The following is a 120,047-nucleotide window of genomic DNA, read 5'->3' on the forward strand; positions in this document are numbered from 1 at the left end:
TACTTCTGATTGAAAATCAGAATTAGCATACCTGACTAGGACCATATCATCACATCCAGAATTAGATTGATATATTTTAACTATCCCTACTATGTAGCGGATGTCCTATTTGGTATAGACCATGGCATATATGAGACTTCCATATGCCAAAACATATAGTTCCAGTCTCATTTGCTCAATCTCCCCTGCTAGTCTTGGAAAACTACTTACTAGAGAGAGCAATCCATATCAATAAAGTAAGAACTCATTCTTTGAGTTATGCATACCAAACCTGGTCAAAACTTTATCAATGTAGGATTATTAAGATAAGCCTATTTTCCTTTTAACCTGATCTTGCAAAAGCTTGATTCTCGGAATATAGCTTACATCTTGAAAATCCTTCATTTAAAAGTAATTAAATAATTACCTCTTTATTGATGACAAAACTTCCACATCATTCTAAATGAGTAGGATGTCATCAATATATATAGAATCAGAAAAATAATGACATTCCCTTGTACACTCATAATTTATTCACTAAGAAATCTTCTGGTATCTTTTTGTAGATTAACTTGCCTTCCACAGGTATCACCCTACTAGAAAGTTCTACAAGATCACAGAATTTATTAGAATACATAGATTCCAACTTTGATTTCATAGTAACTCGCCAAAACGATCTGTATCCATATCGGTTCACGCTTCCGTGTAACTTACTGGGTCCAACTTATGTTTAACAGGGATGTCCATAACAGTCTCACCTAAAAACATGATTCTGTTGGATTGGATAATTATCCTCCCACTACATCAATGTACCGATGAAGGAATCTGTGTACTAGATGATGCTGACGCATCAATAGGGAATTCATCTATAATTCTAAATCTCTATACTAAGTGTGTTCATATGTGGTACATCTGGTACTCATACCATATTCTCTAACACTATGCTACTAGGTATGTGATTCATAATATGATTCTCCTATAGATAAACAGTGAGTGTAAACAATCAACTTTTATCATTGAGATCATAAAATAATTCGTCATAGTGACTTTTAGAGTAGCTATCAAATCTATCATACGTATGATCTGTTTCCAACTTACTTGTCCATATCAAACGCACATGTGCAAGACTACCCCATATGTGCATGCGATTCAAACTAAGATTTAGTCAAAAACACAGCTCAACGGTATCCTTGAGACATACTAAGATGGAATGCAGTTCATAATGCGCATCGATGTCATTAACGCTAAACTCTTAAATGAAAGAGATAATGTGGCATAACTGATCATAGATCTAACCATGTTAAGTGGAATTTTGTTATTCCTATTTGACACCTAAATGCATTTAGCGTCAATTGCGGAAAACTGGTACACAACACCCTCATTGACCATATAGTCTTAGCACTATCCCAAGAAATACTCATATCCTCGATCAGATCGAAGTGTCTTGATAAGTTTACCTAATATGTGCTCCATATCAGTCTTAACCTTCTCAGAATATACCAAGAGTTTAAGACTTGTGTTGCATCAGATAACCTTATCCAAAATGTGAGTAATCTTGCTTGGATGTTCATAAGTCCACACGTGTTAGTGTGTACCAACTGCAATTGTCTTTTATGTCTATTTCATCTGGCTGATTAAGCTCTTAGAGTTATCTATCCTTCAAAACAGGGTTCACAAGTTTGGTTTAGGCTCTTTTGCCTCACTAGGTAATTAACCTTCTTTGACCAATCTTTGAATCTCATTTTGACTGATTACAACCCAAAAATAGACACTAAAAATACAATGAGTCAGGAATAACAATTTTTCTTTTAACATTCAATCTAGAAGATGCAACATTAGTTTTTACATCTTGCAAATCTTAAGAGTTTGTGATAATAGTATATTAACCATTTTGCAATGCACCAGAAGCAATCGCATATCTATTCAATTTTATAAAACCAGTTTTACAAAATAACAACACAGTTTTTATAAACCACAAGTGAAACAAGAATAAGATAGCGTCTAACTTCTGTGCATAAAAATAGTTCTCTAATACTAATATCCTCATACTCTCTAATTTCAGATGTAATACTCCCACTGACTTAGCTGCAACCTTGACATCAGGTCAAGTACAAAATATATTCCATATCATCGAGGCTTCTGGATTCCTGAAATCCTTGCAACGAATTGCAAAAATGTTTAGTGGCTCCAGAATCTATCCATCAGGAATTAATAGATACAACCACATAACATGGCTCAATGATTAAATATATATTTTCCTATGCCACGTCATTGCTTAGACAGTTCGTCCTTTAGTGTCTTTGTTAGCAGCAAAAGAAACAATTTAATTTGCCCTCAACATACACTGCCTTATTCCCTTTAACCTTTTGGATACCCATGTTTTGTGCTAGCCTAATCCTATTATCATCCTTCTTCTTAGCTTTGCCCGTCCACTTGGGCCTAGAAGAAGATGGTATAGATTAGGTTAGATTGATAGGAACGCCCATACTCTTGATTATCCCTTCATCTGTTACCAATTCTATAAGAATATCAGCGAGCGTGAACTCAAACTGATTCCTTATTTAGTTCACTCTAACAGAGTCGAACGAGTTTGGTAACAAGGCAATAATCATGTCAACTTGAAACTTACCACCCAAGTCAGCCCTATTGATCTTCAGCTAATTTTTAAATAATAAACAATCATTTTCCAAAATTCGATTTCATACTGGAGTTCCTTAGGCTATCTTAATGGTATGTAAATTTGACACAGTACTCAGGCATATCCTCTATCTAATCTCACCAAAACATCTCTTTAAGTATCCTAAAGTAAAGGAATTATGTATAGGAGTATTAAATACATTTCGTACCCTTACGTTGTGAATAAAATATCTAAGTTCCTTTTCCAGTCATTATAAATGAGGTCCAAATACATTGAATATGTAAGCAAGCAGATAAACTGGATTAGACATAATTAATCTGAATATAAATGCATTCATACAATATGCAAGGTGAATTATTAATACTGTCATGCATATTTAAAATCAAAATGAGTTTGTTAACCACATAATATAATAAATCTCAATCGAACAAGAGATCATTATCATTATTGGTAAACAATCCCTTTTAATTAATGCGGGTCCCTCAACTCTGTAGCATAATAAATAAACCAATCAATATGTCAATAACTTATCATGTTGGAGGAGTTCATTATTATTATTGTTGAGATTCATTTACTATTAGGCGAGCACTTCTATTAAAATAGTATGTGGATCCCTTAACCACTGCATGAAAAATCGGATAACCAATACGCCAATAACTTACTCGGTTGGCGAAGTTCATTATTGCTATTGGCGGACAAATCCCATCATTTCCATATCTATTAAGACAATGCCTTGTCTATCTATATGAAATGATTTCCGATTATGTTTAACCTTTCTAAAATCACCTAGTGTAGACCACTCCGTTGGGGAGCTAACACTGTTGATTTTAGATTGAGTGTATAACGTTATTAAAGCTCTAATGAAAAATAAAATATTAAATATCTTGTCATTATAATCTAGACTCTTTAAATCATGCATAGGGCCTTATTTTTAAAGATCTAATTACAATGAACATTTAATATTATTATTTTCATGAGATAACCATTCTTGTAATATTAAGACTCTTCAAATCATGCGTGTGGCCTAATTTTTGAAGATCTAATAACAATGGTGTTAATAACGAAGGCCATGGGGCAATGTTTAAAAATCCCCGCTCCCACTCAATTTTTAATCATTCATAATTAGGGTTTTAAATTTATTCATTTACATGATATAATGCATGCAAAACGTCTTGGTTTTAATCCAATTAAATTTAGAAAATATTTGGACTATAAATGATTCACTAATATTTAATTTGAGGCACACTTTAAAAATAATTTACAAAAATAATTTTTTCATTTCCCAATAAGTGCCCTCTAATTAATTAGTAATCAAATCCAATTAATTTTCATAACTTAATTAATATAAATCAAGTCATTTAAATAAATATCATGGATCCAATGTATGAATAATAATTAATCAACAATTATCTATCCCATGCATCACATACATCAATAAACAACAGACAAAACCAAATTAAATGGCCAATGGATTCAGCTTTTAACATTTAAATACTATTCTTGCTGTACGGGCGTCCTTTAACAATCTGTAAACACCCATAGGAAGCTTGTATGCGTTACGAGAAACAAAACGCTGCTTGGAACAAGCCCGAAGGACCCTACACGCGTTCCCACGTGCCTAGGGAAGCTTGCAGGTCAAAGCACGCGCTCCCACGCGCCACCATGCCCTGGCACGCGCCTGGGGCGCGTTGTGGCGCGTGGCACACCAATGGAAGTACCTCAATGCGCGTGGAGAACATATGTTAGTGCTGGCGCGTGCATCTCACGCGCCAGCATCTCCTCAAGGTCTCCATTTCCTAGCGCGTGCTCCTCACGCGCCAGGCTCACCTTTAGTGAGATACACTTGATCCCAGCCTCTTCTGATGCCTCTTTTCGCTGCAGGCGAGACTCCGGTCGCCGGAAAATCGCCGATTTTTCCATAAAATCATTTAAAAATTCCAGAAACTATAAATTAAGCCAAAAAAATTCCAGAAAAATTCTGAAAAAATTCTAGAAAATTCCTGAAGCCTAATTTAACCCTTTTGGACCTTCTTGAAGCTTTATAGCACCCTTTGATGAATATTACATGGCTTGAAATAAATTTGCAATTTAAAATACAATGAAAAAAATTAAATTACATCATTGAACTTTCAAACGGCTAAATCAAAGCCTTAATTACATTCATCCAAAGATAAAATTACATTAATTTAACCTATAAGCTTCATCCATGGCCCAACCATACATTATCATTCATTCACAATTATTCATACATTATCATGTATCAATATATATCAACATATTAAATCATACATCAACATACATCAATAAAAATATATATGAATATAATTTTGGATCCATAAATGATGATTTTCATAAAATCATGATCTCTAGTAATGAATCAAACCATGCTCTGATACCACTGTTGGGAAACGTGCAAGTTTTAAAAACTTTTCGAGGGATTTTGATTCATAAATCTTGATTCATCACATAGAGACAAGTTTTATGCAAAAATAAAAATATGATGTATCATTCAATTAATGGATTGAATACTTACATCAAAAGGTCTGAGTAAATCTTTAAATCTTTCCTCTAAAGTGAATGTTCTCACTTATTGTAGATCTTTTAACAAGATGCATTCTCCTTGGATCTCCATCTTCTTAGTAATTATTTTGCCTTTAGGAATCACTCATAAGCCTCCATGAATGACCTTGGAAAATTAGGCTTGTGGGAGCCTCTATTAAATGAGAACACTAACCCTAATTTTCTAGAGAGAGAAAATTTATTCCTTTTTCCTTCTCATAAAAATCACCCCCAAAATATACATAGACCATGTATATATATAGGCAACATAAAGATAAGGAAAAGGAAACTATAAATCCTTCTCAATATCTAATTCACATATCTCAAATCTAATATGATTCCAATATCAAGTTGGGCTATGAGTGAGAATCCTTTCGGCTTATTATTTTTATTGGCTATAATGAATTAATAATTGGCCCGATCCATGGATCCAATTAAATTAATTCATAAATTAATTTCTACTCCACTAAAATAAATTAATTGAACTCCAATTAAATAATAAATAACCTCTAAGTCAATGTTGCACTTTGACCCCTCTATGCACAATTAGTTATCGGATAAATAATGCCATCAATCCGACTACTTAATTAATATATTTATTTTGGTACCTTTGATTATTTCTGGCTTGATCACAATAAAACATTTGTTTGACAAAAAATAATAATTTAAATAAATATATATATATAATAAATCATTTTGTCTAAAAACAGACGAAGGCATTCAAATTTACTTTGTGATCAACCATAATCAATACAAAATAAATACAAGTAGCAATGATACAAATATTGAAAATATAACTCTCTAACTATTAATTACATAATTACCCAAAGTGTCGGTCTAAGGATCCCGAAGAATCTGCCGAACAAATCAAAGTAATTATTAATTAATAAAAGAGTCTATAATTTTCTCATACTTAAGAGTCAAATGCCATGACGGTGATAGGGAGTAATTGCATACGACAGCTCTCGCAATATATCTCAACCTAACGCGGATCTAGTTTAAATCTTAATTAATTATGAGTCCATCCATAATTACCGACTATGAACCATTTATGATTACTGTTTATATATCATGCATTGATTGCCATCACATACATATATATAAATATCTCTTGTAATCAAATGGACACTATCAATTCTATAATGAATCGAAAAATAATAAATTGAATTCACCAATTGTATAAAACATAAATATTTCAGAAACGTCAGGAACATATATCACTTTAATCCAAACAGGAATTTGCTACGCTAGGGCATATAAATCCCAACAGCTCCCACTTGCCCTCATAGCCAATTCAAATTGCACCTAACTCCAATGTTATCCAGATGATGATCAAAATTATTGATCAATGACACCTTTGATAATAGATCAACAAAGTTGTGTTCCAATGCAATGTTCTAGCTACAAGTATATTTTCTTGCCAGACAATATCATGTAGAACATGATACTTCCTCTCAGTGTATCTTGTTCCTCTATAGAACCTTGGGTCATTGGTTTGGACTACTTTTGCACTATTGTCACAACTAGCTCAATAGGCAGGCTAGTATACTCCACAACCTCCAATTTGAGCTCTTCAAACAGGTATGTGTGTGTGTATATATATATATATATCGCTCTCTCTCAATCTTGTCTCTGTAAGATTTGTATATTTGCAAGCAATGTTGTTGATTTTTAATGTTGCAAAACGGAGCTTTTTTGTTTGAATTTGATTAGTCTTTTGGAACTGATTGATATTTTTATCTTTGCTTTTTGTATGCATTATAATCTGGAATTGATTTAGGGTTCAATAATATTTTTATTAATAAAAATTGAATCTTAAAGTTGATTATAGTCCATATTCAAATATAGTTGACTTTGATTCTGTGATTTGTCTGCCGTATGTGTTAGAATAAGCTAATATGATAAAATGTCATTGTTTTCATCTTCACATTATTGTAATCTCTGTTTAGTGTTTCGGATTTGTCGGCTGCTGTATTCCATATAATATTACAATCCCAACATTAGTGGTCTGTCTTAAGTCCTAATCAATTTCACTGTTATTAAAATGTCATTTTTGTTTTTGTCAATTGTGTTCAATCATTTTCTACCGCTTATATAGATATATATTTGTTTTACAGAGATTCTATCATATATTTTTTTGATACTTATTCTGTATGCTTTTCTAGATAGAGATTTGTGCTTTATGCTTTTTAACCGACTTCTTCAATTAATCCTAGTGCCCACATAATAGTTCTTTTTATAGCAGTGTTCTATACTAATTCCTTTTTCATTTGTATTGTTTATTTATTTATGTGTATGTCTGTTGGATTTTTATATCTTTCTACTACTTTTATATTTTGATTTGCATTTTTTTATATCTAAAAACAGTAAATTGAAATATGTTGGAGCCGGAGTTGGAAGGAGAATCTGTAAGTTCTCATTCTCAACTGCCTTCAGCAAATGCTAATGTAACTCCAGTTGTTTCCTCATCTGTTAATGTCCCTGATGAAGATGTAGCAGATGATATAAATAGGAAGAGAAAATTGACGTCACTTGTTTGGAATGACTTTACTAAGCAAACAGTTGATGGTGTACAATGTGGTGTTTGCAACCATTGTAAAAAAAAGTTGAAAGCACCAGCTAGTTATGGAACAAGTAGCCTGCGTGATCATTTAACAAGGTGTAAGAAACATAAAAAAGATGGTGACTTAAGACAATATGTTTTGCAAGGCAATGTCAAAAAGATTGAAGGTCAAATGAATCAAGTGGAATATCGTAATTTTGTGTTTGATCAAAATATCTCCTGACATGAGTTTGCTTGCATGATCATAGTGCATGAGTATCCCCTTGCCATGGTTAACCATTGTCGCTTTCGAAGTTTTGTTAATAGCCTTCAACCAATGTTTAACATGGTTTCTCGAAACACAATCAAGAGTGATATCTTAAAGATCTACAATTCTGAGAAGGCAAAAACATTGACATTTATGGAGAGTCTTAATTGTAGGGTTGCCATCACTTTTGATATGTGGACTTGTAACCACTCAAAGAAAGGTTTCATGGTAGAAACAGCTCACTTTATCAATGACTCATGGAGATTGCAACGAAGAATTTTGAGGTAATTTTATTTTTATTTTTAATATATTTATTATTTATTTCATATAATGCAATTTTTTGTTTCACTTCATATATGTTTATTAATTATGCATATTTTCATTTTAATATATTTTAGATTTACCTATGTACCTGCTCCACACAATAAGGAAGTTCTTTCTCAGTTGCTTATTGATACCATGTTAGATTGGAATTTTGATAGAAATTTGTCCACCATTACCTTAGATAATTGCACCACATGCGATGCCATCATTGGTACAATCTTAGATAAGGTTGATTCAAGTACATTTTTACTTAATGGGAAGATTCTTCACATGAGATGTTGTGCACACATCTTGAACTTGATTGTGAAAGATGGGTTAGAAGTAATGGGGGATGGAATTGAAAGGATACGTGATAGTGTGTATTTTTGGACTACAACACCAAGTAGACTTGAAAATTTTGAAGAGGCAGCTCGCCAATTGAAGATTCCATATAAGAAAAGTTAGTTATGGATAGTAAAACCCGTTGGAACTCTACATATCTTATGCTTCAAGTCGCTTTAATGTATAAAGATGTGTTTCCACGGGCAAAACAACGCAATAGGCTTTTCACTAAAGTTCCAACTAATGAAGATTGGGAAAGGGGGAAAGAAATTTATGCGAAGTTGAAATTATTCCAATCTGCTACAGAGTTGTTTTCAGGGTCTTCTTATCCTACTTTAAATTGTTATTTCCAAAAAGTTTGTGAAATCAGAGTTACATTGTCTACTTGGCTTGAAAGTCCACTTGAGATCATTAGAGTGATGACATCAAAAATGTTGGTTAAATATGAGAAATATTGGAATGTTTGTCATGAGGTGATGGCGGTGGCGGTGGTTTTAGATCCATGATACAAGATGAAGCTAGTTGAATATTATTTTAATAAAATTTATGGACAAGAAGCATTGGTTGAAGTTCAAAGAGTTCGACAAATTTGTGTTGATTTACTTTTCGAGTACCAAAACAAGTCAAGCTCAAATAAAAGTATGGTAGGTGGTTAATCTTCCAATGTTACTTTTCTTGATGAACAAATGGAAGTTGCGGAGGATGATGATTTGTTAAAGTATGACCGATTTGTAGGCTCGAGTTCAAATGAAGTGCACACAATGACTGAGTTGGACTTTTACTTGAAAGAAAAAATGTTGTCTATAGAACCTGATTTTGATGTCTTGGGTTGGTGAAAAACACATGGAATTAAGTATCCTCTTTTGAAAAGGATTGCTCGGGATATTTTAGCTATCCCGGTGTCTACAGTTGCATCAGAGTTTGCCTTCAGCACCGGTGGCAGAATGGTCAGTCCTCATCACAGTAGACTTCATCCAACTACTTTGGAGGCTTTGATGTGTGCTCAAAGATGGTTGTTGAGTGAAGAGAATGGTAATTAAATCTGATTTTTTTTGTTAAATAAATTCTCTTTAATGTAATAGCTATCTAAAATGTTTTGTTTTGTTTTTAGGAGCTCATTCGAACATAGACCCATCCAATGTCAATATATTTTGTGATTGTGATGATGATGATTCTCTAAATTATGAAGCTTTGGACTAAGGTATTACATTATTTTTTTTATTATTATACATTATTGTTTTTTCTTGACTTAACATTGTTTTAAAAAAATTCATTGTTTTTATTCTGTTTCAGATTAGGTTGGTGACAATTGGTGGTTTTGAAGAGATGACAAAGAATGGTTTCAGATTCTGGCTAGTGTTTTGAGTAGTTTTATTCCTCTTAATTAAGGCTGCTGTTGGAAAACTTATGTTTGTTTGTTGGAAATTTGGATTTTTTTTTTCTTTGTTTGGTGGAAGGTTGTTGCTTTAATTTGATTACTTTATGTTGGAACTTGTAAGAATGTTATTTAAATAATGATGTTGGATGATGTTGCATGAATGTTCAGATTTATAAGGTTCTGTTACAGAAGTTCAGATTTTAGATTTATGTGGTTATGCTAAAAATGTTATTTTTGGTTAATGAATGATGATGTTGGATGATGTTGAGGTTCTGTTATAGAACTTGTGTAGAATTATGTGTAGTTCAGATTTCAGATTTATGTGGTTCTGCTGCAGAACTTGTGTAGAATAAAAAAATCAAAATTTTCAAATTTAACCGGTTATAGGGCGGGGGCGGGGAAGACGGGGCCGGGTGGGGGCGGTTGTGGGGATTAGAAGCAAAAATGTAAACGGTTTTGGGGCGGTTTTGGGGGTACCAAAATTAAACGGGGGCGGGGATGGGGAATGGAAAACCAGCCCCAAACCGCCCCATTGCCATCCCTATTCGTGCCCATTTAAAAAAGCTCTTGCAAAATTGTTTGTGCTGGACTTATTTTGTGGAGTGTGATGTTATCAAGTAATGTTATGAAGATCCTTGGTATTGATTTTAACTCCTTTTTTTTAACTAAACTTGATTTAATTATATTTTTTTTAGAAGTAATGTATTGCACCAATGTTCTTACCTTAGTGATATATATGTTGATGTATGGAAAACAAAGTGGCAATGTAATTAAAAAATAAAGTTTAGAAAAATTTAAATGTATTAAATTTTGTAATTATTCATTGTGTTTATAATCTCAGGAAATATTATCAAGATAAGTGCAAAGCAGAAAACCCTTTCAAGAATTGGAGAAGACTTGATTATGCACAAATCAATAAAAATGCCGGAAAAGTTTGGAATAAAATTAGTGAAAGTGAAAAGCAACCTTTCAAGGATAAGTGGGAAAAGGAAGAAGCGGAAAGGAAAAAAAATGCACCAAAACAAGCCCTCAAACAAAAGGTATTATGTCATTTTGCCTTCCCTTCCCTCCTATTATTGTTTAATTATTTGAGGCACACTCTCTTGTTTATATTATTTTTGTTTTGTAATTTATTATTTAATTGAACTTTTATCCGTAGAAAAATTAGAATCATTGGTACAGATGCTCGATTGATTAATTTGTCAAATGTGTATCCCAACTTGGGTGGTCAAATGGGTTATTTCTTAACATCCCCGCTTGTTGTGAGGAAGATTATGGACCACCGAACTGTGAAGGTAACATGGTTCACATCAAATGATGGATGGTCCAGCGAATAAATGAGGAGAAAATAAAATGTAATCTTTGCCACTGTGATCTCCACATACTGATGGTGTCTGGCATCATTGGAGAAAAAGTCATAGTCAACTAATGGTAACCGTTGACGTCGTTTTGTGTATGTAATGTGATATACGTAATACAATGTATGTATTGTAATGTATGTAGTGTGATGTTGTATTTAGCTTTTGAAGTAACATAATGGAACTTTTGGGATGGACAGTTTAATTAGCATTGTCTAACATAAAATCGCCATATGCAAGAGGCAACTAAGTATCACCATCATTGGAGAAAATAAACATTGTCTAACATAAAATCGCCATATGCAAGAGGCAACTAAGTATCGCCATCATTGGAGAAAATAAACAGATGCCATTCACAGAACCATGTCACCTTGAAATTGATTCTCATAAGATTGAATTTTGAAATAATTCATTTGTCACGTCTTCTCTCCGTATTCTAACTCATTCTGTCTTCTGGTCCTTAGAAAATTTTGTTGATTAACTTTGGTGTAGCCAATTGATTGTCTCCCACAAGCCTGCCTGCTTATTAACTCAAACGCATTATCGAGTGGAACTCTAGATTGGCAGGCCAATTCCACATCAATTGCTTGGGCAACACTTATTCTTTGTTGTGATGGCATCATATGTGTGCATTCTTCAATTATCATAGGATGATTGTGAGATTCGACAAAATTATATACAACATACTTTCCCTTCTTGCGGTCATATTTAATTTGCATCAGTACACCACAACTGGTTCGAGTTTCAGCCCTTGGCTTTCTTGTTTGCATATCCCTCTTGCCTTTCACCCTAAAACCTTGTTTGGAACACACAAACTTGCTTGTTGTAATATTTCCTGTTTTACGACTTTTATTTGCATAATTCTTACGAATACTGAATCCAACTTTACCCCCATAAGCATTGTAAAAGTTATATGCTTCATCCTCAGTGTCAAACTGCATGTTCAATTTTGGTGTGAATTCTATCTCAATGGGATTGACAACTTTTGCTGCTAAGCTTTCGGAAATATTGATTTCGGTAACAATTTGAATGTTTGTTCTCACATCATTAGTACTTAAGTCGTAGTCCATTGGGATAACTTCAGTATGAATGCTACAAGAAGCAAAAGGTCCATCAGAAGGTTAAAGTCAGATTCTATAACTTGCGACGATAAAAAAAAAATACTAAATATTTACCGAACTAATAAAAAGGGCCAAAAAAACCCTATAATTATCCAAGATTTCAGATACACTAGAATGCTTAACCAATGTCAATTTCAACTAAAAAATATCATAATTTATACTAACAGATGACAAATGAAAGAATTAAAATTTCTTAAATTTATGTGTGATATTAGTTTTTCAGCACTGTGTTAATACCTTATTTTGATGGTAAAGGTGATCAGTGTGCCTATTTATTTAACTTCACAATGTTTTTTTCCTCATAAATATCAAATAATAATCTGTGAAATGTGTAATTGGCATATACATTTAAAGCCTAAAATTTTGGATAACACATTGGTACCTAATGAAGCCAACTCAGTTCAAAAAATCAATTATGGAAGATTTTACATTCACTAGAATACTTATTGAAGATTATAGAAGAAAACCTTACAATTATTCAAGATTTCAGATACACTAGAATACTTAACCAATGTCAATTTTAACTAAAAAATATCATAATTTACACTAACAGATGACAAATGAAAGAATAAAAAAATCTTAAATTTATGTGTGACATTAGTTATTCAGCGTTGTGTTAATACCTTATTTTGATGGTGAAGGTGATCAGTGTACCTATTTATTAAACTTCGCAATGTTTATTTTCTTATAAATATCAAATAATAATTTGTGAAATGTGTTATTGCCACATACATTTAATACCAAAATTTTTGGATAACACATTGGTACATAATGAAACCAACTCAGTTCAAAAAATCAATTATGGAAGATTTTAGATTCACTGCAATGCTTATTCAAGATTATAGAAGAAAATACTACAATTATCCAAGATTTCAGATACATTAGAATGCTTAACCAATGTCAATTTTAACTAAAAAATATCATAATTTACACTGACATATGACAAATGAAAGAATTATAAATTCTTACATTTATGTGTGACATAAGTTAGTCAGTACTGTGTGAATACCTTATTTTAATGGTGAAGGTGATCAGTGTGCCAATTTATCTAACTTCGTAATGTTTATTTTCTCATAAATATCAAATAATAACCTATGAAATGTGTAATTGCCGCATACATTTAATACCAAAAATTTTGGATACCACATTGGTACCTAATGAAGCCAACTCAGTTCAAAAAATCAATTATGGAAGATTTTAAATTCACTACAATGCTTATTGAAGATTATAGAAGAAAATTCTATAATTATCCAAGATTTAAGATTCACTAGAATGCTTAACCAATGTCAATTTCAACTAAAAAAATATCATAATTTATACTAACAGATGACAAATGAAAGAATCATAAATTCTTACATTTATGTGTGACATAAGTTAGTTAGCACTATGTCAATATCTTGTTTTAATGGTGAAAGTCATCAATGTTCTAATTTAAGAAACTTCGCAATGTTTATTTTCTTATAAATATCAAATAATAACCTGTGAAATGTGTAATTGCCGCATACATTTAATACCAAAATTTTTGGATAATACATTGGTACCTAATGAAGCCAAGTCAGTTCAAAAAATCAATTATGAAAGATTTTAGATTCACTACAATGACAGATGACAAATGAAAGAATTATAAATTAAGTTCTAAATCTACCATGTTCAGTTCAAAACAAAAATACTATTAAATGCACAATATTAATAACATGTATTAAGACTTACCAACCATCAAGCGTTAATTAGGTCAATTGTAGATACCAGCTCAGATCCATTGTAGATTTATTTCCTGTAGATGAAGAGGAGAATCTTATTGAAGAAATCATCAATTTTTGGAAGGAAATCACTGCAATCTGGGTTTTGATTCAAAAAAGGAAATAAAAAAGTAAAAATAGAGGAGGGAGGAATTAGGGTTTTAAATAAAAAAGGAATTCAAAAGCAATATGTTTTTTATGGAACAAGGAGAGACAAATTAGGGTTTGGATTAAAGAAATTAAAAAGAAATAATGAACAAAACAAAAAGGGAAGGAGGGAAATAACAAAACCAAAAGGGAAGAAAGGGAAAGTGAAAGTGCAAAAGCGGGGGTGGGTGCGCCAAAATTTTCAACTTATTTCAACTTTCCTTTTTTGCATTTTCTTTTTTTTTTTTTGGTTTACAGTTGGCACGTTAAGTTTACTGTGCTATTTGTTGACTTTTTTTTTTTTTTTTTTTTCTTCTACCAAGCCAAACACGGCATTTGGCACTGAAGTACTGGGGACTGCAGGGTTATGAACAACAGGGGATTCACGCCCCACGGAGGAGGAGGACATACTGCATACAACAATGCTACTCTGGACGAATTATTCAACTGAATACTTACACCGAACCACATGCACAAATATGGTGGGACCAAGAACCACATCCATCCAATGTTCCCAGAAGCCTTCGTATAATATAATACTATATAATATACATTTTGGGTCAATATATATTCATATTTTTATATTTCCAAGAGAAAAAAAGGTGTAAACTACTCTTACCAATTCTCCTTTCCAGGTGACTTTTTACCTTGTCTATGGAAGAAATATTGCATGCATGTTTTGTCTAAAAATATAATTTTATGAACATTATTCAGTTTTCAGGGCTGCCATCATGTTTTATGGTAAATTGGTAATTAATAATGACTTGACCCTTGATGGTGGTCCAGTGCTCAAGGATTCTGGTTCTTGATAAAGAAAACTAGTTAATGGGAGGAATAGCAGGGGTTGGCGCGATTTAGGCATTAATTCTAATCTGATTCGTTCTTAATAAATTAGACAATTTTAACAGATCGGATCCGTGTAATAACGGATTCGGTCGAATTGGGTTTTATCAAAATTATTTATTATTATTTTTATAATAAATATTATTTATTTATCTTTTAACCATAACCTAATAGATAAAATTTTAATTTATTAATATTAATTCATATATTTAAATAATTATTAACTAATACATTCTTAGAGTCCATTAAATTATCATTAATTAATTAAATTAACTAATATATTCACAAATGAGATCGGATCGGATTTTTAACAGCCTAATTCGTGGTTCGATCCATGAATTATGGATTTGATTTTTTTGAATCTGCCACCGATCCGTGGGTGTAGCAATCCGTTCCGATTCGCACAGATCAGATCGAATTTTCGGATTCACGAATTATTTGCCCACTCCTAGAATAGCCAATTGTGCGTCCTTTTTACCATTTTATAAGCATTAAAAGTAATAATAAAAATAAAATACAATAATAAAAAAGTACATAGGACTTAACATTGTGGGTAAGGACATACACGGAATAATATCATCAAAGATGCCAGTAGTGTGTTAAAAGACCTTTTTGCGTAAAGTATACATAAGAGCAACTCCAATGGTGTGCCAAATGGGCTGCCAATTTCAAAATATAACAGGTGGGTTTAAAATGGGCTCTCCAATGAGCTGTCAAATGGGCTGCCAAAATATAACTTTGCCAAATCTTATGCCAAATGTAGCACAACATATAACAACTGCTATTGCTCTCTAGGGCGACAGAAAGAGAACGGCGTTTCCTGTATTTTATCTTCTCATATCTATACTTTCTCTTCTCCTCTCATCCTCATATAAGTGTGTGTGTGTGTGTGTATATATATATATATATATATATATATATATGCTATTTTCCCTCGCTGTTCAATTTCATCTCTCTCAAAATCTATTGCTTGCAGTTTCACTTCATCTCGTTATTCAATTTTCGAAGATATATATATCTTTGATTTTTTGTTCTCTTTTTATTTGTTAATCTCTCTTATAATTTTCATTTAATTACGTTGTTTAGTGCGTTAATTGTTTCTCATTTTGGGTTTTCAGGCAAACAGGTAGGCCAAATTGAAACAATGCAAGCTTGATGCTCGCTGTCAACAGTGGCTTTCGCAAGGTATGTGAAACATCCCTCCGCTCTGTTGCTTTGATTTTTCATTTTGATAGTGTTGGTTTATGTACAAGTAAGGTTGAACTCTTTGCAATTTTGATGGAAAAAACCATTTTCTGTGGAGAAGAGATTGAGGCGGTGATGGTGGGGTTGTGTCATTCTTGTGATTAAAGAATATTTAGGACATTAAACTTAAAATGGCCACTAATTGGAAATAATTTTTTAAGATGGGATATTGTTTATCTTTTTATATGTGTGTATATATATGTCTGTTAATCCAAAAGTTGCTTTAATTTCAAAACTCAGTTGGATTTGATTATTATTATTATTATTAATAAGGCAAATAAGCTAAATAAATAGCATTTTGGATGAAATGCACCATTGGAGCAGAATTGCTAAAATATAGCATTTTGATACTATAGCTCATCTCAAAACATAGATTTGGCATCCAAAATTGGCATTTTGCATTGGAGATGGTCTAATGTGTAGAACTTGTTTATTTATTTAGTAGTATGTTAAGATGCATTGTCACCTCACCAATATGTAAAATTATTGTGTATTTTGGATAACCTTTTTACACGGCCACACCAACATATTTTCTTTCTCCCCCTATGTTAAGTAGTTTTGTAAAAGTTATATGGGTATTGGGTATGACATGTGGTTGGTTGTTATTAGCAAATATATTTTTATACAAAATGTATAAAATAATGACTGAAGCTAAAAATAATTAGTCCAAAATTTTTGTGTTAATCTATTATGACACATCAGATTTACACAAAAAGACATAGACAACTATTGGAGATGCTTTTAGCATATGTTTAGCATAGTTAAATTCTCTAATATTCTTTTTTACCATTTTTTTCAATTAAAAAAAAATTGAAAAAATGCTACTATTTTATACCGTTCAATTACTTTTTGTAATTAAAATTCATTTTTGTAGATCTAATTTTTTGATCAAATATCCATCTCATATACTTATATATATGTACACATTATATAAAATAAAAAATATAATATAGATAATATAATATGAGTATAATATGAGTAAACATATAAGATTTAAACTTGTATGTAGTTTCACTTATAACTATAAATTTTACTCTTTTTTATATTTTTCTTTAATTAAGTTGAAATATTATCATTTGAGAAAGAAATTTTTTTTTTACCGAAATTCACTCAATTGGGCAACTTGCATACCCCCTTGAATTGGTTAGTGGGGATAGTTTGGAAAAAAATTAAAAAAACAACCCCCTTGGTTATAAGTTGAGTGGATTTTTTTGAAAAAAAAAAAATGCAAAAAAAGGTATCGTAAAACAGTGAAAGTTAAAGGAATTAAATGCACTTTACCCTTATATATATATATATATATATATATATATATATATATATATATATATATATTATTTTCTTATTCTTATTATGTATCATTCCTATAAAAAATTTTAAAAAATAATTAATAGCACACATTAATATCACAATGGACTGCCTAGGGAAAATTTATTGGAAGGTGTTTATTCATTTGACACTTCTGGATTAATTCATTGAAAGCTAATTGTTAAGATTTCTTTATAATAATTATGTCGGAATTTGTAAATAACTATCTTAAAGTATATTTTGTGCATAAAACAATATGAACTATCACATTTAGTTGTGAAATGCCACAATGCCTTGACTATATTTGTTAAATGACCATAATGCCATTTTTTATTGAATTACATTTAATCTATTTTTCTTATTGAAATAAATTATGCCTTGGCTATATTTCTTAAATGACCATAATGTCATTTTTTATTGAATTATACTTAATCTATTTTTCTTATTGAAATAAATTATGAAAAAAAAAATTTATACTAATTTGGTGACATATTCTTCATTAAATTTACATAAATTTACCCTTAATTTTTTAAATAAAAATCTTAAGTAGAAAATTTTAAAACAATTTAAGTAATTTCTTATGAATATATGGCATAAAAAGAAGATATTTTCTATTTAATTATTTATTAATTTTTCATGAATATATTGCATGAAAAAGAAGGTATTTTTATGGTAAAAATGTTTAAAGTGAATTTGAAAAGTTTTATTATAAATAATAAAATTTTAATAATAAGTTAATCAATCTAAAAGATGGTAGTTACAAATTTATTTATTAATTTTTTATGATAAATTGACACTAATAATAATATTATGATAAATGATATAATTAAGTATTGAGATAAGAGAAAATATAATAAAAATATTTTAATAAGAAATGACAAATATAATGAGAATGGGTAAAATAGTATTTTGTGATGGATTTATCCTTAATTGCAACAAATCAATAGTTCAGGAGGACAATTTGTAGTTCAGGGAGTTATTTGCAAAAGGGCAATAGTTCAAGGTTTTTTTTTTTTTTTTTTTACCCTATTTGTTATAATATTTCCAAACCATCCATTTAACATCGACTTGATTAAACAATTACTCTGATTATGGAACAATCACACCCCAACACCTCTTAAAGTATCTTATTACCCTTTGACTATTTGAATTGACCAATTGCACCATTGACTAGATTAAACAATTGCACCAATTTGAATCCTATTTTTTATAACATTTCCAAACTATCCATTTGATGATCGGTGGTCTTGAGATTTTTTTTTTTTTTTTTTTAATTTTCTTAAAATTATTTATAAAAGATTAAAATGATTATGTTATGATTCAAATTGGTCAATTCAAAAGTCACAGGGTAATAAGATACTTTTAAAAAAGTGTTAAGGTGTGATTGTTCAACTTTGCAAATTTGGGGACAATTGGATCCCACTTGCCCCAAATTATAAATGGATGTCTTTTAAATTTTCCCACTGCAGCTTACCCATCTTTTAATAAACATAAATTTAAAAATTCATTCGTACCAATACAATAAAAAATGTATTAAAAACCTATTATCATAAAAAGTTGGATTTTGAAACATCCCAAAATTTTGTTGGCTCATTTTCTCGACTGAAGAGTTTGGATGTTTGGATTTAAGTGGTTCATTAAATGTTAATTGTCCGCAAATATGCTAATAAAAAAAACGAAAGAAAATAAAAAAAGAGGACTGTTCAGAAAAAAATAGAAAAGAAAAAAAAAAAAAATCAGAATGGACTCTCGTACAAGGAAAGAAACAGATACACGAGGGCTAACAAATTCGCTCTTATCAATATAATAATATATATATATATATATATATTATTATATATATATAACTGATTTAACTGGAATTAATAGTCTACAATCATCTAAAAAAAAAAAGAAAAATCACATGGACTCTCGTAAAGGAAAGAAACATAGACATGAAGGATAACAAATTCACATACCGAAAGTACCCACCGCCAATGACGCGAATCCTATGACTACTATACTATTGTTATTTGAGTTCCGTTTTTCTAAGAGGGGTACTTTTGTCAGCGTGGACTGCCTGGAGATCGGTTGGTGATTTCCGCATCCGCGTCCAAGTTGGACGCGGCGGAATCCAATCATAAATTGGCCAACAACTCCTCTTTGCAACACAAAATATTTGAAGAAATTTGAGAGAGAGAGAGAGAGAAAGATATATATATTATATATAGAGAGAGAAAGAGCAGGCAATTGAGTTTCTTTGTGGAGTTCTTGAAGGATGGAAGATTGCAGGCCATTGGGTTTCTTGTTGGGATTGCCGTTTGCTCTGCTTGCTTTGGTTCTGTCTCTAGTGGGTGCTGTTATCTGGGTTATTGGGTAACTATCACAAATCTCCCATTTTTGTAGTTTTATTTGCTTTCTCACTCTCTGATTCTCAACTAGTCAAAACCCTAAAAACATGATTCTTTTATACCCGAAAGGCCTAAACAAATACTATTAAATGCGTTTAAGTTGAATACATTTTTATGGGCTTACGAGAAAAATCCACATGTCTGTAGGTTTAATTCTTTGAATTTCTTTTCTCACTATTACCCAATCTGTTATTCTCATGTTCTTCATTCTTTACATAAAACCCTAAATTTACGTGACAATAGTTTTCCATTTAATTTACCTTGTATTTTACAGTTCTACTTATTCAATGCGAAATTGATATAACTTCATGAAAGTTGTATTATATGCTTCCCTTTACAAGTATTTGGTGTGCGGTTTTGTTTTTACAAAAAGACTCTTCTTGTTTTTTTCCCCCAAACCTAGAAAAAATATTTTATTTTTTATTTAGCGAATTGTTATCATAGACCAAACAAATTATCACACTGCTTTCCATTTATTTTTATTTTATTTTTATATTTGATAAACTGGGTTATTATTAAAAAAAAAAAGAAGAAGCAACTTTTCCAATATGATCAGCCATGTAGGCTCAAAATTATCTCAGTACACCTCCTCCACAGGTATTCTGTGGTGTAAAACTTTTATGTTATGTTTGGGAGTACAGTATTCAAAAAATTTCTTTCAATCTCAAATTCAAATCACCCATTAGGGGCTTTCAACTTTCAAGCACAACATCATTGTATTTACTTTAAAATTTCACCACTGTAATGGTAAAATATAAAAATTACAAAGAAAGCAGGATTTTATATGTTTTATCTGTTGTCTTATTTTTATGTTTCTGTTTTGCTAATATTTTCCTCTGTTTTCTTGTTAATCTTTTTGAATGGCAGGACTGTGCTGAGTTGTCTGTGCCCATGTTGCTGCTGTTGTGCAGGACTGGTGAATATGGCAGTGGGTCTTGTGAAGCTTCCTGTTAAAATACTTAGATGGTTCATTGATCAGATCCCTTGTTAAGCCTCTTTCTTTTTTAAAACTGTTTTTTACAATTCATTTATTCATCCATCTGTTTGACTAGTTCTTTGTAGTCACACTCATTTGACACTTTGATTTAGCGAATAAAAGACTACTCCCATTTTATTGCACCTTATACCATGTGCCCACATTTGTGAGCTAGTTAATTTTTGGTATGTAGAATGCTTTTTAGCCTTAATTTTATTTTAGTTTTTATTGGGGGAAGTTATACAATATCTGGGGTATGTTGCCAACCCCTCCAAATGAATGTTGTCTATTTATTTTGAAAATTTCTCTCTCTTATCAATGAAAATAAAAAATATTTATTTAGAAGGCTACCGCATGACAACATACTAGTGAAAATATCTTCCTCCTGGTTTCTCTCTCCCCTCTTCAGTTACTGCCGCCACCCCACTGCCGCCTAACCAAAACCACCTCTCTTTTCTGCTCTCCACCCACCATCATAACCCTCTCCCACCACTGCCACCTCTTCATATACACTAGTGCAAAAATACTCCAATGGGAAAGGAGTTGGAGACACACACGCGCGCACGCACGCACGTAGATCAAAAGGTTTTATACGACTAGTAGTTATGATTTGTTTTGAAATTAGGTGTTAGGATAATATTAAATCTGATTGAAAAGAGATACATCCTCCAAATTTGATGAGAAAGGTGAATCAGTCTTATATGAGTGGAGGCGTTGTGCCATGACAGTACCCTATAATTGAAATCGAAATTGAAATGGATCAAAAGAGTGTTGAAAATTCTAATGTGAAAATTGTTGTATGGTGTTGTATTTGGGTATTTGTTGGGATTACAAGTATAATTACACGCAAGAGTGGGGTTGTATTTGAGTCTTCTCATTAACTCCATTCAGAGACTTTGGGGGTTCACGTAACTCCAGATGGGAGATAGATAGATACTTCAATGGTATAACCAATCTACCACTCCACGATGAGAAAGAGTCAACTATTTGGACACCCAAAGGGTTTTTTTTGGCAATAAAAATCAACTACTAATAATAGCAAATGCAAACTGAACTTCTAACAAAATTTTCTCTCCAACAGTTACTAAAATACTGGGACCACATGCAAAGAGTCCTCTTCAGTCGTGTCGGAGTAATTTCTCAATGTTACGACCATGAACATAATTCGAGCTTTATTTAATTTGTGTGGAGGAATTACTTTACTCTTATTCCGTTGAAACATTATTAAAATGATTGTGCGTAAAATAATCGTAAATAAACTATGCTATTTTAATCTAGACAAACATAATAGATAAAATTATTATTTTTACTTGTTTAATGGGTTGTTCATTCTCCATCTAATAAATATAATTAAATAAAATATATTTTAATAGATTCACACCCTTACTCGCGTACTCTTCCAATTATTATTTTTAATATATAAATGGAGCAATGATGCATTCTCTTACTTATAGGGTAGCTAGGGATTTTGGGTAGGGGGGACCAAATTAAAGTTGTGTAACTAAAATTTGAAAACAGTATAAATCAATTGTATTATAATTTGTCCTCTGATATTAGTCTTGTTATATGCACCGAGGGAAATATAATTAAAAAAATAGAAAATTGCAATTGAAATAAAAAGAGATGAAAAAGTGATATGGAAAAAGAAAACACATAGAGAAGAAAAAATGATAAGTTATATGTAATAATTATTAACTTGATGAGAGACCAATGATAAAAAGTATCATTTTAAACAAAACTCGCACATTTTTATAAAACAGTATTACTAGGAACAAAATATAAAACACTTTAATAACTTATACAAGGAGTAATTATAGAATTTTTTATCTAACAAGTAACACCAAAACATATCAGCTTATATAATATTATTGTTGTTATTGACATTTTTGTCATTTTTGTATCATAGCACTTCAAATTTCCCATATGAATATTATTAAAGGAAAAAACAATTCAAGTTAAAATTTAACTTTGAAAAATATAAGTTATATTTGTTTCCAAGCTAACTATTTTTATTTATTTATTTTTTGCCAATAAAAATGTTTTGAAAAAATTTGGAGGGGCCCAATTGAATTTTTTTTTTGCCAACAAATTACACAATGTAATAACGTGGATATAGTGTGTGAAATTGTTAATATAAAGGGCATCAGATAGACGTGGGTCACAGCATGTACGTGGCCATGATCATGATCCTGTTGTGGGCCTCGTTTGGGTTTTATGGATCAAAAGCCATAAGTAGATCTATTCTTTCACTGTTTGTTTCATGGTAAAAATAGTAATTTTCCTAAAAGTACAGAGGTGAGCTATAATTAATGTTGCCACCTGTCAGAATGAAGATTCTTACAGAGGTCAGTTTAAAAGCTAGTTCTGGAGTCTTCTACGCACATCTCGTCTTAATTTCCAGACAACTCTCCTCTGTTCTCCATTCTTCTCTCCTCCATCTCTCTCTCTCTCTAAAAGTCCTACCACAACTCCCAGGCAAGACTAAGCCAAAACCTCGTCCACACACCCAATCTGATAAGCAACGTTAGAAAAACAATTCATAAGTTGGAATAAGTAGAAGTATTGTAAAATATATACCAAAGCGAAGAAGAGGAAGAGGCTATGGGGGTGGATTATTACAAGATATTGGGGGTGGATAGGAAGGCCAAAGATGATGACTTGAAGAAAGCTTACAGAAAGCTTGCCATGAAGTGGCACCCTGATAAGAACCCCAATAACAAGAAAGAAGCAGAAGCCAAGTTTAAGCAGATCTCTGAAGCCTATGAGGTATGTATGTTCACCAATGCATCATCAATTGCAAGATTACTCATTTTTAAAATCTAAATTGTATATATATACGAATTCCATCTCAAAATCTGATCTTGCTATATGGGTTTCTCTGATTTCCTCTTAATTTAGGTTTCTAAGATTGCCACCGAAATGATTTTATTTTAAAATTAATGGGTTTTTCTGTTTGAGATGTGAACTTTTTCAGGTTCTAAGTGATCCGCAGAAAAAAGCAATATATGACCAATATGGTGAAGACGGGCTAAAGGGTCAGGTGCCACCTCCACCAGATGGCGGCGTACCAGGCGGAGCTACCTATTTCTCAACCGGAGACGGGCCGACTACATTTAGATTCAATCCTAGGAACCCAGATGACATATTTACTGAGTTTTTCGGTTTTTCAAGCCCGTTTGGAGGAATGGGTGGTGGGGGTGGTGGAGGAGGAATGAGAGGGGAGTCCAGATTCTCAAGTGGGTTATTTGGTGATGATATTTTTGGGTCTTTTGGAGAAAGAGGTGGAGGATCAATGCACATGCACCCACCTGCTCCTCGCAAAGCCCCTCCAATTGAGCAAACTGTGCCTTGTACCCTTGAAGAGCTTTATAAGGGTACAACAAAGAAGATGAAGATCTCCAGAGAAATTGCCGACGCAAGTGGGTAAGTACTAAGCTATCCTTTTGCTCTTTAACATTGTTTTGTTCTGAATTTTGATTCTTTTACTTTAATTTGAAATTTTGATCTTTGTTGTTTGATCAAATTATGGTTTGATTTTTTCTTCCTTTTTTCTTTTCGGCTATTTTAATGAAGGGTGGTGTTTGTTTAAGTAATGAGGAATAAGAATATGTTCTTTATTAACTTTATTGTATATGTTTCAAAAATTATTCCTAGTAGTATAAAATTTAGGATGGGATGGGATGTGACGGATGTCGGTGCCCAATAATACCTTAGCTGGTAAAGTCTCCAGGTGTTCATACAATCAAAACAAAGACAACATATTGTTTTATGAAATGAGATGTTCCAATTTAGTAGTTCTTTTTTCTTTGTTGACACTCTAAAATGAAATATTTGTGTATATGTCGATATTAACTTCTTATTACGGAGCTGTATCCTTTTCAAGTATGAATGCATATTGCATCAATGACCTTGTATTTACTGTGTCTATGTCAGATTTCTACACACTTGTTCAGGGCATTCCATGGTTGATAATGTATACTTTTTTTTTTTTTTTGGAAATCTACTTCATTATTATTTTACCTCATGTTGACCCCGATTTTCAATAAACATGATTTTTGAATCTGATATTGATAGCCTACTATGGTTTGGTTGTCTCAACAGCAGTGGAAGGACTTGTAGATTTGAGGAGAAGTGTCATTTTTCCCCTGGTGCTTTTCAACTTCCTGCACAATTTTTCATATTGTTGTTTGTTGCTGCTTGATTAAATTGTGCAAAACAAATACACCACTTCGTTGTGGGATTGGGATAGAGTAACCACATAAGCAAACATTGTGTAGAAATGTAGCATCGAAGGAAAAAAAAAAAAAAAAAAACTAAACTTTAGGCACTGAACTCTGAGCTTCAATTTATACCAAATTTTGTGCTTTTTATCAAATTTTTTGAGCATCTCTCTTTCAGAAACAGCAGCTTCTGTATTTTGTTCCACCTACAGACTAAAATACATTAAAAGATCTTATACATCACAATAAGGATGTCTCAAGTTAGGACCTCAGAGCAATGTTTCTTTGCGTTGCGTGTGAACTATTAGCTTTCCATAGTGATAAAAAATTTCCCTTAAAATGTATCAGGTGGTGATGCTTTCCTGTCACTAATTTATTTATTACACTCAAGAGACATTCAGCTATATATGCATAAGGTTACTAATAGAAGATATCTAGAGTTCATACTTCATAGAGATACACAAAAAAGCCTGTGTTTGTAGCATTTTGCTGGTATACCTTGTTTGGTTGCTATGATGCCCAACCATTTTTCTAACTTGTGTGTTCTTTTGTTGGTGCAGCAAGTCCATGCCAGTGGAGGAGATTCTAACTATTAACATCAAGCCTGGCTGGAAGAAAGGCACAAAGATCACCTTCCCGGAGAAAGGGAATGAGCAGCCAAATGTAGTACCTGCAGATCTCGTCTTCGTCATTGATGAGAAACCTCACAGTGTGTTCACTCGTGACGGGAATGACTTGGTTGTCACACTGAAGATACCTCTGGCTGAAGCTTTGACAGGCTACACTGTCCATCTCACTACCCTTGATGGCAGGAGTTTAACGATTCCAATCAATAATGTGATTCATCCTAGTTACGAAGAGGTGGTTCCAAAAGAAGGGATGCCGGTCCCAAAAGATCCTTCAAATAAAGGAAATCTGAGAATCAAATTCAACATCAAGTTCCCGACAAGGCTGACTACGGAGCAGAAGACCGGGATCAAGAAATTATTGGCTCCCTGAGATGAAATTCCTGTGGTATTTGCTCTAAATGAAGGAAACAGTTTTGTGAACTTAAATACTTCTTTATGAATGTCATCTTCATGCATTATAGAATTTGTAACATTTTGATAATTGAAGTTTGGGTATTCAACAAATAACTTTTGTGTCTAATTTTGGAAGGTAGTGATAGATGATGTCTTCCAACTTATTTGTTCCAACATGCATGCGATGATGTGTGAACCGTCCGTTATTAATGTTTAGTCTCTCAAATGCATGATTTTTATGGTGGTTCGTCTACCAGGAACTTCCAATTTGAACCCAGTTTGAAGGGTTATAATGCGTTGATAATTGATTTTTTCAATGATTGAACAGAGCAAATCAGAGGGTTTTTTTTTTTTTTTTTTTTCCAGTAATTTAATAGGGCAAGACAGCAAAAATATGATGCTGTGAATAACATTGCGTGATTTCATTAATTCAAAGTGGAGAGGTATCATTTTACTGGCACCATCACAGTCAGGTGCGAAACAATTTCCCCTATAAAACCATGTTGAGGTGTTTGGGATTTAAAATTTGAAAAAATTTAGTTTAAAGTTTTAATTAAATTTCTTTCAATTCTAAAAATTAATAGCTGTCTTTGAAATGCGTTTTACGGACGAAGCATGACCATGAAAGAGTCCTTGAACAAACCAAACCTCATGGAATGAACCCAACAAGTGTGATTTATGAAAATAACATTTTTTTTACCGAATCCACTTTTAGAGCACATTTTTGTTTCTCAACCCTAGCCCAGGATAGACTGCTTTTGATTTTGAATTCAAGTTTCAAGCTGCAACTTGGGCGGACTAACCCAGCCCAACTCAAGCCCAATCCAAAAATTTTAAAATTGGGACTTATATTCACAAATCGAATTCATATTCAGATTGAGTTTTGTCAAAACCCAGACATATACGGGTTGGGCTCGGGTTCAATCCGAACCCAACCCAAAATCCAAAATAAATATATATATATATATATATATATATATATATATATTTTCCTCCTTTCTCTCTCCTATCTCTTCTCTCTCTTTCTCCCTCTGCCACCATCCATGCACTTCTCTGCAATCCTAAAATGAACGGCAAAGCTTGAGAGTTGAGAGACAGCGGCTAAAGCTTGCAAACGGCGAACCTGAACTGGAACAGCGGGTGATGGAAACTGAAATAAATGGGTTTTGATTTTTTGAACAATTTGAAATGATATGCCGATATGGGTTTTGATATAGGTAATTGGTTTTGAAGTTTTGATCCTTGCAGACAGATTGATAAACTGAAATATATGGGTTTTTTTTGTTGATTTTGTAGTTTGCAGTTGCAGAGAGAGAGAGAGAGAGAGAGAGGTGGCAATTTCAGAGTTGAGAATGAGAATAGAGATGCAAGCAATTGGGGAGGCTGAAATGATTTGCCCTAAAAATATATATATTTTTAATAATAATATAATCAAATATATATAATATAATATACGTATAATATATAATATATATAAATTTTCGAAAAAAAAAAATTATATTAGAAAAAAAACTTTAACCCGTCAACCCGACTCAACTCATCCGAAAATATTCGGTCTGAGTTATGATTATAACCTATGTTATGTATAATTCGGATTGGCCCAACCCAATCTAATTGCGAGTTGAAGTTGGGTTTGAATTGGGCCAGCCCATCTTGCAGCCCTATTTCAAGTCACAATTAGAATATTGGAAGAAAATTAGAATTCTTAAACTGCATTGCAACTACCAAATTATAATCACAAAATTACTTTTCTTTAGGTAGAGTTTTCTTAACCACCAAATGAGTAGTAATAGAAAGGCAGGCAATTGATATGGGGAATTATCTGCTGAAAAGTATCTGAACATAACATTGTGACAATACTAACCACAATCAACTTCATACATAGATATACAGGATATAATGTAGAGGAGCAACTAACAAGCTTGTTTGAACGGCTGTTGTCGATGCCAGATTTGGCTTCCTGTCTGAAGAGGATATCATTCACATTCCCTTTTATCAAAAGAGCAAATGAAATCCAACCATGGCCATTGTCCGTCCAGTTTGCAGCTTTCTTGATTGCGTGGAGACCCTAGTTGTTTTTTTGGGGCACTAGTCCAAAGGAGAACGAATGTCAGTACACTTGATGACGGCCATTTCCTTTTCTCTTTATTGCTTGTCACCTTATCTTTTATATACCACAAGCTCTGATTTTGGACCTTAATTGGAAGATTTGACGATTTGGTATACTCAACTAACTTATAGTATGTATCACATATATATCTACTAGTTCTAATCATGCAAGAAAAAGCATACAAATGAGGAGGCAGATGCAAGAATATGGCCTCTTTTTCTCTTTCTTCTTTATTTTCTTTTCCTTTTCATCTGTTTTCTCCTTTATAATGTCGGTAGTATCTCCCCACAATAGAGACACATAAACACGCTACAAAAACATTACTCCTGAAAAGTGCAAAATAAAACTAAAAAACAAAGTAGAAGAAAAAATAAATGTTGTATTGAGTCTCAAGTTCGAAAACTGGTTTAAGCAATATTTGTAATTTGTATGTGCTGTGAATCCGAAGTTTATGGTGGGGAAAAAATAATAAAAAAGAAAACTTAAAAGTTTTCAATCTCAGTTTGATAAGAGTTAATGCATGGGGGAAAAAGTTCCTCATTTGAGTCTAAGCAGAGTTGAAAAACAAAATGACAAGCAAGATGCATAAGAGGTGATTTAATGGAATTCCTTTGGAAGCAATAATCATAGAGGTCACCTTTCAAAAAAAAAAAAAAAAAAACAATAATCATAGAGGTGGCTTGATCTAATGGAATTGACTCAGAAACAAATAATTATAGAGGTCCCTCGTAGATACTATATACGTGTAGCTTAAATTGGATTCAAGACTAGAAGCCTTTGCAGTCTGAAATAAAGGCCATGGCAGTAGTTGATAACATTATAAGACCTATAATGCTGAAAGATTAAAAGGACATTAAAGATGATCAAGGAGAAAATCCTTTCATTTATGGGTGGGGGTAATATGAAGCCTTATATTGACTTCCCTCACTTTCTTGCATTTGTTATAGGCTTATAGCTAATACAATGATTCTTGCTATCTACAAGTTTGCATGGTTGAACAAAAAAGAGCTACATATATATATATATATATATAATTCATTAGGCTAAGCCTACTGAAACTAGAATGAAGCCTTTTTTTGCCACTAGATTACACTTTCAACACCATTTTGATAGGATTAAAACCACCACAAAAGATGAAACATTGCAATAATGGAGTTGAAAAGAACTTCTTCCTTTGCCCCCACTACTTGGGATCACAGCTTTCAGTTTTCAGGAGGGAATATGCAGAGATCTCCTCTCCTTCTTCAGCTTTTGGATAGTTTTACTAAACACATTTTTAGCTCCCATCAAGCACTGCTACCTTTTCCCTCTCTGCAAAGCTCACACACTACTCTCTCTCTCTTCCCAACTTTAATTTCTAATTTGCTTTCCAAGTTCCAACACAGAAGCAATTCATGAAATTCCCATATGATCAAATCCATCCATTAATTGATGGTGGGTGGCAGATGGATTGTATACCAACACCCAAAAAGTCCCTAGTTTTCCCTCCTGTACCATCTTCATTCTGCACATTTCGACGCTTTGAGGGGTACATCTGCAATTGATTCAAAGTGAAGATATCATTTACTGAGCTCTCCAAAGTAGCTCCAAGATTAGTGGATATAGGGTTTGTACTACAATACAATCCACAATACTTGTTCCCATCTTGAACTTGAATATTGTTATTGCACTTCAATCCAAAGCTTCCTAGGAATGATGTGTCAGTACTTGAAGTTGCTCCAATTTGGGCAGCTTTTTGCAGTAGAGCTGTTGCTGACATGTTCGTGGTAGGTGTTTGATGAGAGCAATGTTGGGTGCTGTACAATGAAGGAACACTTACAGGATGACTTTCACCATTCTTAACATTGCTCAAGTGAAGTAAAGGGCTTGTTATTGCTTCAGCATTCTTCGAATGTTTGCTTCCCATTACCCAATTCAGTTGACATTCAGGTGGCGAAAGGTTTGAACAAGATACAACTGGATCACCATATACTGCTCCTGAACTCAAAGTCCCAATTTGATGTCTCTCTTGGAGATTAATTTTGTCCATTGCTTCATGACCTTGGGGTCCTTGGCCCATCCATAATGAGAGTCCCCCCGTGGTTGGAACATCGATTGTTCCGTCACTGCCTGGCATTGGCTTGAAAATGGAAGAAAGATGTTGTGCAATTCTAGGTCCCATAATATGATAATTGATCATATTGCTGGCTGTCGTGGTTTTGATGTCTGATGTCGCGTTAACTCTAGCCGTTTCTTCTGCTAAAGCATCACAAAAAGCTCTATGCGCGATCAACCTATCTCGCCTGCTCATATATAATCCGTAAACAATTAATCAATCTTAAAGAATCAAAACTAAAGATCCAAGCATGCATACAATAATAACCCAAAAATAATAGCTCTATATAAGATGAAAAAGATTGTAGTATATAATTTTGGACATTTCGTACTCAAATTTATGTAATTGAAATAGGTATTGCAAGCAGGCCAGAGAACATGCAATCAGTGGTCGCGATTCAATTAAGAAAAGCAACAAAAAGAGTATCATTATTATTGTGAAAATAAACAGTACCCATAGGTATCCTAGTTAACTTAAAAGAAGACATTTCAGGGTATGTAAATCAAGAATATCATGTATAGTTTTAAACAATATATTTGTCGTCACTCTGGCCACCTATATATATATATCCTTTCTCTAGCTCTTAAGAGACAGAGAGAGGGGTCATCCTACTTCCTGTAAAAATGAAGATATCAGTCAAAAGAAATAAAATAAAATAAAAATAAAAAATACTCTCAAGCTTCATTAGTCTCCTTAATTTTTGTTCTTTGCAGGTGATTGAATGATACCTCTATTTCATTGAACTGTTATTCTGAAAACTATATAAAAAAGTAGCTAGTACAGATTTAGGGAAAAAAAAAAAAAGAAGAAAAAGAAGTAGCTAGTACAGCACTTACCTTGAAAATATATTCCCACAGTCACATTTGTATTCTCTAGTCCCACAAGTTTTTGTGTGCGCTTTCCAGTCTGACTGCACTGCATATCGCTTTGAGCACTTCTCACACTTCCACTTCTTCTCCCCGTGCTTTCGACAGAAGTGCTTCTTTATACCAGTAAGGTCTCCAAGAGCCCTGGAGGGGTGGTGATGGACACAGCTCTTTTCAGGGCACACATAAACGCGCTTCCTCACTTCTGTGCTGGTTCTTTGCTTGAGCTTCCATGGAAGGTTATGTCCACGGCGATGTAATTGCAAGTTTTGATCCCTTTGGAACCCTTTTCCACATATCTCACACAAGAACCTGTTGGTGGCCATTAGAGTTTTTGGTGACAAGGCAATGACTTCGGCTTCAGGATCTGTATGTAAAGAATTAAAGTATATCCATTAATATATATAATCTTGAATATTCATATATGGATATACTCATGATGGTGATAAAGCTAGACAGAAAGAAAGAAAGTTACAAGAAAAGCTATATTTGATTAAAAATTAAGACAGAGACTTTCCTGGAGTTCCTGGGAGGTTCCTCTTCTTCTTTATGGTGGGAGGATTCGATCCACCATTTTGGTTTTGAATAAAACCATTTGGAATTGCTTCTTCTGCCATTTTCTCTAACATATTCACTGTCTGGTTCAATCTACAGAGAAAAATCCCATTAAAGCAGAAGTCTATATACAAGTTTTAGAGATGAAAATATGTGAAAAACAGAAAGATACCTTTTGTTATGGTGACCACAGAACCTGATATATGGAAACTTAGCTCTCTCTCTCTCTCTCTCTCAGACACATATAAAGGGAAGTATCAGAAGTGAACCTTCATGTTAAGATCTGAATCAGTAGCTGAAAAATTAGTAGAAGTCTCTCATTTGTTGTGGTCTTTTAACTGCTTTTGGTTAGAATATATATATATAGTAGTAGTATACTGTAATATATTGATTGATAAGAGGCGGTGAAAAGTTAAAGTTGGAAGGGAGAGGAAGGGTTGAAGGGGAGGTGGCCAAAGAAACCCTCAAAGGTGCATGATGACACATATGATGAGGTCGATCTGGGAAAAGTGAAGCTTCATGCCTTTCCCTTTGGAATGATTATCCCATACTTTTTGTTTTTATATATATATATATATTACCCTATGCTCTCTTCCAATTACCACATTTAGACATCCTATTTGTTTTAATTGAAAATTCAGTTTCATTTTATGCAACAACCCCACACAATGTGAACGTAGTTCTGTTTATCCTTGACTATATAGTCTATACACACAATTGTATATATTATATATACATGCTTGCTTGTTTACTTTTTAGCCCTACTTTTAGATGTAGGTTGTATCTCTTTCACATTATAATCTGTGTTCTATTGAATTTCCAAAAAAAAAAAGTTCTATTGAATTAGAAATTCTTTGGCTTGAACAAAATTAATATATATATACTAGTTACTTTTGTATCCGCATTTATACTTTTTTTTTTTTTTTTTTTTTTTAATTTTAAAATAACATATGATTGTGCACATATTGTGTCATATCTATATTCCATGTATTTTCGATTTTTTTTTTTTTTTCCCAAGGAAGATAAGCAATTCCATATCAATGGTTTATATAAACCATTATTTAATGAAAAAAAAAAAATGGTAATCTATGGGCTGACAGGCCTAACCTGTTCAGACCAACCCTTGGGTGAAAATAGCAGTGTTAATAAGCAAAAAACCTAGTAGTATGCATGTTTTATGGACTAATATAAAAGGCTAACACCCAACATTGTGCAGCTCATTTTGGTTTTTCTAATTCAATGGATTTCAAAATCTCCTGAAATAAGCCACCAGTAGTCATGGTAAAGCTATTCAATGGAAATGAAAATCCCCAGAATTAAAGGTTTTTTTTGGTAAAAGAACAATATTACTCTGGCCGAAATACAAGCATCCGTAGAATACATGTTGAGAACCACTCTCTGGCTCCCATCATGTGCTTTGAATGGACGTTAAAATTATTCTTTATTGAAAGAAAAAAATAAAAGCAAAACAGAGTGTCATTGATTTTCCCATTGAATCACAGATTTTTTATTTTATTTTTTCATTTTCCACAAAAGTGAATTTTTTTCATTATGCTGCTTTTGACTAAAGGAAAAATGGGAAGCATCCTTAAACAGATTATGTTACCAAATTCATTGCAACCGTCCTTTAATCCTTAAAAGTGATTGATTAAGAAAGCATTTAGACTACTGATTGATGGCCTACATCTATTCATGCTTTTGTGTAGGTTCAAATCAGACGGCTGCTATATGGCACTCTCCTAAGCAATTGAAGATTAAAGTCGCTAGTAGGAGAACACATAAACATGAGTTCGCCTAATTTCTTTATTTTAATTATCCTTATGACAGTATAACCAAGGTAGTCCCACCCCATATTTGAAAGTACTTTAATAGATGAATCACCAAGTTGCCCATCATATCACACCAACATTTATTTATTTATGAATTTATTGTTATTATTATTATTTTTTCCTCTATAAAAGTTGATTATATAGGCACATATGATATGAAGGAACTTCCATATGAAAAAAACTGTAGATAGTTTGATTGTTGGATTCGATTCCTTGAATGGTAGATATAGCCACTTTATGTCATCTTCTCTTTTTTTCTTCTTCTTTTTTTCCACATCATTCAAGTGTACTTAATTTTCGTTGAGGGGTTTGAGTCACACGTTAATCTAGGGCTTGGATTGAAACATAAGCTGCATGAATGTGTTGATTGGAGTTAAACATTCTATATGGATTTTACTTTCTATCTAACATATATATATATATATTCTCAATACATTGAAACAATGTCATGTCATGTGTGGAATCAAAAAATTACTAAAACTAGTTCAACATAATTGGGCTGGTCCATGACAATGACTGCTTCTTGGCTGATATTGGGGATTAAAGTGCCCTTAATTAAAGCAGGATGCCCTATTTGCTACTACAAGGTTAGGGTGGGGTGACCATAGTATACCAGTACTAAGAATTGAAAGAGAGAGGTGACAAAGGCAGTGAATTTTTGGAAGTTTGGAGCAGTCGTCTCCTTGTGGGCTGACTTTTCCTGCCTACCCCTTAATCATAGTCTAATTATGTTTTTGCTTTCTAACTTTGTTTTGTTTAGTATATAATCTTTGGAGTTTAGCTGTTGAACTTTGGTGTCCCCAGAATATTCTCTCCTTCCCCAACACTAGTCCCAACCCAAAGGCTTCTGCTTTTAAGGCCCTCCTCACTCTTTACTGAATAAATTATTGTCAGATTCCTATTCAAAACCTCCCACCCAAGTTTCACTCATGTCTCTCTCTCTCTCTGGAGTACAAAACACAGATTACACACACACACACACATATATATAAACATGTTGTTTGACTGGCCTAATTAAGTAACATTAATGTGTATGGACATTTGAAATAGAAGGGTTTGGGAAAAGCAAAGATTGTCACCAGGGTATGTTTGTTTCTTTGGTTGTATTTTACTACTTTGAAAATGAGGGGAAAGCTAATTGTTTAATTGTTTGTGGTGATTTTAATTAAAGCTAATTGTTTACTAATTGTTTGTGGTGGTTTTAATTACATTGTCCCAAAAATATTTGCTAATTCGAAAGCATGACATATATGTTCCCAAATTCAAAATCAATTCAGAGTTCATGTGAAATATAGCTGTCCCGTTCCTTTGTTAATTCCCATATATATTAACCAGATGGGATTTATGCTAAAGAATTAGGAATAGAATATCTGTCTTATATCATGATATTAAATTCCCAAAGGGCTATGAATAATATTTCAATATAAGTGGTGGATCATGAAATGTGGGTTAAACATATTAATGCTGTGAAAACATTGATTTTAGGGTTTAAAAGTTGATTAATTGTGAAGGTTTTGTCATATTGAAAGTTGAAGATTTCCTGGAGGTACATTTGTTTTATCTTTATATTCAAAGGAGGATATAATTGGATCTAGGAATCCTTTACAGAAACCCACATGCTTTTGCTTATCAAAAGTGTAAAGAGAATATTTGCTTTTTAAGACACTCTATTTTTATTCTTTCTTTCTTCCCGTTTTCTTTGTTTTGTTTTTCATTTTTACCCTATTTTTTTTTTTTAAACACATGGCTAACCTTAACTTAAGAGGTCTTAATGCATTTAATCAAGCCTTGGGTATGGGCAAACAGAGTATTTTTATGAATATTCTCTTTGTTAATTTCATTTTTCACAGTATTTTATAATAATACTGTCAATACCTGTAGCCTTGTGATAACTCTTTTCACTTTTCAGTGTTTTTTTCTTTTTTATTTTTTTTATTTTTTTGGTGATTTTTAAATAATGTAAAATTGAACTGCTTTGAAGGTCTATATGAGTAGACCTTCTATTATTGCAATTATTATTACTATTATTGTTCATCAAAAACATAGTAGTATCAATTTTTTCTTACAAAACTATGATGATTCAAAATTTTTCCTTCCTTAACATTCATAATTTACGCTGATCATTAATTAGCATGGTGTTTTATGATATTGTGGTTAGGTTGTGACTTGTGTCTTTGACTGATATAGTCAGTTATATATAGTGGGGGAAGTATTGGTATCATAAAGCAGACAAACACTATATGCGCTCATTCAAACAAATGATAATGTATTCATGCAATGCCATATGAGAAGATTAAAGGTTCTCTTTTTGGATTGGAAAGAAAAGTTAAAGCATGGAGCCACTCGCTCTCTCTGTGTGGATTAAGTGGATAGTCGATGTCCTTTAAGGACATCAAATGTCCTCTGATTAACCTTCAGTATATGCATGAGAACGGATGTTTAATCATAGAGTGTTGAAATTCAAATTTTAGCTTTTAAAAGGAAAACAATGTTGTCAAGTTATAAGCAGTGAAATTCCACTTATAATGCATAAGATTTCAAAGCTATACATGGATGAAAGAATTTGGTCGGTCGAAGTTCATTATTAATCGATTGATTGACAGTGAGAGGGAGGGAAAAACTGTTAAAGATGAGAAAAAGACCCTTTCAAAACTTGTAAAGGGGTCCACTTTCCACTTGGTCCATCACTAGATGAACTTTTTTTTAAAAAAAAAAAAAAAATAAGGGCTTTTTGGTTTTCATTTTTATCATTAGGGCCCATGTTGATGGTGACCTCTTTGATAAATATCATACAGAGATGCAAACTATTATACATTTAACTCGGGATTTCTCAAACTTGTATTGGCTGTACTCTCTTTAAAATTATCATCAAGTGAAATTTTTTGTAACGATCCCAAAACTAATGCCAAGAATTTTTCTAAAAAAAAATTCGGCATAATCTCCCTTAAAAATGGACCTACCGCAACCTGTTTAAATGCATATTTAACCTGTCATGCAACTAATTTCCAAATTCACGGCAATAAAAGATAATGATACAACCTACTAATCTAGACAATGCTTCAAGCTAGGATTATCCTTCCATTCATCAACAAGTTACATATCATCAAGTTCGCATCCCATATGTCATCAAGTATCATAAGTGTATTACATGATCATGGTTCTTCAAAAGAAATTTACATCATTACACCTTTGGAATTTTACAAAAAATGAGGGATGAACAAAGGAGTAGTCTATTACAAAATAATAAGGAAAATGCTCCTCTAGCAACTTTCAAAGTTGGGGTGGATTGTCGTCCACCGGTTCTTTTCCAAGACCTGAAAAAAAATATATAGATATAGGGGTGAGCATATAGCTCAGCAGAGACACTTAAGACACAAATCTTGTGTCCTTGTGAATTCAAGTAAAGCATAGGCCAATGGGAGATAGGGATCATACAGCGTAGGGGATCAAATACAACATACAATTCAATTCCAATTATAAACAATGCAATGCATGTCAATGACACTCCCCATTTTCATTCTCAAAACCATCACTTTCAAACGTTAATACAGCCCGCCCTTTGGTAACCCCGCCGCGACACGAGAGGAGGATTGGCTAGTGTCCCTGACCCTTGGTAACCCCGCGGCGTCATTATGGGGCCCAGCTAGCTCAACCACACTAGGGCGACTCCCTAGTCCCCTCTAGGCTATATTAACCTCCGGCCCGTTGGTAACCCCGCAGCGACCGGGTTTCGCATAAAATCATTTCATCAAAAATACTTTCCCGAAATTTCCCCTTTTTGAAGTAAATCAATTCTTTCCCTTTTCCTGCCTAATGTTAATGCATGAATACCTTAATGACATACACAAGTTCATCATTCCATACTTTATCCAATTTAAGCAACATGGCATAATTCGCAAGAATAATCAAGAAAGTCATAACATGCTTATATATAACAAGTTCTAGCACAATGAACATATATAATTAAGTCCTAAACATGCTTCACATAGAACCATCAACAAATATAGTCACACAACTAACATATATGCATACATATCAACAATTCTCTAGATTTTAAACAACTAATCAAATTAAACAACAATTAGAGGCAATTAACTCACTAAGGTACAAGATTTCATGAATTAAGGGCCCCTACCTCAAGATTGCACCAAAACCCTAGAAAATGGGTCCTCAAAATCGAGCTCCAAGGAAGACTCAAAACTGGAAATTGATGGTATGGATGTATAGAGCTTGACACGAGCTTCGTTTTGCCTCAAACGGAACCTAATTCCAACAAGAAATGAGTGAGAAATCTAACCTCAAAGTTGAAACCAAAAAATAAGAGAAAAATGAGCTTACGGGTTGAGAGAGAGATGCACGAAGAGAGAGAAAGGGATTCAGGAAAATGAGACCAACTTTATGGTTTTGACCCTTTTCTAAAGTGCCTTGTGGGCCCCACCATTAAATTATTTTTCTTTTACTTTTATATTACACTACACACACACAATAAATACACAGACATCACATTCTCTCCAACTTATAAGGATTTCGTCCCCGAAATCAAGACATACCTGAGGAAGAAAACAACCTGGGTACTTGGACAGAACCTCCTGTTCGAGCTCCCAAGTAGCTTCCTCAACTCTGTGGTGTCTCTAAAGGACTTTCACCATTGGTATCGTCTTGTTCCTCAACACCTTCTGTTGTGTGTCAAGAATCTGAACTGGTCCTTCCTCGTAGGAAACATCCTCATCAATGTCCACATCTACCCAACTCAAAATGTGAGATGGATCCGGTTTGTACTTCCGTAACATCGATACATGGAAAACATTGTGGACCCTATCCAACTGTGGTGGCAAAGCAAGCCTGTAGGCAACATCTCCTACTCGGTCCAAAATCTCAAACGGTCCAATAAATCGTGGCGACAACTTGCCACTTTTTCCGAATCTCATCAATCCCTTCCGTGGAGAAACCCGTAGAAAAAACGTGGTCTCCCACCTCAAAGGATAACGGTCGTCTCCGCTTATCCGCATAGCTCTTTTGTCGGCTCTGAGCTGTAAGTAACCTCTGTCTTATCAACTTAATCTTCTCAGTAGTCTCGAGTACAATGTCGGGTCCTAAGGCGGCTGTCTCACCTACCTCAGTCCAACAAACAGGAGACCTACAAGGTCTACCATACAACGCCTCAAATGGAGCCATCTGGATACTCGTTTAATAACTGTTGTTGTAGGCAAACTCAATAAGTGGAAGGTGATCCTCCCAACTACCACCCAAGTCAAGCACACATGCCCGAAGCATATCTTCCAAAATCTGGATAGTACGCTCCGACTGACCGTCTGTCTGTGGATGGAATGCCGTACTAAGATGCAATGCTGAACCAAACGCTACTTGAAGTCCTTCCCAAAATTTCGAAGTGAACTTAGCATCCCTATTTGACACAATGGCTCCATGCAACCTTATAATCTCCTTCACATAAAGAATACCAAGCTTCTCTGCATCATCTGTTGCCTTAATAGGCAAAAAGTGAGCCGTCTTGGTCAATCTGTCAATGATGACCCATACCGCCTATTGCCCCTTCTTGACCTTGGAAAACCTGTCACAAAATCCATAGCAATATGCTCCCATTTCCATTGCGCTACAGGTAATGGTTGCAACAAACCTGCTGGCCTCTGATGCTCGGCCTTCACCTGCTGACAGGTAAAGCATCTAGCCACAAACTGTGCAACATCATCCTTCATCCCGCTCCACCAATACTGACGTCTCAAATTGTGATACATTTTAGTACCACCTGAATGAACTACAAAGCGGGAAGTGTGAAACTCCCGTAGGACGTCTTCACGACAACATGTGGGAACCACCAACAAACCCCTGAACCGTAGACCCCCATCTGCATGCAAGGCCCAATCTTTCACTGTCTCACCACTAGAGATCAAAGCGTGGATGGCATCTAAGTCCGGGTCCTGTCTCTGTGACTCAATCACTCGTACAATAAAAGTAGGCTGAGCCACAAGACTAAATAAGAATGCCGACTCACTGCAAGCATCATCATCACAACACTGTAATCCCATCTCTGCCAGATCTTCAAGCATCTTCCACTTCCGAATAGCTAAACTGGCCAAAGTTCCACGAGATTTCCGGCTTAAGGCATCCGCTACTGAAGATACAAGAAATTCCTTTTCCCTTTCTCTCTCTAGAATTCCTGTATTTCAACCAAAAAATATCTCCTCCTTCTTTCCATTACTTCTCCTATTTATAGATATTTACAAATGTTGATGGACTGCTGGATCTAGGCCCGTTCCTCCATGAGTCCTGGTCATCTTTGGTGGGCTTATGCGCGTTCGGCCCATATGGCAGTGTCTTTCTATGGGCCTGACCCATCTGTACGGACTGAATGTCGCGTTTGCAAGTCATATCCGGCCCATGTCATCTCGGGCCTCCTTAACTGCCCCCATAATTACCCCTTGTTTAATAAGGGGGTAATTATTGAAGGCGTCTCATCATGATGTTGACGGCTCGAGAAACCCACATGGGGGAACGGACGGTCAGATCCAGAATCAATGCTCCGGGGCTCGATGAATTTCTCGCCTTCCTGACGCTTCGGCCCTCGGGTCCCCCTCGCCTTTATAAGGCTCTAGAATACCACTTCATGCCTTTTTACCGTCTCCATCATCAGTCAAATCTCTCTCTTTTTAGAACAGTGCTAAGCTTTTTCCGGTGAAATCCTTCAAGAGTCATTCTTCCAGCGGTCTTGCAGTGCTCTTTGTTGCTTTCTACCTCAGAGGTTAGTTTTGTTCCTTTTTACTTTCGGCAGGCTTCTTTTTACCCTTTTAGATCCTTCAAACACTTCCACCATGGTTGTAGATCTAGATGTTCTTCGTATGAGACTTAGACTTCCTAACAACATCCAAGTTAGGGTTTGCCCTAAGGATGTTAATATTATGACCGGCGCCGGCCTCCTTCCCGGCGAAGTTTTATTTTCAAACCTTCAACTGAATGTCGTTAGGTTCCCTCTGCACCCCTTCTTTAATTATGTCTTCAATAGACTAGGGATATCCCCCCTGCAGGTAAACCCTAATTTCTTTAGAATCATATCCGTTATGCTTTAGTTGATTCGTGACAGAAGTCTGGACCTTGACCTCATAGATCTTCTTCTGTGTTATAAGGTCAGTAAGATCCGAACTAACGAGCCCTTCTACCATCTCTACCCGATCGAGAAGATGTCCATATGTACGGACACAATCAAATCTGAAAAGGGTTGGAGGGATAACATCGTGGGCATTAGTGGGGCTTGGTCTTCGCCGGCTGCAGAGGATTACCCAATCCCGAGCGCCTTTGGTGTCTGTCCTGTTTCCTCATATAAGAAATTCAAATCTCACAAAAACGATTGCCCCTGCGAAACATGTGTTCCTCGCTTTTGTACTTTCTTATGCCGCTCCTTAGGAATACCTTGTGATGACTTGAGCTACAGTGTTTGCAGGGATAGGAGTAATTACTTGAAGAAATACGTTCTGAACGATATTCCTTCCTGCTCAGACCTCCTCACTTCAGACAACCTCCTAGCGCTCTCATCTCTCGGCTATACCATGAGCAGGCTTCAGATTCCCTCCTTCGGCAAGAAGAAAAATACTCCCCCAGCCACTTCTGCTGCTGGGGCAACCTCCTCTCCTGCATTAGCCTCTTCCTCGGCCACCATCTCTGACACCATCCCGAGCACGGTGGCTATTGACTCTGTTGTCAGCACCCCTGCTACCAACCCGAGCACATCTCCACAAATCACTACAGCCCCTACTGCCGCTGGGGGCGCTCGGGACAAAGAACGAGGCAAAAGGCCTCATCCTGACAGTGGAGTCGACCCTGAGGAGGAACCTCTCATAAGAAGGACTCGGGTCTCTGGGCCGGGTGCTCTCTTGCATCGCCAGGTCAGAGATCCTGCCCCCTCTGGGCCTATTGTAGCTGGTGCCTCTGCTTCTGCTTCAGCCTCCCCTTCTCTTCCCACTTTACCACCTTGGGCTCCTCGGTACACCTAAACGGATGGGACGTTCGTGAAGCCGAACGAGACCATACTAAAGGATGGCCAAACCGCCATGGCGTATTATAGGAGCATGTGGACACCGAAATACCTTGAGGCGGCAAAAGGTCTATCCCAGAAGGATGTGTTCACCCGCTTTCCCCAATCTGCCATGGAGGTGACTTTTATTTTCCAACTCATGAATCCTCTCATATTATTTGGTCTTGCCTTCGTCCGACCAGACTATCGGTTTGACCATTATTAATGTATATCTATGCAGACTTTGTTCGGAATGATGGCTATGCAGAAGCAGGTTGAAATGGGGAACGCCAGGGCTCGTAAGTTTTCTGACAGCTTGGAGGTGGCCAATAAGGAAAACGACCTTTTCGCCAGCAAGAATACCGAGGTATTGGCTCGGCTTGAAAAAACCGAAAAAGAAAGAGATGTCTTGAAGAAGGAGAACGACTCTCTTCAGGATGAGAAGGATGCCCTCCAGCTTGAAAAGAGCGTCTGGCAGACTGAGCGTGATTCAATCAGAGACGAAAAGGCAGAGCTCCAGCGCCTTCTGGGTGATGAACAGTCTGCTCGGATGGCTTTTGAGAAGAGAGCTCTGGACGAGCGTACTGCTCTGATTAATACCATCAGCAGAGTGAACGGTGGGATGCTGGCTCTTCATGCTCGGTTCTCAAGGGTCGGCGCTCTTAGATATGCTTAAGGATTCCGAGAAGGTTTCTCCGACCGAGTTCCGGATGAGGGACAGACCAGCTCAACTCCAGATGAGGTCGATAAGGATTTAGGAATTGACCCTCTGGGGGTCTATGTTGACCCAGAACCCACCGAAGTGGAGCATATATTTGATGAGTGCCAGGACATTGCTTCCTCTAGGATAACTACAGCTCCTCCTACCGCTCTGCCACTAACCGCTCCTCAATCGTCAACTGTGGTACCTCCCATAGCCACTGCTGACGGTAGCCCCTAGCAGAATGACTCTGTTATTCATCTTGATTCCCCACCTCGTGAGGGTGAGATGGCTGATGGGACCGAGGAGGCGGGTCGGCACAACCAGGAGGCTGTCGGTACTGAAGCAGCTAACTAGGGCTCCTCCGGACTCTTCGATTCCATACTTTTTTGTAACAATGTGACTTGAATATTTCATTTTTTGTAAATCCAATGCTTGTTATGAATGAGATGACAGAACTCTTTTTCTCTTTTTCCTTTGTGTTGCGCTCTGTTCAAACCCATTTTCAATATATATATACCTTTTCTCTCTTTTCTTTTATATTAACTTTGTCGTGTGCTTGTTTATGGCAAGTGATTGGCGTTCGGCTTGCGGTGCCAGCTGCCACTTATCTTGCTCAAGTGCCTGGCGCTCGGCTAGAATGCCACTTGCCACTTGGCTTTTTTCATTTTTTTTAGCAAGTGTCTGGCGTTCGGCTTATGGTGCCAGCTGCCACTTATCTTGCTTAAGTGCCTGGAGCTCGGCTAGAATGCCACTTGCCACTTGGTTTTTTTCATTTTTTAGCAAGTGTTTGGCGTTCGGCTTATGGTGCCAGATGCCACTTATCTTGCTTAAGTGCCTGGCGCTCGGCTAGAATGCCACTTGCCACTTGGCTTTTCATTTTTTAGCAAGTGTCTGGCGTTCGGCTTATGGTGCCAGCTGTCACTTATCTTGCTTAAGTGCCTGGCGCTCGGCTAGAATGCCACTTGCCACTTGGCTTTTCATTTTTTAGCAAGTGTCTAGCGTTCGGCTTATGGTGCCAGCTGCCACTTATCTTGCTTAAGTGCCTGGCGCTCGGCTAGAATGCCACTTGCCACTTGGCTTTTCATTTTTTAGCAAGTGTTTGGCGTTCGGCTTATGGTGCCAGCTGCCACTTATCTTGCTTAAGTGCCTGGCGCTCGGCTAGAATGCCACTTGCCACTTGACTTTTCATTTTTTTTTTTTTAGCAACCCATTGAAGAGGAAAGTTATTTTTATAAATTTTGGGAATTTGCACATTCATACGTACTTGATTGACAACAAACACCACCCAATAAAGCCGAAACTTAGCTTTTATTGGTAGTACCTCTTCAGAGACGTGGCATTCCAGGGCTTGCTGACCAACCTTCCCGCCATGGTTTCTAACGTATATGCCCCCTTGCCTATGACTTCTGCAATTCTGTATGGCCCTTCCCAGGGTGGCATCATTTTTTTGACTATCCCCACCTTTCTTTTCAGAACCAGATCGCCAGGGGCAAAATCTCTGTGTTTCACTCTTTTGTTGTGACTATTCGCCAATACTTGCTGGTATGATGCTAACCTTATTGCTGCAGCGTCCCTCCTTTCGTCTATCATATCGAGGTTCAATCTTAACATCTTGTCGTTCTGATCTCAACTCCATGCTAAGCTTCTGATAGTTGGGACCAAGTGCTCAACCGGTATAACCGCCTCGGTACCATATGCCATTGCAAATGGGCTCTCCCCAGTCGGCCGCCTTGGAGTGGTTCTGTAAGCCCATAGGACGTTCGGGAGCTCATCCAACCACTTCCCTTTATAGTCCTCCAGCTTCTTCTTAATGCAGGCGAAAATGGTTCTGTTTGTAATTTCTGCTTGCCCATTGGCCTGAGGATGACTTACTGCAGCCAACTTCTGGTTAATTTCATACTCCTCCAGCAACTCTCTTATTGCTTGCTGTTGAGGTTCGTGCCATTATCCATGACTATTGATCTTGGAACGCCGAAACGCAGATAATATTGTTCCAAATAAATCGTTTCACATGAGTCTGAGTCACGCTAGGATATGGTTCTGCTTCCACCCACTTAGTGAAGTAATCCGTGGCCAGTAACACATACTTGTTCTGAGCTCTTGCCGTTGGCAGAGGACCGACCACATCCATCCCCCATTGCGCGAAAGGCCATGGCGAGGCCATTACGTGCAATTCCTCAGGTGGTTGGTGGATCAATGGTCCATATCGTTGGCATTTATCGCACCTTCGAGAGAACTCCTCCGCATCTTTTGACATGTTCGGCCAGAAATACCCTTGTGTCATTGCTTTATGCGCTAACGATCTTCCCCCAGAATGATTGCCACACACACCTTCATGAATAGCTCGTAATACCTGCTGCGACTCTGCAGGGGTGACACACTTCAAATATGGGCCAGAGTAGGATCTTCTGTACAGCTGGTTATGCACGATGGCGTATTTTGCAGCATTCTTTTTGAGTATCCTAGCTTCATCCTTTTGCATAGGCAAAACGCCATCTCGAATATAAGTAATGATGGGGTCAATCCAACTTGGTTCATACGGTATGACGTTGACTTGCCAAGGGTCAGAGTCCAAAGGTTCTTCGAAAATAGATGGCTGGGTCAATATTCCTACTGGGATCACCCTCGCCAATGTTTCACCGGAACTCGAAGCACTACATGCTAACCTGTCCGCATCTGCGTTCTGTTCCCTCGGTAACTGTATGAATTCAATCTTTGCAAAGTCCTTGGCTTTATGCAGAACGGCAGAACGATATGCCTCCTTCATGTCATCCTTGGTCGCGTACTCACCATTTACCTGCCGAACAATCAACTGTGAGTCACTATAAACAGTCAAACTTCTGACCTGCAGCTCTCTGGCCAACTTTAACCCATTCAGCAACGCCTCGTATTCTGCTTCATTATTGGTGGCTCGGAACTCAAGTCTGAGTGCTTGACTCAAAGAAGTACCCTCTGGGGTTTGCAGTTTAACCCCAATTCCAGCCCCCATCTGGTTAGAGGAGCCATCCACATAAAGTTTCCAAGAGCCGCACCTGAGGTCTTCTTCCGTATCTTCAGAGTCACATTCTAGCAGGAAATCGGCTACCGCTTGTCCTTTGACAGCTATTCTCGGCTCATATGTTATGTCAAATGAACTTAACTCTATGGCCCACTTTGTCATTCTGCCCGAGAGTTCTGGCTTGTGCATAAGCACTCTGATTGGAAAAGTTGTTAGAACAGCTATAGGGTGGGATTCGAAATAATGCCTCAACTTTCTTTTTGCGTTTACCATTGCAAGTATCACCCGTTCGGCCTTCAAGTATTTTCGTTCTGCCTCGGTCATTGTTTTACTAACATAAAATACCGGGTGTTGCATGCCTTCCTTGCAACGAATCAAAACGGCACTTGTCGCAACACTAGATACTCCAAGATACAAAAATAACTTTTCTTCTGGATCCGGGGCTGACAGGACTGCTGGGTTCTACATATATTCCTTCAGATGGGTCAATGCTTGTCGTTGCTCATCTCCCCAGACCTGTCTTCCATGACTCCGAATCGTGTCAAAGAACGGCTTGCAGCGGTCTGACAATTTTGAAATGAATCGACTTAATGCAGCTATTCGTCCTGTGAGGGCTTGCACCTCTCTGATCGTCTTTGGTTTGGCATTCTTAATCAAAGCCTCTGCTTGAGCGGGGTTAACTTCGATGCCTCTGCGGTTGACCACGTGTCCCAAAAACTGACCGGAACTCACACCGAACGAGCACTTGGTTGGATTGAGTCTCATCCCATATCGCCTCAGCACATCAAATATATCTTGCAGATGTTTCAGATGATCATTCTTCTTCCTACTCTTTACCACCATATCATCAATATAGGCTTCCACGATCTTTCCTATTTGATCCTTGAAAATTTTGCTAACAAGTCTTTGATAAGTTGCTCCCGCGTTCTTTAGTCCGAAAGGCATAACTTTGTAGCAGTATGTCCCTCGCTCGGTTACAAAAGAAGTTTTTTCTTCATCTGCCGGGTCCATAGGGATCTGATTATAACTTGAATAAGCGTCCAGAAAGGTTAAGCGTTCATACCCGGTGGTAGCATCCACCATTTGATCAATCTTTGGCAGCGGGAAGCTATCCTTCGGACAGGCTTTGTTCAAATTGGTGAAATCAATGCATACTCGCCATTTCCCATTCTTCTTCTGCACGACAACGACGTTGGACAACCAATCAGGGTAGTGTACTTCTCTGATAAATCCCGCATCAAGCAGCCTATCAACTTCCTCGGCTATGATTTGGTTGCGTTCTGGAACAAATCTTCGTTGCTTCTGTTTTACTGGTTTGAAATTGGGATTGATATTCAAAGAATGACAGGATACGGAGGGATTAATTCCAGGCATGTCTAGGTGACTCCATGCAAATACATCGGCATTGTGAGACAAGAAGTCAGCTAGCTCTTGCCGCTCTTCCCTGGTCAGTCTTATTCCTACTCTGGTAGTTCGTTCTGGCCTGGACTGATCGATCTGCACATCCAGAAAGGGCTCTTCGGTCAAGTCAACTGACCCCTTCACCCTGTTCTGTTTGGGCGGAGGTTCCTGTAATTGCTATCTGGGGCTTATCGGTCGGACGGGCACCTTTCCTTTCCCAGCATACTTTAGTGTGACGGAATAGCACTCTTTGGCTGCAACCTGATCCCCACGAATGTCTATTACCTTATTTCCATCGGGTCCGAGGCACCTCATGACCTGATGCAAAGTTGAGGGTACTCCTTGGACTCTGTGAATCCATCCTCTTCCCATCAGGAGATTGTACGAGGGGTGAATCTCTACAACCACAAAAGTTTCCGTAAGAGTTCGTTCTGCAGCTTGAACTTCTACTTTCACCATTCCGACGGGCTCCACCCTCTTGCCATCGAATCCTAACAAGGGATTTCCAGTGGGCTTGAGCCTATCTAGTTTAATCTCGAGCCGATCGAATGTGTCCCTCGGCATGACATTCGCACTGCTCCCGGGATCGATCAGAACTCTGCGCACCAAGCAGTCCGCCACTGTCAAACTGACTACCAACGGGTCTTCATGGGGGATTTGAACACGCTGCAGGTCTGTCCTGTCGAACTTTATCTGTATCGATGTGATCTGCTGGTGTAGAGTATTCACACTGCTGACCCTTTTCTTCATCTGCGCCTGCCGTAGGCGCGCTCGGAGCAGCTCATCTGAAGCTTCGCTGGGCTCGGGTCGACCGTGGATAGCATTGATTATACGAACTGGTTGTGAATTATGGGAGCTTTGTTTATGGCTCCTTTTTACTTGTTCCATCGGTCGATTCTGCTCTGTCGCCGAGCCTTGAACATAACTCGCGAACTCCCCTCTAGCTATCAACATCTCCACTTGCCTTCTCAAATTCCTGCATTCATTAGTCTGATGACCGAAATCGGAATGGAAAGCACAATGTTTAATCTGATCCCTCTGTTCGAGGGGTTACCTAATTGGCAGTGGTGGATGAAACTTATCTTTGTTCTCCTGATATAGCCTCGCCAGAGTGACCTTCAGCGGAGTGATCAGCTCTTCCTCCCTGGACCTCTTTTCTGCCTTCCAGGAGGTCTGATGCTGCGGCTGAGCCTGCTTCTGCCTGATCTTTGCCTTGGACTTCTCCTCGGTCGACACGAGCGACGCTGTCCGAGCATTGGCTGCCTCCTCTTCTTCTAGGCACACAAAGCCGTCGGCTCTTTCATTGAGTTCATCCATAGTCGCCGGCGTGTTCACTACCAGACTGGTATGAAACGGAGTGCCACGTGTCATGGCTAACTTGAAGGCTTGAACTGCTGTAGAAGGGTGGCATTCGATCACCATACTCTTAGTGAGATTAAACCTGGTGAGAAAAGCCTGGAGACGTTCATCTTTGTGCTGTCTCATTGTGAATAGGCTTGAGATGTCCTTTGGCGGACGCTTGTTCCCATAGTACTGACTTATGAACCGATCGCACAGATCTCGGAAGCTACCAATGGAGCTCTTAGGCAAGTTCTTGAACCAGTTAAGCGCCGGTCCAGCTAGGCTTGTAGGGAAACATTTGCACATTAAAGCATCGTTTTTCGTATTCAGGGCCATCTTCAACTGGATATGGTACACATGATCGATCGGATCGGTTGTTCCGTCAAACAAAATAAATACTGGCATAGCAAACTTCCTTGGATGAGGGGCATTCAGGATCTTGTCAGTGAAAGGTGAATCAACCGTTCGAGCTGCGGATCGAAGCGCTTCATTCTCTCTTTGGCGCCCAGTGGTAGCTCTGTGGGCTACGGTTTTGCTCTCGGAACCGCGATGAGTGATTGTAGCCATGGAGGGCCGGTAGGACGGATCGAACGACCGTTCCTCTATGGGCTCTCTTTGCCAAGGCGACGCAACTTGGCGGCGATCAACCTCTATCACCTCCTCTCGGTTGAACCTTTCCCGATGCGGATCTAAGGTCATAGCTTCATTCTGTCTGATCTGCTCATGTCGCGGATCAACGTGAGTCGATCCTTCGTGATCCTCAACTCGACGAGCATTTGGCGGCAAATCACGGTGGAGAGCTGACTGACTGTTCTCGTCCTGCTCGCCTTGATGCGCGATATTAGATTGAACACCTCCCTCTCCGGCCGGAGGTGGACGCGAAACCGCGGGCATTTACTGATGTTACATTCCAGCTTTCAATTCTGCATTCTCTTTTTTGAGAGCCTCGATCAAGTTCATCAACTCCTCAAGCTTTGTTTACTGGACAGCCTCCATCGGATTAGAGCTTTCACCTATCATTATTCCTGAACGGAGTAAAGGCATTAATCTCAAGTTTGCGAGTAGATCCGAGCTTCGCGAGTGGGAATTTTTCAGATCTGGTTTCGAATTCTCCGAATTATGCTCACGGTTGACGAGATCTGAATTGTCCGAATTCTAAATCCGTCAGATCCTGCCACAATCGAACAACTCGTTGTTGCGTAGATCTGAAGCCACTTCTGCCAAAGCTTCAGGAACTAAAATTCCTCCAAAGTAGGTCACAATCGCTCAGATCTGGATCCAACTCCCAAAGATCGAGTCTCGATCCACCGAATTGGTCTGAATCCACGCGATATTAATCATTGATCAACCAATCTTCCATGCGTTCCCACAGACGGCGCCAATTGAAGATACAAGAAATTCCTTTTCCCTTTCTCTCTCTAGAATTCCTGTATTTCAACCAAAAAATATCTCCTCCTTCTTTCCATTACTTCTCCTATTTACAGATATTTACAAATGTTGATGGACTGCTGGATCTAGGCCCGTTCCTCCATGAGTCCTGGTCATCTTTGGTGGGCTTATGCGCGTTCGGCCCATATGGCAGTGTCTTTCTATGGGCCTGACCCATCTGTACGGACTGAATGTCGCGTTTGCAAGTCATATCCGGCCCATGTCATCTCGGGCCTCCTCAGCTACCACATTCGCCTTGCCCAGATGATACTGCAAGTCAAAATTGTAGTCCTCCAAGAATTCGACCCATCGCCTCTGTCTGTTGTTCAAGTCCTTTTGGGAGAAAAGGTACTTGAGACTTTTGTGATCTGAAAATACCTCGAATCTCTCACCATACAAGTAATGTCTCCAACACTTCAAGGCAAATACAACTGCCGCTAACTCCAGGTCATGAGTAAGGTAGTTGTACTCGTGAGTCTTCAACTGTCGAGACCCATAAGCCACTACTCTACCATCCTGCATCAACACACATCCCAACCCGTTACGTGAAGCATCACAATAGATCACATAACCCAAGCCACGCTCAGGTATCACCAACACTGGAGCTGTAGTCAATCTCGTCTTCAACTCCTGAAAAGATGAATCACAGGCCTCATTCCAGACAAACTTGACCCATTTCCGGGTCAAACGGGTCATAGGAGCTGCCAAATGGGAGAAATCCTTCACAAATCTCCGATAGTAACCCGCTAAACCAAGGAAACTGCGGATCTCAAACACATTCTTGGGTCGCTCCCAAGTCAAAACTGCTTCAACCTTTGATGGATCAACTGATACTCCACCTTCTGAAACAATATGCCCCAAAAACTTCACCTCCTATAGCCAAAACTCACATTTCTCGTATTTGGCATACAATCGGTGCTCCTGCAAAATCTGTAAAACAATACTCAAATGAACCTCGTGATCTTCCCGAGTCCGTGAGTACACAAGAATGCCATCCACGAAACTACCACAAACTGGTCCAAGTAATCGTGAAAGACGCGGTTCATCAAGTCCATGAATGCCACTGGCGCATTAGTCAAGCCAAAAGGCATAACAAGGAACTCATAGTGTCCATACCGTGTATGGAATGCTGTCTTCGGGATATCCTCATCCCTAACCCGCAACTGATAATAGCCAGACCTCAAGTCAATCTTCGAGAAACAACTGACTCCCCTCAACTGATCAAATAAATCATTTATCCTTGGCAAAGGATACTTGTTTTTTATGGTGGCATGATTCAACTTCCGATAATCAATGCACAATCTCAACGAACCATCTTTCTTCTTAGCAAACAAGATCGGTGCGCCCCACGGTGACACACTCGGTCGGATGAAACCTTTCATCCTCAAATCATCAAGCTGCCTCTTCAATTCTTCCAATTCAACTGGTGCCATACGATACGGTGCCATAGAAATCGGTGCAGTACCATGCATCAAATCAATAGTGAACTCCACTTCTCGGTGTGGAGGCAACTCTGTCAAATCTTCTGGAAAAACATCCAAGAAGTCACAAACAATCGCCGGATAAACTTCTCCCACGACATCATCTTCTTCGGCTAGAAGACTAGCTAAGAAATAATCACCATGACTTCGTCCACGAACTCCATAAAACGATGAAATATGGGAATCACTCCAATTTCCCACGAAAAAGAAACAGTCTCCCTCGGGAGTGCAAACTGTAACCCTTCCTCTGTAACAGTCGATCGTGGCATGAAATGAAGCCAACCAATCCATCACGAGAATGACATCAAAGCTATTCATCTCCAGGAGGATAAGGTCAAACACAAAGGTCCGCGCAGCTATCACAATGGAGCAATCCCGCACAACTCGGCTCAATGACACTGAAACCCCAACTGGCGTATCAACACATAACGCCCGATCCATGAAACTAACCTCTAACCCCGATGCAAGTGCAAATGATGATGAAATGAAAGAGTGAGATGCACCAGAGTCAAACAAAACACGGGCCCAACAACCAAACACTGGAAATATACCTTGAAGAACTGACGGTCCAGAAGATGCATCGGTCTGTGCCAGTGCAAAAACACGTCCCTGTGGTACCTGTGCCTAAGGACTGCCAACCTGAACACCTGACTGCTGCACTGACATAGTAGGAGTATCCCTCCTAACTGATCGTGAACCCTGTGAAGACATAGTAGGCTGTGGTGGTGGTGGTCTGAAACCTGACTGAACAGTAGCCGATTGTGACGGCCTCTGCTGTGACCCTCTGCCACTAATGGTGCCTGCTCTCTGACTCGGACAATCACGAATCAAGTGACCCTGCTGGCCACACCCATAACAAGCCTTCGGAGCTGACGAAACTGAAGACGATCTCATCGGACAACTGGACTTGTAATGTCCGGGCTGCTGACACTGATAACAAACAACTGCACTCCTGTCAGGTCCAACTGGCATAGGAGTGGTAGGAGCAGATCTTGTAGACTGTTGCCCCTGAAACTGAGATGGACTGCCCCTGTTCCTTTTCCAAGAAGATCCCTCTGAGGATGGCCCTGCACCCCTCTTTTGCTTCAATTGCTCTCTTCTTGCATCCTTCTCTCTATTGTCAGCCTCCAGCATTAAAGCCCTTTCCACTGCTTCAGAGTAAACCTTAATAAACTTTGCCGTGATCAACGGCCTCATTCGATCATTAAGACCCGAGACAAACTTCCGAGTCTTGTTAGCTTCATCTCTCACCACTTCTGGAGCAAAACGGGAGAGTGAGGTGAACTTGTTCTCATACTCCGCCACTGACATGTTCCCTTGAATAAGATTATGAAACTGGTCTTGTAACTCCCATCTTTTGGAAAGCGGAAAGTACTTCTCATAAAACAGTTCCTTGAACCTGTCCCAACTCATCTCTTCAATCTTGTACTGGTTAGTGATCGACTTCCACCAAACCTTGGCATCCATAGCAAACTTGTAAGTTGCTAGGATGATCTTCAAGTGATCCTCTGTCACATCCATTGAGGTCAACTGAGTTTCGACTTGATCCATGTAGTTGTCAGCTACCATTGGGTCCGCACCGCCCTCAAACATAACCGGCATCAGCTGAGAAAACCCCTTAATGATCTTGAGACGCTTCTGAGCTGGAGTCTCGTTAACTCGAACTGTAGGTTGTGGTACCAACTGCGGCTGAGCAACAATAGTTGCTCTCACGGCATTTTGCAACAATCGATTCAACTCTAGTGCCACAGAACCTTCACCCACCTCTACGGGTACAGGTGTTTCAACATTCTCTCTTCTTGGGGGAACAGCTCTTGGGGGAATCAAGTCCCTAAGAAGCATGTTCTCATCAACTGGCTCCACCGGATTGGAGCTAGAGCTCTCACCAATATCGCTCCTTGTTGGCCTAGGGCCAACTTCTCTAGGTTCCTCACGCCGTGACATCGTGCTATAAAACGAGAAAACGATTCAGAAACATGACACTAAGGTCCACTGTGGACGACTCAACAAGAATTAATACCGTACAACACTTAGCATGCAAGACTATGTAAGAAACATTTTAACATAAACAAGTAAGCAAGTAAGCACATAGGCAGTTAAGCATACTCATTTAAATAAGATACCACGTAACAAATAGTCAAGTAAACAATACAAACAACATCCCATGCGACTCTATGTAGGTCTCTACCCGTCGTCCTAAAGGTTTTCGAACCTTTACTCTGATACCAAATTTGTAACGATTTTTCTAAAAAAAAATTCGGCATAACCTCCCCTAAAAATGGACCTACCGCAACCTGTTTAAATGCATATTTAACCTGTCATGCAACTAATTTCCGAATTCACGGCAACAAAAGATAATGATACAACCTACTAATCTAGACAATGCGTCAAGCTAGGATTATCCTTCTATTCATCAACAAGTTACATATCATCAAGTTCGCATCCCATATGTCATCAAGTATCATAAGTGTATTACATGATCATGGTTCTTCAAAAGAAATTTACATCATTACACTTTTGGAATTTTACAAAAAATGAGGGATGAACAAAGGAGTAGTCTATTACAAAATAACAAGGAAAATGCTCCTCTAGCAACTTTCAAAGTTGGGGTGGATTGTCGTCCACCGGTTCTTTTCCAAGACCTGAAAAAAAATATATAGATATAGGGGTGAGCATATAGCTCAGCAGAGACACTTAAGACACAAATCTTGTGTCCTTGTGAATTCAAGCAAAGCATAGGCCAATGGGAGATAGGGATCATACAACGTAGGGGATCAAATACAACATACAATTCAATTCCAATTATAAACAATGCAATGCATGTCAATGACACTCCCCATTTTCATTCTCAAAACCATCACTTTCAAACGTTAATACAGCCCGCCCTTTGGTAACCCCGCCGCGACACGAGAGAAGGATTGGCTAGTGTCCTTGACCCTTGGTAACCCCGCGGCGTCATTATGGGACCCAGCTAGCTCAACCACACTAGGGCGACTCCCTAGTCCCCTCTAGGCTATATTAACCTCCGGCCCGTTGGTAACCTCGCAGCGACCGGGTTTCGCATAAAATCATTTCATCAAAAACACTTTCCCGAAATTTCCCCCTTTTGAAGTAAATCAATTCTTTCCCTTTTCCTGCCCAATGTTAATGCATGAATACCTCAATGACATACACAAGTTCATCATTCCATACTTTATCCAATTTAAGCAACATGGCATAATTCGCAAGAATAATCAAGAAAGTCATAACATGCTTATATATAACAAGTTCTAGCACAATGAACATATATAATCAAGTCCTAAACATGCTTCACATAGAACCATCAACAAATATAGTCACACAACTAACATATATGCATACATATCAACAATTCTCTAGATTTTAAACAGCTAATCAAATTAAACAACAATTAGAGGTAATTAACTCACTAAGGTACAAGATTTCATGAATTAAGGACCCCTACCTCAAGATTGCACCAAAACCCTAGAAAATGGGTCCTTAAATTCGAGCTCCAATGAAGACTCAAAACTGGAAATTGATGGTATGTATGTATAGAGCTTGACACGAGCTTCGTTTTGCCTTAAACGGAACCTAATTCCAACAAAAAATGAGTGAGAAATCTAACCTCAAAGTTGAAACCAAAAAATAAGATAAATATGAGCTTACGGGTTGAGAGAGAGATGCACGAAGAGAGAGAAAGGGAATCAGGAAAATGAGACCAACTTTATGGTCTTGACCCTTTTCTAAAGTGCCTTGTGGGCCCCACCATTAAATTATTTTTCTTTTACTTTTATATTACACTACACACACACAATAAATACACAGACATCACATTTTTTTTTTTTTTTTTTAACATGAAATTATAATGTGCTTAATATGTCGAAGGTTGGAAGTTTCAGCTCTTCCAAGTTCCAACAAACTCAAATCTCTGGAAAGGTTGACTCCATATTTTTCAAAACTTTCATTCGACGTAATTATAAGGTAATTTACTACTGCACTTTTTATTTTATTTTTCTGGTCCGTATAAAAAAGTGTAGGAAAAATGTTGCATATGCCAGACCTAGTTTGGGCTGACGGCTGATTTATGATCGGACCAAAGGACACATTCTGGCCTATAGCAGATAGCAGACCCGGCCTGGAACAAAATACTTGTTTTATACCTTGTCGTGGCCCTGAGTCCAGTGGGTCAGACCCAGGAAATAACCGCTACAAGAATATATTTTCATCTCTCTGAGTCAGGACTCCACGGGGGAGAGAGATTTTTGGATTTTTCGATTCCCGAATTCTCTGGTGCGAGTCGCAAAACATTTCTCATAAGCAAATCAGAGATCAGGTATGAGCTCTTATTTATACTCTATAATTATCGTTGATTATCGATATCTGATATGTTATGTTTTAGACCTAACACTGTTTGGTTGCTTGGAAAAGTGAGGAAAACAAAAAAGTTCTTGTTTTTGTTTCGATTTCCTACATTTTCTCGTAATTGGAGTGCAATTGTTTGATTCACCATTACTGAGGTTTTTTTTCTATGAGTCTAAGAAGAAATAAGGCTTATGTTCAATTTATTTGACTTGTTTATTTTGCTTGTGTTAGTTCAATGGGGAAGATGTTGCCTTTAATGTTTATCATGGACACATTTAGTTTGTAATTAGTATGTATGTATGAATGTAGATATTTTATGTGTGGATTTAAGGTTTATAGATTTTAATTTTAATTTCAATTTCAAATCTTTTGGTGCCTAAAGCAACACAATTGTGGATTTCTATAATGCCAATTGCAGTATCATGGTCCCAATTAGATTTTGTTCAAAAACAGATTTATATTATTTCTGCCAGTTTCTTCGGCTCAATTAGGTCATCATGGGAGCTCGAGAGTGTAAGAAAGTTGTGAATTTTGTGATGTGACTTTTTGGTCACTTTTAAGAATCAAAACCAAATTCCTCGCATTGTTTTCTGAATGTTTTCCTGCAGATTCCACATGAAATTCAATCTGTAGAAGATGCACAGTGCACCTTGTATTCAGTCTCCCCCATCATGATTTGTCATGCTAAGTTAATGAAGTTATGGTGACCAAATACATGTGCTAGTTTTGGGATTCATTGCATGTTACATACTTCACCTGAGCCATTTAATGGTCTGCGCTTCCAACATTATATTTCCTTTTTATTTTATTTTTTATTTTTTTAAGGTTTTACATTCATCCAAAAGAATTTCAACAGTATACACAGTGGGCTAGTAGCTCTTATTTCTCTTCAATTTAATGATTTCAGATCCTTTATGTTGCAAACAAAGTGAGCTAGAACCAAATTGTCATCGTGCTGGGAAGTTTTGGTTTCTATATATATATACATCATAGTGAAAATGGATGCGAAAGCTTTAGCGAAATCGAAGAGAGCTCATTCTCAACACCTCAGTAAGAAGCATAATCCAACTCATACACCCAAAGTGACATCTGGTGGGGCTGTTGGAACCGGAAGTGCAAATAAGCCATTGGGAAAGCAAGTTAGAGGCAAATCCTCCCGACAGTCTCAGGGTTCTAGTGCACTACCCTCAAATTGGGATCGTTATGAGGAAGAGTATGAGTTGGGTTCAGAAGGTCAATCCAGTGATAGCATGAGTCAAGCAACTGACATTATTGTGCCAAAGAGTAAAGGGGCAGACTTTGCTTACCTGATTTCTGAAGCTAAGTCTCAATCTCAAACAAATATCACTTTAGAGAGCTTTCCATCACTCGATGATGTTCTAACTGGTGTGTACTTTCTCCTTCCTAATTTAGCCGTAGTTGTTTGAGTCATTTATCTCATTTTAGCGAAGTTTAGCTGAGGCATAGAAGTTGTAGATTAATATCGGCTTGATCTGCTATAAGTGATTGGTTTGTTATTGATTTTTTAATTGTCATTTGATACATAATTTTTTCTTTAAGAAATTATCCAACTTCTGTATGCCAAAATATTTAACTTCTCTATGTCATAATACTCTCTTTATTAATCTGCCATTGTCCACGAGGAAATCAGTTGATGATGAGAACGTTGATATGTATCTATTTTGAATTTCAATCATCTCATATGACTTGCCAGTTTTGGCAGAACTGCGTCCACCCTCGATCCTGATGGCTACGTTTATTATAAGTCATTGAGAAAAATCTGGGTTTTGAAATTAACTTCTACTTGTTTATTGTTCGTCTTGAATGTTAATACATCACCATTTTCAGTGGTGTGGCATCTTTACTTATGCTCCATAATCGTGATTTTTCTGCCTTAGTACTTATAACATACTTCTTCTTTTTCCTTTTGTAAATAGTGGTATTTGTGTTCCCATTTTTCCTGTTGTCTCATCCTTTCATGGTGATGGCCTGGTAGGAGAAAGAGGAGGGTCTTTGTGGTTGAACCAGTTCCTTCAATCTTTACCGAAGTTTTGCTTCAGCTTTTTCCTAATGTTTTCTTTTTTCTTCATCATAAAATATCTGTTGGATATATTATGCCTGCATAACTATTTTTTAAGATGTAATTTATCCTGCAGTATTGACATATACAAAGTATAGCACATGACTTTTAAATCTGGATTCATATATAATGACAACACCAGGATCAGATTGTACATTCCTTCACCACTTGGTCAGCATATACTTTTCCACAGTTTTGAGTTGTTATCCTGTACAACATAATTATTAGTAAATCTGATGACACCTTTGACATTGTTATCAGTCCTTTATATTACCGAGTTGGTATCTTTTCCCAGCATTTTTTGTTCTTGAACTGTTGCAAGGGCTGTAACTGATGCAAGCAGATTGCAAAAAACTTGATACGAAAGTTCTGATATGAAATATGATCTAGGATTTGACTTCAATTTTTCTTAGACTTCAACCAGGGAGTAGAGTCTCTGCTTTCTGTCAAGGGACAAAGCCTTCTGTCATGGATGGGAGATGATAATTTTATTGTAGAAGATAGAGCAACTGCAACTCATGAGGTATCTCATCATTTCTTATTCATTATGTTTTTATGTTGAATGAGACTAAAATTATGCAAAAGAGACAAGGATAAAGGATAAGTCTAAGTTACCATTCTCAAATATACCAAATCATTTGTTTATGCATTGTTTCCCCCAACCCCGCCCGCGTAAAGTTAAGTGTAAGAGACTGTTAATGCATTGTTGATCCAGTGTATTGAATATATTTTGTATGCTCATATATAGAAGTTCTACCACTGTGGTTTATATCTTTTGTTTGTCATTTTCAACATATGTAGGAAATTTTCATTTCTTCTTTTGCCACCATTGTAGTTTTTGTGCTGGTTCCAGGTTTTTTTTTTTTTTTTTCTTTTTTTTTTTTTCTTTTTTTTTCTCTTTCCTTTATTTTTTTGACAAAGTGCTAGCTCCATATTTTGAACCTTTGATTTCATTTGTTAGTGTTGTTGTTCAATTATAATCAACATGAGATAATTGCTTCCTTCTCCTAATCATAAAACCACCCTAATAATTCGTGTTAATATTCATGATGAAACTAAGTGGAAATTGAAATTAGAATCGCACCAACAGGCCAGAGGCCTAGTGGTACCAGGCCCCTACTTCCCAAAGGGAGGTCAAGGGTTCATGTGTGTGTGAGTACCAACTAAGAAAAAACAAAATTAGAATCGCCATTTGCAGCAGTGGAGTCTTTTCAATACATCGCTAATTCAATATTTAATACATAAACTAAAAGTTGATGTTAAGCGGTGGTTGATGTAAAAACATAGAATTGTACACTTTCTTGGTATGTTGATAATTGGGGAATAGATAGGTCCCTGAGTGCAACAAATATTATCATGAGTGATGATAAGAAGAAATGGAGACTGGATGGTGGTATGGTTATGTGAGGATTTTTTGGTAAGGTGGTTGGTTATTTGAGGTCCTTTAGGAATTCTTCCATTAAGTGAGCCACTTTCTGCTTTGCTTTGGTTTATTTATTTGTTTATTCCTAAATGGTTTGGTTTACTTGTATGTTCTTGCAGGCGTCATTTCTCTCCCTGAATCTGCACTCTCTCGCCGAACAACTTGCAAAAGTAGATCTATCACAAAGGCTTTTCATTGAAGCAGATTTATTACCTCCAGAGCTGGTATATATAATTAGCTGCTTTGTAGCTTGCATTTACCATCTCTGATAAATGTAATGCTAAATTAGAAGTCAGGGATAAATCCATTTTCATAGCATCCAGTGCTTTCTGAGTCTGGAGTTCATTATTAAATATCCTTTGAGATGTCATAGTAGCTCCCCCATCAATCTTCTAGTTCCAAATTATGCTAGCTTAACTTGGTCACTGTTTTGAGTCTATATTACAGTTTGGACTTCCGTTTAATTATTTGGTTTGAAATGGAGTGTGGTCAGATCTTAAAGTTTCCGTGAAAGATGCTTCAATTTATTTATTCTGTGTTTGCACTTATTTCTTATCATAATTTCAATTCTTAAAAGTTTGAAATTTCTACTTATCTCATTCTATGTGTTTTAAATTTGTTTCCACTCATCTTTTATGCTCTATATGACAGTGTTCTGAGTTACAAGAAAGCAACACTCAGGAATCTGACCAGGATCAAGCAACATATGGAAGTGAAGCGGTTAAGAAAGATTATGGGGAACCAACCTCTCATGGTCTTTCACAAGGGGATAAGAATGTGCATCAATATGAGGTTTCGTCATCTCAGACCACCATTACAATTACCAGCACCAGCAGAATCCATCCAGTTCCAATCTCTGCTAATAAAGGGTCAAAGTTCACGAATCAAGTCAAGGATGATCTCCAGCAATTTGATGGAACTGGTAAAAGCACCAAACAGGAGTCTGTTACAAAAGTCAACGTGAATTCTGATGCAAACCCAAAGAATCAACAATCTCGGTTTGAGGCAGCAGATGCAGAAGCAGAACTGGACATGCTTCTTGACTCATTTAATGAAACAAAGTTATTTGATTCCTCTGGCTTCCCAGGGAAGTCTGGTTACACATCTGATGTGCCACTAGAAGGAACTTCCACTTCATTGTTAGTCGGAAGTTCATCTGTTCATTTGGCTTCTGTTGAACCTTTGAAGCAAGGCTCAGATTTATCAAAATCTGCATTAGTGACCAACGACCTTGACGGTGCCATTGATGACCTAGTCAATATAACATCAAATCTGAAGAACCAAAATGGTGCACCACGTTCCCATGAGGTAATGGCTGCCTCTATTGATATAAAATCTTCTGCTGCTGCTGCTGTTTCCAAATCCAATGTATTAGATGATTTTGATTCATGGTTAGATACAATTTAATTGTCAGTAAGCTAAAGAATTTTGGCCAAGAAACTAAATGTGTTGTGCTTCAACTTGTATAAGTAGGTGAAAGAATAGTGTTGCGAAGGAAATATTACTTTTAATGTGGCTTCCTGTGATTTTTATTAAATCTCCTTAACAAATTGTAAATTTGAAAAAATTGTATACCAATATATATATAAAGCACACTCATGCACAGTCACGCATCTCATTAACAAATTGTAAATTTGAAAAAAAAAAAAATTAACAAAAACGATGTAATTTGGTTTTGTATTGATAGAAATTTGTCTAGACTTTAAACAAGAAATTAAGGGTCAAATTTTGTTTCCTATGATAGGATTTGTAATGAAGCTAGCCATTGTCAGCTAAAGCCACAAGGCCCCAGCTTCTTTCAATACGGGAGTTAACTCTCCGGTAATATGAGTGGCCATAATCCGATCCAGCCCTCCAAACAACCGTCCTCCGATGTACACAGCCGGAAACTGCAACCGGCTATCACCTGCACCAATTGTATCCTCCAACTTGTGGACAACACTGGCCTCATCTTCTTCATCGACCTCGTACACCGCTGGGTTGACGCCGAGACCCTGAAGCAAACGTTTGACTACGTGACTCATGCAACACCCACGCATACCGAACACTATGACGGCATTGTCTGATAACATTTTCTTAACATGATCGTTTGATCCTTCAATCACTTCAGTGCTGTTCCCTGTTTTAGTATCGTTGTAATTCATGAGCTGTAATATGCCGTTAGAGTTTGGTGTGGGGCTTGGAAGCCACATCTTGTAAGGGAGTGCCTCTTGCATTGTGGAGAGAGAGAGCTAGAGAGAGAGGGGTGTATAATGGTTACGGAATGTGGCGGGCTTGGCTCTTGGGATGTATATATGTGCATATATAGATAGAGGTGATATTGTGCGTGTGTGCATATATATATATATATATATATAATTGGAGATGGTGGTGGAGGACAAAAGTCACAAAAGGAAGGTACGTGATGAGTGGTTGGAAGACTTTTGGCGTCAACGCATGCAATTACGCTTTCTTACGCGTTACACATGTTGGGGCTTACCATTTAAATATTTTAAATGTCACCTTGATATTTATTCTAAAATTTTCCCACTATTGGATACCCGATGCCTACTTCACACTTCATAGTTCATACATAAGACTTGTCTCTCCCTCCCTCTCTCTCACTCATTTACTTTTGTTGATTAAAACGGATGATGAAATAGATATACAGAATAATGATTTAAGGCAACATATATGGTATAAAGCATAGATAGAAGAGGTCTCTCATGATAGGTACGTTGTTACAACCATGATTAACCACGCAAAAATAAATAAATAAATAAATATTAAAAAACCCTCTTGCATCGGGTGAATGTATTTGGGTTTTTCAATTTCGAAAAATAGAATTGAAGGAAATAAATGAGCGTAATCTAATTCTTTACTATATGCTGCCAAACAACGCCTAGTTTGATATCCTTCGACATTGTAAATATACATTATATATATATATTCCCTCCGTCTCTTTTTTGTGAGTCACAGTTTACGAAACGGACAACAAAAAAGAGACGGAGGGAGTATATAACTTCGACATAACAGCCAGTAGCAAAGAAGAAAGGCCGCTATTAATTGATTGTGTAGCGTGTAGTCAAAGAAGGCAGCAGTACGCCACAATTAATTCCAACACCACCACATCCTCATTTGCAATATGATATGAATGCCTCCTACTGAGGTGCAGAATGACTCTAAATAGTATATACATTCTGCAGTAGCTGAGTGATTGTAACTTTGAGTTATACTAGTATATGATATCCTCTTATGTAATGTACTCCTAACGTATGCATGGCTAAAGATGAAGGAATTCTTAGATGGATGATGAAGAAGAAAACAGTAAAGACGAGAAAGTAATGTCACAAAAATTCAAATGTTACCGACCAATGAATGCACTATTGGAAGCATATGAAGCTCTAATAAATCCCCTACAATTGAACTATAGTGCTTTGTAACTTGGACACCCTTTTTTAATTCAAAATAACTGTATCTATATTAGATAAATACAAAGTACTCTGCTGAAACTTGCATCAAGAGTACCATATGGAAAACTGTTCTAGGCCATTATCATGCTTGTAATCAATATCCAACACAACTTTTTTCATATCCAACTATATCTGTCTATTACAGTGAAGCATCCATCATGTCCATCACTCATTGCATACAAAATCGCCCTCCATCACTCATTGCATACAAAACCATTTGAAAAGGTTCTCAACCCTTTAATCGCCTGAAAGTGAAGAGCAAGGATGCCCCTCTTTTATGTCACAGTCCCCTCTTTTACTTCTCACCAACCTACTGTGTTTGTGGAATGATGTCGTCATTTCTAATTATGATAGGTCTTAAGGAAAGAGAGAAATTACCTTTTTGTTGAAGTTGTATGAAACCTCATCACAAAGTTCTCCCACTTAAGCAGGAGTATAGCCCACAAATCGCATATTCAAGTCAAACATCATCAAAAAATTGCATAGAAGACTCTCAAATGAACAATTTCAAGAGTTCCCAGATGATATTCAGCTCCCCCCATTTAAGGTCTTTCTCAAGCTAATTAAATTCCCTCTTTCCAGAGTCTCAAGAATACAAATAACCCATTTAAAATGTCGGCTACGCAGACTTTTACATAATAATTTCACACATTTAACAATGTGGTAAACAAAACTAAAGTTCAAGCTATGCCCATTTCTTCCCACTCGTGCTCTCCAAGTTCATTTCCTGAAGGTTCAGCAACAAATCATCTGAATTCAAGTAAACCTTGTTGGCTGCATGCGACATTGTCTGTGCAATTTCTCTTGCTGCTTCAATCTTTCTCAGTGTGATAAAAGCTGGATTGTTGGCAATAGCTTGACCTATCAGCTGGGCACTCTTGGCCTCACCCTGAAAACCAGAGAGGAAAAAGGGCAAATGTTAATTAGGGGAAAGAACTACTCAATATTTGAATGCCATTTAGAAAAAAGACAGAATACCAATCCTTATACCCTCCAGAGAGAGAGGGAGTCCTGGTTTAAAATATGAAACCAAGGAAAAAATAAAAAAAGTTTGGCCCTGAACAATTTTTCATGTTCAAGCACACCATTGCGGCAACTTGCATGAAAAGTACAGATCACAATTTTAGTTTGAGAATCAGCATTATTTTTTTTTTTTTTTCACACCTGTGCTCGGATGATAGCACTTCGCTTGTCTTGCTCAGCTTTTTCCACGATAAATTTGGCCCTCTCAGCTTCTTGAGCAGCCACCTGTTTGGCTTCGATTGCAGCCGTAAACTCTCTACCAAATGTTAGGGTTGTGATGGAGACATCATCAAGTGCAATGTTGAAATTGGCTGCCCTCTCTGTCAATATCTTCCGTATTTCCCTACTAACACTCTACAAATAATGATTGGGTTGCTGAAACTCAGTTATACCAGAAATTTTCCAAAAGTTGTACTACAAATAATACACAAAGAAGCCAAAATACAGGTAGAGTAAGGAACCACTTATAATACAAATTTTCCATCTAATTAGAAGTGGAACTCATTATTTCAGTCAATCTGGAAAAGCATAGTAATTTTTGAAGCAAACAGTTCTTAAAATAAATTTGCCCATGAGCTTAACTGTCAAGAGTCAACCAATGAGGATGCATAACAGGAAAATATAAGTTAACACGATAAATTGCGATTTGAACCTTAATCAAAAGAACTCACTCCTGCTTATAACATTCAATTTTGAATATACAATGTGAGCTGCCTTGTAGTAATGGTTTAGCTGCCTACCTCTCTCTGGGTAATGAGTTGACTGGCATTATACTGCGCAACCACAGCCTTCAAAGTTTCATGAATGATTGAAGGCAGAACTCTTTCACTGTAGTTCTCACCAAGTGTCCGATAAATTGTAGGTAATTGTTCTGGCATAGGACGGGTAAGAACTCGAAGACCTATCTTCACCTGTGCAGCAAAACCCAAAGCCAAGTTCAGAAAGTAATCAGACTCAGAATAATAAGGATTATTCATAAAAAACACAGTGCAGTTGGAGAACAATCAATATTTTGCAAGAGACCCATTAATAACATGACATCAGCAGAGATACAGCAATACAAAAGAAGCATCAAAATCCAGATTTCATAAAGAAATCAGGAAATGCAAGAGAGAAATTAATCAATCATGTATAGTTAAACGAACAAACAAAAAAATTGTATACTTTGCCATATCTCTGTGTTCCAGAAAAATTAAAAAATAAATAAAAAGCAATGCAGGAGAAAAACTGAACAATCATAGACATGAAACAGGTATAGTCTCACATATCATAGAAAGCGGGACATCCAATAGGTACAAGAAGAAAATGCATCAGGTTTAGCATCCATTAGCATCTTGGTTCTAAGCACGGTTGTTGCACTATGCATGACGCATGACAGTTCAACTACAGAAAAAATGAAATTAGAAAATATCTAAACAAGTACCTATCTTAGGCGCGGTTGCTTTCAAAACCAAAACTGCACATTCAATAAAGATTTATCTCATTTCATTATATTATTCTTTTTAACCGACCATATACCTTCGTCACCAGCTTTCATCATCCTTTCCAACGACCGGCTTTCATCATACTTCCCCTGAAAAGAAACCCTAGTTTCCTAAATCAAATTCACTTGCTCAGCCATTCTAGAGAGTCGGAGACACCTACGAAGTAAGATTGACCACCAACACACCCTCAGAAGTCAGATCTCAGAAGCTCACCGCTTGATACCTTCGACCAACCACATACCTTTGTCGCTGGATTTCATCATCCTCTCCGACCACCGGCTTTCATAACACTTCCCCTGACACCCTTCTCTACTTCGATCTCCTCTCCGATCTCACATTTCTTCTCTTTCTTTAGATCTTTACTGCCTTTACTCTCTGTCTGTCCTCCATTCTGATCTGTTCCAAATACGCTACATATTTGTTTCATAACTATTAAGTTTCATCATTCTCTTTGAGTAATGTAGTTTTTTCTCTTTCTTTTGATTAAATGTTGATAACAATTAGTTATTGTTCACAATTGTTCAGTTTCATCATTCATAATTAGTTATGTTTTCCCTGGGATCGGCTAATTTGAAGTACTGTAAACTGGGCAGGGCGGGTCCCAAGGGGTGAAAACAATTAAACAGGGCGGGGATGGGGTGGGAGCCGGGAGGGCACCCCTTTTAAGCAGTTTTGGGCAGGGACGGGGAAGGGAAACTTAAACCATTGCGGGGTAGGGGGAGCATTCGCCCGCCCAAAACTGCCCCGTTGCCATCCCTAAACCTAGCAGATAAAATTGTAAAGAGTAAATGCTAATAGATAGCGATACACTATTTTATTATCAATCTTAATAAAAATTAAAAGGAAATTATATTGGAAGGTTCCAGATCCTTAAACTTCAAGTTTTTCCCTAATCTGTTACTTTAATGTAAGAAAATGTCAAAGGAACTTGAGGAGCTTCTAAGAGAGTAGAAAAAGTGGGGGATTCAAGATCCTACATACATAAATGCAGATCCTCAAGCTTCAAATTTTCCCAAATCTCCATAAACTTGATGTTATCAAATCTTGAATGTAAGAAAACGTGAAAGGAACTTGAGGAGCTTCTAAAAGAGTAGTAAAAGTGGGGGATTCAAGATCCTACATACCTTATTATGTGCATGGCATACAACTTTCCTGTTGCAATAAAACAAAACTTAAACTAAGCAATCAGAGCATGATATAATGTAAAAAAATGTATCCCCCATAGCCATAACAGTGAGACAGACAAACAAGTACATAATTCAAGAAACACACTATGTCCGAAAAGAAAACATTTCCTATGATGGAGTGTAGATAACCGCTTCCTGCCTTTCTGGTGGTATTCTTAACTAAGGTTTTCTTCTATACATCAGGAAATAGTTCTCCCCATGGCAGCATCCTTTTTTATTTGAGGTGCTTATAACCTGAAATTTTCTTCACAAAAGGAACCGCACACATTACTGTAGGAGCTTCGACACTTTCTAAGGAAACGTAATAGAAGTAAAATTTAAAAATACCACAAAAAAAGAGGCAAAATTAATGTACAACGTATAGACTGTAGAACCAAGTTACATAAATATTGCCATAACTTACGGAATACCATATCTAAATGCAAGAGCACCAAAGGTGACTCAATTATGAGTATCAATGGACTCAAGCCACTCAATCCAGAATTGTTGTCCTTGGGGCTTGGAGATTCTTCTGTTCCTCTCTTCACAAATCAACCAAAGACAGTCCGAAGAGAATGGATCTCCTTAATACAGTTCATTTCTAACTTGATGCTCTCCAATCCTTCCCCTCCACAAAATCCTAAATTGAAAGATGCATTAGGCAGGCTATGCTGCAACTTTTTAAGAAGCTGAGCCATGATTTGAGAGAAAGGGGGCAGTATACAAAAAGATGGCCGAATCACTCATGGATGCTCCTTACAGAGCAAGTAACAAACGGAAATTGTCCCCCACCCCCAAATAATAATAATAATAATAAATAAATAAATAAATAAATAGGGAGAGGGGGAGGAAAGAAGAATACAAAGAGAGAAGATATCCCACAAAAACTGAAGAAACAGGAGATATATATATATATATATATATAAGAATAATAAGAAGAAGAAGAGTTGGGAAAGGATATTAGAAAGTAGAATCCCAAAGACTATCATATAAATTTTGATGGACTAAGTAGTGACTAACAACAAAAGATAACAGATAATGGAGCAAACAAATACATAAAACGTCTAACCCAATCCAAAACCAATAAGAGGGAGTAAGATAGAGAGAGAGCTTATAAGAATCCTGAACATGTATCCTCCAATTAGGAAGGAGTCTTTTCCAAGTTAGTGGAACTAAAGAACGAAGAAGACTACTATAAGGGTGAGGCAAATGATAAAGTTTACCCTCAGATGCAATGAAAAGGTGCATCTCCAAGGCCCATTAGAAGATGTATTCTAGTGTACATAAAAAACTTATCTGCAAGGGTCAATCATACTCCAATAACAGAACCCATGTAGCTTTCATCATTTCCAAACATTTGCAAGGGAATTAATAGCTAACCTCAAAAAAGAAAAACACAGAAATTATAGAGAGATGGCCATTACAAGTAACAGTGATGCCTTTCAAAAAAGAAACAATTAAACGATAATGATAATTCAGATGAAAGTGAAAATATGCAACAAAATTTAAAGTAGAACCTGAACACAAATGATCAAAATGAGTTCTGGCAGATTACTACAAGAAATAACTATTAAATGTATATACCATCTGGAGATCACGGCTCCCTGAAGTACTCTCTACCAGATGGGGACGCGCACGAACATCATAGATGACCGGCCTCTCGAACCACGGGATCATCAGATGTGTCCCTTCAGGATAGACCTGCACAATCCATGTATAAGCACATTGTAAGCGTAGAAACCAAGAAGAAACATATATTACAATCTACGACTCTACTGATGCACAATTGAAAATTAAAATTTGCAAAGCCAAAGGTCATTCGACAAGCAAATTGCATGGAAACTAAAGAAAACATGTTCATGCATATAGTATAGGATGTTCCCAATTGCACCAAATCTTGACTCCTAAATGATGCAAAAGTGTGTTGATAGTGAAAAAGATGGCATGTTAACATCTGATCTAGTGTCTATTATCTGTTACAACAAACTCTGAAGGATATAACTGTAAATCGTCACCAAGACACTCTACCACTTCCAAAGGAATCCATCATGCCCCACATCCTACCCACCCTGCCACCCACCAATCTATAAGAGATCTCTCAGCACTTTACTAAGATGTAAATAAGATGTCCTGTCATTAAGTGAAGCAGAGATGAAGGATCTAGGTTTCTTTCATGCGGTATCCCCTACGTACTATCCTGTTTCAAACTTCAAACTGTACGCTTTCGTGAACAGACAGTACGTCCAGCAACTTTTATTGTATCAACTCCGCTGGAACTTCTTGACTCTTTAAAACAAACTTATTTCCCTTAAGCTGAATATATGACTGCCTTTTCAGAGGAAGCAGTGTCAAATACTTGCCAGCAAATCTGCCCACATACTGGACACCGGACATGTCAAACATTAAATAAATTAGTAATGTAATGCACATAATAAAGAAGTAGATGACATGGGTGAAAAATAAATGGACACTCCAGTATTCAGTTGTTTGTTTTTAATATCACAATGAAAAGAGCATGATTTTTCAAGAATTCATACAACAACAGAAGCATGAGGATAATATATACAAGGATATACCACATTTGAAGAACTAAATATAAAATGTTGTGTATACCGTATACGTAAGAATCTTAGTGTGTCGATGTTCAACCTTTTAAAAATTTGTCTATGAGCATGCCCATGTCACATCATCAAGATGTCCTGCGTCTACTTCCATGCAACATAACCCAAGCAATGAACATAAGCTACGCACTCCACTATATATTAATGTTAGTACTCAACACATGTGCAGTAATGTTAGACACTACTTTTGACTAAAGCAGATTCATTAACTAGCAACTATTTGAGAAAAAGGATGTGGCTCTAATATTGTCATTCATTCACCTAGACAACACATTCCCAAAATTTGTCCATAGCAATTTGAGAATGACAACAGAAGCAACGGGACATAAATAATAGAATAGAACTAACTTATAGCGCCAAGTAAAGAAATCCCAACGGGATTACACTAAATAGCTCATCATCTTTTATTCGAAGAACAGCAATTGTACAGCAAGCAATAGAAGCAGTGACGTGGTAATGTAAGTAGTTTAAATATTTCATGTCAATGCTTTCAGGAAATATTGGCTTACTTGACTGGGCTAAGGCTGCAAATGAACCGAGCTGAGTAGAGTTTTGGATTATTCGGGTTCGGCCGAAGCTTGCTTGAACTAGGACTAACTGAACACAAGCTTGGCTTGGCTTGAGCTCGGATTACTAGCATATATTTCTTTTCCTGAATTTTGAACTTCAAAATATTTAAATTAACATTAAACTCTTAGAATCCCAGTCCCCCCAAAATGTCAATCCATTCAACAATGCCGATGGGAATAAGTGGGGAAGTCTTATATACGGAAAAGAGAAGGGAGGTTTCCGTACCCAAGGCAATGTGGGACAAACATAACAAAGTGAAGACATTCAATTTTTGTTGTATCGTGTTAAATCTTATCCCAGAAAGTAAGCTTTCTCCTCCCTTTCTTCTAAAGAATCATGCTTCACCATGCTCAAATGTCATATATCACTTGTCTCACATTGGTTGCAAAAGTAAGCTATCCCGTCCCTTTCCTCTATATGAGAAACACCTTAACATTATCTCCAAAATGTTTAATATCATGGGCATTCTCCAACAGCCCTCATTGAATTGTCAATACCATTTTGAGTACTGGGATTTTTAATCTAAAAAAAATTTAATGGGCTTAATGGATATGTGGGTTCTTAATCACAAGTCTAACAAACTGAGTTAGACAAATCTCAGGGCCGGCTCGTATGAAATGATCCTATGAAATGAGTTTGAGCTTGTCTTTTTTGTTTATCAAGCTATTACTGAGCTAACCCAAGCTGTTCATGGATATTTCGGTTCATTTGGAGCCCTTATCTAGGCATGTTTGGAAATGCAGCTTCTATAAATTCATAATAAGGTTGATGTCAAAAAAAGTTCAACATCTTGCATAAAATGAAAATGAGAAGCTGCTACGATATGCAGACTACATAAAACATACCTCTAAAAGGGCTTCTATTACAGTTACACAGCTGAAAAAATACTTAATCAACTAAAATACTAAAATCCTATCAGCCATCAACACCAAATAGATGTGTGGTGAATGATGGAAGTATCGAGAGTACAACATTATAATAGTTTAATAATGAAATGCCAACCAGGCGTTTGGATACACCGTGAATGTGTTAATCAAACCAAACTATTTCATCGAATTACTCCCACATCTGTTAAATAATCAGCAACTAAAGATACTACTGTTGAGAAGGGAATAAATAAACTAGATGATATATTTTAACAAAATAGAGGCAATTGCTTGGTACATTGTCAAAAGCTCAGGTTGTGAAGCAAATGCTGGTCGGATCCTGAGATCAACCACTTTGTGCAATAACTGACGGAGGTTAGGTCTATATCCATTTGACCACTCCCAGAACCATACCACATTGGTAATGACAATGACATATGATAACAGAGTGCAAGTTGTCAAAGTGTTCAAAACAGAATTGAAAATAATACCTCTAAGAAAGCTAACAAGTTACTGGAATGCACATCATTATAATTGTTGGAAAAATGAGAAGCAACTTGAATGGTTAAAAAAGAAGAAGGAGAAGAAGAAAAATAAGAAGAAGATGATAATGATGAAGAAACTGAATGTTGAAAACATGAAAAAGAAACAATTCGAATTTAAAAAAATAAAAATAAACAAATAAAAGACAAACAACCAAAAAAAAAACATACAAAGAAGAATAAGTTGAATGTTGAAAACATGGAAAGAAACAATTCGAATCTAATTAAAATTTTCTGAAATGGCACAAGTGCTAATTTCATTTACAAACACAAGACATGAAGGCGAAACAAAGACCTTCTCTTTGACACCAAGAATACGGTTGAACACAATGGCCCGATGTCCTCCTTCAACATTGTACAGACTGTTAGTAGCTCCATATGTACCAAGTGCAAGAAGTAAAGCAGAAACTGCACCAGCACCTGGAGCTTTGGGAACTTTAACGTTCTTGAAATTCATATTCATAATGGCTGAAAATAGGTAAAATTAACTTCAGATAATAAACTAAAGGGGGGAAAAAAAAAAAACACTATCATGCACTAAATAAAGGGCATTGAAAAAATGTATATACTATTGAACAAATTGGGGATGGGAAAAAAAGAAGCTACAAGGATAGAGAGAGAAAGAGAGAAACATAATAGATGACAAATTAAAAATTACCAAGGAAACAATTAACATAAAAAAATAAATAAATAAATAAATAAAAGCTAATTATTTCTCAATTATTGTCTCCAGAATGGTAAATAATTTATCCTAGTTAAACAGTTAAGGTCTATTTGGTTCAATTCTTTAAAAACAATTTTTGAAATTTTAAAAATGAAGAAAACAAAACAATTATTAAATAATGCAAAAAAAAAAAATGTTATGCTCTAAAACTGAGCTTTTTAACTAATTCACAAAACCGGCAACCAAGTTATCTAATTGTTGTATGTTCTTCAATTCTCCATGAACAGAAAATCATTCTGAAGAAAACTTCAAACAGACCTTAGTCAATGGGATGTCACTTAATGACCAAAAAACAGATACATTTTGTACTAAGCATCCAATAAAGCTTTATATATCATATACATGGTTAGAAAAGAGAATAACAAAGGGATTAGGATCTATTGAGAAATAATGCCAATGGGGACACACATAGTGGAGGGTGGGGAGAGAGACAGAGAGAGAGTGCATGAAATATCTTATCTCTTCACCTGTCCTTGTCCTCACTAAACAAAAACCAAGAAATTTCTTGACATGCAATACACAAATCCTATCAAAAATCAAATGTTTCTGTTGCAACTTGCAGAATCCTATTTAGAATCTGGCTTTTTTTCCTTACCAAGTGTGATATGTATAATAACAGTTTTTGAATCCTTGCTTATGCATTAAACAAAATGGATTGAGACAATTTGTAAAATGAAAATGTGCAAGTGGGTCCACTTCCAATAAACCAAATAGTTCGACCAATATTTTCACACAATTATTTTTTTGGGGGGGAGGTTTGCATTTCTTGATACCCATCATTAGAAGCTTACTTCTTTTTTTCTTTTTCTTTTTCTTTTTTAGCATTTCATGAACAAGCCCATCATCAGAAGCATGTGCTTTAAGAAATGTGAAATTTACAAACTCAACAAAAAAGAACAGGACGATTATCACGATAATGGACCTTGAACACAAAACATGATATCTCTAGATATCACCCTCATGAACACGTCAAACGGATAAAAATATACAAACAAGTCCTAGTTTTCGTATATTGAGTACCGGGATCGAATCGATTTGTGTAAATCAGACTCGATTCTAAATACATAAATAACAAATTCAAAAAAAAAAAAAAAACTAGAAATGTTTGGGAAAAAAAAAACTAGAGGAAATCTAGCTGTGCTCTGCTCTGGAGGTCGCATACGAATGTTATGAGAACTGAAAATCTGAAAGAGCTTATTGAGTGAGACGTATTTACCTAATGGAAGCCGAGGAAGAGACGATGATGATCTTGACAGCGGGCGCTCAATTTGTTAAGAGAGTGTGATGGAAGGGTTTAATGTTGTGGGCTTAAGGTTTTATTTTATTTTAATACTATTTATTTATTTATCTATTTATTTTAACTATATATATATCATTCTTTTAAAGTTAAATGACATTTTGGTCATATTCGTATGGTATCCACCTAATAAAAATTGATAGTAATAATAGTTGGGATTTGGGACCCTTTAGTTTGTCTAAATTAAATTAGTCATATAAACTGATTATTAATTAAGTTACAAAATACAAATCCAAAATGATATAATGAAAAACTAAATTTATGAAAAGGATGATTTGGATCATACAATTACACAATAATAATAATAATATATCCATATTGAGTTTACATTAAAATAATAATAAAATGTGTTTAATCAGATTAAATTTCAAAATAAGGAAACATGAGTTCACGTGATCACAATTATGATTAATCCAAATATATTAACTTCAGATTTGTGTCACAACTATATTATTACTAAGAATCTTATAGTGTAGTGGAATTTTATCGCATTCAAAATAATAGTAGAAAATTCAAGTCATCCTGAAAAGAAAATGTGAGTGTACACACATTTCTTGCCAATAATAATAAAAAAAATTGTGTTATTATTTAGTTTAGAATCATCAAAATTAAAAGTTACCTAATAAATTATCACAAGTTAAAATGAATTTTTAAAATTTTTGTTTTCGTGGAAGCAACAACCAAAATTCCACATTATAAGGTTGTAAGGGTCCGTCCATCTTTTTTTTTTTTGGAATTTAAAGCAACTAATATTAATAAAAATAAGAATTACGAGCGGGCCAATGGCCAAAACAGCCCAAGGAAAGGGAGACAAGCCCAAACAGCCCAAACAAAGAATGGCCCAAACAACGGTTCAATCTAATAACTGCAATTAACGGCTAATTAGCCGTTAATGGCAATTGTTAGCGCTCGGTCCGGTGAAACCCTAACAGAGGATGATGATTGATCACCATCAACTGCAATCAAATTAATCCGGCGGCCTTGGAGGAGGAGGACAGTGAGTTGGCGACATGTTCCAATCCACGAGAATCCGTCTTGAAGAAGGACTTTCTCGCAGGAAACCTAGCTTCAGGAGGGCAGTGACTGTAGAGGTGATCCTTGCAAGCACTGCTCTCTGTGTTGATTTTTTTGCTTTGAAGATTCTCTTGTTGCTTTCCTCCCAAGTATGGTAAACAATAGAAGAGAAGCATACTTTGCGCAGCAAGTTCATGGGAGAGTTATTCCTCCATTGAGAGCTTATAAAGTGGATTAGGTCTTCCCAATTCGAGATTGCAGTACTAAAATTACATTTGAGTTTGATGAATCGCCAAATTGGGGAGGTGAAGCTGCAATTAAAGAAGAGATGCTGATGGGACTCTTGATTGTTGTTGCAGAGAACACAAACATTTTCATGGCGAGACATTACTTTGCTGTCAAGAGTAGGAAGTCTGAATTGGCCTGTTAGCCAGAGGTTAAATTTCATTCTAAGAATGATGGGGGATTTCCAAACTAAGTTGTGCCATTGAACTGTAGGGAAATGGTCAGCCAGATGCCATTTTGTGGATTTGAGATTGTATAAACCATTTGGGGATGCCAACCAAACTTTTTTGTCACATCTAGAAGGACCCGCGGGGGGGGGGGGGGGGGGGGGGGGGGAACGTGAGAGTAGCTCAGGGATGGCATTTGTGAGACTAATGGGGAAAGACCAAGCTGAATTCGTGATAAAGGTGCCAACTATAACAGTGTCATTGAATCCAGCATTTGTGAGAATACTAAGAGGATACCTTGTGCTGAGGGGGCCACCAGTGATCCAATTATCCCACCAAAAAACTGCGTCTGAGCCATTTCCGATTTTGTGGTGAATGAGAAGCATTGCAGGATGCCTGAGCTGCAAGATCTTTCTCCAACTCTAAGAACAAGGCTGAGGGATCTTGAGAGACCAGAAATTTCTTGATTTAATGAGGTATGTGTTACACCAAGTGATCCATAGTCTGTCATCTACATTAGTTTGCAAATCCCAAATGTACTTTAAGATACTTGCTTTGTTTGAGAGCTCCAAATTTGGAATGCCAAGGCCACCTTCCTCTTTAGGCATGCAAACCTTCACCCAAGCAACTTTTGCACTGCTGGACTTCATTTCTGGCCCTGACCAAAGGAAGGATCTAAAGATTTTGTTGAGCTCAGTGATAACTGCCTTTGGGAGAATGAAAAGGCTTGACCTAATTTGTGTTGAGACCAAGACTTATTTGATGAGCTGCAGCCTACCTGCATAAGATAGAGATCTTGAAGGCCAATGAGATATTCTGTTAGTGATCCTTTCAATAAGAATGCTGCAGTGCTGAGCTTTCAGGTTAGAGGATATGAGAGGGACACCAAGGTACTTGACAGGGAGTGTACCAATACCAATCCCAAGTAAAGAAGTGATATAAGACTGTGTGAGTGGGTTGGTTCCTGAGAACTCTATTATGGTAGTTGTTGTGATGACTATATATAATAATATAACTACTCTAATTGTAGTTTAATTTAAGAAAAATAATAAAAGGCGCTATGGATAAAAGACTGCAATTCTCTAATTTATTTAATTTGAAAAGAGAGATTCTATTATTATTATTATTATTTTTTAACGTAAAATTTGTGAAAAATGTTAACTAATCTGTAGGCATACGAGGATTCTGTTCCTGAACCGATCTTATTTTTAAAGATTAAACAAAAAAATAATTCGGGGGCGGAGGCAGGGATAGTATAAATAAATGCATACTTTGCCCCTCATAATATTTTCTAATTATAAATAGTATCTAACTTTCTATTAAAAACACATTACTTTTTTTTTTTTTTTTTTTAAACCTGTTATATTAAACTAAGCCCAATTCCAATAATAGATAATATATTTACTTTTCTTTACGGTTGAAAGTTTTCTAAATTTTGGCTTAATTCTCTTACGGTTTGTTTTTTTGTGTTTGTTATGAAAGTTTGATAAGATAAAAAAAGCTTCTTTACTACCAATCGATAATATATGAATTTCATTGTCTCAAAGATAATTATTTGATCTTTTGTGGTAGTTATTTGATCTTTTTTGTTAAGTTTTGTACATATTTATGTCATTTTTTTTTAACTTAATATAGGCAAATTTATTTATTTATTTTTATTTATTTATTTATTTTTTTGACACAAATAGGCTTATAGTTGGTCTGATAAATTTTTGTATTACTATAATCGATAATATGGGCTTTGGTGGGCTTGAATCCACCAAAATGTATATATTTTTCCCTAGAGGTAATTTTAGCCCAATTAAAAAAAATAATAATTTTAGTAGTACTAGCTTACTCGTAATAGATTAGCCCACCTCATTATACAATTTTTGATCCACCCTTATATATATATATATATTTGGCTTAAAATAGTATTATATTAATTGTAAGTTCGCCTCCCAACACCATAAAATCTTGGCTCCGCCCCTGGTTTTAGCACATTGTTTATTAGGTCAAGTGCAAAAAATATCCTTATAATATGCTTACAATGCATATTGCATCTCTCCCAGGCAAAAAATACTCCTAAAATATGACATTTGTGCAAATAGGTCCTATTTATAAAAATTGAACTAAAATGTCCTTAGCAACACATTTTATAATATATATATATATATATATATATATATATATTGTGAAAAAAAGCCCTTCTTCTTCTTCTTCTTCTTCTTCATCAACATAGGCGCCGCCACCGTTCGCTTACCTCACCATCACCAAAACCTAAACAACCCCACCTGATCTGAACCCCAATGAATAATATTGCAGATCCCATAACTGTGTTGATCTAGTGGCGCCGCTAATGTGCGCCGACCTCCCGCTTCTCATCAGCCTCAACTCCCGCGGCCGCCTCGATTGCGTGCCTGTTCAGATCAACGCCAACGCCTCTGTCTTGGTGGCGTACGAATCAGCGGAGTGAGGAATTGCGTCGCCGTACGAGGCTCTTTGGTGAACTCCTCCTTCGCCGTCCCTCCCTCATCCCTCACCTTCCAGAGACGATCGCCTAGTCGCCGAAGATAGCTCTGCAAAGAAATAAAAATAAAAAACCCATTTTTGTGAACTGCTCGATGAATAGCAAATCTGATCATGCCTGTAATTGTTTGAGATTGAGAGCATGCCTGTAATTTTTATAATTAAATTCATTTGATTCATTTTGTCAAAGAATGAAAAAATGGTGATGTATATATATATATCATTAACCAGTCTAAATTGGCTTCTGTAAAGAATTCGTGCACATGATTACTGATGCTGACATTTTACATAGCTGAATTTTGAAATAGTGGAAACCATTTAGATGCTTCAATATTCATCATCCTCAATAAATTTTCATCAACTGGTATATTAGGTTCAGAATTTCAGGTACAAGTACAACTGGGAGGAAAGAAGTGGTCTCTTTGATACTCATCTTCTTCAGGGGATTTAATAACAGACCTCAATCTCTGCCATTCTAGAAACTATTCCTAATTTTAGTGTCGACATTTTCATCTTTGCTCACTATAGTGCTTGCCGATTCATCAGAGTCTATCACAGTTCATCTCCTTGCAAGGTTTTTGGGCCTGTCTTTGTTTACAAAGCTATCTTTGGCGACGAGGCGGTGTGATGTATATGTGTGTACCGTACATGTGATGGAAGAGGAAGTATAATGTATATGTGATGGAAGAGGAAAGCAGCAGCGGTGGCGGCGGAGGGTAATAAGAAGTAAGGTTTGGTAGGGGTATTTTTGAAAGAGTAAAAGGGTAAAATGAGTATTATATTAATTGATGGATATTTTTACACAAATTAAAAACAATCGGGTATTTTTTGCACATATTTTTAAATAAGAGATAAAAATACTATTATAAAAAATATACTTCATGGTTGTTTTTACACTTACCCCTTGTTTATTATATTGATTACTCCTATTTGCAAATGTTGGGTCATATGAATGTTGTTATTTGAGTTTTTCAAACTCACTTTATATATATATATATATGCGTAGTTACCTGACTAATGAATGATCTTCGTTTCCCTGAAATACCTAATACTTTCCCTTATTATAGAATTTCTCGACATGGAAGAAAAAAAGGTTTGTGTTGCTGGTTATATTACAGCCATTTTGACAATGGCATTTTAAAGGGCGTTTGCCACCTATTGCATTCCCTTTATCCTTAATTTCTTTGTGGTAAACAAGGAGGTCTTATTGTAGGGTTAAAAAGTTTACGGCAATAACAACATATGGGCTTGGAACCAAAACAATTATTTATGCTAATATGGACAAACAAAGATGAATTGAAGAAGAAATTATATGATTTTCTTTAATTATGCGTTCTTTTTTTTTTTTTTTTTATATTTCTTTTCACTTTCTTATATTTAGAGACGAACCATAAATTGAATTCAGAGAACATAATGAGCATGTGTTTATTATTTTTTTGTTTTTGTTTTTTTAATTTTGTAATTTAAACAAAAAAAATTGTTAAAAGGTCTCTTAACAAGCTAATTCACAAAAATAAATAAATAAAATCATCGTAAGTCATTTAAAACTCGACTGTTATATATTCATAAAATTATTTTATGAATATCTTATGTTTAACCACTCAATATTATATCTATCAACTGTTATATAAATTTTCTATTGAATTTCTAGCCTATCTTATTCAATTTTATGATTATATATATATATATATATATATAAGGAATAATTACACTGACCTTCCTTGAAGTTTTATCATTATACATTCACATCCACTCTTGTTTATCAAATAACACTAACCTCCCCTTTCAGAACTTTTGGACAGATGGCGTTAACTGTTATATTAAAATTACTTTTCTGCCCTTATTTTATGTATACGGTATTTTGTTACAAACTCAATAGAGTTTGAAAAGACAAAAAGGCCCAAAACCTATCCTTCAACCTAGGTACACAAACAAAAGCCACTACCTGTAACAAACAACACAAGCAATCAAATAAACAACATAAGTAATCAAACCATTCAAGTTGTTGTTCTCGATCAGCGCATCAAGGAAGATTTGGGCGGGCTCTATGCTGCGGCTTCATATATATATATATATATCCACATATCTACTGACAGGACCCAATTGTCAGGAGCTGGTTATTGGGTACGTTGATAACGACTACGACGGAGGGAATGGGTCGAGAACATTTGACGCCATGGTGTCGAGATTTTGATCTGGGTCTGGAGATTGGGACTCGATTACCGTCATGAGCAGGGAGCGGAATAGGGGTACAGTAATTAGAATCTCGTCGCCAACGGTGACGATGAGCGTTTGCGGGTAGTACCCGGTGACGTTCCGGCCGATCCAGGAGGCGACAGTGGCGTTGGAGAACCCAATTGTGAGGAGCTGGTTATTGGCCACGCTGATGACGACCCGGATCTTGGTTTTGGCCAGAGCTTTGAGAATGTATGCGTCAGCATCGTACAGATGAATGGTGATGGTTTGGGTTTGAAGTTCATAGACCCAAGCTCGGTGAAGTGTATAGAACCACCGTTGATCTTGCCATTGCCGCCGTCTCAATTCATCTTGCCGCCGCCGCCGCCGTCTCGCCACCGTTTTGGTTTTTTTTTATGGACCCTATACATCTTAGTGCCTGTCTGGACAACATAGAGGTTAGATGGTTGAAATTATCCATCGCTGGTAACCATTCAGCCATGCATCATCCAGATGTTGCTCCAATTAGATTGATGAAACATTAGGCACGTTGAGGTGATGCCACCGCTTTGGCTTTGATTGAGGAAAGAGAGAGGAGAGAGAAAAACATTGGAGAGAGAATTTGAGAGAGAGGGGATAAATAATTATGAGGGTATTTTAGATATTTTAATTAATTAATTTATATATTTTTGAGGGGTAGAATGGGAATTTGAAAATAAAAATTGATGATATCATCATTTTTGGTTGATATATATTTTTTTGTTAATGAAAGGAATGTCATTATTATACATATACAAAAACTTTGAGGGATGTCGTTGTTATTTAGTAAATAAGAGAGGAGGGCGGTATAAGTTAACTACTGGTCAGTGTAATCCTCCCTATATGTATAATTATATATATATTTTTTAAGCAACAACTGTAATGATTATATAAACATTCAGTATACTGTAATTAATTAATTACATAGGCTAAAAAAATTAATTAATTACATGGCTAAGGAGCATACTTGGTCCTCTCTTATTAGTCTGACTTGTCAACAAATAGTTTCCAGTGTCTCAGACTCTCAGTCAACAATTTGTTAAATTTAGTTTCGTAGATTTAATAATCCCTGAGCATAAGAATAAAAATGGTGGACCACTCAGACTATGCCACCTCATCATGCGACCCCATCAGGTAATGGGTCCCACAATGACGTGGCATGATCAGGACGGACATGCTCAAAATAAAATAAAGTAGTAAAACATTGCCTGACAAAGCACGACGCGTCACCTTACATCGAACGCAGAACACTCCCGATCGAACCTCCGGTTTCAGGTCCTCAGATCCCGATCCGCTTCGTCTCTCTCTCTCTCTACACTGTCTCTCTCTCTCCTCTTGGTGTAGTGGATGGCAGGGACCAATAAGTACACCTCCCTCAACTTCAACGACATATACGAGAAGAAGATCAACCATCCCAACAACAAACAATCCTCTTCTTCATCATCACCTTCCTCTTCTCTTACAAGTCCTAACAAATCCATCATCTCAAACTCTCGCATCCATGGAGGAATGCTTGTCCTGAGCCGTCCCTCACCCAGACCCATCCCACAACCCTCTCCTCCACCTCCACCATCACAAGATTCACAACCCGTGATACCAGATCGAACCCGGTTGGAAGAGGACTCCATCTCTCTGCGCCCTCTGGGGCGAACTGGGTCCGGCCCATCGCTCTCTTCGTCTCTGCTGCCAGACAAGGAGTTACCGTCGTTGTCGAAACCGGACCGATTCGTTCCGCCTCATCTCCGGCCAGGGTTCGTGGGCCGGGAGGAGAGGTCTGAACCGGGTGTCCGGTTTAGGGAGTTTGGCGGTCACCGGCAAGAGCATTTCGGGTCGTCGAATAGATTTGGGGAAGACAAGCGACCTAATTCTGGAGGTGGGTATGAGAGGATGCGGAGGGTTGGTGACTCGGGTTCGACCGAAATGAATCGGCCCGGTTCGAGTGAGACTCGGCCGAGTTCTAGTGGATGATGGTATTTGTTCTAACAAATCTTCCCATTATCAAATTCTTTTGTTGTTTGCATATATTAAAATCATTTGATTTCAACATATAATACCATCACCTTTCAATGTATTTCAATGTTCTAACAAATCTTCCTCTGTTTTCAATGTATTATTTGCCATGAAAAAAGGGAAAATTTTATTTTCTTTAGTTAATGGATCATTTTACTCTATTTGATTGGCCATATATGTGGCTAAATTTTATTTTTGTGTAATTTTCTTTTACAATTTTTGTTTGATTTGTCATTAGTTAAGAGATAAAAATAGATATGAATTAATTTTGTTCCTGCCTTTGTCAAAAGCTTATTATTTGAAATTGCAGATATTTTACTCATCCACATGTTTGATTTTGTTGTTATATGGCTATCTCTTACAAATTAGTAATTTCCAAGTGTTCGCTCAATGGAATGTCGGGTCTCTCCTTCATCTCATCTCACGAGGTCAAAAAGTTCGACTTTCAATTGGGACAAAAGTGAGTGCATGATTTATTCTTATATGTATGAAAAAAGAAAAAAAAGAAAAGAAATCAGCATGTCGAGCTCCTTATAGATGAAGTGACAAGTGCAGGAGGTCAACCTGAACCTTCTCGCACATACAAAGTTGTGATGTGTGTAATGTTTTCCACTAATCTACTAAAAACTCTAAATTAATAATGTTTTCTAATTCAAGTTGTAATTACCTTTTCGTTCTTAGATATCTGGGTAGTCTTGATTTGTCCTTGGACAAGCTACCGTAACCAACTTTACTAACTAGACACTCTAAAATACTAAAATAAATGAACTTATAGGCTCCAAGTTTTGATCACAATTTTGTCAATTCTGTTAGATTGATAATTCACGATGTCAACTCCTTAGTAGATGAATTGTTTATGTATAAATTACTAATATATTATATCATGGAATCTAACCATGCTTCTGCTTTTTGAGACAAAAAACAAGAATATAATTATAATCTATTTACCTATCATGATAGAAATTCTTGTTTTTTCATCTCAATTGATAGACGATGAGATTCAAACCCTAGTTTCTCGAGCTATTTAGCTATCATGATAGAAATTCTTGTTTTTTCATCTTAACTATAGATGAATGATGATGGGATTCAAACCCTAGTTTCTGCAGAATAGACAATAACAGTGCCATTTTGCCACTAGGCCAAGACACTAGTTACAAATCAACTACATTCACAGATATGATATATTTGGAACTACTTAGTATGTTAAGAGCATGATATAGAGAATGGTTAAATGAACAGTCAGCTAAACCTTTAGGGAATAAAAATATTGTCCGTTAATTTTGTGTTGCTTCTAAGGCAAAAAGAGTAGAAGTTTCATGTTGTAGCCTGCCACACAGAGATCTACTCTTGTGATAGCATCACCCTTGAGATGGCAATGCTGCCTTTTGGACAGCAGCAGCTTCGCCAAATGAACACCTTTTACATAATTTTGGGCTATTAGTAGTATTTTTGCTCCCTTAAGAGGATACTTCCCTTGTTTCTTTGTAGGGTTTTACTGTACTTCCATGATTAAAGAAAAAGAAAGAAAAGAGGAAAGAAACTGCTACCATAATTGAAGTGTTTGGACAAAAAATTAAGCATGTGTGAACAACTTTACAATGTCAGATGGATGCTACAGGCCATGTGGCCCAACTAACTAAAACAATTCGCTTCATGTGGTTATTGCCGAATTTGTTGACAAGTTCATATTGTCAGCATTGTCCTTTACGCACATACTATGCATTTTTTTGTGCATGAAAACCTTTACCGGGTAACGCTGATTAGTTTATCGATGGGACCTTTGATCACAAATTGGCATTATAGTAATGCCAAAGGTCTGTCTCCAATCTACCCTCTCTGCACCCTCATTTAGTTAAAATGGTCTCTCTCTCTTTGATCTTGAATCATAATGCTTAGGTAAAAGCTATTTTAGGCATAATATGAAACTAAAACAGGATTTATTCTGCATATAATTGGGGATTGTTTTTTATTCGAGTCATTGTTACTGAAATCAACACAAATTCATCACTGTTACCTGATGCTTGTTTTCAGAGTTATTATGAAGTTGATCCCCTTTCCATGGAGGAGGATGAAACCCTTGATGCAAATGGGTTCTCACTGTGAACATCTGTAATCTTTAGTCCTGGAGTTGGCATTAGTTTTACACATTTTGATGGAACCTTCTATTCATAGAAATGGGAAACTGATAAGGTGGCTTCTTAAGAGTCTCCAATAACTCAGGCGGTGGAATATTCGATTAACTAGAGGACTGAAGATTATGTAGAAAAGGAAAGAAAAGAACGTGCCAACAGAATGTAAAATCTACTTGTATGATCTGTCAATTGTTTAACTGGTGCAACTATTTTAAATGGGAGTACTGCAGTAATTGCTTCCTCTTTCAGGTATTACTTCATTATCTTTCTGCCGTTTCGTGCGACTCTTCCATTTTTCTCCTATTTTCTTTTTTTGACATTTTGATTCCATTACATGCGGACTTAGGCCTGCAATCCTTTTCCTGCTGCATCCACTTGGATCATATTATTGATTGACTGCACATAACCTTGCAAAGGAATCTTTCTGACGTCTTGTATATGGTATTGAAATGAGTTACCGTGTTTTTACAAGCATCCTAGTGGGGGTATGTTTGGTGGTAGTCTGTGATCGAACGGGACTAAAAGATAGCAACTGGATCACCCTGTTTCTTGTGTTTGGATGCTATGTGATAATGCGAGTGTTTGCTAATTGTGTATCACCTCTACTTCTGTTATGTCTGAATACCATAATTGAACTGCCATATCTGTCGTCACCTCTATTATGAATGAAATTAAGTATTTTTCTTTTACGGTGAAATTGATATCATATTTGGCATCACCTCTGTCGTGAACAAATGGAAGCGTAAATTAAAACGTCAACTCCACCTCCTTTTTTTAGTTTCCGGAGTAGTACCTGAAGAAACTAATAGTTCGATATTCCATAGAAGCTATGCGTTTGTTAGACAGTGAGCATACTCATAAGCTTTAATTTTTGGAACAGTTATGAACATTGAAGTAGTTGCAACTGACTTCTACAAATTAAATATAGGAAAAAAAATGTGTGGAGTTCTGAATCCGGAAGCAATGATTGTCCGAATGTGTTTCATAATTACATATATGTATATATTATATAATCTCCTAAAATGTCTTTAAATTTATTACTTCCCTCTTTTATAACACAAATAACAAGTTATTAATGGGTGGAAGAAGATTTGGATTTTCATTCTTTCACAGAGCTCAAGGGTTTGTCGAAAGCATGTGAATAACGGCCAAGCCTTTGTCCTCGCCGAAATAAAAAAAAAAGAAAAAAAAGAAAAAGAAAAAGAAAAAACTGTCAAGTCTTTGGAGTACTGAAGAAGACTTTATGTCTGAACATATTATTCAAAACCAGTCCAACACCATTATAGAATGCTTCCATGGCGTTAAGGGCACTTACACATTACACAACCCATCGACATGTCAACGTTTATTATTCTAAATCTGTAATTAGCAACATTGAACACATGCCTTGAAAGCACTTACACAACCCTACCCAGAGCTTGTCAAGGGTAAAGCTCAATGAGAGACCTTAAACCCAGTACGGGCATTATCTTACAGTCACTGAAGCCAGCATCCAGGAAGAGCTTCTTCCATTCCTCTTCATTTCTCTCTTTACCAGTGACTGTAATCATCATCATCATATCAAAGAAGAGTTGGGTTTTAATGGACTCATTATCTCCTTCCTTGTAATCCTGTATCACCATTTCTATAATAATCACCTTCCCGCCCTTCTCCTTGCTTGGAATTGCTTCCCTGCATCGCTTCAGTATCTTCACACAATCTTCGTCGCTCCAGTCATGCAGTATCCACTGTTTGTCATTGACAATCAAATTACAAGTTTTAGTACATAGTTTTCATTACTTGAAAAAATTGATAGTTGTATGAAAATAGTGAAACGATAAAACGGGAACCAGAGAAAAGTCAGAATTTAAAAGGAAAGATAAAAAGTAAAGCATGCAAATTAAACTAGCATAACTTGTAAAGGGTGATTGTTAGACATAATCGTCACTCTTGTGTGGTTAATTATTTTCTTGTTCACCATGCATGCATGGATTTGCCATGAAAATATACGCATGAATGAATTCATATATAAAAAGCAATATAAAATATTAGGAGTACATAAAATTCTCATGCTTGATCCTGGGAAATAATGAGAATATCATATAATGAAATATCAAAATCATTAAGTTAAATTACTAAAAATAATATTATAATACCTTGAGTAAAATTGCATCTGCTGGGGGAATTGCCTCGAACATGTCCCCTTCAAGAAAGTTCAAGTTCTTAGTCCCTTGCAAGTTAGCAACAACATGTGGAAGATCAAGCACAGTGCACTTTAAGTGTGGGAATGCCTCAGCAATGGCCTTGGCCACAGCCCCGGTGCCACCCCCAACATCCACGAATGAATTCAACCCCTCGAACACTCCCTTACACTCTTTAAGCAGCATGCTAGCCACCAACCGGGCATCACTAGCCATGGCCTCATTGAAAAAATTGTTCAGCACCGGCTCTTGCCCAGCTTGGTCCCAAAGTGTCCCCCCATTAGCCGTGTAAAATGGGGTTTGATCCTCATTTTGGAACCAAGTGCTGATAAAGTTGGATGGATTTGTTATAATTGGATCAAGCATGGCTAGTAAAAATGGTTTCAAACTCGAGGGGTGGTCCTTTATGAGAAGCTGAGAAGCAGGTGTGAGGAGATACTCAACTTCGTGCTCATTTCCAGTAACTTTTTGCTGAACAAAGAAACCGGAACGAACAAGAATGCGCATTAGGCGATAGATGCAATGGCCTTTTGTGGGGTTGATTGGTAGCGCGGTGAGCAACTCAGAGAGAGGAATGGGTTGGCCATGGTTGTGGATGATATCTGGTATGCCAAGTTGAATTGCGCATTTCAATGTTGCAGAGCTTATGAAGTTAAATGTTTGGTTCCATATGTGTGCTTGAGCCTGAAGTAGCTCACTTCTCTCTATATTAGGCAAAGCCATCATAATCTGTTTCTATGATGCTATGCTATATATTCTATCCCCTCAATCTAATTTGACAAATATTGAACTCTCTCAATATATATAGAAGTGGAGTCATGTTTATGCCTCAAAAGTGAACTGGACTGTATGAATGCCGGCGACACGTTTTTTTAATTTCTACCCATATGCTTTCCCTGAATTATTATATACATCACATATTTGTTACATTTTGATATTCATATTTACGTGAAAATCATTATAATTTAACTATGTGAACTGTGTTATTGTGTAAACAACTGAATGGAAGAGAATCCGATGTTAACTATAATGTTTTTATATATTTAAACACGTTTAATTAATGGCAAACTTTTTATAATTAATCTAATGACCTGGTAAGAGCATAAGTATTACTTTATGGACAGATGAGAATAAATTAAGAATATCGTTTAATTTTCCTGTTCATCAGAATCATCACTAATTTACTACTAGAGTGGTATTCCCGGAAATGAAAAACGGTTCTTTTAAGCAAGAGGGAATCTATCACAAGGATGCTTATATTGTGAAGAAGCTCACAGCAATATCAGTCGAGCTCTGTAAGGTGAGCCGGTGGGTGTAGTGGTTGTGGCGGCAAGAGAAAGAGCGAAGGTGGTGGTTCAAGAGAAAGAACGAAGGTGGTGGTTGTAGCGGCGAAAGAAAAAGAGGGTATAGAGAATCTGAGAGGAGTGAAAAAATTATGGGAGTATTTCTTAGTTACACAGATTGAAACAGCACGGTGTTTTTTTGCACTTTTTATATGGGGTATTTTAGACATTTCAATTGAAATGTCTTTGATTGCACAAATTGAAACAAGAGACATGTTTTGCTTTTTTGTACATGGTAGGAGTATTTTTTACACTTAACCTCCTCTCTCTCTCTCTCTCTCTCTCTCTCTATATAATAAAAATTATATATATTTTTTTAGGAAAGGTGCTAGGAAATTTAAGAGTTATTTTCCTCCAATCTCCATTAACAAGGCAATGATATGTGTAGCATCATGAAAGGGGTAGAGCCGTGATGCTTCTTCAACATGTTGATCCGTCATTTTAGAAGATGCCAAAATTCTTTTACAGAGAAGTGGGGCTTCAGTTGATGTGGACGTCCCTTATTGTAATTCTGCAGCGCATGATCTAAGAAAATGGGCTTTGAAATGCAAGGGCGGAGACTAAGATCCTGTTACGTAAAACTGTAAATGAACCGAACTATTTAAGTTCGGTTGGTTTAGAGTTCCGTTGAGTTTGAATTCATTTGTTAGACTTTTAAATATTTAAATTAAAATATGCGAAGTAATATATTTAAATTATTTTATATAAGAAGCTAGCTCATCTATACAAGTTTACCTATTACTAATGTATACTTCTGTTGGCCCAATTAGTACATAGTATTTAGAAATTCAATCTTACAAATAAACAGATAAATTCATTTAGTTAAGTAATCCATTTGGCCCAACTTGTGATTTTATTTCAGCCTTGGAGCTGTTTTACACGTAGTAAAACACCCAAAAAAAAACCCTAACACAGTCGCAAAGAGCAAGCAACGAGCCACCCTCTGCAGCGGTAATCCTTCCACCGTCCTTCAACTCAACCGGCTATTCCCACCGTCCTTCAAGTCAACCGGCGACGTCCAAGTTACCTCTCTCGCCCTCCCTCTCTCAATCTCAAGTTTAATATTCCCTCTTTGATCATATTGTTGATGGATGGGAGATTGATCATTGGGATTTGAGGGCTGGGGAAGGAGATGATGGATTACTATAGGAAATGGGTGATTAATTGGTAAACGGAGATGGTGACGATTTTTTTCTTGAAAAATGACTTGATTCGTTGCAGTGTATAGTGTGTTATTCACTACCTGAGCCCAAGCGGCCTAGCTAAGCTCGGACGAGCCCGAGCACCGCCCGGGCCTAGCCTAGCCTAGCCTAGCCGAGTTGAGTCCGAACAGTCTGGCTCATTTGCAGATAAAAAATAATAAAATAAAAAAAAGTAAAAAAAAAAAAAAAAAAAAAAGTCTTTTTGTTAGTCTAGCCAAAAATTATTGTCCATAAAAAAACATATTACATTTTTAGTGACACGCTACTTTTTTCAATTAAATTACTTTTTAATTTGTTTAATAACAATATTTTTAATACATGAATGTTATTAATTTTGTAAAACTATCCTTTAATAGGATTACCATATTTCGCCCTTTTAAAATTGTGTTATGAGTAGAGGTAGGGATGACAACGGGGCGGGTTTGGAGCAGGTTTTCCTAAATCCCGCCCCACTCCTTTTATTTTTTGTCAAGTCCATGTCCGCCCCGAGACTCTCGACAGGTTGGATTTTCATGTTCAGCCCCGCCCCGTTGGGAAATACTGTGCCCCCGTGCCTGCCCCGCTAACAAATTTTTTTCTCCCACTTTTTGGAACTTAAGCTCCTGCTATTTGAATGTGGAAAGTTTGAGAATGACACAATATAAATGAAATTATGTATCACAACAAAAATAAAAAAAATAACATGCACATAATATAATTCAGAGAACATAATAAACAAAAATAAAAGTTTAATACAACCAAATCACAAGAAATTCTAAACTCCAACTTCCACCATAACCAAAACAAAAGCAAATTTAATACCAAGTTTATATATATATATATATGCTTAGCGGGGCGAGGCAGGGTGGGGCTCTTAGGATATGTATACTGAACCCTTACCCGCCTCGTGACCCGCGACGGGTACAAAATTTGTATCCATGCCCGCCCCAACGATATAAAAAGTGTTTCCATATCCGTTATTAACGGGGCGGGACGGGGCGGAGTTCCGGCGGGGTGGTAAAAATTGACATCCTTAAGTAGAGGTTGAATACTTTAGATAATTTTTTTTTTTTTAAAATTTAAAAATTTTTTTATACAATTTTGTTCTATTTTATTTTTTTTATAAAGTAAAGTTAAAAATTATTAAAAATATTTTTGATGATTACCTTTAAAAAATAAAAAACGTTTTTAAACAATTAAAAAACAATTCCAAACAGATTGTAAGAGTTGGCAGTTTGGTCATGGTGGTTCATTAACCTTTGTAATCTTAATTTATTGGCAAGGGATCTTCAGGTTTGAAAATTTAGAATAAAAAAGTAAAAATTGGGCACCATGAGAGATATATATCCAATGATGCTTTTGCATGAGACTTCTCTACAACTAGTATAGAAAGAAGTTGCAACGTTGCCAAGTCCTCAAATGATGCCATTTAGCTTCCGGTCAAAGCATATCATTGACGGCACTAACTTCCAGAGTCCAGACCCAAAACTTGGATATACAGTATTGTTATAGTAGTATACCCTTAAAAATGCGTGTTAGATTACAATTTTATTCTTGAGAGTTTTTTAAAATTATGAAAATACTCCGTATCATTTACCCATTATTGTTTTGTTTCAAAATTTCTTATTTTTGAAAGAATAGGAATGAATTCTTTTCCCTTTTACAGGCAATTCAAACAAAATATTCACCATCACTTCTTTTCTTTTCAAATTCATAGATAATGAAACCTTACAGTATTGTACAAGGCTACATATCTGAACATTTATTATTCTAAAATGCTCAGTCCAACATTCATATAGAATTCTTACATGCAATAAGAGTATTTACACAACCCAAAACAATATTATTATTCTATACAATAGTAAGCGAATGCTTATAAGCCTTGAAAGCACTTATACCCAAAGCTTGTGAACTAATTAAAGCTGTGTTCGGTTGCATAGAATTAGAGTTTTGAAATTAGAATTGGTGGAATTAAAAAAAAAATTTAATTTAATTTTCTAAATTTTTTTCTTCAATTCTATCGATTCCAATTTCAAATCTTCACTTTCATGAAACCGAACATAGCCTCAGGTTGTGTTCGGCAGCACGGAGTTGAAACTTTAGAATTGAAATTGAAGAAAATTTTTGTTCAATTTTTTGATTTGTTTTTTTTTCAATTTCTCCATGATCCAAAACTCCAATTCTACACTCGCCAAACATGAAACATAGGCTTAAGGATAAAGCTGAATGAGAGACCTCAAACCCATTACGGGCATTATCTTATAGTCGCTGAAGCCAGCATCCAGGAAGAGCTTCTTCCATTCCTCCTCATTTCTCTCTTTACCAGATACTGTAACCGTCATTAACATATCCCAGAACAGCTGGGTTTCAATCGACTCATTTCTTGTTCTTGTCCTGTATCATCATGTTCATATCTATAATTATCACCTTCCCACCCTTCTCCTTGCTTGGAATTGCCTCTCTGCATCGCTTCAGGATCTTCACACAATCTTCGTCGCTCCAGTCATGCAGTATCCACTGTTTGTCATTTACAATATTAGTCCAATTAATTACAAGTATATAATTAGTTAGTATTTATATATTCATTATTGTGAGAGAAATCATATCCTTCAGAGAAATTAAAAATTAAAAAAAGTCCACTTCAACTCTTCTAAAAATTGATGTTTTATTGAAATAGTGACACCATGCAAATGAAATCAGATCCAGAAAGGTCAGAATTTAAAAAGAAAGAGAAAAAGGAAAGCATGCAAATTAAATTTGCAAATTTTGTGAAGGGTGATTGCTAGCTAGGTAGACTTAATCATCACACTAGTGTGGTTAATTACTGTCTTGTAGTTCACCTTGCATATATGGCATATATAACTTGATTGGAGTTGCCATGATAATATATGTGTGAGAATAAATTTGTATATAAAAATCATTTGTTTCATTGGGTATGTAAAATTATGGACTAACACACACACACACACACACACACACACGTACGTAAAATTATCATATAGCTTGGTTATGGCAAATAATGAATACATCTCTATATATATGGCTGGACAATATAAAATAAATCATATATATATATATATAGATTGAAAGATGGAAATCAATAAGTTACAAAATTAGAGATGGATTACCTTGAGTAGAATTGCATCTGCTGGAGGAATTGCTTCAAACATGTTCCCTTGAAGAAAGTTCAAGTTTTGAGTCCCTTCCAAGTTACCAACAACGTGTGGAAGATCAAGCACTGTGCACTACAAGTGTGGGAATGCCTCAGCAATGGCCTTGGCCACAGTCCCAGTGCCACCCCCAACATCCACCAATGAATTCAACCCCTCAAACACTCCCTTACACTCTTTAATCACCACACTAGCCACCAACCGAGCATCACTAGCCATGGCCTCATTAAAAAATTTGTTCAGCGCCGGCTCCTGCCCAGCTTGGTCCCAAAGTGTCCTCCCATTGACGGTGTAAAATGGGGTTTTATCCTCATTTTGGAACCAAGTGCTCATAAAGTGCGACGGATTTGTTATAATTGGATCAAGCGTGGCTAGCAAAAATGGTGACAAACTAATGGGATGGTCCTTTGTGAGAAGCCGAGAAGCCGGTGTGAGCAGATACTCAACTTCTTGCTCATTTCCGGCAACTTTTTGTTGAACAAAGAAACCGGAATGAACAAGAATGCGCATTAGGCGAGAGATGCAATGGGCTTTTGTGGGGTTGATTGGTAGCGCGGTGAGCAGCTTAGAGAGGCATGGATTGGCCATGGTTGTGGATGATATCTGGTATGCCAAGTTGAATTGCGCATTTCAGTGATGCAGAGTTTAAGAAATTGAATGCTTGGTTCCAAATGTGTGCTTGAGCCTCAAGTAGCTCAGTGTTTTTCTCTATATTAGCTAAAGCCATTTAAAAATGTTTCTAAGCTGCTGTGTTAGCTATTCTATCCCCTCAATTTAATTTGACAAACATTGAACTCTATATATACAGAAGTGGAGCCAATGTTTATCTTTATGCCTCAAATAATGAGTGAACCGTATGAATGTGGGCAACAGATTTTTTGAATTTATAGTTCTATACTTGCCCTGAATTAATATTTACATATCTCATATATGTTCCATTTTTTTTTTTAATCCAAGGGAATTGTTTACTCCTTAGTGAAATTAACATTAGTTGAAACGTCATACGTGGCATCACCTCTGTCATGAACGAATGGAAGTGACGTACATTATTAATTCGTTGAAACGTCAACTCCGCTTTTCCTTATTAGATACACAGTTTGATATATTGACACATGTCAATGACGATGACCAGTTCCGACCCTTGTCCATGCTTGGATCTGCTTCAATATCTTCACACCTTCGTCGCCCCTCATGGTCATGACAAAAAAAGAAATAAAAATAAAAAATAATGCAGAATCCACCACTTTTTAACCCATATATAGGAAAATGATACTTAGACGGCTGTTCAAATATATATATATATAATTAAATTAAATTAATACTTTGACTTACCATTTTAGCTGAATTATGAGGTCTAAGTATCACACGTCTTCAGATGATATAAAGAAATCACTCTTTATAGCGATCCATATTTGGGCTAGAATGTTAACTACCTGGCATGATTGTTTTTCACGAGAAAATATGTATGTATATTTTGGGATCTGGGTTAAGGCTGCTTTTGGATTGAGGGATCTGAAAGGATAGTGAGGGGAAGAAAAGAAAATAATAGTGTGGATTGTGTTTGAATTGTTTAAAAGAAAAGAAAAGAAAAGAAAAGATTGCGAAAGATATTAAAAAAAACGGGAAGATTAAGAGGAAAATGATAACGTACACGTATTAAATAATATTTTATGATTTTGAAACTGCCTCGACAACTGGAAGGTGAAAATTGTTATTATACTGTGTCTCATCTAATTAAAAAAGTATAATAGTAATTTAATTATATATATATATATATATTTTTTTTTCTTTTATGTATCTTATCCGAATAATAAGAATACTTTCTTTTCGTTCCTTTTCTTTTTTCCCTTATCTATTTCAATATGAATATTAATTATTGCTATTTTTTTTTTTTTACTTTCTTTCATAATTAATGCTATCATTTTTTTTTTATTTTTCTCCTATATATCCAAACAGAGTCTACATAAGAAATGAAGCCTAAAAAACATCCTTATAATTTATAATTATGCAAATAACATCCTTTATGTTTAAATGCCACCTAAAGTGAGCAAACAAAAACTTTTCGTCTGATTAAAATTAGTAGATGATTAAAAAGACAAAAATGCCCTCCTTTTGTCTGATTAAAATTAGTAGATGATTAAAAAGACAAAAATGCCCTCCACTTTACTAATAAGAAATATAATAAAAAAATACATAAGAGTTGAAATTACCTAAAAAGACATACCAAACATTGTTTTGAATTCCTCCAGCCCAAACAAAAACAATGAGAACCAAAACCAAACACTATATTCGTTAACCATTCTCTCTCTCTCTTCATCAGCCTGAGACACTGCTCTCTTTTGATTCAGATCGAAGACTGGGCACAGCTGATGCCCACTCGATGGCGAAAAGGCAGTTCTGGGCGAATTGCTTCTGGGAGATGGTTTCATGTATATGATTATACTATTGGTATCCCACCAGTAGAAAGATGGAGAAAAATATTTATTTGTTAAAAGAAGCAATAAAATGGAAAAACACTCTATTTGATTTTCTAATCCCAATAATCAAATAAAGGCCTCACTTTGCAGTGGTTATCAATTAGAAAAGAAAAAATTAAAAGAGATTACCGCTTTGAATTAATTTTTCATATAAGAATAAGTAATTAAATTTAAAGTATTCTGTTTAGCTATTCTTAAAGATAATGTCTTCTTATATATCTCGATTTTTTTTCTTCTTCTTGTTAATGGACATTGAGTAATGCATAATTAAATTTAAGGACAAATCCTAAAGTATAATTTATTTCATAAAATTAGATGGAATTGAATTTATGGAATTTCCACTACTTTCAATTTCAATTCATTTCATAATTCATCAAATTAGATAATTTTAGATCATTAATGGAATCTGTGTACTATTTTCAATTTTTTTTTAGTTTTTTTTATTTGGGTTTTCAATCAGCGGTTTAGCATTCCATGATGGTGTTTAGAACAACCGAAGAAAAGATGAAAGAGATATTGAGATTCCTAATTTCACGCAGGCTTAGAATAAGGCATCTAAGTTAGCCTAGTTTAGACCAGTGTATCGAAGGGACCACTATTTCATTACTCTTTGTAATATTATGAAAAAGGTAATTAATGATTTGTTGTTTTATAAAAATACAATTAATGATATTATGATCAAAATATGTTCTTCCCTTAAAAAAAATATGTTAGAGAGAGAATTAAGAGGTTAGAGAGAGAAATAGGGAGAAAATTTAATATATATATATATATATATATATATATAATTGAGGGAGGGTAATTTTGAAACACTATATATTTTATTTTGATCACATGATCAGAAGATCTTATTTGCTCACCTTACATACATGATACAAATTGATTTGAACACAAAAGGACTATTTGCAATACTTTTATAATTACAAAGTATTTTTTGTAATTCAACCAAACCCGATGTGACGTGAAGTTTGCTTTCTCTTTAACTAGAAAGAAGTTAATAATAGCTTTTTAAAATCCATAAAATTATAATAAAATACCAAATTGAATAATACTCAAAGTCTTATCATCGTCAATTCTCTCTCTTCCCTCTCTGCTTCTTTTTCTTGGTCGTCACCCTCGCAGACCCCACTTCCTCCTCCACTCCATCCTCTCTCTGAAACCCTATTGCTCTCCAATAATTCACATGCATTCCAAAAATGCCGTGAAGTCATCATTTTCTCATTTCATCAATGCCGAAGACAATCGCGGTTTCCAGTGGGTCAAACGATGGGGACATTGGTGCGTTCGTTGGTGCCCCTCACTATGTATCTCTTGAAATAGGACAGAAAAACAACAATGATCGTGCTGCTGGCTTATGATACTGATATATTTTACTGGTATATATTAATATGTATGTATGTGCATATATATGCATGTGATATGATGGACGACCGTCGGGTAGGTGTGTAGGGGCGTAGATTTCATTTGCAAGAAACATTCACGCACACTTCTACTTAGATATTGATCCCCTGAGCCTTTTTTCTTTTTCTATTTTAAAAGTTATGACTAAGTTACAACTTTTGTGATCCTCAATTAATCAATAACATAACTTTCTCTTTTAGATAAATAAGAAAGATAACACAACTTTCACTCTATTTAAATCAAGAAACAATATATTATACATATCTTTTAGTTTACTTTTTTAATTTTATTTTCTCATGTCACATGTTATATATATGTATATATATATATACACACACATACATATTTATACTACTAATAAAAGTGGATTCATTTTCTAATATTTATATACATTTTAAAACACTTCATTTATTTAAAAAATTTATTAATGACTTTTCAAGTTTCCAGATTTGTTGTTACACACCTTTTGATTATTAAATGTTGTACCTTTCAGGATTTCAATGCTTCTTGATATTTCATGCTGATACGCTTTTACACCTTTAAATAGATTTTTAATATGGAATTTTTTTTGAAAAGTTACCTACTTAACTACTAGCACCTATTTGCAAAGCAGGAAAAAAAAATAAAAAATAAAAAATATATACATACTCTTCTATTTTATATATTTTGTTTATCAAGTTGTCTTTTTTCATAAAAGAGTTTCTTATAAATGTGGATTCATTTTCTAATGTTTATATACATTTTAAAACACTTCATTTATTTAAAAATTTTATTAATGACTTTTCAGGTTTCCAATTTCCGCTGTTATACGCCTTTTGAGTCTTAAATGTTGTACCTTTTAGAATTTTAAGGCTTTTTGATATTTCATGCCAATACACTTTTACACCTTTAGCTAGATTTTTAATATGATTTTTATTTTATTTTTTATTTAAAGTTGCCTACTTAACTATTAGCACCTATTTGCAAAGCCAAAAAACAAAAAATACACACACTCTTTGGATACTCTTCAATATTATATATTTTGCTTATCAAGTTGTCTTTCTTTTAGAAAAGAGTTTCTCTTAAATTTACAAACTTCTTCATATTAAACACCTTTTTTTTTTTTTCATGATCGAAGACTTTCTGTGCAGTTAAAATATATCATATCTCTATTTATCATTTTTTTTTATAAAAAAAAAATAATTAATGCCAATACACTTTTACACCTTTAGATAGATTTTTAATATGAAAAATAATTTTTTTGAAAAGTTTCCTTAACTACTGGCAACTGTTTGCAAAACGGAAAAAAAAGAAAAAGAAAAAGAAAACACACACACACACACGCACACTCTCCAGGCACCTTTTTTATTTTATATATTTTGCCTAAGAAGTTGTTTTCTTTTAGAAAAGAGTTTTAAAAAAATATGTGGAATATTTCAATTCCCCAATTTACTCTTTGTATACTCAATTACTCTGTCAAAGAAATATGAACGGTTATGAAGAAAGTTAATGGTAAAAACTTTTTATAGTTGAACAGACGTATCATTTCACGAATAGGTGCGTTGTAGCTTATAAATAAAATAGTAGTCCAATAAAAACAATATACGTTTTACATCTTCCTCTTTGTCCTGAGCAACATGTCAATGGAAGGCTTGATAAATGTTATTCAACGTGACAATTGTCCTGAGTCTCCTGACTCGATCTCCAAGAGGCCAGAAATAAGTTTCTTGCTCTCTCTTATTCTGATATGTTTTTATTGATATTTTACTGGACTATTATTATTTTATAATGTTTTCTTTGTACTATTTATATTATGTTATATATAACAAATTGTATTGGCCTCTTTATATCTTCTTTGCGTATATAGTGCGTTTATTTTTTCATGTTGCTTTTTTGTTTAATTCTGTATTCCTTGCTTGTTTAATTCTCTAGGAAATGTTGTTATTTCATATACGTTCTCTACTTTGTCTAATTCTCTCCGAAGTATTTATGATTCCGTTATATAATGTCTTTATATTTGGAAGAGATTTTTGGAAGTATGTTCCGTGGAGATTTAGGATAAGAATACTGAGAAATTAAGAAACATTTTAGAATTACTTGTAGAATAAAATGATATTTAGTTTAATCAGTTTAATATATTTATAACCCTTATAAAAAGGGATTCATTTTGTAATTTTTATATACACTAAAATTAGTTTTTTAGTTTAAAAAGGAAACACAAATTTAAATATTTGTTTTCTCAACAAACTTGACTTTTCAAATAATAATAATAATAATAATAATAATAATAAAACTATTGTAACAGACACCTTCTAACTGCAAGCACCTTCTCTATCCTAAAATAATAAATATTTTTTGTATTGTGTATATAAATATATTGTTGACCCTAAGGACTCCATCCAAGGACAATTTAAAGGTTTGGATGATAACAAACCATTATTGGTGTTTAAGGACTAATGTTTACATTGAGTGTAGTTTAAAAAGGAAACACAAATTTAAATATTTGTTTTCTCAACAAACTTGACTTTTCAAATAATAATAATAATAAAACTATTGTAACAGACACCTTCTAACTGCAAGCACCTTCTCTATCCTAAAATAATAAATATTTTTTGTATTGTGTATATAAATATATTGTTGACCCTAAGGATTCCATCCAAGGACAATTTAAAGGTTTGGATGATAACAAACCATTATTGGTATTTAAGGACTAATGTTTACATTGAGTGTTATATAGATTATTCATATTCAAATAATGACCCCAATGAAATTATAAAAATCATTCCAAGTATTTCATTATTCAAGATCACATCAAGGAAAACAATGGATACAAATTAGACATGAAGTTTCAAAGAACCAAATGCAAAGTCCATCCAAAAATAGCTTGGACTACAACGAGCAAGAAAACAACTCAAAAAAAGGAAGAAAACAAGTCTACCTGAAAGCCTACAAGATCATGGACAAAACGTGAAGAAAATGGTAGATAGGATGATGAGTGTTTAGGATTCAATGTCAAAGTATTATGAATCCATTTGTAACTCATCTCTATAGGACCATGTATATCATATCATCATTCATATGTTCCTATATATATTAGCAATAGACTATGTACTTCATTCATATATAATTGCACATGAAGTCATTGCTAAAGAGTGAGTTAGTTCAACCTTACATAAATTTTGAAAGAACTCATCATTGGTGCTAGAAATGCTAAGACCATGCACATCAATCACATGATTCATATTGGTCAACAATTAAAACATATGAAGCCTTCATTATCATGAGTTGGTAATGAACATTAGGACCCCAGAATGTCAGACATGAAAAACTATGTTTTTGGCTAAGTGTGAAAAATGGATTTTTGAATAATGATTATTTCAAAATAATTTTTCCAGGTAATAACTCATTGTACTTCAAATAGCCTAAACTGATTTTATTAGAATTTATGACCAAGTTTATATTGGTCTACATAAGGATTCATTTTTACCAAAACTGTCGCGAATCCAAATTTGTACTAAAACTGAATTTCTACATTTTGATTTAGTTGGATTTCAATTTTCTTATATTTTTTATTGAATCCAAATTTGGGGGGGGGGGGGGGGGGGGGTACTTTCTTATTTACATTGTAAACTTAAAGTAAATGGAAACAAAATCTGAATTGGCCGACCGATTTGGGTAGTAGCCATGCTAAGTTTGAAATCACAACCGGCCGATCGAAATAAGGCACTCAGCAGATCTCATTTCATTTTGGACGACCGAAATAAACCTTATTTCAGTTCGGTCAACCGATGTATGTCTAGATTGATTCAAACGACTATTTTGCCTTAAACCCTGTGCATAACAGTTATATTTTTGAATTAGCTGCATCAAAACTCTATAAATAGAGCTGGGGACTTTGAGATTAAGAGTTGCTACCATAAAGAAATATCATGTAGCATCCAAAGAGTTTTTGTTCTTGTATTCATACATCCCATATCATTCATAGAGTATTGAGTTTCAATATATTCATATATACTCTAGTTGTGAGCTGGAAGTTATACTTCAAATTTGTGAGAGATTATTATGTACTAAAATTCTGATCTTCAAACATTTGTAAGGAATAAGAAGAAGGTAGCTTCAATTTGTAAAGGTTGGTGTGACCCAAAGGAAGACTAAGAGAGGTTGTCTCTTAGCAAGGTGAAGCAAGGTGTTGCTTCATGTAAATGTTTGCTCTCCACCTGTAAGGAGGTGCATAAGTAAATTCGGAAGTCTCAAAAGGGGTCTCGAGCCAAGGAGTAGGAGTTTCCGAACCTCACTAAAATCGCCGTATAAATGTTTGCAATCTCTCTTTCTTTACCTTCTTTACATTTATGCTATTAATTGCTTATATTTATATTTTGATTATTGCATAATTGTTAGAATTAATAGAATTTACAAAACGAAAAATTGGCCATTGTTTGCCAAATGCTCTATTCACCCATTCTCTAGAGTCTATACTTGGGCAACAATGTATATAAATATATATATATATATACACATAGTTTAGATTACTAAACATTACACCTTTTAGCATTTCAACGTTTTTTATATTCTCTGCCAATGCACATTTACACCTTTGAATTTCAAATATAAAAATAAAACACTTCAAAAGTTACCGTCTTAACTACTAACACCTTCTTGCCAATGCCAAAAAAAAAATAATAATAATAAAAAAACCTAGGAGTGAAAAAAACTTCAACACCACCTATTATAAAATAAATAATGTATATATTCTGCTTACCATTTAGCCTACTTTCATAAAGAGTTTCTTTTAAATTGAAATTCCTATAAAGAATACTCTTCTTTAAATAATATCCAATTAAAATACATCGGTTCTCTATTTAAATTATTTTGTATATGTTATATATTTTTAATAATTTTCTCAATATAATTAGTAAATATTACATCCAAAAGTCACATTTGATATGTTTTCTCAATATAATTTCTATTTATATATATATTTAATATTTTTGTTTTTCTTAATTCCAAAAAATGTGACTCATCCCAAAGTCACCCAATTGTCACATCATTTCTCTTTATATATATAGAAAAAAGAAAAAGAAAAAGAATTCAATACTGTAGATGTTTCAATTTGAAGATAGCTCTTTGGAAATAGATTTTTTTTTTTTTTAAATTAGTGTATCTACTATAGATGAAATTTTCAAATCATAAAAATCATTGAAACAAAAGAGAATAATTCAAAAACTAAAAAATAAATAAATTTAATAAGTATATATTAAATATATATTAAGGGTAAAGTGCGAAAAAATTACTTGCAAGAAATATTTATTATTTGTATATAAATTCTTATTTTTTAATATTTAGAGCAAATTGCCATACAGTCAATTTTGACCAAATTTTTTATAAAAATATCAAAATGCCATTAAAATTAATTTTTTTGAAAAATCAATTTCACACCCATTTAACTCTCACTATGAAAGTTCAAAATTGCGCCTCACTCTTATAAAATTATATTAAAATATATGTATATATATATATAAATATTACCGCAACTTTCACACCACCACCCACCTAGCCACCTCTCTCTCTAAATCAGGGGCGGAGCCAGAAATTAAAGGTTGGGGGGTCGAATTGAACAATGTAACAAAAATTAAAAAAAACTTATAAATCAATTATAATATAATTTATTTTTAAATAATGATCATAGTATAATTTATTTTTAAATACTGATCAATTGCAATATAATTTATTTTTAAATACTGGTCATAGTATATATATTTTGAAAAAAATTCAAAAACGAAAACAATACAACCTGGACAAAAAAAATAAAATAAAAATGATTTTAGAAGAAAATAATGAGAAGAAATGTAAAGAAATAAGAATTGTTAGAAAATCAAATTTCCTTTATCAATAGTTTTAATTTTTCAAAAATCTAATTTTTTGAAGAAGAAAATTAAGTAGATTCCACAATTCAACAATATAACGAATTTTAACTCAATTTTTAACAAAATAAAAAATAAAAAAATTTGAACAAGATTATTATTGAGTCATTAAACAAGATACAAATAGTTATAAAATTTGTTATTTAGAAAGTAATAACTAAAAGTATATAGATGATATTATTATTGTTATTGAGAATCCCACAATACTTTAGTTTATCTTCTTTCCAAATATTCCTAAGACTTCCCAATAAAGATTGTTATATAATATTAGCTATTTTTCTTGTAAATTCCATTTTACAAAAATGTTTAACAAAAAATACTTCATGCATTTTTACCAAACATGAGGGAACATTAATTTATTTATTCCTTTTTTTTCTCTGTTGAACTAATATTATAGATATTGTACGTGTATATATAAATAAAATAACAATATGTTGAGATAACGACTATACTAATTATTTACCAAAAAAAAAATGACTATAATAATAATGAACTTAAATTTTTGTTTCATAATATTTGAGCTTTTAAAAGTATAGCTAAAAGAGTGCAAGTTGAAAAATATTTAAATTTCAAGGAGAGACAAATTAAATTTATTTTCAAACTTTTAATTTTGGGTCAATATATATGTGATACACCGAGATTTCTAAATGGGAGTTGGCCAGGCCCCCGCCCGAATGCCCAGCGATATCAAAAACGAATCGGCAATAAACGAATACAGAATACAAGAGGATAAATAAATATAAATAAAAATGCTGAAAAGAAACTAAAGGATAATCCAAAACTCCTTATAATAAATTCTTATTAAAATAAAAAATATTCTGATACAATTAATCCTCCATTAATACAACTCGGGAATCCATACTGTGTGGACCCCTAGAAAAACCCAACTGAACAAATGACAGCAATAACTGTCTACATCAAGAAATTGAAACATAAAGGAACTCCTATGTAGATAAACTGGAAGAGTGAAGTAGACTGATCCCTACTCAGCACAAACAACCTCTACTCCTGACGAACACCTGAAAAATAATGGTGGGTCAGGCTCACAAACAAGTTCTACTCTACTATAGTCCAAGTAGAGATTCGATACACGTATACATCCTAGTTAATCCAACAATAACTAGTAGTCTGTATATATATATATACACACTAAAGGAACCTCACTAGACTATAGGGTTGTCTCAACCTGAATAGTAGGCATCACGCAAAACGCACATATAGTGGGTACGAATACCTAGACCTACCAGGGCACACAACTACACTATATCTAGTTACACATCCCTGACAATATATGCACTCTAACCACTGATCCTGAGACTCAAGCTCATATCATGGTGTATAATTATATATATAAAATCCGTCCTATCTAACCATCAAAATAAACTATCTAAATATTATTTTAATAATATGTCATCCAATTATTCCGTTGACCTGACACGAATAAGTAGGACTTAACATTATGGTTATTCCGTTCCCTTATTAAAAATAGGTAAGAGTTAACTCTTAAGTTAATCCGTCCCTAATATGCCCCCATCCCATAACGGTCCATTAATCCATATCATAACCAAATAAAAGTTTCCAATCCGAGGATAATGTAAATAATATTTACATATAATAATCCAAATAAACATGATATAAATCATATACACATCGTTTGCATTTACTTGAGCAAAAATATCAATTCTAAGTAGCGTGCATATAATTTACATCATAAGAAATTAACATGCATCTCAACTAAATTGTACATCTCCATATTCTGATTAAATTAATTTTAAATCGAAACAATTGATTAAAATAATTTAATCCAACCATATTTAATTAATTTATCCCTTTTAAAATTAATTATATTACATACTTAGCATGTAAACTTAAATCATACTTTTCCGATTTTTAATGAATCTATTTAAATCAATTAAATATTTAATATAGATCTATCAATCCAAAAATAATAAATATTAATTTAGTATTCCAACCCTAAACAAATTAACCTTAAAATATTTAATGCATACTCATTGTTTTTTATACCAAATTGATTTATTTCTATCATAACAGTATTACAAGTTGCCTCGTTCGGCGTGTTTGCCTTGTGAAAGACATGGAATTCCAACTTTCTAATTTCATCACGTGCACCCCTTTATGCATAGAATCAGTTTGTGACTTAACAATGTCTAACTTTATGTTGATATCCATATATTGATTCATCACCTCGTTCGGCGTGCATCCCTTATAAATAAAACCAACTTTTAATTTCCTATACTTAAAGTACAAACTATTGCAATCTCCAATTAATTCACGTGAAAAATAAAATAGATAAATTAAATTAAAATCACAACCACCAACAGTGCTAAGTTCGGCGGAAGAAAAGAATTAAATTCCACTATTAAAACATGAATTTAAAATTCAAATTAATCCATGATTATTGATTCAATTAATTTATTTAAGGAACCTATAATTAATCTAGCATGCATAGAATACGAATCAAAGGAGCAGAGAAGATTTAAAACTTGCATAATTTTTAAATTTTAAATGATTAAAAATCCTGTAATCTCCTAGGCATGTATAGAAACACAAATCTAAGGGAGAGAGATAGAAGAAGAACTTGCCTTAAACTTTCGGATTAAAAGTTAAATTTCTTCTTTCCTGATCTTCTCTCTACAGGGTTTTCTCCTATTTCCTTCCTTTTCCTCCTTTTCTCTCTAACTCTCTGTGATACCCCTCGGATCCGAGACACGGGTTGATCAGGCCCAGGCCCAAACCCGAGGGAACATCAAACAATTAAAGTATTTTAAAACGAACACAGATGATAAAAAAAAAGAACAAATAAAGATAGAATAAAACTAAAAGAAACATTAATTATAAAATCCTCCATGGACAACTGAAAATTGAAACTCCAATCCTCCAAAACTTCAAGGTTACAACTTGGGAATTCATTGATGGACCCCTAACCAAAAGTTCAACTGAAACTGGAAACTGAAAATAGATAATGCTAGAAATATCGAGAGAAGACCTACGTAATCAGATGAAGGTGAGACTGTCCTCGACAAGCACGATCAAGCTCTAAGGCTGGAACCGTCCTGTACCTGAAAAGAATAATAAAGGAATGGGTCCGACCCATGAGCAAGTTCTAATCTAACTGCAATCCATACAGTGACCCGATACGCAGATACACCGTAGACACCTCACAATATCTATCTAGTCCATACGTATAAATATATCCACACTAAGGGACATTCACTAGTCTATAATAGGGGTCTCAACCTGAATAGAAGGCAACATGCGAATACGCACCCAAAGGTGGGCATGAGTACCTAGACCTAACAGGGTACACCTCAACCTATTACAACCAGCTACGCATCCACTGCATATACGCACCCTAACCAACGAGTCTGAGACTCAAGCTCAACTCGTGGTACCATAAACATCCATATAAAGTCCGTCCAAATCCAGGGTAAGCAGTTCAATTATTTATTAAACTGATATGCAATAAGCCAACTAGTTAGTCACTCAACTTATTCAGTTGATATGACTTAACTACCATCCGTTAATCCAGGAATCATCCAACTTGGTTACAGCTGATCTGACTTAGCCACAATTAGGATTCGATATCTTTAAATCCATTCCATTAATCCATTAGGTTAGGTTTATGCGTTTTGAGCTAAACCGTCCTTAGTATGTCACCGTCCCATACCGGTACATATGATCCTCCATATCCATGTAAATTACAACATACATAACAGTTCAATAATTTACAGACCAAAAACCACCATCCAATACTTGCAGAAGGAATCTTAACAATCTAGCAAATAAAATCCAGTAATAATCCATGTAATTGCATCGGAGAATAAACTATTCTAACAATTAACATCCAACACATGCATAGTTCAAATTTAATAAAATAATGACCCTATCATGTATTTAAAATTAGTTCTATAATAATATTATAGTCCAATAAATCGCTAAATTAAACTAAGCAATCTAGTTTCGTCCATTCGGTAACAGAACACTAAGTCATATACTTATATTGTGTTGTATCCTTTAGCACAGAGCCCCCCCTCTATGCCACCAGTCCAATATATTACTTTAAAAGACTTCATCGTGCATCTAAAATAAATTTAAAATCATTTTTATAGCACCCTAAACCATCAGATTAAAATTAATCAACAAATCTCCTTCCAGCCATTAACTGCACGCAAAGTTGTCAAATAGCGTACTGTTAATTCCATTTAAGCTAAGGGGTAAATTTATACAATTCAAGACCTTAGTTACAAGTTAAAGTTATTATTCAACACCCAACTAAAATTTTAAAACTGATTAATAACCCAGATTGCCCAAACAGTGAACATAGTACGTAAAAAAAAAATTTTAAAACTTAAAATAAACCAAAAATAACAAGGGAGCCTGCTCCAGAATTTGGAGCAGGCTCTTTTCCCAGCCTAGAGCCGGCTCTAGGACTTCTTAGAGCCGGCTCTACTTTGTTGTGGGAGCCGGCTCCCACTTCTATGGAGCCGGCTCTCACCTCCTTTGAGAGCCCCTGTTCCCGTTGCTTCGTTTCAGTCCGTCCGCTCCTTCTCTGATAAAATTCAACCACTCTGTTGGTCTCTAAAACTAATCTTAGGACTCTTAATTTAGTCTAGAAGCATTCCCCAAGATTGTTTACAATAGTTTTGCAAACAATTACAGAGTTTAATCAAGCCATTTAAACTAGCATAGTTGAAGAACAATACTGAAACTAAATTGCGACATCAGTTTTATCCCAACCCCTCTATTCTTCCTCCAATTTTAAATTTGAAGTCTTAAATTACATCTAGTATTCAATCAGACCTCGGTTAATTTCAGTAAGATTCAAAATAAAAATTAAATCAGTGAGACGTTATGCCAAAATAGAGTCAAGGAGACATACGTGCTACCATTGTTTTGTAAATAAATTTCACAGATAAAATGATCAAGTAACACATATATAAAACATGCATGGTTCAGTTTAAGGCCAATTAATCTCCTAGAGATGTCCAGGTGCACAGAACACAAATCAAAGGGAAGGAGGAAGATAAGAACTTGCTTTTGAGTTTCAGACTTGAAACTCTAAATTCCCTGTTCTGTATTGCCCGTTCAATTCCCCACTGCTGTTCCACAAACCCACGTTCCTTCTACCTTGCTTCCACCTATCCTTCCTTTCCTATCTCTCTCTATTCTCCCTCTGTATCCCACGATCTCTGTTGTGTTTACAGAAATTACGTTTAATTCTTTTCAAACCCTAAACCACCGTGACACACATACTTATAGGCTTAGTGATTAAACCCTAATCCATGTAACCTTAAAGCCAGAGCCCATCTCGGCCCATAAACCGACCTAAGATAAATACCTACGTAGGCCACCTTATGTAAAATTGCAACCCTAAATTCACGTAAAGAACCAGAAAACTAAATTCCCTTAAATTTAAATTTCCATTAAATAAAATTGATTAAACAATTAAATAAACACAATTAAATAAATAAATAAAATTATATAAACAGTTTCCAAAAACATATTAAGTAATATGACTGATTAAACAAATAAACCATTAAGCAATTAATTAAACCAAATAATGCACATACAACCAATTTAAACAAATGAAATAAAATAAATAAAAATGCGATTAAGACAATAAAATAAAGAAAAATGCAATACAATAAATATTAAAAATGCCGAGACTATCCTTTTAAAATTAGGGGTATTACATTCTTCCCCCCTAACAAAAGGAATTCCGTCCATCGGAATTCGCTCTTACCTTCTTCCAATATTTCAGGAAACTGCGAGCGAATGACATCCTCCCGTTCCCAAGTGGACTCAGCCGCATTGTGATGACTCCACTGCACACGAACCAAAGGGATAACCTTATTGCGAAGGATTTGATCCCGACGGTCAACAATACAACATGGTGGCTCCAAATAAGTTGCATCCGGCTGCAACTCAATCTCCCCAACATCGATATGCTGATACCGATCTTCATCTCGCAGAAATTTTACGCAACATGGACACATGGAATACGTTATGTACGCGGTCCAAATTATCCGGCAGCGCCAACCGATAAGCAACAGCTCCAACTCGATCCGTAATCATGAATGGACCGACAAACCGCGGAGACAACTTCCCTTTCTTCCCAAAGCGCATAACACCCTTCATAGGAGATACTTTGAGAAGAACCTGATCCCCAACCCGAAACTCCAAAGCACGAGTGCGACGATCATCATAGCTCTTCTGCCTACTTTGGGCAGTACGCACGCGATCTCGAATAAGAGCAATCTTTTCAGACGTATCCTTGATGAACTCAGGACCTAAGAATCGATTCTCTCCAACCTCCATCCAACAAACAGGTGATCGATACGGTCGACCGTATAACGCCTCAAAAGGTGCCATCCCAATAGTCTTCTGAAAACTATTGTTATAAGCAAACTCCACAAGTGGCAAATATTCCTCCCAGTGGCCCTTGAAATCCAGGACACACGACCGAAGCATATCTTCCATAATCTGATTCACCCTCTCAGTCTGTCCGTCAGTCTGAGGATGATAAGCAGTACTAAGGTGTAACTCCGTACCTAAAGCCTGCTGAAAACTCTTCCAAAATCCAGATGCAAAGCTCGTATCCCTGTCCGATATAATAGACAATGGAATGCCATGTAGCTTCACAATCTCTGAAATGTAAAGCCTCGCCAACTGCTCTGAAGTGTAGTCAGTGCAAATAGGCAAGAAATGAGCTGACTTGGTTAACCTATCCACAATGACCCATATGGAATTATGCCCCTTGAAAGAATTTGGCAACCCTTCCACAAAATCTATAGATATGCTCTCCCATTTCCACTCCGGAATTGGTAGTGACTGTAGAGCTCCTGGCGGCCTCTGATGATCAATCTTAACCATCTGACAAGTACTACACTAAGAAACAAAAAGAGCAATGTCCCTCTTCATACCTGCCCACCAAAACTGCCGCTTCATATCCTGATACATCTTATCGCCTCCTGGATGAACAGAGAACTCAGAGTGGTGAGTCTCAGTCATTACATCCTTCCTCAAATTATCAGCAGAAGGTACCATTAACCGTCCCTTGTACCTTAAACCTCCATCAGCCCCAACATAGTAGAATGGAACCTCTCCGGAAGCTATCTCTGCGACCTTGTCGACACACTGCTGATCGGTGAGTTGTGCTTGTAAAACCTTGCGAATGATGGAAGGTGTAACCACCATGCAAGCCATAAAAGCATCCGATAACTTATCCACACTCTTCAAAGCATTCCACTCAGTAGTGAATAGAGCAGAAAGACTACCAGCAGGTCGGCGACTGAGTGCATCCGCCACCACATTCGCTTTCCCTGGATGGTACTGTATAGAAAAATGATAGTCTTTTACAAACTCCAACCATCTGCGCTGTCTCATATTCAGCTCCCGCTGAGTGAACAAGTACTGCAGACTCTTGTGATCACTGAATAATCTAAAGGACTCACCCAACAGATAATGCCTCCAAATACGCAAGGCAAAGACCACTGCTGCCAACTTCAAATCATGTGTTGGATAATTAAGCTCATGAGGCTTAAGTTTCTGAGATCCATAAGAAATCGGTCGCTCCTCCTGCATCAATACACATCCAAGACCCTACAATGAAGCATCCGTGTAAACAAGATACTCTATCCCGCTCTGCGGAGTAGCCAGAACCGGTGCAGAAGTCAGCTTCCTTTTCAACTCATCAAAAGCTCTCTGATAGTGTTCATCCCACATGAACTGTACACCCTTCTTGGTTAGATGAGTGAGTGGTCCTGCTATCTTGGAGAACCCCTGGATGAATCTCCTGTAATATCCTGCCAGACCGAGAAAACTCCGAATCTCTGTAGGTGATGTAGGCTGTCCCCACTCAATCACCGCCGAAACCTTGGCCGGATCCACTACTATCCCCTTTTCTGACACCACGTGACCCAGAAATTTCACCACCCGCTGCCAAAATTCACATTTCTCGAACTTGGCATATAACTGGTGCTCACGAAGCGTCTGCAAGACTATGCGAAGATGTCTAGCATGATCGTCCTCCGACCGAGAATATATCAAGATGTCATCAATAAAGATAATAACAAATTGATCCAAATATGCCCGGAAGACTCTATTCATTAAGTCCATGAATACTGCAGGTGCATTAGTCGTCCCAAACGGCATAACACGAAACTCATAAGAACCATATCTCGTGAGAAACGCTGTCTTAGGAACATCCTACTCCCTAACCCTCAGCTGATGATACCCAAAACGCAGATCAATCTTGGAGAAGTATGTGGCTCCCCTTAACTGATCAAACAAGTCATCAATCCTGAGCAAAGGATACTTGTTACGAATCGTAACCTTGTTCAACTCCCCGTAATCTATACACAGACGAAGCGAACCATCCTTCTTCTTCACAAACAGAACCGGTGCTCCCCAAGGTGATGTACTCCTACGAATAAAACCCTGGCTGAGTAACTGCTGAATCTGATCCCTCAGCTCTCTCATCTCTACCGGTGCCATCCTATAGGGTGCCCTAGCAATAGGCACAGTGCCTGGAGCTAAGTCTATCACAAAATCAATCTCGCGACTAGGTGGCAACCCTGGAATATCCTGAAATACATCCCGAAAATCCTATACAATTGGTATATTATCCAATGACACAGTAATCCCCTCATCCTTTTCCTTCTCCACATGGAACAAATAGGTGCTACCGCCTCCTTTAGAACGTGGCATAGCTACTACATACATATCCTGACCAGGTATGGTAAAAATAATAGATTTATCAAAACAATCAACTTGGGCATGGTAGTGAGACAACCAATCCATCCCAAGTATCACATCATAAGTGTGCATGTCCAGGACCAGTAGATTGGCTAAAAATCTGAGTCTGCCAATATCTAATGTCACAGGCCCATCACTCTCATGTATAATAGCTGTATCACCCAATGGTGTAGAAATACCCTGAGGTCTAGTGCATACCCTCGTCCGCATCCCAGATAAAACAACAAAAGTCCTAGCTACAAATGAGTGTGTAGCACCCGTATCAAATAAAACACGTCCATGTAAATCATGAATAGGAAACTTACCCTCAATAGTCTGAGGTGCCTGAACATCCTGTGGCTTGGGGTTATACACCTTGCCATAATGCAACTGCTGTGGTGCCTGTCCCTGAGTTTGCGGCGGTGCCGGTAAAGCCAGATGTGTCTGTCCCTGAATCTGTGGAACCTGTGGAGCTGGTAGAGGCACTGGTGCCCTCTGTTCCTGCTGCACATACTGTCTCTGTCCCTGTCCTGCTTTAGGACACTGCCTAGTGGTATGACCATACTCTCCACAAGTGTAACAACTACCCTGGAAAGTACCGAATGACCTTCTCTATCGGTTAGCCTGTGGCTGACCCTGTCCTGCTTGTGGTCCCCCATTCTGTTACCTCTGAATAGGTGCCCCATTCCGATGAGCATCTGAACCACCCTTGTGCTTCTTCCAAGGCTGTTGCCCTTGGAACTTGCCTTTGTCATTCTGCCGGTGACCATTGCCGTTCCCCTTTTCAGCTGACTGGTTAGTAGAGTCTTTATCACCCCGCTTCTCACCACGAGCCTGTCTGATGTCCACAGTCAACTGATACTGTTGTAGCGCGGCGTCTACCACCTGAGCATAGGTAGTATAGGCTGGACTACCTGTAATAGCTCTCTTGATAGACCACATCAGTCCCTTGACGAAACTGTTACGCTTCTTCTCCTCTGTATCCACCTCCTCCGGTGTAAAGAGAGACAAGCGTGTGAACTGCTGCTCATACTCTGCCACTGTCATGTTTCCCTGCTGCAGACTTAGAAACTCGGTCTTCATAGCTGCCCTGACTGCATAGGGAAAATATTTCTCCTCAAAGCGAGCACTGAACTCATCATAAGTCAATGTCATCCTCTCCTCTGGGGTGGTAACTGACTCCCACCACTGTAGTGCATCCCCAACTAGCTTGAAAGTAGCGAGCATCTGCTTTTGAACCTCCGTGCACTGAACCAAACGAAGATGACGCTTAATGTCTTGTTTCCACTGGTGAGCTGCTCTCGCATCGGTGGAGCCTGAGAACACAGGTGGACTCCCCTTTGTGAAAGAGCTCCTTGCCTTTCCCCAAGAATTCGTCTGAACCACTGGTGCTGGTACAGGTGCCTGCTGAACCTGTGGTTGGTTCCGGAGTGCAGCTGTTACCCCAGCCTCTATAGCCCGAGCAACAAGGTCATTGAGGTGTGGAGGAATCTCTGGATCTTTGTCCCGACCTTGAGTCTGTTGAACTTCCTCCTGCTCCTCCTGAAACCCTGGCATTTGCTGCTCTTCTTCCATTTGCCGACGTTGTAGACGTTCCTCCTGTCTACGTGCCGCTCTCCTCTGTCGACTGTTCATGTTCTGTCCTCTTCTAGTGTTAACCATGCTGTTAACATCGAAAGACAGACATCAGTACGAGTTTAAATGAACCGTAAAAGAATTCAACAAATCCTAAACATAAGCTCTATATAAAAAAATGCTACGCGGAACTCTTAATACGAAACATCCTAGAGACACTTGAACCTGGAGTGCTCTGATACCAACTGTGATACTCCTCGGATCCGAGACACGGGTTGATCAGGCCCAGGCCCAAACCCGAGGGAACATCAAACAATTAAAGTATTTTAAAACGAACACAGATGATAAAAAAAAGAACAAATAAAGATAGAATAAAACTAAAAGAAACATTAATTATAAAATCCTCCATGGACAACTGAAAATTGAAACTCCAATCCTTCAAAACTTCAAGGTTACAACTTGGGAATCCACTGATGGACCCCTAACCAAAAGTTCAACTGAAACTGGAAACTGAAAATAGATAATGCTAGAAATATCGAGAGAAGACCTACGTAATCAGATGAAGGTGAGACTGTCCTCGACAAGCACGATCAAGCTCTAAGGCTGGAACCGTCCTGTACCTGAAAAGAATAATAAAGGAGTGGGTCAGACCCATGAGCAAGTTCTAATCTAACTGCAATCCATACAGTGACCCGATACGCAGATACACCGTAGACACCTCACAATATCTATCTAGTCCATACGTATAAATATATCCACACTAAGGGACATTCACTAGTCTATAATAGGGGTCTCAACCTGAATAGAATGCAACATGCGAATACGCACCCAAAGGTGGGCATGAGTACCTAGACCTAACAGGGTACACCTCAACCTATTACAACCAGCTACGCATCCACTGCATATACGCACCCTAACCAACGAGTCTGAGACTCAAGCTCAACTCGTGGTACCATAAACATCCATATAAAGTCCGTCCAAATCCAGGGTAAGCATTTCAACTATTTATTAAACTGATATACAATAAGCCAACTAGTTAGTCACTCAACTTATTCAGTTGATATGACTTAACTACCATCCGTTAATCCAGGAAGTCATCCAACTTGGTTACAGCTGATCTGACTTAGCCACAATTAGGATTTGATATCTTTAAATCCATTCCATTAATCCATTAGGTTAGGTTTATGCGTTTTGAGCTAAACCGTCCCTAGTATGTCACCGTCCCATACCGGTACATACGATCCTCCGCATCCATGTAAATTACAACATACACAACAGTTCAATAATTTACAGACCAAAAACCACCATCCAATACTTGCAGAAGGAATCTTAACAATCTAGCAAATAAAATCCAGTAATAATCCATGTAATTGCATCGGAGAATAAACTATTCTAACAATTAACATCCAACACATGCATAGTTCAAATTTAATAAAATAATGACCCTATCATGTATTTAAAATTAGTTCTATAATAATATTATAGTCCAATAAATCGCTAAATTAAACTAAGCGATCTAGTTTCGTCCATCCGGTAACAGAACACTAAGTCATATACTTATATTGTGTTGTATCCTTTAGCACAGAGCACCCCCTCTATGCCACCAGTCCAATATATTACTTTAAAAGATTTCATCGTGCATCTAAAATAAATTTAAAATCATTTTTATAGCACCCTAAACCATCAGATTAAAATTAATCAACAAATCTCCTTTCAGCCGTTAACTGCACGCAAAGTTGTCAAATAGCGTACTGTTAATTCCATTTAAACTAAGGGGTAAATTTATACAATTCAAGACCTTAGTTACAAGTTAAAGTTATTATTCAACACCCAACTAAAATTTTAAAACTGATTAATAACCCAGATTCCCCAAACAGTGAACATAGTACGTAGAAAAAAAATTTTAAAACTTAAAATAAACCAAAAATAACAAAGGAGCCTGCTCCAGAATTTGGAGCAGGCTCTTTTCCCAGCCTAGAGCCGGCTCTAGGACTTCTTAGAGCCGGCTCTACTTTGTTGTGGGAGCCGGCTCCCATTTCTATGGAGCCGGCTCTCACCTCCTTTGAGAGCCCCTGTCCCCGTTGATTCGTTTCAGTCCGTCCGCTCATTCTCTGATCAAATTCAACCACTCTGTTGGTCTCTAAAACTAATCTTAGGACTCTTAATTTAGTCTAGAAGCATTCCCCAAGATTGTTTATAATAGTTTTGCAAACAATTACAGAGTTTAATCAAGCCATTTAAACTAGCATAGTTGAAGAACAATACTGAAACTAAATTGCGACATCAGTTTTATCCCAACCCCTCTATTCTTCCTCCAATTTTAAATTTGAAGTCTTAAATTACATCTAGTATTCAATCAGACCTCGGTTAATTTCAGTAAGATTCAAAATAAAAATTAAATCAGTGAGACGTTATGCCAAAACAGAGTCAAGGAAACATACGTGCTACCATTGTTTTGTAAATAAATTTCACAGATAAAACGATCAAGTAACACATATATAAAACATGCATGGTTCAGTTTAAGGCCAATTAATCTCCTAGAGATGTCCAGGTGCATAGAACACAAATCAAAGGGAAGGAGGAAGATAAGAACTTGCCTTTGAGTTTCAGACTTGAAACTCTAAATTCCCTGTTCTGTATTGCCCGTTCAATTCCCCACTGCTGTTCCACAAACCCACGTTCCTTCTACCTTGCTTCCACCTATCCTTCCTCTCCTATCTCTCTCTATTCTCCCTTTGTATCCCACGATCTCTGTTGTGTTTACAGAAATTACGTTTAATTCTTTTCAAACCCTAAACCACCGTGACACACATACTTATAGGCTTAGTGATTAAACCCTAATCCATGTAACCTTAAAGCCAGAGCCCATCTCGGCCCATAAACCGACCTAAGATAAATACCTACGTCGGCCACCTTATGTAAAATTGCAACCCTACACGTAAAGAACCAAAAAACTAAATTCCCTTAAATTTAAATTTCCATTAAATAAAATTGATTAAACAATTAAATAAACACAATTAAATAAATAAATAAAATTATATAAACAGTTACCAAAAACATATTAAGTAACATAACTGATTAAACAAATAAACCATTACGCAATTAATTAAACCAAATAATGCACATACAACCAATTTAAACAAATGAAATAAAATAAATAAAAATGCGATTAAGACAATAAAATAAAGAAAAATGCAATACATTAAATATTAAAAATGCTGAGACTATCCTTTTAAAATTAGGGGTATTACATTCTTCCCCCCTAACAAAAGGAATTCCGTCCTCGGAATTCGCCCTTACTTTCTTCCATTATACTTGGAAACTGTGAGCAAAAAAAAACATCCTCCTATTCCCAAGTAAACGCAACCTCATTATGAGGGCTCTACTTAACTCCAATGTACCAAGTAGTATACATGGTTCATATATTTAAGAAACACAATACGCATACAATTAATAGGGTGGATCAAACCACAACGTCATCCATCCAATATGACAAGGGTATGATCCGGATTCCTCCAAGTGCCATAGAATATACTTACAAAACTCCTATGCACCCAGCGCTAATGATTTGGTAATACTAATCCAGAGGCGACTGCCTCAAATGATAACACAATCCTCTAAAAGTCAATGTAATAAGTAAAATCACCTTGCTTACTATATATAAAACAGAACGGCCAAACTACTCCCTGCTAGAAAACTCTAATATATGAGTGCAACTATTTATAACATTCCATTGCCGCCTCCAAACCGCGCGCAGTCCATTATAAAGGGAAATATTTCTTTCTGATATATTGTTAAATGAAGTCAAGGTCTGATTGTACAGCTTTTGCTTCCATTTTAAACCAACGAATGAGAGGTATGCACTAGGAAAGATACAAAACCTCCAAAGTTGTCACACTAACTTCCTTGTGCCAATATTACCACAGACAAAAACTGAAAAGCGAAGTAAATGCTTTCAATTGTCCATGAAAACCTAGGATATATGCCTCAAACATATCATTTATGGTCAAATTTAAATCTCTCGATTAATTCCTCCGTCTATTGACATGAAGTAGAGCTACTGCTCCAAAATCTTCATAAAGCTCATTCGAAATAGCACTTTGAATCCACTAAAATGGACATCCACATGTTATAACACCACTATCACTGAACTATAGAACTACTATGAAGCTTTGAAATGAACATCACTCCAATTAATGTCCCTAAGTGAACTTTCTCAATCCACCTCCCTTATTCCATATGAAAAAAAAAAAATTTGAAATTTCAAATCAATGTCGATAATTCCCACTGACCGTCCACTCCTGTTTAGTTCTACTTCCATATTCGTTATAGGAAGTAGCTAAAGATTTCTATGATATCCAATGATCAACTTTGCACTTTTCGAGTAGATGTTACACTTAGGGCAGTTATATACACGTCCCTACCCGTACCTGTTCACCAAATTCGACATTTGATGTCATGATGTACCTTCTAGCCGTCTGAGCACACCGAGAAAAAATTATAGACTTTCCATCTCAGTCGCACGACCATCATATCACTATTTATAGAAACTACTAAATCCTCTTCTAGTATCTTAAACTCCATCTGAGTAAAGTAATACCTTCTCCAAGGTTAGCTCCAATATTCAAAGTTAACCTCCTGAACTACCTTGGTAATAATAAGTGTTATTATTACACTTGCTATAAACTCAACTGATAACTCATCAACGAACCGAAAGATTTAAATGTCCTAACAATTGTTGAGAGCATCCACTTCCACCTTCGCTTCCAACAGATGGAACTTGATGCAAAGTGTTCATCACCACTGTAATCCATCTAAACCGTTTTGTGATCCATTCTATTCGTATGAACTGAAGTTCCACCAGTTCGAAATAGACAAGAATTAAGTTGAACTGATTTATCGGTCAACCAATATCCCATCCAGAATCCTGACGCATGTGTAAAATCAGAAATCCCTCAACTAATCCGTAAAATACTCTCTAATTTCCACTTTAGTATAGGAAATGGTTGCAAAGATCTGGTGATCTCTGATGGCCCATCTCTACTATCTAATAAATATTAGACTTCGAGAAAAATCACTATATCCCTCCTCTTGCCTGTCTTCCAAACACCTGCTTCATACCGTGAAGTATCATGTTCACCAGGATAAATAAAGAACTAAGAATTGTGAAACTCAGTCCTTGCATCCTCCATCCAATTTGTCTGTAGAAAGTACCGTTAATCCGGAACCACCAGCTTTCGTCTTATACCCCTTGTTTAAATTGGAGCATCTTCAAAAACAAACTCTGCAACTGAATTTATCCACCACTGATCCGTGATAAACTTACCGATATTGAAAGTCAATCGGTAATTCTATTTATCAATAGTCAACTATGACTTTAACTCAACAAAAATCAACAAACTACGACCTTTCCATATACACCATGCACCTTCTTTTTATTATATAGGTGAACGGTCTCACCATCTTATCTTTGACACCCCCTACTTCTTTAAGACAAGTTAATGTCAATCCGACATCTTTGTCTAATTTCCAAAGAATATAAAATCTCTCCATCCTCCAACTAAGTCATCAATTTCATAGCAACAGCTAATTGTTGCAAATTGTGACTAAAATAATAATAATAATAATAATTCCATATTATTTATGGAAATAAAGAGACTAGTTTCCTCTTCCATGTGCAACACCAGCAACTCCTCCTAATGACACACTATCGTGAATAAATTCTTGATTAAGAATTAACTGATGAAGATTTATTTAGTCTCCTATCCTCACCCAGTGTCATTCCAATCAGTACCTAAACCGGTACTAAATCCTCCTTCCGACTTGGTAACAACTTCTGAAATTTCTAAAAAAATGTTTAGCAAATTCGGCACCTCTGGTAAAACATCGTGGCGTTACAGTGATCTTTATTTACCACCACATCACGTATATCACGAAATAATAATAATAATAATAAATATATATATAATAAATAAATAAAAATAACAACCACCATTATCATGGCATTGTAACATGATACGAATCCATACCTAGCGTAAAGTATATCAAACTAATCGTACTAGATTATTTGACTCGTAGTAATGGTTTAACTATCCCATCCCAAATAATATACTACAATGACGCATGTCCAGGTATAATAGATTGGCTAGATTTATGTGTATCTACCAAATCCTATGACCGCATGCTCACAATCATAGCGTAAATAGCGCTATTACTCCATGTTATTAAAAACAATAGTTGACTGATCACATACTTGTGTCCCCAACGAAACTACATACCATTACCCAAAATAATCAACGTATGACAAACTCAATAGGACAAAATATACTCCTACTTAAAACTTCGTTCGTTTTAGAAAAGAAAGTCTCATTTGAAATCAACCTTACCAGATTGTTTCACAATTTCCTTTTATAGTTTCGTAAATAATCATCCAATCTCGAAACATATCCTTTAAACATCACTTAAAAGGAACATTCGTTTGCCTAAACAAATACTAAAGGATTAATCCCCCATCCTCCTTATACGCGGAATGCAAACCATCTAACGTGACTTTATAAAGCAACTTAGAACGTTACAACATAATCCCCATACTCTCCTGAACGTGATATAAAATCATGTATTTCGTTCTGATAAGAACTCCATCACATTCCCAAACTCCTGAAGAATACTTTTTATCTACCTCTTTTAGAGATAATACGAAAGTTTAACTATTTGTAGATTGATCCACACCAACTCTACTAGTATCATTCACTATACTACTAACAAATAAGAACACCCTCGTGCGACCATTCATCCTTAAGATTTAGTACCCTTTTCTTTGTATACTCTGAATTCTCCTCCATGAATCGTCTTAGGACTCCTACTCCTCGCTTGTCTCATTTTTTAGATCAACTGAAGTCGTGTTGGCCCCGATATGCGGTGACCTATCACATACACCTAAATTTTTCCTTGGCTTATACTTTTAAAGTAACACCAACCCGGAACTAAACCTTCGATCTCAAATTCTGCCTTTTGGCAAAGAAATCGATAACTTACTTCTTTACTTCTTTGGGTTTTATTGCTTTCGCCTTGAACCCAAATCCTTCTCCTAGTGCCAACCATTCTGTAACAACAGAATCTAATTGACATCAGCTCCTCCTAACGAACCGTAAATAGAGTACAACGAATCCTAATATGGGCTCTAGGTTTTAAGAGACGCAAAGCGGAAGTCACATAACGAAAGATGCTCCTAAAGATTATTGAACCTGGAGTGCTCTGATACCAACTGTGATACCCCCAGATTTCCGAATGGGAGTTGGCCAGGCCCCCGCCCGAACGCCCAGGGATATCAAAAACGAATCGGCAATAAACGAACACAAAATACAAGAGGATAAATAAATTTAAATAAAAATGCTGAAAAGAAACTAAAAGGATAATCCAAAACTCCTCATAATAAATTCTTATTAAAATAAAAAACATTCTGATACAATTAATCCTCCATTAATACAACTCGGGAATCCATACTATGTGGACCCCTAGAAAAACCCAACTGAACAAATGACAGCAATAACTGTCTACATCAGGAAACTGAAACATAAAGGAACTCCTATGTAGATAAACTGGAAGAGTGAAATAGACTGATCCCTACTCAGCACGAACAACCTCTACTCCTGACGAACACCTGAAAAATAATGGTGGGTCAGGCCCACAAACAAGTTCTACTCTACTATAGTCCAAGCAGAGATTCGATACACGTATACATCATAGTTAATCCAACAATAACTAGTAGTCTGTATATATATAAATACACACTAAAGGAACCTCACTAGACTATAGGGTTGCCTCAACCTGAATAGTAGGCATCAAGCAAAACGCACATATAGTGGGCACGAATACCTAGACCTACCAAGGCACATAACTACACTATATCTAGTTACACATCCCTGGCAATATATGCACCCTAACCACTGATCCTGAGACTCAAGCTCATATCATGGCGTATAATTATATATATATAATCCGTCCTATCTAACCATCAAAATAAACTATCTAAATAATATGTCATCCAATTATTCCATTGACCTGACACGAATAAGTAGGACTTAACACTATGGTTATTCCGTTCCCTTATTAAAAATAGGTAGGAGTTAACTCTTAAGTTAATCCGTCCCTAATATGCCCCCATCCCATAATGGTGCATTAATCTATATCATAACCAAATAAAAGTTTCCAATCCGAGGATAATGTAAATAATATTTACATATAATAATCCAAATAAACATGATATAAATCATATACACATCGTTTGCATTTACTTGAGCAAAAATATCAATTCTAAGTAGCGTGCATTTAATTTACATCATAAGAAATTAACATGCATCTCAACTAAATTGTACATCTTCATGTTCTGATTAAATTAATTTTAAATCTAAACAATTGATTAAAATAATTTAATCCAACCATATTTAATTAATTTATCCCTTTTAAAATTAATTATATTACATACTTAGCATGTAAACTTAAATCATGCTTTTCGATTTTTAATGAATCTATTTAAATCAATTAAATATTTAATATAGATTTATTAATCTAAAAATAATAAATATTAATTTAGTATTCCAACTCTAAACAAATTAACCTTAAAATATTTAATGCATACTCATTGTTTTTTTTATACCAAATTGATTTATTTCTATCATAACAGTATTACAAGTTGCCTCGTTCGGCGTGTTTGCCTTGTGAAAGATATGGAATTCCAACTTTCCAATTTCATCACGTGCGCCCCTTTATGTATAGAATCAGTTTGTGACTTAGCAATGTCAACTTTATGTTTATATCCATATATTGATTCATTACCTCGTTCGGCGTGCATCCCTTATAAATAAAACCAACTTTTGATTTCCTATACTTAAAGTACAAACTGTGGTAATCTCCAA

At 36.0% G+C, this 120,047-nt stretch overlaps 9 protein-coding genes, 1 long non-coding RNA gene and 1 pseudogene across 15 annotated transcripts; 5 read left to right on the forward strand and 6 right to left on the reverse strand.

Annotated features, from left to right (window-relative positions):
* The first annotated feature begins 9,558 nt into the window (after window positions 1–9,558).
* LOC132310515 (uncharacterized) lies at window positions 9,559–10,311 on the forward strand. The gene is made up of 3 exons (XR_009482613.1): window positions 9,559–9,663; window positions 9,743–9,832; window positions 9,925–10,311. It is a non-coding gene; the product is annotated as an uncharacterized LOC132310515 (long non-coding RNA).
* A 1,472-nt stretch (window positions 10,312–11,783) lies between these two features.
* On the reverse strand, window positions 11,784–12,437 carry LOC132310054 (protein FAR1-RELATED SEQUENCE 5-like). Its single transcript, XM_059808294.1, has one exon. The coding sequence runs from the start codon at window positions 12,435–12,437 to the stop codon at window positions 11,784–11,786; it is 654 nt and encodes a 217-aa protein (XP_059664277.1).
* A 7,228-nt stretch (window positions 12,438–19,665) lies between these two features.
* LOC132308921 (signaling peptide TAXIMIN 2) lies at window positions 19,666–21,382 on the forward strand. Its single transcript, XM_059807219.1, has 2 exons — window positions 19,666–20,125; window positions 21,028–21,382. The coding sequence occupies exons 1-2, from the start codon at window positions 20,028–20,030 to the stop codon at window positions 21,149–21,151; spliced, it is 222 nt and encodes a 73-aa protein (XP_059663202.1). The 5' UTR covers window positions 19,666–20,027; the 3' UTR covers window positions 21,152–21,382.
* A 2,127-nt stretch (window positions 21,383–23,509) lies between these two features.
* Window positions 23,510–26,695, forward strand: LOC132308922 (uncharacterized). Its single transcript, XM_059807220.1, has 3 exons — window positions 23,510–23,902; window positions 24,111–24,559; window positions 25,917–26,695. The coding sequence occupies exons 1-3, from the start codon at window positions 23,738–23,740 to the stop codon at window positions 26,353–26,355; spliced, it is 1,053 nt and encodes a 350-aa protein (XP_059663203.1). The 5' UTR covers window positions 23,510–23,737; the 3' UTR covers window positions 26,356–26,695.
* A 2,133-nt stretch (window positions 26,696–28,828) lies between these two features.
* LOC132308923 (zinc finger protein MAGPIE-like) lies at window positions 28,829–32,466 on the reverse strand. The gene is made up of 3 exons (XM_059807221.1): window positions 32,177–32,466; window positions 31,420–32,097; window positions 28,829–30,770 (listed from the first exon to the last, which is right to left on the reverse strand). The coding sequence occupies exons 2-3, from the start codon at window positions 31,773–31,775 to the stop codon at window positions 29,900–29,902; spliced, it is 1,227 nt and encodes a 408-aa protein (XP_059663204.1). The 5' UTR covers window positions 31,776–32,097; window positions 32,177–32,466; the 3' UTR covers window positions 28,829–29,899.
* Window positions 32,467–55,385: 22,919 nt separating this feature from the next.
* LOC132308924 (protein ECERIFERUM 16) lies at window positions 55,386–60,937 on the forward strand. Of its 3 annotated transcripts, none has more exons than XM_059807225.1 (6): window positions 55,386–55,541; window positions 56,478–56,956; window positions 58,064–58,173; window positions 59,193–59,297; window positions 59,725–60,381; window positions 60,818–60,937. In XM_059807225.1, the coding sequence occupies exons 2-6, from the start codon at window positions 56,569–56,571 to the stop codon at window positions 60,824–60,826; spliced, it is 1,269 nt and encodes a 422-aa protein (XP_059663208.1). In that variant the 5' UTR covers window positions 55,386–55,541; window positions 56,478–56,568; the 3' UTR covers window positions 60,827–60,937. The 3 variants fall into 3 exon arrangements, with proteins under 3 accessions (XP_059663208.1, XP_059663206.1, XP_059663207.1); XM_059807224.1 differs by lacking the exon at window positions 60,818–60,937 and adding an exon at window positions 56,179–56,341 and having other exon boundaries at window positions 55,396–55,541; window positions 59,725–60,610; XM_059807223.1 differs by lacking the exon at window positions 60,818–60,937 and having other exon boundaries at window positions 59,725–60,610.
* LOC132308925 (glutaredoxin-C9-like) lies at window positions 60,724–61,384 on the reverse strand. Its single transcript, XM_059807226.1, has one exon. It carries the CDS (start codon window positions 61,287–61,289, stop codon window positions 60,846–60,848), a length of 444 nt encoding a protein of 147 aa, XP_059663209.1. The 5' UTR covers window positions 61,290–61,384; the 3' UTR covers window positions 60,724–60,845.
* A 1,595-nt stretch (window positions 61,385–62,979) lies between these two features.
* LOC132308926 (prohibitin-1, mitochondrial-like) lies at window positions 62,980–72,850 on the reverse strand. 2 transcript variants are annotated; one of them, XM_059807227.1, is made up of 6 exons: window positions 72,738–72,850; window positions 71,093–71,265; window positions 67,783–67,899; window positions 64,289–64,459; window positions 63,690–63,902; window positions 62,980–63,414 (listed from the first exon to the last, which is right to left on the reverse strand). In XM_059807227.1, exons 2-6 carry the CDS (start codon window positions 71,258–71,260, stop codon window positions 63,211–63,213), a joined length of 873 nt encoding a protein of 290 aa, XP_059663210.1. In that variant the 5' UTR covers window positions 71,261–71,265; window positions 72,738–72,850; the 3' UTR covers window positions 62,980–63,210. The 2 variants fall into 2 exon arrangements, with proteins under 2 accessions (XP_059663210.1, XP_059663211.1); XM_059807228.1 differs by lacking the exon at window positions 71,093–71,265 and having other exon boundaries at window positions 72,738–72,822.
* Window positions 72,851–80,206: 7,356 nt separating this feature from the next.
* LOC132308927 (uncharacterized) lies at window positions 80,207–83,837 on the forward strand. Of its 3 annotated transcripts, none has more exons than XR_009482502.1 (3): window positions 80,207–80,976; window positions 81,386–81,476; window positions 83,048–83,837. XR_009482502.1 is itself a non-coding variant. In XM_059807229.1 (2 exons), the coding sequence occupies exon 1, from the start codon at window positions 80,354–80,356 to the stop codon at window positions 80,972–80,974; it is 621 nt and encodes a 206-aa protein (XP_059663212.1). In that variant the 5' UTR covers window positions 80,207–80,353; the 3' UTR covers window positions 80,975–80,976; window positions 83,048–83,837. The 3 variants fall into 3 exon arrangements, 1 of the variants encoding a protein (XP_059663212.1); XR_009482501.1 differs by lacking the exon at window positions 81,386–81,476 and having other exon boundaries at window positions 83,048–83,397; window positions 83,495–83,837; XM_059807229.1 differs by lacking the exon at window positions 81,386–81,476.
* Window positions 83,838–84,345: 508 nt separating this feature from the next.
* On the reverse strand, window positions 84,346–86,062 carry LOC132308929 (trans-resveratrol di-O-methyltransferase-like). The gene is made up of 2 exons (XM_059807230.1): window positions 85,284–86,062; window positions 84,346–84,875 (listed from the first exon to the last, which is right to left on the reverse strand). Exons 1-2 carry the CDS (start codon window positions 86,052–86,054, stop codon window positions 84,570–84,572), a joined length of 1,077 nt encoding a protein of 358 aa, XP_059663213.1. The 5' UTR covers window positions 86,055–86,062; the 3' UTR covers window positions 84,346–84,569.
* Window positions 86,063–90,062: 4,000 nt separating this feature from the next.
* LOC132310516 (trans-resveratrol di-O-methyltransferase-like) lies at window positions 90,063–91,749 on the reverse strand (annotated as a pseudogene).
* Between the last annotated feature and the right edge of the window lie 28,298 nt (window positions 91,750–120,047).

Source organism: Cornus florida, unplaced genomic scaffold (genome assembly GCF_030987335.1).
Source record: "Cornus florida cultivar Cherokee Brave unplaced genomic scaffold, ASM3098733v1 CherokeeBrave_3.0.0_Hap2_Chr05, whole genome shotgun sequence".
In the NCBI taxonomy this organism is placed as follows: Eukaryota; Viridiplantae; Streptophyta; class Magnoliopsida; order Cornales; family Cornaceae; genus Cornus; species Cornus florida.

What these genes read in the sequence shown, in the direction of transcription:
- LOC132310054 (XM_059808294.1), bottom strand. Translation starts at nt 12,437, where the DNA reads ATGGACTACGACTTAAGTACTAATGATGTGAGAACAAACATTCAAATT.
- LOC132308927 (XM_059807229.1), top strand. Translation starts at nt 80,354, where the DNA reads ATGGCAGGGACCAATAAGTACACCTCCCTCAACTTCAACGACATATAC.
- LOC132308929 (XM_059807230.1), bottom strand. Translation starts at nt 86,054, where the DNA reads ATGATGGCTTTGCCTAATATAGAGAGAAGTGAGCTACTTCAGGCTCAA. An exon ending in CAGATGCAATTTTACTCAAG is followed by an intron (nt 84,876 to 85,283) that starts GTATTATAATAT and finishes AATGACAAACAG; the next exon opens with TGGATACTGCATGACTGGAG.
- LOC132308922 (XM_059807220.1), top strand. Translation starts at nt 23,738, where the DNA reads ATGGGGGTGGATTATTACAAGATATTGGGGGTGGATAGGAAGGCCAAA. An exon ending in AGATCTCTGAAGCCTATGAG is followed by an intron (nt 23,903 to 24,110) that starts GTATGTATGTTC and finishes GAACTTTTTCAG; the next exon opens with GTTCTAAGTGATCCGCAGAA. An exon ending in GAAATTGCCGACGCAAGTGG is followed by an intron (nt 24,560 to 25,916) that starts GTAAGTACTAAG and finishes TTGTTGGTGCAG; the next exon opens with CAAGTCCATGCCAGTGGAGG.
- LOC132308926 (XM_059807227.1), bottom strand. Translation starts at nt 71,260, where the DNA reads ATGAATATGAATTTCAAGAACGTTAAAGTTCCCAAAGCTCCAGGTGCT. An exon ending in AACTCATTACCCAGAGAGAG is followed by an intron (nt 63,903 to 64,288) that starts GTAGGCAGCTAA and finishes CATTATTTGTAG; the next exon opens with AGTGTTAGTAGGGAAATACG. An exon ending in GTGCTATCATCCGAGCACAG is followed by an intron (nt 63,415 to 63,689) that starts GTGTGAAAAAAA and finishes TCTGGTTTTCAG; the next exon opens with GGTGAGGCCAAGAGTGCCCA.
- LOC132308923 (XM_059807221.1), bottom strand. Translation starts at nt 31,775, where the DNA reads ATGGCCACCAACAGGTTCTTGTGTGAGATATGTGGAAAAGGGTTCCAA. An exon ending in TGTGGGAATATATTTTCAAG is followed by an intron (nt 30,771 to 31,419) that starts GTAAGTGCTGTA and finishes ATATATGAGCAG; the next exon opens with GCGAGATAGGTTGATCGCGC.
- LOC132308921 (XM_059807219.1), top strand. Translation starts at nt 20,028, where the DNA reads ATGGAAGATTGCAGGCCATTGGGTTTCTTGTTGGGATTGCCGTTTGCT. An exon ending in GCTGTTATCTGGGTTATTGG is followed by an intron (nt 20,126 to 21,027) that starts GTAACTATCACA and finishes TTTGAATGGCAG; the next exon opens with GACTGTGCTGAGTTGTCTGT.
- LOC132308924 (XM_059807223.1), top strand. Translation starts at nt 56,569, where the DNA reads ATGGATGCGAAAGCTTTAGCGAAATCGAAGAGAGCTCATTCTCAACAC. An exon ending in ACTCGATGATGTTCTAACTG is followed by an intron (nt 56,957 to 58,063) that starts GTGTGTACTTTC and finishes AATTTTTCTTAG; the next exon opens with ACTTCAACCAGGGAGTAGAG. An exon ending in ATTTATTACCTCCAGAGCTG is followed by an intron (nt 59,298 to 59,724) that starts GTATATATAATT and finishes TCTATATGACAG; the next exon opens with TGTTCTGAGTTACAAGAAAG.
- LOC132308925 (XM_059807226.1), bottom strand. Translation starts at nt 61,289, where the DNA reads ATGCAAGAGGCACTCCCTTACAAGATGTGGCTTCCAAGCCCCACACCA.